Source organism: Mercenaria mercenaria, chromosome 16 (genome assembly GCF_021730395.1).
Source record: "Mercenaria mercenaria strain notata chromosome 16, MADL_Memer_1, whole genome shotgun sequence".
In the NCBI taxonomy this organism is placed as follows: domain Eukaryota; kingdom Metazoa; phylum Mollusca; class Bivalvia; order Venerida; family Veneridae; genus Mercenaria; species Mercenaria mercenaria.
The window spans coordinates 28742877-28873375 of NC_069376.1; the positions used below are offsets into that span (position 1 = coordinate 28742877).

Sequence of the window (130499 nt, forward strand, 5' to 3'; positions counted from 1 at the left end):
AAAAAATATCGGCGTTTCCTATGCTCCTGTAGTATTTCTTCATATTTAGAACCCGCAAACAATGTTTGAATGAGGGTGGTATAAAGCAGTCACCATGCGGTCTGTCTGTTCGATCTGTTTGTATATGTGTCCTCATATATTTAGTCGTGCAATTTCTTCAATGCTATTGCACCTACCTCTCTCAAAGTTTTCATACAAACATCGGCCATATGTAGTTAATGTCCATCTTATTACTTTCCTTTTTCTTTTTAAAGTTACACTTAAAGGTGAAACATGGTCTGTGTTTCGTATCAGTGCCATAACTTCTTTATGCATTAAGGGATTTTGAAATAACTTGACACAAATGTTCACCATCATGAGACCGTAATGCGACAATGTGTCTCATACAAGACTATATTTTCTAGAATTTCAAACCAACTAATATATAATCGGAACTGCAATATTTAATAACATGTGAGAATATGAACAGTAAATGGGGTGAAGCGGCGCGAGATTAAATCTACTAATCCTTTGTGGATCGCTTTCTTGACAGCGTCGCACAGTAATCAGCTTTATTTTAGGTTTGTCTTTGTATTTGCCATAAACACATGAACTTTAACATGAACCTTGTCTTATTTTACTGAAAATACATTCTGCGAATGAAATAAGTCCCCATTTTACAAGCAGAAGTGCCATTAGAGGAAAAAATGAGGGTCTATTACCTCACCTGAGCAAGAAGTGCTCTTGTGATTATCCTGTGTCCGTCGTCTGTCGTTGTCGGGTATTTTTCCCGATATCTGGAGTAATGGTGTTATTTACCTTTGTACAAGAATAAGGGTAGCATTAATAACCCTGACAATTACAGGGGCATAACTATATTAAGGTATTAGAGCACTAATAGTAATGTTTACAAAATGGCCTTTGCTTGGTATATTCTGAAAGGTAACCGTGTTTTGCACTATTTTGCAATTTTTAAACAACTTTTACCGTGCCGTTTTTTCTATAAATTTTGTATAACTTATGGTATCTCCTCAAGCTTAAGTACAGACAAATTTCAAAGTGATAGCCACTGTCCAAAATGTTCGCAGAGAACTCATTTTACCACTAATTTTAATAAAAGAAACATCAAACTATTGGTAAACAATTATAAACACAAAATAAAAATGCCAATATCATTTTTTCTATGGTGCCTCAAGTAAATAGATTTAATGAGACAGAATTCATACTTCAACATTGAAAAAATAAGGTCGAATGCTGTGTTTCTGTTTTGAATTTTGCTTACTCCATTTAAAAATAACCTTAGGGCAGACGTAAAACCTACCTAAATTTCTTCCACAATATATAATCTAAGAGTGAAAGCAAAATAGAGAACTTTCACCGTGTGTAACTCAGTATTTTTAAAGATGTGTAACTCTACCCCTTCTGTTTAAGTAGTAAATTCACTTTGAACACCAAAAAATTGATTATAAGATTCGTCTTTTTCCATTTTTGTACAAGAAAACAATAATAAGTCTTGAAATAAGTTAAAACTTACTAGAAAAAAGGAAAAAAAAATTGGTCCCAGTTGGGCTTGAACCTACGCCCCCTAAGAATTGCTGTCAAAGTAGGTTTATGGTAGGAATTGAATACTCTTCAAAAAGGAGGTTCTGTATTAGTGATCTAATACCTTAAGCTGTTTTGGAAAGTTGTTCACATCTTTATAAAACACTAGGTTAAACACTTTTGAGGTCAATAACATATTGTGTGAAGAACAGGCTGGATTTAGAGAACATTATAGCCCTGTTGATCATATATTTTCTTTAAAATTGTTAATAGATATGTATTACGTTTTTTGAATAAGTACCGTAATAATCCTTGTAATGAAAATAGAGTAAATATGGTAAAAGCCAGGTCTGAGTATAAAATTTTGTTACGCAAATGTAGATATGCTTATGATAACGAAAAAACAGATAAATTGTTACAATGTAGAATTAAAAATGCTCGTATATACTGGAACCTACTGAAGGAGTCTGCAGGTATAAAACGTTCTAATATTACATTATCAACTTTTGAAAATTACTTTAAAGCAGTTAATAATCCATTAGATAGATATTTTTCGCCTGATGAAGATATTTTATATTTTAACGAAAAATACAGAAATAATGAGTTTAAAATCGTGTTTGAAGAACTGAATATATGTATATCTAAAGAGGAAATCTTGTCAGCTATAAATCAGCTCAATAATAACCGCTCGGGTGGTCCAGATTTGATAGTTAATGAATTTTTGATCGCTGGAAAACATGTTTTAGTTGATGTATTTTACAATTTATTTAACAAAGCCTTTGATATCGGGTATTTTCCTGAACGGTGGTCAGAAGGATATGTTATTCCATTACACAAAAAAGGAAGCATTAATAATGTAGATAACTATAGAGGGATAACTTTGTTAAGCTATGTCGGTAAATTATTTACACGTATAATTAATAATAGATTGCGAAATTGGGCTGAATTGTATAATGTATATATTGAAGCGCAAGCTGGATTTAGAGCTAATATGAGTACTGTTGATAATATTTTTGTGTTGCATGGTTTGATATCACATATGTTAAACCAGGGGAAACAACTCTACTGTTTGTTCGTCGATTTTAGTAAAGCTTTCGATTACGTAGTTAGGGATAATTTGTGGTATAAGCTTGTCAAACTAGGTTTACGTGGTAAAATTTTAGACATCATACAATCTATATATAGTTCTGTTAAATCAAGGGTGAAATACTTGAACAAAGTTAGTGAAGAATTTACATGTACACTTGGTGTTCGTCAAGGGGAGTGCTTATCTCCCTTTCTATTTTCTATGTATGTTAATGACCTTGAGGATACGTTCATAAGTAGCGGCTTAGATGGAATAGATGTACAAATGTTTAAGATATTTTTGTTACTTAATGCAGACGATATTGTAATTTTTGCGAATTCTGCTAATGAATTACAAGACAGTTTAAATTTATTAAATAATTATTGTAAATTGTTGACTACTTCTCATACCTAGGTATTCAATTTTCATTCAATGGCAAGTTCGGTAGAACTGAGGCTCATTTAGTTGATCAAGCACGCAAAGCTATGTTTGCAGTTATAAGTAAATTCAGGAAGTTGTTTTTAACTATTTTTTTGTAGTTGCACCTTTTCGATACCATGGTTACTCCTATTGTCTTGTACGGCTGAGAGGTATGGGGGAGGGGTTGAAAATTCAGATATTGTTGATATATTTCAGTTGAAATATATAAAACTTATTTTAAATTTGAAGCAGAGTACCCCTAATAACATGTTGTATGGTGATCTTAGTATTTTACCACTTTCGAGTCGTATTAAATGTAGAGTGTTAACTTTTTGGAGTAAGTTAATAAACTCCAAGGAAAATAAATTTTGTAATATTTTGTACAGAACTTCTCCCACTGTCTCAGAGACGAAACAAGAAATTTAACTGGTTATGTTATATTAAAGAAAGTCTTGATTCTCTTGGTATATCTAATTAGTCGTTAGATCAGAAGATTCGCTCTTGTAACTCCTTCAAAAAATGTTGTTAACACTTGAATTAAAGATCAGTTTATACAAAACTGGAACTATTCAGTTAATAACCCAAGCAAATGTTTAAATTATAGAATGTATAAACACGAATTTGTATTTGTAAAATATTTCAAGCTTTTACCTTTTGACCTTAGCATTTCACTTTGTAAATTCAGATGCACGAATCATGTTGCCAATAGAAAAATGTAGATTTGAAAACAATGCAGGAGAAAAAAGTACTTGTCATTTGTGTAACAGTAACATATTTAGGAGATGAATTTCCTTTTTATTACAAAGATATATTTCAATGTTGATAAAAAATGTAATATATTTTTTCTATCAATATAATATTCATCTATATATTTAATATATAGATGAATATTATTTTAAATATCCAGATACTCTCAAATTTTCTGACCTTATGAACAATTACAATAAGAATACTTTGTTAAAACTGGCTGTTTCCTGTAAGAAAATTATGTCTGCTTTTAGATAAATAGTTCTCGTCCTCCACATCATCAGTTACTTCTGCAACGAGGTTTTACATGTCAATCTGATTTTGTTACTATGACTTGTTATTGTTACAATTGTTGTCAGAGGCCCTTATGAGCATTGACTTGATTAATAAATTGTAAACTGTAAAAAGCAATGAAAACGACCAAATCCGCGAGGACATATTCCTGTCGTGTGTGCGTTATCACTATCAAATGCAAACTATTTCTAACATGAGAAATAGCGGTAAATCTTGACAGTCAGTAAACATGACGGCTGTATTTGTAACGATAACATGTTTATTTTATTTATTATTGAGAAACGGGGTTAAACCATTAGGCCATTCAGCTATTTTATGCTGCTTTTGAATCTTGTTGACTGATTCACCACGAAGTTAACTCGAGTTGAATTACTAATAAGGACTTAATCGACTTTTCCGATAATATATTCGTTATCCTTTTCTATTTATACGTTCATCCGCAGGATACTTGCGGGTGAAATAGTTTTGTTTGTTGTTTTTAAATCAGAGGATCATTTTCTTGCAGACGGACAGACAGACGGGGGGGTCAACCTATAGTCCTCTCCTGTCTTATCTCACTGATATTTTGAAATCGTAAGGTAACATTACTTCGTGTGATTTCCATAGGGAATCGACGATTAATTTTTTGCAAGACATGGTAGGGACCTTGTGTATACATTCAGTTTCTAATTCGTATTTCATGATAGTATATGTGTGTAAAGCCAACTCTAAACACTTGCATGTAAACGATGCTGTAGCATTCAATTAATTATTTAATTAAGTAGGACAGCGAGTCACAGACACTCGAATCCAACCACCCCCAATGGATTAGTATAAGCATCGCATGGGGGTGGGGGGTGTTGGGTTCGACATTTAATGACATTATAAACATGACGACTGATCAAAAGAGACAATTTTGTATGTATACTTTTTATTTCATTTACGCATTTTAAGGTCATAAATCGCCTGTTGTAATCGCAAGATGGAATACAGTATCACTCGCAAATACGAATTCAGATCAAATATCAAAATTGGCAAGCCGGCATACAGTAAATGTTTTTTCACCGACTAGAGAAAAATTAATTTCATTCAAAAACGCAACAGAAACAAAACATTTTATTTACATACATTTATGGAGTATGCATACTTATTACAGAAAACATGATGGATAATTGGATTACAAATCAATTTGGAGTGATATTCATCAATTTCGTGACTTGGTCGAAAGAATTTTCATGCAATGAGTGTGATCAGTCAACATTTTTTAAACATTACCTGTCAGATGCATCTATTATATCATCATATTCACATATTTATGTTAGACTTATCGTTTAACTTAAATACACATACAGTGTAAAGTCAAATAATGAATTTAATGACGATTCTTACCTTTTCCGTGTCATTTTATTGTTTTGATCACTCGCAAGAGGAAGCGGGGGATACAGTCGTTTATAGGGTGTGGTTGCAAGACTCCTTTGGAAACAGCTAACGTTATAAACCTGAATCCCCTCGGTAGTGAATTCGACTACAAACCTGCCAACTCTCACTCTTTCAAACTGGTCATTTCTTCCCCCCACTTTTCGGTCCCTCCTTTTTAGTCTTATTTTTTGTGAACGTTTTCTAGATTATGATTCATATAGTTATGATGTAATATATGTGTTCTGTAAAATATGTTCTAGGTCAGAGACCACTAATTCAAAAAAGTATAGCGAACTTACTGGGAATGAGGTAATTGTATACCTGGGAATAAGGTAACCTATGTGCGTTCTGACTGGTCAGTCATGTAAACAAACCCAAGAAGTGATTGTTTTCAAAACTGAGATTTCGACGCCTTAGAAAAATAAGGTCGTAAGTGCAAAAATGCTATTTTGAGAAAACACGAAAAAACTAACTACAAAGAAGACAGTCCAATTTATGTTAGAACTATTAGACATTTTTAAAAGCATAAATCGGATGCATTTGATAAAACACTGGAACAATTATATGGTCTAGAGAAATAGGTAAATAATGCTCGAAAAGTGAAAACTACTTTTTAATTTTCCAAAAAAATGAAGAGTGTCATGCAATGAAATAAGGTCGTAACTGCCACATACGACCTTTTTTTCTAATATTTTATATTATTCAAACTTTTGACCAAGTCGTAACTGCTACTTCTGGCCACTTCGCAAAGTTTATGGTTGAAACTCAATAGGTAATAGGCTAACTGTAGTACTTCAGTATAAGACTAGTGTAAGAGTAAGCGAATGGTCCGAGTTATAATTTTGGGTCTTCGCCATTATCAAGAGGTTGAGATACGGCTTGGTTGTGCCTTCTTGCCATAATGGCACACCTAGCCTCATAATTGCCCTAGGGCTATAATGAAACTAGGTGTGCCATTATGGTTAGAATAACTAAGGCACAATCAGCCGTTTATTGACCTTTTATTACATACCTTCGCCTCATATTCATTTTGTTATTTTACATACTTTTTTCTACAAACTGATGGGGCCTTAGCACCATTTGTATTGATTTTTTCATCAACAGTGTTCATTATTTGACAATCGATCTGAAAATGATTCAGCACCCTTACACCCGCAGTAATTGCTACATGACGTCAGAACGTCTGACGTTCCCGTTACCCGGGGCTATTATAATTATGGCGCGTGAGGCGCACTGCGCTATTATGGATTCGTCAATAGAAGCCGTAATGACCGTTTTAAACAGTTTTTTGTTACTATTTATAGTAACGCGTATAACAATACATTTTATTATATACCTACATGAATTCTGTAAATTTCGCGCTCGTGAAAATATTTGAAATTTTCTCACGTCTAAGTGAGATATATTCCATATTCACTCAAAACAAACAAATATCCTCTATATATTTCAAACAAATTGAAGCAATAGTAATGAGCAATCAAACGAAAAGTACAGTACAATTTTCATTTTTTTTATTTGAAAATTTTAGCCATTAGTGCCAGTGTTTTTAAATGTTAAAACAATCTGCGGTCCGTCTATTATGAAAGGCTTGAGATTAGCTTTCATAAGAAATTAACTGATTTTCAGGCTTTCGTTGCCCTTTAAGTATTAATTATTACAAATTAGAAACAAATGATTTACCGTGGCTAACACTGGCTACTATATTGAACAACCCTTCTACATTACATTACATTATTACTAAAGTACACGACGTACTCGTTTGAAGGTAACGAAATTAATACAGCTATGCAACAAAACCAGTGAATTTTGTCATAAAAATGGGACTCATTATTAAACAATCATCAATAAGACAGACAAATAAGACAGACGGTAGACATGTTTATTACAGACGTCACAGGAAAATAACAATTAACAGTAACACGAAACAGTTCACACTCATTAGATGTGGACTATGCCTTTGAACGGTCGGATGCTATGAACAACAGCTAACTTTGAAGTTATCACCTGTTTATGATTAGCCAATCGTATTTCTAACCAGCTAAATTACCTCAGCATCAAAAAAGCTGACCAAAACAAATAGCATGATCCTTGAAATGTGACCCATCCGTCCGGACAGTGTCTATTGGTTAGACCAGCATCTGTAACAGATAGTATTATGGTATTATACTATTAGGTATGTACGTACAATACGGCCAAATATATCTGGACGGGTACGCATTCGACACAAAATTTTCAAACATACGGGCAGAACCGATAGGCGGGTCCAGTATGTTTTTTTTTCGGATCGATACTCGTCTAAATATATCCTGTATTGTACTAGAAAATGTTAAATAATCATTTTTTTTATTTTACGCTTATTTTTTTCTGTTAAAAAGGAAAACTATGTACGGAAACGATGTAACCATCGCGTCAAACGTTTACTTGCCGATACTTAAAATTATTTATCAACAACTTTTCTCGTCTGCTGCATCGTCCAATATTGAATATATTGTTTCCATAAGGAAATGTAAAATTTGACGGTCACATGATACAAATGTGAATCGCTGACTGGAAGAGAAAAATGAGTATAGAATAACTGTATTTATATTTTGCATTTGCGGACTCATCTCTTAAAGCAAGACCTATCTCCGAAGGTGATATCTAATATTATATAAGCCCTCATCTATGCTCATAATACACTTTAAATAAAAACCTTATGTTATTCCATAAAAAGACAACGCCAATCAGTTCTGAAAGAAAACTTTAAAGTATAAGAGGTTCAAATGGAATCGTTTGTGGGTTTCAGTAAGCGTATGAGAACATAATTTTCACAGTTTGGCTACATATAGATCCAAAAAATACTTTGAAATTCCTTAAGGCTACGTAATATCAAACAGAGACTTCATATTGGATAAAAAGGTGTAAGTCAACGAGACGTTTGCGGCTTTGCTAATAATTGTAAATCAAATATCTTTCAAATATTAGAATATAATGTATTCTGTGCAATTTGAAACATTTTATGATTGCCTAGATAGATGTATATTTGATTCTGTAATTTACAATTCAGTTAAACATGTACTAGTGGGAACTGTTCAACTACGTTTCAACAGAAATGAGCGAAATATAATCATAGTCATTCAGTAAAATTAAAAAAGAAATACTAGATCATATATACCCATATCAAAATGTATGTTGCAATTAAGTCCATAGATAAGACAATATTGTGTCTGACCTAAAATTTATACATAAGGAATTCGATCAATATGTAAATCTGACTAACTCAATTTAGTACACGTGCAATTATTAGATCTATATATCATATATTAGTTTTTAATAATCTGACAAATTTTACAAACAAACAAAAACGTGTACCTCTTCTTCCAGCCTGTGTTCCATCCTTACTATTTTAGCTAATGTTTGCTCCTCGTAGTGGTATTAGAACAGTGAGCTTCCTCTCCATTGCTGAGATGTACCTGTAACAGAATCAAAATTACTCCTAGAAATTTCATTGTGTGCTTCAAAACTGATATAGGACAAAACAAAACTAACACGATGTTCAAAAATGTTCGGCACTTATATAGCAAGTTACATGCTGAAATAACAAAACTCTCTTTAGCAGCTACTTTGCGGGCTTTACTTTGCGGGCTTTAGCAGCTACTTTGCGGGCTTTAGCAGCTACTTTGCGGGAAGTATCTCTAACGATTTACTCACCATATGAGTCAATTTTTAATGGTATTTCCCACAAGACGAACTTACAAGGGGTGGTCCGAAAGTTGTGCTTCTAGCCTCAGAATATTGTTATAACTGATTGAATCGTGTGAAAGATACACCAGTGATATAGAGGTCTGTTTTTTTTTTATCCTATAAAATGATACCATATACAGGTATATTTATATATTCTGTATAAAACTATAGAGGCACACACGTGGAATAGTCGAATAAACTGGGTATGTCAAAAATAAGTTCCAATTACAAGGCTTTTAAAATGTTTCATAATACATATGCACACTGACAGATTAACGTGTCAGATAAAACTTTTAAATTGCTAAAATATCTGATATTTGTGCTCGCATGCTCGACGTGTTTTATTTATTTAAATTTTATAATCTCCAAGTTTTTAACCACTTAAAGCATAAGCTACATTTTCATTTTGGCCTGCATTTTCAGAATGAATAATTGCTGTCGTAAGTTTGTGACTGATTTAGTTTACTACTGATCAACATGGAACTTACTTATTACAGCAGTAACAGTTTTTAACTGACGTCCTTTTAAGATGACGTCATAATATTTAATACAAATTAATTAACATTCTGATTACTATTTTGGATAAAACATAATCTCAATAGGGAGAGCGTTTATCTACGGATCGAGGGGTCGTGAGTTCGATCCCCGGGCGGGGCGTATGTTCTCCGTGACGATTTGATAAAACACATTGTGTCTGAAATCATTCGTCCTCCACCTCTGATTCATGTGGGGAAGTTGGCAGTTACTTGCGGAGAACAGGTTTGTACTGGTACAGAATCCAGGAACACTGGTTAGGTTAACTGCCCGCCGTTACATGACTGAAATACTGTTGAAAAACGGCGTTAAACCCAAAACAAACAAACAAACAAAACATAATCTAATTACAGTGAATGTAAATTTTCAAAAGAAATAAAATACGAAAAGGGTACCGGTTTCTATGTAGCCACATACGTGATTTTCGCAAAGAGGCTAGTGCTTTCGATAGAATCATGCATATACCACTATAAAGTTATACAACATACATAATGCATATCTGCATTTGGTGTCATTTTATAGGTTAAAACAGACATTTCTATTGGTGTATCTTACACATGATTCCGATCAGTTATAATAAAGTAATACATTTCAGAATATCCCATAAAATGATTTGTGAAATGCATGATTTTAAGCAACACAACATTTAAAACAATGTATATGTGTGAATAAAAAGACGATTAAAAGCTGTTGAATCATCCGGAAATATCAATTGTTTTGTTTTTTATAACCATTAAGCAGGACAATGTTAAAGTGTTTTAATAGTGATCTTTGTGTAAAATAGATAAGTACTCTGTGAAATACATGTAATTTTTTGTAAATTATGAAAACATGCAGTGATTTCATTTAACAAATAATCAAGGCCTTCGAGTGGTTTATCGTCTAATTTACCATGGTTCAGAGCTCAGATGCGTAGGAATTGAACCACGAGGGCGTTAGCCCGAGTGGTTAAATACTGAAGCATCTGAACGATGAACCGTGGTAAATTAGACGATAAATTTTAAGAAGCCCTTGATTGTTTTCATTCTGACATGCTCATTGACATATTTTTAATAAATATTATGCTGGACTTCATTTACCCGAGGAGTAATGTATCGGACGTCATGCAGTAATTTGACATCATAATTGACGTCATAATGCTCTCTTACCGTTCCGTGCGTTAACCATTGTTTATCGCAGAATATACAGAGCTTGATTTCCTTCTTTGTTCAACTGGAAATCAAATCCAGCCATGTTAGAATGTTAAATATTTTTTTATCTATTTTAAGACAAAATTTAAACGGTAGAAATTTAGATAAATCTTTTAGATTTACAATGGTGTCTTTTATGCTATATTATGCACCGGGCCTTTTGAATAAAAAGGTCAATTAATGGTGGTTTTACTTCCTGTCCCAGGCATTTTCATAGTAAGAGTTATTTTGTTAAGAATGTAATTTTGTAAGTGGCGAAATTAAAAAAATATGAAATTTTATCGTAGATGATTTAACAAGGGGTATATACGGGGAAGATAGTGAGAAGTTAAGAGGTAAAGGGGGTTAGTCCCCGGCGTTTTAACAGTAAGAATTGTCAGTGGTGACATCTGAGAAATGTGTAATCATTGTCAGTAGCATAATTGTTGTAAAAATGATGAATGTTCATGCATACTTAAAAAGATCTTACAACTCGTGCACATACTGAAAGAGATTGTAAGTAATTCTTACAATACGTAGGTTCCTGGCAAACTGGACAGAAAATGGGCCATATATGGTTGATCGATACAAAAATTGTAAAAATAAAAACCATATTTAGCAAATATAGCAACCAATCCATATTTTTTTTAGCAAAGACATTACGGGGGTCAACAGTTCAGAGGAAAGAAAATAGTTTCGATGTTTTCACAGAAAAATGTTTGAAATAGTATCAGTTGAGGGTCAATTTGTCATTCACACAAATGATGGTAAGAGCGTATTGATCAGTCATTCCAGGTAGGAGCACATATCATGACTTCTTGTTTTGCACGATTTGTAAATTATAATGAGTTAAGTCCGCCTGATAGACATTGGTATGGAAAGGAACTAGTCATTAATTACCACGATTCGTTTCTGGATTGCACCGGCTTTAAGGTAGTTCTGCACATTTGATAAACCGGAAGTAATGGCGTAACGTCATTTTTCCGGGAAACGTAGAATAAAGCCTGTATTCGGCGTACGGAAATGAATTTTATTTTATGAATTAATGGCAACCCGTGAGTAAATTTATTTCAATAGCACTGTTACTATCTTTCTAAAGTTAATATATGATATTAAAACATCTGAGACGTTCAATAATTTAAAATATTGTCTTAAATTATCTTGAAATGTGTGGTTCACTTTAATTAAGTTTGGTCAAATAGCTCAAAAAGAAGCACACGGATCTATACGTTTTATTTTACCATATTATAGACCATATATTTATTTACAACTGTGAGAAGTTTCATTAAAATCTACATTGCAGAAAAAATTCTATTCACGAAAATGTTATGAAAGTTGTGATTTTTCCATAAACTCCCATTATGAAAATATGCGTGAGGTCCAAATTTTTCAAATCAGTCTAGCAAAAAAATCAAGCACACGACCCTATCATTTTTGAAGGTTTGAAAAATAGGGGTTTAATAAAATTCTACATTGCAGAATTTTTTTCGATCCTAACGTGCAGAATTACCTTAAATGAAATTTTTATTGTATCATCAAGGACTTTTAGCATCATCAAACGTTTCCTGCGGTATCGTGCATTAGCCGGCGTATATAGAAGAATAATGTTCCAAATGCAGGGCTAAAGATTCTAATCGATCACACCATTTCATGTACAAACATGGCGGACACGCACTCACTCCTCACCGTTGGTGGCGACAGAACAACAGGCCAATCTGTCCGAACACAAAATGGTAAGGAGGCAAAACAACATAAATTCTCCTCGTAATTTGTCTTTCTGTTAATATAGAAAGTAACATGGCGTAACGTTTTGTTTATCTTGTAAAATTTCTGTTTCTGACTGAAACACATGGTCGAGAAGGTTCCACCGTTGTTACCTGGTGGGTGGGGAGTGATAAACATAAGCTGGCACTTATATCAAAATTAGTTTTACTTGTATAATTCTGTCGATCATGTGGTTGACATGTAAGATATTGTTTTAAAGAAATATTGTCCAAAGTCTTCTTTAATTACTTGAAACACAAAAAAATTGAGCTGGTAAAGGTAAGTTTTATTTACCGTCACTGTCAGCAGGCTGGTAACATTGCCCGATCGGGCTTACGACACAAAAAGTAAAATTTCTTGACAAATAATGAAGATATTTCTTTCAAACTTGGTCCATTTATTAAGCATTACATATAATGCTTATCAAGGTAGAAATAACTTTGTTGCCTTCAGTTTAGTAAGAATTACTTCCCTTTTTCAGATTTTTATAATGCATAATTTTTGAAGTCCAAAACAATTATGTTTTAATGCAATGTTTAAAACAGAAAAGGGTTCAATGGCTTTCTATTGCTCCAAACTTGTGCGCCAATACCTTTATTCTATATATTTAGGGTAAATACTTTGTTTCTAGTGCAGATGTATGAGCAATTTTTTTAGAACTAACATTTCTCTATAACGTTGTAAGTGAAAGCAGAGTAAAATGTAGACATTTATGTACTAGCGCAATAATTTAGAACATTAGAAAGCCATTTAACCCTTTTTTGTTTTAAACTTAGCATTAGAACATTGTTTTTTTGGACTTCAAAAATTATGCGTCATAAAAATCTGAAAAGGGGAAATAATTCTACCAAAACTGAAGGCAACCAAGTTTTTTTTATTCTAATTTGTATCATTTGCTATGCTTAATAAATGGACCAAGTTTGAAAGAAATATCTTCATTATTTTTCAAGAAATATTAATTTTTGTGTCATAAGCCCGATCGGGCAATGTTACCAGCCTGGTCAGTGCCATAGGCATAGACAAGCTTACTGTCGCTGAGTGGCTGCTTTTTAATTTCTGACATTTGCAGCCACTGCGACAAGCCAAAAGATGTCAAAAACCTGGGGTATGTTCCGAGCAAAATCTGGTTGCAACTCAAAAAGATGAATGAAAATAGTTAAACACCATGAAATATATAGCATGTCCACGCAGAAAACATTTTTCTTGCGATCTGCACCAATTATATTCTTAAATTACACAGTATTACTTTATACCGGCCATAAATCCCCAACTACATCGCAATATTGACCTTAGTTCTATAAATAAACGTCAGACTTCAATATTTTACGATTTTGACATTTCATATAGTCCGACGTTTTATCGAAGTTATGAATTTCCCGGTAAAGCTTTCCGCAAAATATCTTGCGGAAGGTTTTACATGTTCAGTGTGGAAGTGACTAAAAATCGATAGCTAAATACCAACAACAGACAAAGAAATCTATTTTACACATCCATTGAACATATTGTCTTACTGAAAATGCTGAAGATCTGTCGACACTGAAAGTTAAATTTACATCCATTCACTTTCGCAACACAACACAAAACTGTCAAATTTCCTTTATTACAAAGAATGATTTTAGACGAAAAATATTCTCTCGTTCGGATTTTTAAAAAAATGCGACCCGTTACCAACGTATTATCTATGTAGTGTGCATATTTTTATTATCGATGGGTCACAAATTAAACCGAAATCCACCTAAAAACCGGAATACACCAGAATACACTTTCTATAAGCGGAATACACCTGTATTTTTTTAATTAAAGGTATTTTTGAAGTTTTTTGTTTTGTTTTGTTTTATTCATTTTTATTTGTTTACGCTGCGCTGCGTAGTTATGACTGTTTCCAGTCAAACTAATCAATCGTAGGCCCAGCGAGATTTGAATTTTGAGACCCGTTGCCAGATACAGGTCGGTGTCTGGATTGATTCCAAAGAATTAGATTTATACTATATAATAAAAGGGGGTCTTAATTCAAGACCCGGGTGTTAGTTTTGGAACATGTCTGAGTCTTGGCTGGAGTATTTATTGTTAATGTAATGTTTTTTAAATGTTATACCCCCCTAAATTGTGTCTAAGTTGCCAAAATAATAAATAGATTATGAGATACAGATCTATATTTAATTTATTAAATTTTGTCATCCAGGGTAAGAGCCGCGAGTACCTTTCTTACACTCCTGAAACGCCTGAGAAGAACTGCCACTGACCATGGACTACATCTACACTCTACTACTTTATTTTATTATCAGTAAACTTTTTAAAACTTTAAAAACACATCTAAAACATAGCATTTATATACGTCCGATTGTTGACAGTACACAGGTTATTTATAGATTACACGCCACGCCTACTGCATAAATGTGTCATATCGATAAATATGCTTATTCTATATTCTCGTAAACATTCAATGTACTTCACCGATACCGTTTTACTCTATATTTTTAAATTGCTGTCATTTTGTCATTTTTTAATGTTTTTCAGTTCTGTTTTTTGCATTTTATAGCCCAAAGTCTGAATTTAATGATTATATCGGTATTAATTACTTTACCTATTGCATGTAAAAGATATTTACGATCGCGCTGTATGAAATTTTGCGGTTTTTATCAAAATTCGACCGTTTCTATGTGATTTTGCTTATTTTAATTATATTATCTTCCTAAAAATGCTCTAGCAATATAGCTATATGCGTTCTTTAGCGATTCTGCAAATTTGAAGGTAAACTATGTATTAATTAATAAATGTTTTACACGCGAATCCTGTGTACCCGTCGCCTAAATTACGCGTAAGAATTTTTACTTAAAATTTACCTGTTTACCTGTTGTTTGTTTACCATTGTGTGTCGACGTCTGTATGTTTCCGGATCATCATCACTACTGGATTTTCCTATGGTGGCGTCTTTCTCGGACTGGGTCATGCTTATGCATGCCACCATAGGTCCCTACCACATATATACATTGCTGACCATTACTTTAATTTATTTTAATAGCTTTATTTGATATTGGTCGCTTATGTTTTCATGATTTTATTACTGTTATTATAGAATTTGTATAAAAAAGTTGAAATTGAATAAAAGTTGGTTAAAAAGCTAGCTAAAATTTGATAAAATCAGAGTCGGCCTTTGCCAAAAGACGAAAACACAAAGACTCTTATTTCTGATTTTTATTTTGCCTAAAGTTTTTAATAAAATTAAGTTATAAAAATATATTTAAAACTAATTTAGTAAAAACTCGTGACCATCCTTCAATGTCCTTGCCGAAATGTAAAGTAGTTGCAAGGATATGTCTCCTAGTTTTAAAATCATTGTCTAAAAATAGCCTAGTTATGGCTTAAAATTACGTATATGCTTAAAATCAAAATAAATTAAAAGATACTGGTTGGTAAAAAGTATTTGGCCTTTTGATTATAAAATTTAGAAAAATTAGAAATAACATATGTATATACACATTTAACTGATTAAAATTTGAATTAATATAATAGAAATTATAATAATAAAAACTCTTTCGGGCTTATATCAACTGATATGCTCCATAAACAGTCGGCTCCTGTTACTATGTTATTAACCAGGTTTTCAACGAAAACCTGAGTTATTAGATTGAGGTAGATGTCGGTCGGGCGGGCGGCGGCGGTGGCGGCGGCGGCGTCAAACTGGTGTTTCCGGTCAATAACTTTTGTTTCGGTAAAGATATTTGAATAAAACTTGGTATGTATGTAGCTTATATCAAGACAAAGGCTGGGATTGATTTTGGGGTTTCTGGGGACAAGGTCAAGGTCACTGTTACTTAAAATAGAAAAAGGGTTTCCGGTCAATAACTTTTGTTTCGGTAAAGATATTTGAATAAAACTTGGTACGTATGTAGCTTATATCAAGACAAAGGCTGGGATTGATTTTGGGGTTTCTGGGGTCAAGGTCAAGGTCAGTGTTACTTAAAATAGAAAAAGGGTTTCCGGTCAATAACTTTTGTTTCGGTAAAGATATTTGAATAAAACTTGGTATGTATGTAGCTTATATCAAGACAAAGGCTGGGATTGATTTTGGGGTTTCTGGGGTCAAGGTCAAGGTCACTGTTACTTAAAATAGAAAAAGGGTTTCCGGTCAATAACTTTTGTTTCGGTAAAGATATTTGAATAAAACTTGGTATGTATGTAGCTTATATCAAGACAAAGGCTGGGATTGATTTTGGGGTTTCTGGGGTCAAGGTCAAGGTCACTGTTACTTAAAATAGAAAAAGGGTTTCCGGTCAATAACTTAACTTAGGAATGAGCTATCATGATGAAACTTGGTGTATAGAAAACTTATATAAAGTTGTAGCTTGGGATTGATTTTGGGGTTTCTGGGATCAAGGTCAAGGTCATTGTTACTAAAAATAGGGTTAGGGTTAGGGTAAGCATATCTTCTACATGCATGGAGGGATTTTGATGAAAGTTGGCACAATTGTTCACCATCATGAGACGGAGTGTCATGCGCAAGAACCAGGTCCCTAGGTCTAAGGTCAAGGTCACACTTAGAGGTCAAAGGATACAAGAATGAAAAGTTTGTCCGGAGCATATCTTCTTCATGCATAGAGGGATTTTGATGTAACTTGGCACAATTATACACCATCATGAGACGAAGTGTCTTGCGCAGTTCCATTCTTTAGAATTACTTCCCTTTGTTGTTACTATATATAGCTTATATTGTAACTTTTTCATTACTAGACGTAGGGAAAAATCGAGACCACTTTTCTGTAGTACAACATGCATGCTACATCCAATTTTGAGGTGTATTTTGACCAATCTCTACCTGGTAAGGATTTCTGTGTGGACTTACAATTTTTTTTTTTTTTTTTTTTTTTTTTTTAAGATTAACTTCCCTTAGTTGTTACTATAAATAACTTATATTGTAACTTTTTTATAATTGACCGTAGGGAAAAACCAAGACCACTTTTCTGTGGTACAACATAGTTGTTACTTTCTAATTTTAGGTGTATTTTAAGGTATCTCTACCTGGTAAGGAGTTTTTTTGTGGACTTAGAAAAACAAAAGAATTACAATGATTACTAAACAACCACAAAATTAAAATTACATCTGCAAATACAGGTGCTAGAGTAAAGAAATTTGCTGTGACGGGCGTATATTGTGACATTCTGGCACTCTTGTTTATTCTTATGAAAAGTGTTGAAAACCTGGTTTCGTGGCATTGCCGCGTTTCTTGTGTTTTAATTTATTTCTTGCTATTCATAGTTGTGGCCCGACCCTAGCAACTTCAATAGATAGCGCCTTTCACCCTGAGGATATATCGCTTGTATTGTCCGCACCAGTGCTGTTAAGCCTTACATGGTACCCCCAGACGGGGTGCATATATTAGCTCAACCCCCCCTGGTTATTGACGCCATCTCTTTTGAAAGAAGTTTAGGATTTTAATATGTTTTTACACGTTAAGCCTGTTATTGTTGATATGTATAAATCGTTAATATTATGTAACAGATGTGTTTATGTGTGATTGGTTAATATCGTGGCCTTGTACAAACAACGGTATATGTACTAATGTGTTTCTTTACTTGGTAACTATCCTTGTTACATATCACAATGTCTTCTGATATTGTGTTTTTTGGCGATTCAATTATTAGGCGTTTGGGGGTATATTGTAGGGGGAATTTGGGTCGGGGTCGCGTTTATTTTGATGGTGTAGGGGGTCGGAGGATTTTGAGTTGTAGTATGGGGACTTTTGATAGTATTTTAGGCATGAATCCAAGATTGGTTATAATTCATATTGGGGGGAATGACCTCGACCGCGGGGCTTCTCCTCAAGAAGTTTTTAGCATGTTAAGGGATGTGATTTCACTCTTGCGCAACAGGGCATTTGATATAATTCAATCATATATATCATAAATAATCAACATACCAAAGGAAAATACAATACGTTCACGCAAAACGATTTTATAAGAGATTGAAATTCGGCGACCGCGCGGGAAATTACCATAACCGAAATACACCCGTATTTCTTCAACAAATGCTATTTTTGAAGTGGTTTATGACAGAATTCAAAAATATATATCATAAATAATTAATTTTCAAAATGAAATTAAAATACTTTTGCGCATTACGTTTTGTACATGATTGAAAATCGGCGAAGGCACTGGAAATTTGCGTATGCGTAAATGAATTTCCATGCCCTAAAATTCTCTAATGTACACCCATATTTCTTAAATAAATCGTATTTTTAGGGTTTATGACAGATTTCAATCATATCTAAAATAAATAATTAATTTACAAAAGGAAATTAAAATGCGCAAAACGTTTTATACGTTGTGCACCGTCACGGGAAATTTGCGCACTCGTGGATGAACCACAAACGCCATAATTTTGTTAGATTTTAACTTAGGTAGGTAAATTTCTTTCAAGTTTCGATTTTTTGGTTCAAATTATTTCAAAAGAGTCTTTTTATACTATATAATATTCCTTTATTAAATATAGTGTAACCATATCAGCTTCTTTAATTTGTTATTAAAAGCGAATGTGCATAAACTGACAGGTAAATGTGTCAAACGATAATAGCGGATATCCCACCTCTATGACCTATTTGCCCTCAAGGAATTTACATTATTGTTTAAGAATATCTTAAAAGTAAAGTGTCGTGTCAAAAATATACATGTACAAAGATGCATTTAAAACGCAACGACATCGTACTGCTTTATTTAAAACCACATTTCTATTTACGTTCACGAGGTCACGTAACCTATTATGCCGCTCTAACAGAAATCTGTTTGCCAAAAATCGTTTTACTCCATTTATTTAAATTGCTGCCACTTTTTATACGCCCGTTTGAAAAACGGGACGTATTATGGGAACGCCCCTGGCGGGCGGGCGGGCGGGTGGGCGGCGTCCACAGACCTTGTCCGGAGCATATCTTCTACATGCATGAAGGGATTTTGATGAAACTTGGCACAGTTATTCACCATCATGAGATGGAGTGTCATGCGCAAGAACCAGGTCCCTAGGTCTAAGGTCAAGGTCACACTTAGAGGTCAAAGGTCAAATTCAAGAATGACTTTGTCCGGAGCATATCTTCTTCATGCATAGAGGGATTTTGATGAAAGTTGGCACAATTGTTCATCATCATGAGAAGGAGTGTCATGCGCAAGAACCAGGTCCCTAGGTCTAAGGTCAAGGTCACACTTAGAGGTCAAAGGATACAAGAATGAAAACTTTGTCCGGAGCATTTCTTCTTCATGCATAGAGGGATTTTGATATAACTTGGCACAAATGTTCACCACCATGAGGCGGAGTGTCATGCGCAAGAACCAGGTCTCTAGGTCTAAGGTCAAGGTCACACTTAGAGGTCAAAGGATACAAGAATGAAAACCTTGTCCGGAGCATGTCTTCTTCATGCATAGAGGGATTTTGATATAACTTGGCACAAATGTTCACCACCACGAGACGTAGTGTCATGCGCAAGAACCAGGTCCCTAGGTCTAAGGTCAAGGTCACACTTAGAGGCCAAAGGTCAGATACAAGAATGACTTTGTCCGAAGCATTTCTTCTTCATGCATGGAGGGATTTTGATGTAACTTGACACAATTATACACCATCATGAGACGAAGTGTCATGCGCAGTTCGCTTCTTTCGAATTACTTCCCTTTGTTGTTACTATAAATAGCTTATATTGTAACTTTTTCATTACTAGTCATAGGGAAAAATCGAGACCACTTTTCTGTAGTACAATATGCATGCTACATCCAATTTTGAGGTGTATTTTGACCAGTCTCTACCTGGTAAAGATTTTTATGAGGACTTAAAATTTTTTTTTTGATTTTTTTTTTTTTTTTTTTTTTTTTTTTTTTTTTTTATAAAGATTAACTTCCCTTAGTTGTTACTATAAATAACTTATATTGTAACTTTTTTATAATTGACCATAGGGAAAAACCAAGACCACTTTTCTGTGGTACAACATAGATGTTACTTTCCAATTTTAGGTGTATTTTAAGGTATCTCTACCTGGTAAGGAGTTTTTTTGTGGACTTAGAAAAACACTTAGTTATTACTAAACAACCACAAAGTTAAAATTCCATTTGCAAATACAGGTGCTAGAGTAAAGAAATTTGCTGTGACGGGCGTATATTGTGACATTCTTGCACTCTTGTTCATTATTATGTCTCCCACCACACAGTGGTGTGGGAGACATATTGATTTACTCCAGTCTGTGTGTCTGTCACAAAGCTTGTCTGCACTCTAAGTCGAACATTTCTCATCTGATTTTCACCAAACTTGAACAAAATGTGTTTGACCATAAGACCTCGGCCATGTTCGATAACTAGCTAAATCGGCCAAGACACTTCGGAATTATGGCCCTTGACAATAATTTATGAATCACCTAGATGCATAAAAATGCTGAAGTCTTCATTCTCAAGCATGCACCAAAAACCAGTCATCTTGTCCGCACTCTAAGTCAAACATTTCGTATCCGATCTTCACCAAACTCGAACAAAATGTGTTTGCAAATAAGACCTTGGCCAAGTTCGATAACTAGCCAAATCGGTGAAGACACTTCGGAATTATGGCCCTTGACAATAACTAATGAATCACCTAGACTCATAAAAATGCTGAAGTCTTCATTCTCAAACATGCACCAAAAACTATTCATCTTGTCCGCACTCCAAGTTAAACATTTTTTATCCGATCTTCACCAAACTTGAACAAAATGTGTTAGCCAATAAGACCTTGGCCAAGTTCGATAACTAGCCAAATCGGCCCAGGGTCTTCGGAATTATGACCCTTAAAATAATAAATGAATCACCTAGACTCATAAAAATGCTGAAGTCTTCATTCTCAAACATGCGCCAAAAACCATTCATCTTGTCCGCACTCTGAGTCAAACATTTCACATGCGATCTTCACCAAACTTGAACAAAATGTGTCTCGGCCAAGTTCGATAACTAGCCAAATCGACTCAGGCACTTAGGAATTATGGCCCTTGAATTACCAAAAATCAGCCTTTTTACACTTGTCTGCACTCTAACTCGAATATTTCTCATCCGATCTTCACCAAACTTTAACAAAATGTGTATGACCATAATTCCTCTCCCAGGTTCGATAACAAGCAAAATTGGCATAGGCACTTCAGAATTATGGCCCTTGAATTACTGAAAATCAGCCATTTTACTCTTCAGAGGTATATTTGTTGTGACTAAACAGTATAAAAACACTGACTTAGTGTTTAGATGATTAGGCAGTTGTGGGAGACATGCGCTTTTCTCAAAAGTAGCTCTAGTTTATGATTTTTTTATTCTGTTCTTTGTACTTTCTGGTCAAAAGTCTGAATTTTATGGCCATAGTATGTATCATTTATTTACTTTTAGAAAGAAATAAGTAATTAAGATCGCGCTGTTCGAAGTTTTACAAATAATTATGTGAAAATTGGACCGTTTTCATAGAATTTTCCCTACATTACTGTCGATATCTTATTAAAATCATTATAGAATTCAAATTGTATTACTTCTTATGCGGTGTTGAAAGCTTGAAGCGATAATATTAAAAAATGAATGAACTACGCGCGTTTTTTTGTACGTGTTGATTAACAAAAGTAACGTCGAGCGATGTAAATTAGATATTACGATAGGTCGCACGTGCTCGTGGAATGGAAAATTACCGGCATGATGTTTTGTATCTTTACGATTCCCGGGTAAATTCCAGTCAATCCAAATAATAAGTTTGTTGACGTTTTTCGCGATGTAATATCTGAATTTTGGTAAAGTTACGAGGTAAAAACACTTTTCCTAAATTTCTGGAGTGGAATTAATAAAACTGATTTTACCAAAATAAGGAATTCTGTAAATGAAACACTGAAAAAGTATTTAAAGGAAGACTATGTTGGTAAAGGAAAACGACTACGATACCCGAGACATTATGATCAAGACTTAGTGCATCCTGGAGAGAAGGAAGGAGGAATGAAAATGTTTAAATCTACAATACATCGCTGTTTTAGCAAAACATTGAATTAGTATTGATACGTTAAAGTACATGAAAAATAAAAAAATATACTGAATGTACCTGTTTTTCTTCAAGTTTTCAATTTGCAATTATAACGACAAGTATGAAATTAAATAAAAGCTTATCATATTTAACTGCACTTACCTTGTCAGACATTATTTGTCACATGTCGCATGTGTGTGCTTACAAATATACTGATTAATTGATATAATCAATAGGTGTGATAATCCAATCAAACTCTATCAGGACTAATCAGAGGCACGTGTTTGTTACGCTGAATATATTCAAAGGATATAAATAAGCGCAGTAAATGTTTTTATATTTATATATTAAACATAATATAATTCTTTTAAATTATCAAATTAAACATTTAAAGAAATAATTCAATTAGTTCCAATAATAAACATACGGCCGGTTCTTTCCGATCAGCGCGGTTTATGCACTGACATGTGTTTTGTGTATAATTCATTTAAAAATTGAATATTGATATTTTTTCTTAATTAATTTTCTTTTTTATTTGTTAAACGAAATGTGAAATATGAAGAAATAATTAAATAATTTCCAATTATAAACATGTGACATGCCCTTTCCGATCATGTTATGTCCTTTCCGATCAGCGCGGTTTATGCCACTCGTATTTTGTCTATAATTCATTTAAAAATCAAAAATTGCTATTTTATCATTCATAGTTTATTTTCTTTTTTATTTGTTAAATGAAATATGAAGAAACAATTAAATAAGTTTCAATAATAAACATGTGACATGCCCTTTCCGATCATGGTAAGCCCTTTCCGATCCGCGCGGTTTATGTCGGGACCCGTATTTTGTTTATGATCCATTTAAAATTGAATATTGATATTTTTTTATCTTACATTATTTTCTTATTATTTGAAGAAACAACTAAATAAATTTTAATAATCAACATTCCGGTATCTAGTCATAGCGACGTAAGCGTAAAACATTTCCGTTAGATCGTAAAGTTATAATCTCGTATACAGAATTAACTTTTAATAAACTTCTCTCAAATATTCATTCATGTTTAATCTGATTGAACATGGTTCTACAACTTACAAAAAAATGATAAAAAGTGTTTATTTAAGAGAATACTATTTATTTTTAAAAAAAGGACGAGTGCATTTATGTTATGGAAACTTCCCGTGCGCTCGCCGAATTCAAATCTCTCTCGTATAAAATCGTTTTGCGTTAAAGTATTTTATTTTCCTTTTGTAAACTTATTATTTATATTATACACGAATGATTTCTGCAATAAACCATACAAAAATACCATTTATTAATAAAATACGGGTGTATTTCGGTTATGGAAATTTCCCGCGCGGTCGCCGAACTTCAATCTCGTATAAAATCATTCTGCGTAAACGTATTTTATTTTCCTTTCGTATGTTAATTATTTATGATATATATGATTGAATTATATCAAAAACCCTTCAAAAATACCTTTAACTTAAAAAATACAGGTGTATTCCGGTTATGGAAAGTGTATTCCGGTGTATTCCGGTTTTTAGGTGGATTCCGGTTTAATGTGTGACCGTAATCGATGGGTGTAACCAGCATTTTATTGTTGTAATTAAATTTAAAGTTATTTCAGTAAGTATAAGTTCATTTCAAAGCAAATTGAAAGTCTAGTCCACATGCATTCGGCGGTAACCATGCGTTAAATAATGGCCGAAGATTTTTTACTAGTGTCGTAGATTAAACGCACTTGTTTTCGTCTTTAGAAGCATGTACAATTGATTCTATATATTTATTCAGTGTTGTATTGTTCATGATATTTCATAAATTTCGCTAGAACAGTCTGTGGTATAAATGCGTCGAGGAAGTGATTTGTGGTGCAATTTTAGTCACGGTAAACCAATATATCACGTGTTCGAGCGTTTTCCTACATTACACTTCAATACAATACGGTTGAAATTTTAGCTATGCAAATGGCTGTCATTCGATTAAACTTGACACAGGGACATGTTGAACGTCCAAATATTAAAAAGCGCCCTGTGCAAGTTTAATGTTATTGAACTATATTGACCTTGTTTTTCAGCCATGATATTTGATGATGCGTTGTTTTGATCCTTATCAACCAATCAGAATCCGCGCACTTTACATTTCAATTATTGGAGAATCTGTGGAAACCTGTATGCTGAATTCTCGTTTTTATGTCATTATGAACTTAAAAGAAATGAGCATAAAATATGATGTGTACTGTGTTGTTTATTAAACATAAACAGGGCTTTTCATCCTTATAATACAGAGGCCGATATTCGGCCACTTCCCAATTGAAAATAAGGTCATTTTTTCCCAACTGTAGCAGAGCAACTTCCCAAAATGTAATTTTTAAAAAAAATTATATTTCACAAATAGGAAGCAATGAGCTCATTTATTATTTGGAAACTACCACATTGTGTCCTTTATTACATACCTCTTTTGCAGAAGAAAAAAAGGCCCTGTTTCAATAAAATGCTCTTTTCCCAAAATGAGCAATTATAGTGTATGAATTTCCCAATTTGAAAGGCCAGGGCCTCTTCCAAATTTCCTGATGAAAAGCCCTGATAAAGCGTTAGTCAAAATGATTGTACTCAAGAGTTGAATATCGTTCATATATTTTTGACTGGTCGATATCCCCCTCGAGTACAAACCAGAAAAGGTCAAAAATGTGTTGCAAAGTTTTCTTCTTCGGGTATGTAATGCCCAACGGAATCCGTTGGGCAAGAATCACGTTAGAATAAAGCGACGGATCAAAAAAAGAAATACATACATAGAAAGCCTTTAATTTTCCCTTTCCAATGATGTATATATTACCTAGATTCCTTAAAAAACTTTCAAACTATGGCAGTTAAAATAATACAGTGGTTTAACACGTGTGTACTACATAATTATTGGAAAATGGCCGATACAGGTAAACACATTACTACACGAAGCGTTTTCATTGGTCACGCCTCCGACCGCCATTACATGAAGACGATTGAACCGTTTGAGGTTTAAATTTTTTTCATCAGAAATTCTTGATAAATATGTCCTGTTCTTAATTTTTTATTTACTATTTATGATCTAAAACAACAGGTAAGCTGTTAGGGCTAAAAAAATTGGTGACTACTGATAAATCGTAATTTCATTCGATCACAGTTTCCGCCACAGTTTTGATTGTTTCTGGTTGAGACCTCTAGGTAGACAACATGAAAGAATGTAAAATCGGTCTACCCGAGGTCTCATTATTTAGACTATTAAAGCATATGAACAACATACAGAAAAAAATATATATTTACATAAAAAAACAACCTAAAATATATACACAGTCACTTTGTCTACGTATTCAAACCTCACGTGTGTATTTAAAGTTACTGTACGTAATTTTTCCAGAACGGCTCTCCTCAAACAGTTTTCAGATCCCGAGATTGTTTTCATGTCGCTGTCAGTTAAAGATTTCACTAAGCGTCTTGGGTAGGCATATATTAAGCAGAGCTCTCCCTAAAGTTTAAAGTAGTCAGTGATGAAAGAAAAGTAGCCAGCGGGGGGTCCCGGAAAATTTTGAAATTGAAGGTTTAAAATGGTGTATTTTGGGGTGTTTTTTCTTTGCTTTGTCTACCTTTATTTTTTATACAAAAAAAACATAATTCCTCTTAAAAATGTATTTGTGACCTCACATAAACACATGTCTACGTCCCTGACAAAGGGTTTGACATTAAATGGGAAATAAATAAATAAATAAATAAAAATCAGAGTCATACCCTCACTCTAAACGAGTGTTATTATATATCTTCAAAAAATCTGTCAAAAACGGTTCAGCATCACAGTCTTTATTCACAGCCTTGGCACATAGGTGGATTATATATATCTAGGCCACGAGCCATATACACTTAAATTTATTACAGTGATAATGTATTCTGAGAAGAAAAAAATGCCAAAAAAGTAATTCTGATTTTTTCCCCTGTAACAATGAGTCATTAGAAAGGCGATCATGAGCATTTTGACGTGTAGATCTATTGCTTCCAGGTCCGTATTTTTTGTTTCAAAAATATTTCTTTATTATTGACCGTCTTTTGGGCAAGTGAGTAATCTTTCAGAAAAATCTTACTCACATGCAAACCGTTTACGCACAGCATGCGAGCAACGGCGTACGAAACGTTTTTCTCAGTGCATCGTGCCAGTTAAAATAACGCTACAAGCGGTCAGAACAGGCTGAATGGAAACTAACAAGACTAAAAATTAATTAATCAATTCTACTTAGTTACTTACAGCACAGGTTTGCTATTTAATTTTGCAAAGATTGCGTACGGATGCATTGGATCGGATAAATAAAGAAAGCGGGAAAACCCACAGGTGCCCGCTCATATTGCTAAACTATTCGTCAGTGCTCGTCACGTGGTGAGACTGATTAAAAATAGATGCGCTAAGATCCTGCGCAATTCACTGACTTGGGAAACCAACAACCATATGACGTCAGCATACAAAAATAACGTAGTTTAACTGTTGGAATACACATGTATAAAGTAATGGTAGGCCCGTAATGGTAGCGGTTTGTTTATGATTTCATTCAACAATTAATTTGGGGTTATTATTTTACATTTTGAAGTTCATTTTTTGTTCAGTTTGAGAAAAGTAGCCGGCGGTATATCCGCCAGTAGCCGGTGGAATCACCGGCCGCCGGGGCTTGTGGAGAGCTCTGTATTAAGGCCATTGCAGTAGGGACGACATAGGCGTATTTATTGAAACTCGTAAACCGGAAGAGCTTTCACCCGTGTCGTCCCGAGAAGAAATCACAGGGTTTCGGACTTGAAAAGGAATCACGTTTAACCGGATTACACCTGTATTTTTTAACTAAAGGTAGTTTTGAAAGGTTTTTGACAGAATTCAATAAAATATAACATAAATAATCAAATTACGAGAAGAATATAAAAAACGTTCGCGTAAAATGTTTTATATGAGATTGAAATTCGGCGAGCGCATGGGAAATTTCATTACTGTATTTCCTTTGTGTTATCAATGAATATTTCTAATCAACTTGATTGTATATTGTTGATTGCGTTATGTATGATGGTGACACGTGAAACCAATGTACTAACTAACGGACCCTAACAAACAAGCTCCTTTCTGTTGTACATGGGTACAGTAATATATATCTGTTCTGTTATTAGCCCACCATCATCAGATGGTGGGCTATTCAAATCACTCTGCGTCCGTCCGTCCGTCCGTCCGTTAACAATTTCTCGTTATTGCATCTCCTCAGAAACTACCAGGGGGATTTTGACCAAACTTTGTCAGAATGATGTATTGGTACCCTTGTTGTGTCCCCCTGAAAATCAGACTGGTTCAACAATTTTTTAGTGAGTTATGGCCCTTTGTTTATTTCTATAATTTACATCTATAGATTTATATAGGGAAAATCTTTGAAAATCTTCTTGTCCAAAACCACAGAGCCTAGGGCTTTGATATTTGGTATGAAGCATCATCTAGTGGTCCTCTACCAAGATGGTTCAAATTATTTCCCTGGGGTCTAATATGGCCCCGCCCTGGGGGTCACATGGTTTATATAGACTTATATATATAGGGAAAAACTTTGAAAAACCTCTTGTTCAAAACCACAGGGCCTAGGGCTTTGATATTTTGTATGTGACATCATCTAGTGGTCTTCTACTAAGATTGTTCAAATTATCCCCCTAGGGTCAAATATGGCCCCGCCCCGGGGGACACATGGTTTACATAGACTTATATAGGGAAGAACTTTGAAAATCTTCTTGTCCAAACCACAAAGCCTAGGGCTTTAGCATTTGTAATGCAGCATCATCTAGTGGTTCTCTACCAAGTTTGTTCAAATTATCCCCCTAGGGTCAAATATGGCCCCGCCCCGGGGGTCACATGGTTTATATAGACTTATATAGGGAAAAACTTTGAAAATCTTCTTGTCCAAACCACAAAGCTTAGGGCTTTGGCATTTGTAATGCAGCATCATCTAGTGGTTCTCTACCAAGTTTGTTCAAATTATCCCCCTAGGGTCAAATATGGTCAATAACCTACAACATTCAAATTTGGACCACATGGATGATTTTGAGTGGCAAGATGAACCTTGACATGAGTTGACCTTGATTTTGACCTAGTGACCTACTTTCACATTTCTGTAGCTACATGTACAGCCTTCAAATTTGGACCACATGCATAGTTTTGTGCACTGAAAAAAACTTTGACCTTGACATTGACCTACTTTCACATTTTTAAAGGTACAGGCTTCAAATTTGGACCACATGCTTAGTTTCATGTTCCGAAATGAAATTTGACCTTGATTTTGACCTAGTGACCTACTTTCACATTTCTCAAGCTACAGCCTTCAAATTTGGACCACATGCATAGTTTTGTGTACCGAAACAAACTTTGACCTTTACATTGACCTAGTGACCTACTTTCACATTTTTGAAGGTACATGCTTCAAATTTGGACCACGTGCATAGTTCTGTGTTCCGAAATAAAATTTGACCTTGATTTTGACCTAGTGACCTACTTTCACATTTCTCGAGCTACAGCCTTCAAATTTGGACCACTTGCATAGTTTTGTGTACCAAAATAAACTTTGACCTTAAGATTGACCTAGTGACCTACTTTCAAATTTCTCAAACTACAGCCTTCAAACTTGATGCACATGCATAGTTTTATGTACAAAGAACTTTGTCCTTGAAATTGATCTAGTGACCTACTTTCGCATTTCTCAAGCTACAGCTTTCGAATTTGGACCACATGCAGTGTTGTGTACGGAAATGAAATTTGACCTTGAGCTAGTCAATAAGTCTTGAAATTTGGAACACTCAAAAATGGCACATTGGTGGGCGCCAAGATCACTCTGTGATCTCTTGTTATAATTTACATAGATTTATATAGGGAAAAACTTTGAAAATCTTCTTGTCCAAAACCACAGCGCCTAGGGCTTTGATATTTGGTATGTTGCATCATCTAGTGGTCCTCTACCAAGATTGTTCAAATTATTTCCCTGGGGTCAAATATGGCCCGTCCCGGGGGTCACATGGTTTATATAGACTTATATAGGGAAAAACTTTGAAAAACCTCTTGTCCAAAACCACAGGGCCTAGGACTTGGATATTTTGTATGTGACATCATCTAGTGGTCCTCTACTAAGATTGTTCAGATTATTCCCCTATGAAATGAACTTTGACCTTGAGATTGACCTAGTGACCTATTTCACATTTCTGAAGCTACAGGCTTCAAATTTGGACCACATGCATAGTTTTGTGTTCTGAATTGAAATTTGACATTGATTTTTACCTAGTACCTACTTTCACATTTCTCAAGCTACAGCCTTCAAATTTGAAGCACATGCATAGTTTTGTGTACCAAAATGAACTTTGACCTTGAAATTGATCTAGTGACCTACTTTCACATTTCTCAAGCTACAGCTTTCAAATTTGGACCACATGCATGGACCACATGCACAGTGTTGTGTACCGAAATGAAATTTGACCTTGATTTTGACCTTGAGCTAGTCTTGAAATTTGGAACATTCAAAAATGGCTCATTGGTGGGCGCCAAGATCACTCTGTGATCTCTTGTATGATGTTACTTCTGCATGTTTTAGCTTTTTTAGATAATAAAATAAACAAATTTTATTTAAATATCAACACTAACTATGCGTGGTTATATTTCAATAAAAATATACTGACTTACAAATCTTATATTTCGCGTAATATGCGTATCTTTTGTAAGTCGGTATAGTGAATATATTTTTAAAAAAACTTGCGACATTCAATATTTCGCTAATATCTTACTGTAAGTTCACATAAACATTGTCCAGCATACAAAGTATGTGCAGGGGCTGGGCCCATTATACCCAAGGTCAAGGTCACCAAGTTGTTATACTTGGAATTATTTTCATGTTAAATGTAGAATATTCTATGCATCAATTCCTTTCTTCTTGTAAAAGATATTCATTTACTTTTTTTTTAAAAGACTGTCATCTGAAGGAAAAAATACCATGATGTTTTGTGTTAAATACGAGTTACAAGTGAAAGTTTAATAAGAAAACACTGCTGCTATAGTTGTGTTGTAGAAAACCATTAACAACGAAATTATGATTAGCTCTGATTCCACAACTGTATTGGTATATAAATGATCACAAGTCTTTAGTAAATTGTACATCTGTAGCCAAATGCAAAGCTTTAATGTTTAACTAGTATATATTTTTCTTCAGTTATGGCAGCAGCCACAATTGCCAATATAGTGAAGAGCAGTCTTGGACCTGTAGGTCTTGACAAGATGTTGGTGGATGATGTGGGGGTATAGTTTACATTTTACACTACATTACAAACTTTCCTTAAAACTGTTTTCAAAATGCAACTAAAGAGATTTCTTTTGAATTCTTTTAAGTTACAACTTACATGTAACTAGCGGTAAAACAAAGTCGGTTCAACATTACTGAATTGAATTTTGTAAATTTTGCTTAACCTTTAGCCTGCTGGCGGCAAGTGATTCTGCCTTTGCGACCAGTGCAGACCTAGATCAGCCTGCATGCCTGTGCAGACTGATCTTGGTCTGCACTGTTTGCTATTCAGTCAGTAAAGATTCTGTGAACACCCCTTCGAATAATAAATGGTACTGCCCACTTTAAACGATGGACCAGTCCATTTTAGAAATTTAGCAGGCTAAAGGTTAATTAAATTTTTAGAACATATTAGAAGAGGATACTGATAAAACATAGTTTTTACATTGGGATTGCCTCCTTTTACTGGTGGTAGCTTTATAGGGGAAAAAAGCCCTGAAATCACTGTAGCAAATGAATTTCTAAATTGGAGAACCCCTTGTATGTTCTACTTAAGTGATTAATGAAACCCGTGATATTATGGATGAATAGTAGCCATTAATCATTTCTAAAATAGGTTTCGAGCTGATATTTTGGTAAATATTCATATTTCTTAGGTCAACGTTTTCAATATTGCTTTCTCATTAAATTCATTATCTTTTTATATGTAACATATATTCAGGATGTTACAATAACAAATGATGGTGCAACAATATTGAAACTCCTTGAAGTTGAACATCCAGCAGCAAAGGTGTTGGTAGAACTGGCTGATTTACAGGACCAAGAAGTGGGCGATGGAACTACATCCGTGGTAAGATACAAGGGTTTACTCCCTTGTGGTAAGATACAAGGGTTTACTCCCTTGTAAAACGAAAATGCAATGTTTCCCAGAATTTTGTTTTTTTTTAGCTCACCTGTCACATAGTGACAAGGTGAGCTTTTGTGATCACCCTTCGTCCATCGTCGGTCCGTCCGTCAACAATTTTTTGTCTGCACGATAGTGGTTTCATTTATGATTTTATTTTAACCAATCTTGCACACAACTTGTATCACCATAAGATCTTGGTTCCTTTCTTGAACTGGCCAGATCCCATTATGGGTTCCAGAGTTATGGCCCCTGAAAGGGCCAAAATTAGCTATTTTGAGCTTGTCTGCACAATAGCAGCTTTATTTATGATTTGATTTTTACCAAACTTGCACACAACTTGTATCACCACAAGATCTTGGTTCCTTTCTGGAACTGGCCAGATTCCTTTATGGGTTCCAGAGTTATGGCCCCTGAAAGGCCCAAAATTAGCTATTTTGACCTTGTCTGCACAATAGCAGCTTTATTTTTGTTTTGATTTTTACCAAACTTGCACACAACTTGTATCACCATAAGATCTTGGTTCCTTTCTTGAACTGGCCAGATTCCATTATGGGTTCCAGAGTTATGGCCCCTGAAGGGGTCAAAATAAGCTATTTTGACCTTGTCTGCACAATAGCAGCTTCACTTATGATTTGATTTTAACCAAACTTGCACAAAACTTGTATCACCATAAGATCTTGGTCCCTTTCTTGAACCGGCCAGATCACATAATGGGTTCCAGAGTTATGGCCCCTGATAGGGCCGGAATTAGCTATTTTGACCTTGTCTGCACAATAGCAGCTTCATTTATGATTTGAATTTAATCAAACTTGCACAAAACTTGTGTCACCAAAAGATCTTGGTTTCATTCTTGAACTGGCCAGATCCCATAATGGGTTCCAGAGTTATGGCCCCTGAAAGGGTCAAAATTGGCTATTTTGACCTTGTCTGCACAATAGCAGCTTCATTTATGATTTGATTTTAACCAAACTTGCACACAACTTGTATCACCATAAGATCTTGATTCTTTTTTATACGTCCGCAGAGATGTATTATGTTATCGCCTCAGTGTCCGTCTGTCTGTCTGTGTGTTGGTTAGCAATTTCCCTTCCGCTCTGTATCTGTTGAACTCCTTGATGGATTTCAGAGAAACCTGACACAGATGTTCACTCATTGAAAGGATGTGCAGAGCACATGTTTCGGATGGCTTAATTCAATGTCAAGGTCACACTTAGGGGTCAAAGGTCATATGACTTTGTTTTATGTGAATATTGCTCTGCATTTGCGTTGCATTGCATTGCTCTTGTTTTTATTTGGCAGATCCTTCTTTTGTTCGCTTACAATATTTTTTTTTATTACTTCCCTTTTATGTTACTATAAATAGCTTATTTAGTAATTTTTTTAGCTCACCTGTCACATAGTGACAAGGTGAGCTTTTGTGATCACGCAGCGTCCGTCCGTCCGTAAACTTTTGCTTGTGACCACTCTAGAGGTCACATTTTTTGTGGGATCTTTATGAAAGTTGGTCAGAATGTTCATCTTGATGATATCTAGGTCAAGTTCGAAACTGGGTCATGTGCCGTCAAAAACTAGGTAAGTAGGTCTAAAAATAGAAAAACCTTGTGGCCTCTCTAGAGGCCATATATTTCACAAGATCTTCATGAAAATTGGTCAGAATGTTCTCCTTGATGATATGTAGGTCAAGTTCGAAAGTGGGTCACGTGCCGTCAAAAACTAGGTCAGTAGGTCTAAAAATAGAAAAACCTTGTGACCTCTCTAGAGGCCATATATTTCACAAGATCTTCATGAAAATTGGTCAGAATGTTCACCTTGATGATATCTAGGTCAATTTCGAAACTGGGTCACGTGTTTTCAAAAACTAGGTCAGTAGGTCAAATAATGGAAAAACCTTGTGACCTCTCTAAAGGCCATATTTTTCATGGGATCTGTATGAAAGTTGGTCTGAATGTTCATCTTGATGATATCTAGGTCAAGTTTGAAACTGGGTCACGTGCATCAAAAACTAGGTCAGTAGGTCTAAAAATAGAAAAACCTTGTGACCTCTCTAGAGGCCATATATTTCATGAGATCTTCATGAAAATTGGTCAGAATGTTCACCTTGATGATATCTAGGTCAAGTTCGAAAGTGGGTCACGTGCCGTCAAAAACTAGGTCAGTAGGTCAAATAATAGAAAAACCTTGTGACCTCTCTAGAGGCCATATTTTTCATGGGATCTGTATGAAAGTTGGTCTTAAGGTTTAGGAGTATATCACCAAAACACAGAAATATTTTATAAACGAACAACATCGTTACCAATATTTTACCTGACCATTACATGTTCTGCCGTACTGTCCCGTACTGAAAATATTCTGAAAAAGTTGTCCCCCTTTGAAAATGAATGCCATTTGTAAAGAAATAAAAATAAACAATCGCTGAAAACTGTGTTCCACCTAGTTATGTGAAATTTCAACACTCGCACGCTATTACAAATGCATCACAACAAACATGTGTAACAGTTCCTTGAAAATGGTGAGTTTTTAAAAGCGCTTGACTGTCTGGAAGTGGGGTCTGTTTAAACAGTTCTTTTTTTGGAATTCAATGCTTATATCAGTATACTGACACTTGTTTTGTAGAGTAATATAAGTAATATACACGCTATCATTACAAAAACAACACAACAAGTGTCAGTATACTAAAATAAACATTGAATTCCGAAAAAAAGACTTCCTAAATGGGACCCACTTCCGGGCAGTCAAACGCCTTCAAAAACTCACCATTTTCAAAGAACTGTTACACATGTTAGTTTTGATTCATTTGCAATCGCATGCGAGTGTTGAAATTTTACACAATTAAGTGGAACACAGTTTTCAGCAATTGTTTATTTTTATTTCTTTACAAATGGCATTCATTTTCAAAGGGGGACAACTTTTTCAGATTATTTTCAGTACGGGACAGTACGGCAGAACATGTAATGGTTAAGTAAAATATTGGTAACGATGTTATTCGTTTATAAAATATTTCTGTGTTTTGGTGATATACTCCTAAACCTGAATGTTCATCTTGATGATATCTAGGTCAAGTTCAAAAGCGGGTCACGTGTCTTCAAAAACTAGGTCAGTAGGTCAAATAATAGAAAAACCTTGTGACCTCTCTAAAGGCCATATTTTTCATGGGATCTGTATGAAAGTTGGTCTGAATATTTATCTTGATGATATATAGGTCAAGTTTGAAACTTGGTCAACTGCGATCAAAAACTAGGTCAGTAGGTCTTGAAATAGAAAAACCTTGTGACCTCTCTAGAGACCATATTTTTCAATGGATCTTCATGAAAATTGGTCAGAATTTTTATCTTGATAATATCTAGGTCAAGTTCAAAACTGGGTCACATGAGCTCAAAAACTAGGTCACTATGTCAAATAATAGAAAAAACGACGTCATACTCAAAACTGGGTCATGTGGGAAGATGTGAGCGATTCAGGACCATCATGGTCCTCTTGTATTATTGGCCATAGGGAAAAACTGAGACCACTTTTCTGTGGTACAACATGGATGGTACCTCCAATTTTTAGGTGTATTTTGACATATCTGTACCTTGTAAGAATTTTTTCTTTTTGTTTTTGGTTAAAGCAATGGTACTCAGGTGAGCGATATAGGGCCATCATGGCCCTCTTGTTTTATTTGCATTCACTGTAATGATTTATCCAGGGACATTTCTGCTCCATTAAAGTGCAGGTATGAAAGGTTATATACAAAACCTCCGCAATCAAACTCTTTTGTATGTGTTTAAATCTGCTGTAAAAATACTCAGATAAATTTGTATATAATTATTTGTTATTGTAGCATGATATTTGATAGAGTAGCGAAGTAAATTATATATGAGTTATCAATGGGTTCCCGTATAGCTGACTTTTGAGTTTTCAGCTTTGGACTACTTGCATCGTTCACTATGCACATGCAGCTTTCTGATCAAATAACACCAAAGTTGATGCCTAATGGTACTAAAACAATTCCAGAAAGCCAGCGAAAATACATAAATTGTTTTAACTGCAATGAAGAATAAACATGGCGAAAATATGCAGTTTCATTAGAAAGTATACTCACTGTCCAGTAGTTCGTCCTTCCGTCCTTTATAAATTAATGCTGTGTAAGAGGAAAAGGTTTGCGAGGTGGAAATGTTAACAAATTTCGCGGATGTCTTAAATATCAGCCAGCGTAAATTTCGACTTTCACCAAGACACATCGTTATAATCATGTAAAGATAAGTTAAGATTTTGCACTTCAGTTTTTGGCAATTTGCGAATATTTCCGCTTGTGAAATATCTAGAAATGGCAGTTCGTTAACTTCTTGACTGGCGATTATATCCAAATATACAGTAGGTCAATACAGAGTGTTTTCTCTCTGATTTCAGGTGATAATAGCAGCAGAGCTATTGAAGAATGCAGATGAGTTGGTGAAACAGAAGATCCACCCAACATCTATCATCAGTGGCTACAGACTCGCTTGCAAGTAAGAAATTGACAAGATGTTATAAGGCCTAAAAAGGTTTAATGAGAGTACCGTTTTCAAAATTTGTAGGGAGGTTAGGTAGGTCTTGTTTGTTTGTTTTTGTGCCCCCCACAATGAGTGGTGGGGGCATATAGATTTGGTCTTGTCCGTGCGTGCGTCCATCCGAAAAAAGTTTGTGACGCGCCTAGCTCAAACAGTATTAAATTTTGATATAAATTGATGAAACCTTGCATGAGTCTTTATCATGATATGAACTTGCGCATCTCCTATTTTTCGTCTGGGTCCGCCCCCTATTTTCAGAGTGATGGCCCCTGAAATAGTCAAAAATGCACATTTTCACCTTGTGACGCGCCTAGCTAAAAAAGTGTTTGATATAAATTGATGAAACCTTGCATGAGTCTTTATCATGATATGAACTATCGCACCTCCTATTTTTAGCTCGACTATTCGAAGAATAAGTAGAGCTATCCTACTCACCACGGCGTCGGCATCGGCGTCACACCCTGGTTAAGTTTTTCGTACCAGTCCACATTTTGACAAAGTCTTTTGAGATAAAGCTTTGAAACTTTCAACACTTGTTTACCATCACCATGTCCAGTTATAAGGCAAGAGTACATAACTCTGTGAAGCATTTTGACTGAATTATGGCCCTTTTTGACTTAGAAATCTTGGTTAAGTTTTTCGTACCAGTCCACATTTTGACAAAGTCTTTTGAGATAAAGCTTTGGAACTTTCAACACTTGTTTACCATCACCATGTTCAGTTATAGGCAAGAGTACATAACTCTGTCAAGCATTTTGACTGAATTATGGCCCCTTTTGTCTTAGAAATCTTGGTTAAGTTTTTCGTACCAGTTCATATTTTGACAAAGTCTTTTGAGATAAAGCTTTGAAACTTTCAACACTTGTTTACCATCACCATGTCCAGTTGTAGGCAAGAGTACATAGCTCCATCAAGCATTTTGGTTGAATTACGGCCCCTTTTTGACTTAGAAATCTTGGTTAAGTTTTTCGTACCAGTCTACATTTTGACAAAGTCTTTTGAGATAAAGCTTTGAAACTTTCAACACTTGTTTACCATCACAATGTCCAGTTGTAGGCAAGAGTACATAACTCCATCAAGCATTTTGGCTGAATTATGGCCCCTTTTGACTTAGAAATCTTGGTTAAGTTTTTCGTACCAGTTTATATTTTGTGTGAAGTGTTTGACATATGGCTTTGAAACTTTTATAACTTGTTCAGTATAATAGTCTCTATCAATAGGCAAGAGTACATAACTCTGTCATCTTTTTTGGCTGAATTATGGCCCTTTTTGAACTTGGAAATTGGTTCTGTTTTATATATGTCCATGTTTTGTCAAGACTATTTGACATATGGCTTTTAAACTTTAAACACTTGTTTATCATTATGATTTTCATCTGTAGGCAAGAGTACATAACTCTCACAACTATTTTGGCTGAATTATGGCCCTTTTTGGACTTTGAAATTTGTTCAGTTTTTCTTACAAGTCAGCGTTTTGTCAAAACTATTTGAACTGTGGCTTTGAAACTTTTAACACTAGTTTATCAACATGATTTCCATCTGTAGGCAAGAGTACATAACACTGTCAACTATTTTGATTGAATTATGGCCCTTTTTGGTCTTGGAAATTAGTTAAATTTTTCATACAAGTCCATATTTTGCTTAACATATAACTTAACATATTTGCCATCATGGTCACACATTGCCATTTAGTGCAAGACTAATCGCAATCCACAACTACAGGAATATTTTTAGCTCACCTGTCACATAGTGACAAGGTGAGCTTTTGTGATCACCCTTCGTCCGTCGTCCGTGCGTGCGTGCGTGCGTCCGTCAACAATTTCTTGTCTGCACGATAGTGGTTTCATTCATGATTTTATTTTAACCAAACTTGCACACAACTTGTATCACCATAAGATCTCGGTTCCTTTCTTGAACTGGCCAGATCCCATTATGGGTTCCAGAGTTATGGCCCCTGAAAGGGCCAAAATCAGCTATTTTGACCTTGTCTGCACAATAGCAGCTTTATTTATGATTTGATTTTTACCAAACTGGCACACAATTTGTATCACCATAAGATCTTGGTTCCTTTCTTGAACTGGCCAGATTCCATCATGGGTTCCAGAGTTATGGCCCCTGAAAGGGCCAGAATTAGCTATTTTGACCTTGTCTGCACAATAGCAGCTTCATTTATGATTTTATTTTAATCAAACTTGCACACAATTTGTATCACTATAAGACCTTGGTTCCTTTCTTGAACTGGCTAGATTCCATTATGGGTTCCAGAGTTATGGCCCCTGAAAGGGCCAGAATTAGCTATTTTGACCTTGTCTGCACAATAGCAGCTTCATTTATGATTTGAATTTAATCAAACTTGCACAAAACTTGTGTTGCCATAAGATCTCAGTTCCTTTGTTGAACCGGCCAGATCCCTTAATGGGTTCCAGAGTTATGGCCCCTGAAAGGGCCAAAATTAGCTATTTTGACCTTGTCTGCACAATAGCAACTTCATTTATGATTTGATTTTAACCAAACTTGCACACAATTTGTATCACCACAAGATCTTGGTTCCTTTCTTGAACTGGCCAGATTCCATCATGGGTTCCAGAGTTATGGCCCCTTAAAGGTCCAAAATTGGCTATTTTGGCTTTTGCACCCATATAGAGACTTCATTTATGGTTTTATTTGATACAAACTTCCAAAATATCTTCAACAACAATAAATCTTGGATTCCATGACAAATCAGATCCAATTGTAGGTTCCAGAGTTATTTTATATCTGATTACCTCCCCTGATTGTAGTCAAAATGGATTTATATCAGTAAGTACTTATAGGACTTGTTTGAAATTTCATTATTGTCATTAGTTGGACTGAGCCAATCAGGGTTTGAAATTTCATTATTGTCATTAGTTGGACTGAGCCAATCAGGGTAGATAACTATGGACTGATTTTATGTCAAATTACCTCCCTTTATTAGCTCACCTGTCACATAGTGACAAGGTGAGCTTTTGTGATCACCCTTCGTCCGTCGTGTGTGCGTGCGTGCGTCCGTCAACAATTTCTTGTCTGCACGATAGTGGTTTCATTTATGATTTTTTTTTAACCAAACTTGCACACAACTTGTATCACCATAAGATCTTGGTTCCTTTCTTCAACTGGCCAGATTCCATTATAGGTTCCAGAGTTATGGCCCCTGAAAGGGCCAAAATTAGCTATTTTGACCTTGTCTGCACAATAGCAGCTTCATTTATGATTTTATTTTAACCAAACTTGCACACAACTTGTATCACCATAAGATCTTGGTTCCTTTCTTGAATTGGCCAGATTCCAATATGGGTTCCAGAGTGATGGCCCCTGAAAGGGCCAGAATTAGCTATTTTGACCTTGTCTGCTCAATAGCAGCTTCATTTATGATTTGAATTTAATCAAACTTGCACAAAACTTGTGTCACCATAAGATCTTGGTTCTTTTTTGAACTGGCCAGATCCCATAATGGGTTCCAGAGTTATGGCCCCTGAAAGGGCCAAAATTAGCTATTTTGACCTTGTCTGCACAATAGCAGCTTCATTTATGACTTGATTTTAACCAAACTTGCACACAACTTGTATCAACACAAGATCTTGCTTCCTTTCTTGAACTGGCCAGATTCCACCTTGGGTTCCAGAGTGATGGCCCCTTAAAGGTCCAAAATTAGCTATTTTGGCTTTTGCAGCCATATAGAGACTTCATTTATGGTTTTATTTGATACAAACTTCCAAAATATCTTCAACAACAATAAATCTTGGATTCCATGACAAATCAGATCCAATCGTAGGTTCCAGAGTTATTTTATATCTGATTACCTCCCCTGATTGTAATCAAAATGGATTTATATCAGTAAGTACTTATAGGACTTATTTGAAATTTCATTATTGTCATTAGTTGGACTGAGCCAATCAGGGTAGATAACTATGGACTGATTTTATGTCAAATTACCTCCCTTTATTTCAAATTAAAATGGGTATATCTCCGTAACTAAAGATACTGATCTGAAATTTCATTTATGTCAACAGATTTATTTGGCAGATCCTTCTCTTGTTCACTTACAATAAAAAAATTTTTTTAATTTCTTCCCTTTTACATTACTATAAATAGCTTATTTTTAGTAACTTTTTTATTATTGGCCATAGGGAAAAACCGAGACCACTTTTCTGTGGTACAATATGGATGGTTCCTCCAATTTTTAGGTGTATTTTGACATATCTGTACCTTGTAGGATTTTTTTTTTTTTCTTTTTGGTTAAATTTCTTCCCTTTGTTGTTACTGTCCTTTGGAATTAGATATTTTTCTGAGGACCTTCTTGTCCTCAAGTGCAATGATAACAGGTGAGCGATATAGGGCCATCATGGCCCTCTTGTTTCAAATTAAAATGGGTATATCTCCGTAACTAATGAAGATACTGATCTGAAATTTCATTTATGTCAACAGATTTATTTGGCAGATCCTTCTTTTGTACATTTTCTTTTTAATTACTTCCCTTTTACGTTACTAAAAATAGCTTATTTTTAGTAACTTTTTTATTATTGGCCGTAGGGAAAAACCGAGACCACTTTTCTGTGGTACAACATGGATGATACCTCCAATTTTTAGGTGTATTTTGACATATCTGTACCTTGTAAGAATTTTTTTTTCTTTTTGGTTAAATTTCTTTCCTTTGTTGTTCCTGTCCTTTGGACTTAGATATTTTTTCTGAGGACCTTCTTGTCCTCTAGTGCAATGATAACAGGTGAGCGATATAGGGCCATCATGGCCCTCTTGTTTGTTTAATCCATTTTTTTGTTTTGTCTGAAAATCTATGGAAATATTTTGACCCCATTCTTCAATCAATTCTTCGAATAGTTGAGCGCGCTGTCATCCGGCAGCTCTTGTTTGTCTGGCTCCACCCCCTATTTCCAAAGTTATGGCCCCTGAAATAGTAAAAAATGCACATTTTCACCTAATGACGTGCCTAGCTCAAAAAGTATTTGATGTAAATTCATGAAATCTTGCATGAGTCTTTATCATGATGTGACCTTGCACACTTGGCATTCTTCTTGAGATTTTAGCGCTAATTACAGAGATACGGCCCTTGAAATAGCCAAAATAGTGGATTTTTTGTTTGTGATGCTCATAGCTCAAAAAGTATATGGCCTAGAATAATGAATCCTTTATATAAAATGTTTGTTTAGGCTATACCCCTTGATACTGCAAACATTTGAATTATTGCCCCTTATTTGTGACAAATGTACTAGTGGGGGCACACCCTGTGTCCTATAGACACATTCTAGTTTGTTTTTTGGTCAGACACAAGAATTAATAAACAGATTAATTTTCAGTTGGCATTTATTAATTTCAAAAACTCCTTTTTGCTAACTTCTGAAATTTAGCTACAAAACAGGGAAAGAAAAACAGTGTAGGGTTTTTAGCTCATCTGATTTTTTGAAGAAAAAAAGATGAGTTATTGTCATCACTTGAGCGGTTGTCGGCGTCGGCGTCTGCGTCGACGTTGCCTGGTTAAGTTTTATGTTTAGGTCAGCTTTTCTCCTAAACTATCAAAGCTATTGCTTTGAAACTTGGAATACTTGTTCACCATCATAAGCTGACCCTGTATAGCAAGAAACATAACTCCATCTTGCTTTTTTGCAAGATTTATGGCCCCTTTTGTACTTAGAAAATATCAGATTTCTTGGTTAAGTTTTATGTTTAGGTCAACTTTTCTCCTAAACTATCAAAGCTATTGCTTTGAAACTTGGAATACTTGTTCACCATCATAAGCAGACCCTGTACATCAAGAAACATAACTCCATCTTGCTTTTTGCAAGAATTATTGCCCCTTTTGGACTTAGAAAATCAGTTTTCTTGGTTAAGTTTTATGTTTAGGTCAGCTTTTATCCTAAACTATCAAAGCTTTTGCTTTAAAACTTGCAACACTTGTTCACCATCATAAGCTGACCCTGTACAGCAAGAAACATAACTCCATCCTGCTTTTTGCAAGATTCATGGCCCCTTTTGGACTTAGAAAATATCAGATTTCTTGGTTAAGTTTTATGTTTAGGTCAACTTTTTCTCTTAAACTATCAAAGCTATTGCTTTGAAACTTGCAACACTTGTTCACCATCATAAGCTGACCCTGTACAGCAAGCAACATAACTCCATCCTGCTTTTTGCCGTCCGTGCGCTGGGCAAGTTGCAAGGCGCAGTAAAACGTAATTCAATGTAGTACCTCATACCTATCCGTACTTATTTGCGTCCTGTATTGTTTTGTTTGTTTCCTGTTTCTCGTCATTTTTCCCGTACTAAGACGTATGCTCCGTAGTAATACACCCACAGACTAATCCTATCCGCACCATACCTCAACGCATGGACATATCCGTATGTGTGACTGTAGCTTAATATGAATAGTACCAAATTTATGTTAAAAGTAAACAAAAACCATTTGGTACATTTGTTGATAACATGATATTGTCAATAAACGACTTAGGTGTGCGTTCTGCTCTAAATGGCAGTGGTTTTATGGTTAAGGTGTCAACCGCTCAACCTGGCCCTACTGGGGTCATGACCATGCAAACTCATATGGCATCGGTACTAGTTTTTCCAGGAGACGGACACGAGAGTGGTCCAATTAAGCTTTAAGCTTTCATCATAATCAAGCTGGAAAAAAAGTACATACTAATGGCACATCTAGTTTCACAATGGCCTTAGGGTCATTATGGCCAGAACGCCGAAACCACCGAAACCATATATTAACTTCGTGATCTTGACATCTACAGTTGTTACTTCTACACAGCCAAACGAGCAAAATATGTATCATTATATATGTTTAAACAAATGTTCAATCTTTAATATGAAAATTCGTGCAATTTAAAATATTAAAAATATGTATAGGGTTTACGTGGTTTTAGGCTATATTAGCCCTTTGACCTTGAATATGACCTTGAAAATGGCCGTGACCGGTTTCCACTAACTAGATCTAAACTAGTGGCTATATTGAAACGCATTTAATTTCACCACGGTAACTGTATATGGTAACAAAATTTTCTGCCCTAAAATAATGCAAATGAATTGTCATACACACAAGCCTAGTGTGATATATGAAAAATAAAAAGTTAGGATATTCATTTTGGAGTCTCAGAATGAAAAAAGGTTGCAGCTGAAACGGTGATTTTAGACCGTATTTGACCTTGTGTATGACCATGAAATGACCTTGCCTGACCTCAAAAATATAACATTAATTTTTTTTAGTTCGAATACTTGTATGCCATTAGGTCACATGTGTTTTCTTCATTGATATTTATACTTCATATTTTTGACGCGACCTAAAAGGACTAAAATAGCGGCCATCTTAAAACACTGCAATGACATTGACCATGAACCAGAATACTCTGTTTGTTAAAAACTGTCTTTCAGGAAAAAAACCAGGTTTTTTGTTATATGCGTTTTCTTAATAAGTATATCTAAATCTGCCTAATAGAGATTAAATTCCGGCCATAGTAAAGAACATTTAGGTATTACTATAGTTACCAGATCTATCCTCTCAATTTGTAAGTGAAAAAGTAATTTTGCACTATTTTGACCTAGACCTTGACCTTGAAATGACATTGACCAGTTCCAAAATTATAACACTTCTTCTTACTACACACAACACAATAGAAGTAAGTTTGTAATTTTTGTTCTTTTCAAAGACAGTTTAAAAACTTGTATATGAATCCACCAAATAGATCTGAAATAGCGGCTATATTGAAACGTATTTAGTTCAACTGTGGTAACCATGGTAACCAAATGTACTCCTCTAAAAAAGTGCAAATGAAACTGCCATACACACAGATCTACTCTGATATGAGAAATGACAAATTACGTCATTCAGTGATTTTAGACCGTTTTTGACATTTTGGCCTTATGTATGACCTTGAAATGACCTTGAGTGACCTCGAGAATATTACAAATATTTAACACTTTCTTAGTTTAGATACTTGTATGTGGTTAAGTCACTTGTGTTTTCTTAATAAATATGTACTAGCTTTATTTTCAAATCTACGTATAAGAACTAAAAATGGCGGCCATTTTGAACGCCATCTTGGATTTCTCGGTCCGCACCAAAAATTTGCAATTTATGCCGGCAGTCCAATAAACTTCAGACCCTCCCAAACATTTTGGTATATGACATATTTTGTAACTTTTGGTGGCCAGGTTGAATGCTAAAACTGGGGGTTTGCTGCTCTACTATAATACGTTTAAGCTTTGCCACGGAATGCGCATAATATATAAAAGGGTGTTATAATAGCGCGAGAATCCCTCTGTTAACACACGTTTACTCTCCTGTTGAAACAACCCCGAAAAGTGACAAGAACAGCAGTTTTATGTTAGAATGTGTAATAAACAGTGACGTAAAAATTTAAACTACGTCATGCCGTTTGGAGAAAGATGTAATTTGCTTTTCACATCCCTGTTGGTAAATATTTCCCATGATGTATGCTATTGAAAGTTGATTGCAGTTTGTTGAAAAAAAGAATGATCTTTGCTGTAGCATCGATTTATTTCCAATACAATGTTGAAAATATAACAAACTTTATATTTAAAAAGTGGCCGAATATTTACAACCTCTAGAACGTAAAATGCGGATGTTAAACCTGTCCGTTATATTTTAAGCGCAACTTTATTGTTTACCTAAACTAAGGAGAAAAGCCGAAAACTGTCCATTATGTGAAAGAATGGACAAATCGAGGCGCAATGCGCCCACTGGCGCCAGACCAGAAAGAAAATGCCTCTGTACATGTTATACCCTGCCCCTAGGTATTCTATAAGAACCATGGTCTTGAAGGGAAAATATACTAACCCGTTTCAATCGCGCATTTCTTACCTAAAACACACAGTTCCGTACATGTGTACTATGGATATCAAACAAGTGGTAATTTATCTTCCATTGTGTACCGGTCACATTTCTTCAATACATCTTATCTTAGAAAAACAACGCGTAGTTTATAGTTATTTCAACGTTACACAAAAAAAAACTTGCTTGAACTTCCGTTCTAGATTACAAAACCATTCTGACTGGCTAATGTGAAAATTTATGTCAATCGTCATTTCACTACACGTATTCGCTAAAATGTGAAAATGCAGCATAAATGTACAAAATGAATAAAATAAACAGAACAGATGCTGACCAATGTACGAGTTCAAATTAAAGATCATATACGTACAAGATGATGTTGGTGACGACGGAGGAAAGATGGGATACACAAAAACAAAATGAAACCATTGAAACAAAAAAGTATTTTGATGATAAAGATAGGCACCATATTATACACATCCCCAAACCGTTTTTGTCACTATTTTATCTTTTATTTATTGGTGCTGTCTATTGATATCCCACCTAATCCAGTCGCATTATTCCCCCGCCCAACACACCACCAAATTTACCCACTCCTCCACATGCATAAATTTACACACCACACAATATACACATTCTTTTAGATTTTGTATATAGCCTCCTTCTATCCCAATTCCGTCAATAACCCTCGCTCTTCCTACTAGTGGCTCATACTGCCACCACCGCATTACACACACAACCAAAAAAAAGTTGTTTATAACTTCTGGTGTTTCTAGGTTTTATCATTATTGCATTTGAAAATACATAATGTCACGAGTAAAAGCATAACGGCTAGAGAAGGTAGGTCTAAGCATCTTATAAAACTCTTGATTTTATTTTATGCTTGTCGACATTGTCTCAAAGTATCCCGTTACCTCCCTCCTGCCCACCGCCTACATTACTTACCATCCTCAACCGTAGATGCTTAAACCTACCTGCTCTAACCGTTATGCTATTTCATTAAAATGTTTGTATTTGTTAACAAATAACAGTATAAAGCCTTGCTTAGGCAGCTCTACGCTGATTTTGAAACTGTCGTTGCCAATACAATACTTGTTCTTCTTGACAGAGTGTCCTGTTGTTTGTAACATCCCTTTTCTGTATTTGTATTTTTTTTTCGGTAATGTTTCATGTTCATTTATCCCAACATACCACATACATTTACAGTATAACCCATTTATAAATTTCTCCTCTTTGCGGGCCGGGGGGAGCGGGGTGGGGCATCTCCATGGCCGAGTGGTTAAAGTCAGTGACTTCTTATCACTTGCCGCTCATCGTTGTGGGTTCGAGCCTCACTCAGGGCGTTTATTCTTCATATGAGGAAGCCATCCATCAGGCTTACGGAAGGTCGCCATGTGACCTATAATTGTGTGGGTGCGACGTTAAATCTAACAAAATAAAATAAAATCCCTTCTTTCAAAATGCTGTCTTGTTTACTTTTTCATTTGTTTTTATTTATTTACTTATTTGGGGGAGTGGGCATGTTGTTGTTTGCTCTTTTTTTGTATTTTTTTTTTTATTTATCTATTTTTTTTTTTTTTTTTTTTTTTTTTTTTTTTCTTTTCTTTTCTTCTTTGGTCTTTCTTCTTGTGGCGAACTTCAACTCTTGACCTCTTGTTTTGTACACTATAAAGTTATATGTTACTATTTCCTTCCTGCATTTATTGTTGATGTGCATGGGGCTGATGGATTTATGTGTTCGTGTAAATCTTTCAATCACCTGCTATTAATTCAAACTATGGACATTTTGAAGTGAAAATATCCTTGTTCACGATCCGGTTCAAAATTGTAATTATGTTAATTATCTCGTCAGAAATCTGATATTGATTGAGCATTCTAGTCCAAAACTATCTAATAATATCCCAAATCAAAGAAAATGATAGTATTCCTGTCATAACCGAAGCTCGCACCTACCAAATGCAGACGACTGTCTCTGTGCGGTTAACTTCTCTCAGGAAGTATAAAACCTGTAATACGCTGTGCAACCATTTCCTTCATTTTTTTTCTAATTAATAGCCGATCATTTCGTTTCATAGAAAATTTGAGACGATATTTTGTGCCAATGGGGAATAATAAATACTTTTGAAAAAGTATATCTTCCAAATATTTAGATGACTGTCAGTAAATAGAACAATGACGTGAAAGAAAGGTGGATTCATATAATGGCGGATTCAAATAGTACTTAGTTTTGTTTTTGTTTTGTTTTGTTTTGTTTTGCTCTGTGGATCTATTTTCTTTGCCTTTTTTGCTGAAATCACAAGACATACCTATTCTTGAGATTTTAGAAGCATTGATGGCATGGCAGAAATTGTCATTGAATCTATGGTTATTCACTGCCAGTACAATTTGGGATTTCAGTTTGACCATTTCGACCTGGGTGGTTCTCCCACTTTTTTAGCCTTGGGTGTTGTAATCACCCCTTGGATATGGTGTCTGCTTTTTAATTTTGTCTTCTGACAGTTCCTGTGATACGCAGGCTCCATAGTTTAGTTCTGCCCATTGTTTTCTCGTTTGGGGCAAATCCATTATTTTATCTGGGGACCAAACGCCGCTCTTCGTGGAATTACACGCCTCAACACGTGTATCATTGAAGGTTCCATGATTACCGCCGTTTGAATACATCTGCGGATGTCTCTTAATTGCTTTTTGTACTTTTAGCATGTGTAAATGTTGAGTACTGCTCAAACCGGGACTAGAGGGCGTGGACGGTAGCATGTATTTCCACTACCGTCCATGTACAGGCTCAATCAAACCGAGTCTGCAACATTTTCGTTTTTGTCGTGTTGAGCGACCTGTAAAGTTTCCACTTTTCTCTATTCTATTAGATTATTTTGCAGTTTGTATGTTTGACTGAAAATATTTTTCTTTTATCAACCATCAACACTAATCTTTATATTTTTATTCACCACTAACAATATTCTTCGAGAAAATGTAAGTTCCAGATATTTACAATTGGTCCTGATCTGTTCTGCAGCCATTGGATATATATAAATTTTATATAGAATAAAGAACAGCTATTTGTGTTGTAACCTAAAAGGCCTGGCATGATTACGAAAAGAAATGAGAGATACAAACAGTGACTACGTGTGTCTAATTACTGAATATTTTCCTCTTCATATGTAATAACATCATTTATTTCCAGATTTATATAGCGCACTTTTCATGGTGAGCAGGTACAAGTGCACTTTTCATACTAAGGCAGCCACTCAGGGCGCCAAATTCATCCTCTACCAGTACATACACAGAGTGATCTGAGCAGATGGACAGAGCGAAGGAAAGTCACCAGAGTAGGGAGAAATTGTATATCAATTGGAATTAGGTATATCCGGCAAATTTAGTCTTACTAGCTCTTTGCGGATCTAAAGATAACTTATGAGTTGTTCATGTTATAGCATCTGCTGAATCCCAAGGCCTTGGTTGTTGATCGATCGAGGTAGGGGAATGAACAAATATATCAAAGGGATTCTAAAAAAAATATAACTTTAGTCAATATTTTAGCATGTTTGATCGCGCTGATGTTATTTATTTTTGAATTATCTTTTATATGACTGAAATACGTTTACATTTTGCCACTGAACGCGCATATGTTATATCGAAGGTGTATTTACACAATCGCTCCGTTTGGATGTCCACAGATGGTAGGTTCTAGTTGTACAACACCAATTACCTCAAAAGAATAACAATTTTAAAATTGTACAATGTTCACATTCAGACAGTATTCCACTTCCATTAAAGTCACAGAGATTTATTTAGTGAATATAGTGTATCAGGTACTGAAAAGAATGTAGCCTAACCATTAATGATAAAAAATGATATTCATCTGTGTATTAATATTGATATTTAATATAAAAATATAAATAATGTTTCACTTTATATTGCTAAAATCTGTTAGATATTACCCAAAAATAAAGAACGTTTTATTAGTGAACAAAATTTACCAGGGGAGGCTGCTGCTGCTGTTGCTAATGCTGCTGCTGCTGCGGTGGTGTCTGCTGTTGCTATGGTGGCTACTGCTAAATTGAATAGATAGTAGCAATATATAGTGAAACTGGGCGCGGATCCCTGAAATAGAATCCGTCATATTGTTTATAATAAAAGGGCTCTAGTGTTCTCCTTTTACGTGTCGGAACACGTTTAGTTTCCCCCTGTTGTTTGTCGGCCCTCTATTGTTAAGTAATCGTGTGCTACAGGATAGATCATGAACTAGAATAATTACTCCTAGATAACATTATTATCGTACGCCCTTATCAGTTATTTTGACAACTTCCACATACTTAGTTTCAAAGGATCGCAAGTTTCTTATTATCTTGGAGATAACGAGAAGAAATTAACATCCTTAACCTATTGTTGAAAGTTTTATGACATCACCGGTGCAAAGCAATGATTAAAATTTAATTTTCTGTTGGGATATTTGCCTCTTCGGTGCGTATTAATTTGAAATTCGTGTTACAACAATTTAATGTAGAACTGAAATAACTGCATCGAACATGAGACACTTCTCAGCACTTCGACAAAATTGTTTGCAAGATAAATGAACACCAATTTCTCTCAAACGTACTTTTCTCTCGTCTTACACTAGCAATACATTATAACTGATGTCAAAGTAGCCACATTTTAATTAAGCTATAAAACAAATGACTCATCATGTTATACCTGTGGTCAATTTGCTAATAATTTGTACACGTTTTACCTATAATAAACAGTACTTTCCTGTCCTTCTGATTGGAAGAGTTATCAAGGACAATGTTATCAGTTCAACACCGGTACAAGTTAACTTGGATGGATGCCGCTGTGAGTTTTCATACTTTTCATTTTCATAATGACAGGTCACGTTTCATATTATATGCCTTTTGATTACTTGCATTAAATAATTGCTATTGTAATGTTGTATTGCGAAACAATTGACAACAAAATATGATAGGAAAAAGATCGAAACAAACGTGTTAAGTAAAATAATTCCTCTCCTTGTGTATTAATTGTATGCAATCATTATAAACATCCGGTTAAATTGACATATTTGTAATTTTTGTGGAAATTTGTGTATTCATATAAGTAATGAAAACCAAGGAAAAAAGTTCAATAGGAAAAACCACGTTCACACATAGTTGTCAGAAACATTTCAACGGATATATTGATGTTGTTGCATTACATGGACGTCTGAACGATCGACGTTCTACTTCCCTTTGTCGTTAAGATTAAACAATTGAGTGACGTACAGGTGCACAGCCCGACAATGTCAACCGTAATGCCCTTTAAGTATAGTTATTTCCACTATTTAACAGAAATACGTCATATCGTAACGTAGACGTGCGGCTTTAGTATTTTATCTGAAGCGTAACTTAATTTCAACCAACAAGTGCAGCATAAGCAAAAAATACAATATGTATCTGTATTAGCTGCTGATAAAAAATATGAAAATTAAACCTTAAATCTCGAACCAATTACCCTTAAAGGCTGAACACGATCAAATACACATAAAATGGCATACTACACATGTCTTATGTATAGGTAAACATATCATAAAAGCTATACATCGGAAAAGCGATGCCTTTGGAGTTTATGGCGCTTGACGATGTCCCTCTAGCTATACTGCTCGGACCAGTATCCGGACAAATTTCATATTCGGCTCCATTATTTCCTCAAAAATAGTGACCAAAATAAAGTACACACTGCACAACTTCAGCTCCTTCTGCGTCCGATGTTGTAATCACATCGCGTTGTGACGTAAGTATGGGTTCTTTGGGCCTCAATGGAGTCAAAAAGAACTTATTTTCCCCATGAGGTAACCATAGCCGACAAATATTTGACGAGGTTTTGCTGTTATTTTGATATCGAAATAAGTAAATAAACTATTTTTACACATTTCTTAATCATTAATCTCTACAAAAATGCACATGAAAGATAACCCAACATTCAAGAGCAGCTACGAAAGCAAAGAGAAGCTAACTGTAAAAAACTCGAATTTCGTCTAATTACGAATTCTAGATAATTCAAATTGATATAGAATAAAATTATTGCAAAAATCGACAGCCCTGCATTTTATGTAACTATTGTCGTGAAATTAAATGTAGCAAATGTTATCAGCAGAAAATCAGTATGTAGTCAAATTACTTCTTCCCCATTTGATACCTCGACAAGTGTAAACTACTGCGTATGCGCAATGCTATCTTTATGCCGCGATAAGTTTTCTTTTTTTAAAAAACACAGGTGAGATATTATCATAAAACTTAATATTTAACGGCCTTGTAATGTAGTGGTTTGTTGAAGACATGAAGAACTAACATCAATAAATGATCCAGATGAAACTACTACGTAAAAAAACGCCGAAAAAAAGCGATTAGTACATGTGTCCGGAAACTGGTCCTATCCGGATACTGGTTCCCAACCGGTAATGACCTTACCATTATCACTCAAAGGCACCGTTCTCACATTAATTAACATTTACTTAAAAATTGTAATTGAAATGACCACAGTCATGATGATATATTGTTAACATACTATAATTTCTAAATGTATTCACGTTTGTTTCAGGGGGAGTGCGCTAAAACTGGTTCGCACCTTGTTTACATTGATTCAAGCAATGAGGACAGATTTGTAGTAAACAATCTCAAACCTTTGGTTGATGAAAGTAAGAGTGTCAATCTAACCCAGGTCATTTCTAAATATTTACATCCGCCATAATATTCTTTTCCATTGAAAATTATAACGTTCATTTTGTATGGACAGCAAAAGGAAAGGCGCGAAAGTTACGTCATCGCTGCATTAGTGATGACGACGCGTTTGGGCGACTGTTCCGTATAGCCAGGGAGAAGTTCCTTAGGTGCGTCGCGTTTTCCGTCAGGTGCACAGAATGGCCGGGAAGCTGATTTCAAGGTTAAATGCCGTAAAAAGATGTGCAATTAATAACATTATCCTGTTTACAAATAGAAAGGTGTTTGTGTGTACAAATAGAAAGGAAATATAATGTAAATATAAGAAATGAACGACAGAATAAGATCGGCAAATTGAAAATGAATCACAAGCGCGATTCATGGATTTGCCGATCTTATTCTGTCGTTCATTTCGCATGAACACCGAAAAACATCATTTAATTTCTAAAGTAATACTAGGTAAATTTATGTTGGGTGTATAATTCTTAAATTTTTGTTATTATTCAAGCATTGCAGGGCTCAAGACTTTTATGTACTGTACAGGTGTCTATATCGCTGGGACGGTTCTCGAATGCTTTGACTCACTAATTTCGCTTGCATGGCCCTCTATCTGAATAAATTACCCCCTACTACCGCCGAACTACTGTAACAATTGCCGCTAGGAAAATATCGTAAAATACATGTTGAATAGTGTAGTCAGGAAACTAGATTTATTATATCAAATTTTACGACAGTTAGACTGAACCAGTCCGTTTTTCTGTTTTTCTATCATTACAAATTCTTGCACGGCATGCTTATGATGTAAGTAGATAATCTTTCGTATATTAATATTTCCTAATATGGTACAAGTACGAGTTGAATAATATGTTATTTAATTCGACCAACCAAACCAAACAATTGCTATTTGATTTAACTCATTGTACACTTTTCATACAATCTATCCATACGCAAATCTATTCATCATGAACACAATGGATAGCTGTTTTCCTTATTGAACGTTCCAGATTACATTTAGGCTATCTGGTACCTAAGATCAGACAAACATAAAACTGTTCCCTGGCTTCTTATAATTTTTAATGTTAGATATGAAAACTTTTCATACGTATGATTAATTACCAACTGCACGAAAGACGATTTTTGTTTCATCCGAACTTTGTATTCTTTCATATAACAATATGGCAGCATGTTTTGTGCATGGTTTCGAAATAATGTGTTCATGTATATTCAATTTGAATATTACGATAATATTTAATTTCAATACTGTTGAGATTAATACAAGAATCATTTTGACCTTCGTGTGTCCATCGGCTAATTCAAAGACATGTTTCTGTCTCTCTAAATAAGACATAATAATATAGCCGACACTGATGCGAAAGCATTTGCCAGACTGAAGTGTTGGACCTAATTATATAAGATATACTGATGATCTCGTTGACTGTCACTGTCATTTGTTAAATATCTATCCGATTAGCACAGTCGTTTATATACAAGAGCTTGCGAACCAGATCTTCGAAAGAGAGAAAAGTATTCTACGAACGGCTTGACTGTAAACAGTATTATTATTATTATTATTATTATTATTATTATTATAGTTACTACTGTTACAGAATGCAAGATTCATTGATTCTAATAGGTGGTTTCTATAAACAGCTGAAAGTGATGATAAGATCAAAATACCTTCATTTTACCACACCTTTCATTTTCAACATTAAATCTATTACATTTTTATACGGTGACCTTATTTGTCTTTCAATATGTGTATTTGACCTGTAAGTATTACGAAAGTATCTCAAATATTTACCAGGTAACGGAAGGGACTATTTGACCTCAGTCTGGACAGGTGGAGCTGATGACCAAGTGGAAGGGTCCTGGGTATGGTACGGAAATGACCAGCCTATCTTGGAATATACAAACTGGTATCCGGGTATGTATTGCAGTGTTATACATGTTACACATTTCATTACTTATTTAAAATTGTTTACTTGGTTACGGTCGATGTTTGAATAGGATATTTTGATTTACCGTCACAATAGCAGTTTTTAAGAACAGTATGGAGGCCATAAAAAGCCGCTTGTTCTTGGATCCTTTTATTGTTTTATCATCTTATCCGGTCGGATTGTTCAGTCCATTTAATGCTTTATGATATAATCCGCTTACGCCGGCCAGAGTGGGCGCGTTTGTGTTGTTGCACATTTCATATTCGAGTGTGCTTGGATGCGTTCTACGCTTCCAAAATATTTTAAAAGAAGTTTCAGCAGCCGCAAACAATTTCTGTATTTAGGTCAGCCTGACAGCGGAAGTGGCGATCATGATGAAGATTGTATATGTCTTGTTGGAAACCATGGTTACCTTTGGCAAGATCATAAATGTACAGAGAAAATGTATTGGGTTTGTGAAATGACGTAAGTACTTTGGTCTTGTTTAATTATTTAATTCATTCTAAACATGTCTTCTTAAAACATTATTGTTGAAGCTTCTCAAAACCTTGAACTTAATGTTACTTCTATCTTCTTGATACATACATATGCATTAGCTCAAGTTGGAAAGTGTGTATATTTTCTTTATTGCAGGGATAGTGCAACAGCAGTGGTTGGATAAATAAATTGCATCGGCTAAAAGAACACAGTCAAGATTAAACACATGTAATCGTCAATACACTATTATTCTTATTAAAAAATCACAACACAGTTGTTAGTCTCGGCGTCTTCTTTACAGCTCATGATACATTCTCCGTGCAAAGTCGATAAATGCTCCGCTCAATCAAACAATTGCAACCAAAATACATACTAGTATTGTTTTTATAGCATTGATATTTTACTCGCAACACTATTAAGAGTCGAAACTGAGAAAAAAAGTGAGACAGACATTCAAATATATAAAAATGTGCATCAGATTTCACTTCCATTAATAATTAAAGTATTTCAAGCTCTTTATCTTGGTTAAAGAATAACAAAAGAACAAATGTGCCGCGCCATGAGAAAACCAACATAGTCCGTTTGAAACTAGCATGGATCCAGACCAGCCTGCGCATCCGCGCAGTCTAGTCAGGATCCATGCTGTCCGCTTTCAAAGCCTATTGCAATTAGAAAAACTGTTAGCGAACAGCATGGATCCTGACAAGACTGCGCTGATGCGCAGGCTGGTCTGGATCCATGTTAGTCGCAAACGCACTATACTGGTCTTCTCGTGGCGCGGCTTTAAGATGTACCCTGACGGATCTTTGCAGTGGATGAAAAAGAGAATAAGCTGTATTACTGAATTTAACAAACAGAAGATCATGTATGCCAAATGTAATTAAATGTTCTTAAAACATTTCTGGATGTGGATTTGAATGGTATGTGAAACTGGAACACCTTGGCCATGTGCAACCATAAAGCGGTTAACGTCTATTATTGCCAAACTACACATTAAGGTCTTTCTTGCTGTGTTTTATGTTCTCTTATGCGTCAGTGATATAAAAAAAAATGTCTTTTTTTTTTCACAAAGTGTTACTGATTTATTCTTCCAGAGTGTATGAACAGGATGTTGAATATGAGGATACTGTATACTAGTTGAATGGATTGCCCGTCAATGGTCAAAATTATAGCCACACATCAGAAATAAATTTTCATACTTAATAATTATATTCCTTCAGGTTTTTACTTTAAAGTGGCATGCCTCCAGACCGTTCGACAACAAAAAAAATATATTTTTTATATATCTTGAAATAGATGCTATATTTCTTAAGAAGGCTTTAAAACTTAATTACTGACAAACTTTATGTTACGGAAAAACATGAGAATTTGCTGTTTTTACTACTTTTTTACGATGAAAATCGAAAAGCGTTGATCACGCTTTTACTCCAGATAAACTGTCTCGATTATAAATATCTATATTTTGAAGTCATTATTCACTACTTCAGCTATAGCGCTAGTGGTAACGACGACGGGAAAATGTCTTTATTGCCGCGGCGGTCCGAGGTTCGATTCCCGACGCGGTCATCTTTTTTTCTTGACTGGAAATTTTTAAAATATCTTAGAAACAAAAATTCATATTCTAATGTTCATAATATGACCAAAACTTCAATTTGAAAGAAAGATTATTTTTTAGCCAAATCTGGAGGCATGCTGTTTAATACAGTATTATTGACCTAGAGTTTACATAAGGAATCGTATAACACCACCTAAAGAATCTTGTAACAACATCTAATTAAGGCCAATCAAATTCATGTATTATTTTGTAATCCACTTATTATATGAAATACATATTATATGATGGCGCTTTAATATCGCTGGTTTATATAAAGTGAACTCGTCTAGTTATTTAAAGAGTTACATTGTCAGATATTATCTTGTTAATGTATTATACATTTTCTAAGTCACACCATTGTTATTTACATGACTATTTGTTACTGACATGACTGTGTGTGACTCACAAGACTGCGTTTTACTGACATGACTGTTTGTTACTGACATGTGCTTGTCAGATCCCTGATTCTTGACGGAATGACTAGCGCATTTCTGTTTACAATTGCCACTAATTTAGTAGATCTTTTCGTCCTCACAACCGTTATCAACGAAAATGACATGGGCATTTAGAATTCGCTACTCGCTAAATCTACCAGAATTTTGTTAGCACATCTATCACTAAAACACTTGCTTTAAAGTGTATATAATTTGTAAGTGAAAAGGAAGTGTCCAAAGATGCATTCTGAAGATATTTATGTAAAAAAAACATCAGACAAACAATTTTACGCTCTAGATGTCCTATTTGTGTGTTGTAGGAGATTTCGTTTCGTCGTTAACTGTTAAAAGGGGTGCTTTCCAAAAATACACTTATTGAATGGCGAGTGCAGACCATCACTGCACGGATGTGCAGGCTGATCTTGGTCTGCACTGGTCTCAAAGGCAGACTCACTTGCCGCCAGCAGACTAAGGGTTAAAAGACCATTAAAAGACCATTGTATTCAAGGACGTAGGTTCTGTTTATCATTATTTTTGACCTCATAAAATTTCTTATATTTGTCATGTTCCACAGTTTTAATTAAGTTCGAAAGATAAGATTTAATGTCATGTATTGCTTCTGGCCGAATTGTACTTTATAAAATTATAAAGAATATAGCTGTTGTAACATTACAATTATTTTGTTGCAACTTTATTGTAATATGTCAGGTTCATATTATTCTTTCATTCGTTGCAGAATTAGGTAGTTGCTAATTAGTTTTTAACCAGTCGGATCATGGTCTGCACTGTTCGCTATTCAGTCAGTAAATTTTCAGTGAACACCCGTTTGAATAATAAATGGTACCGCCTAAACTGAATGATAGACCAGTCCATTTTAGAAATTTAGCAGGATAAAGATCAAAATATCCAATCTTCACGACCGAGATTTCAATTTCCGTGTCCTTCTTTAGCCTGGCCATGACCAAGTTAAACGATAAGACACTTGGAAAGTAGAACAAAGCAAATAAGATTATATTAGGTTAGTTTCAAATATGTTTTGATCCGTTTTATTGAAGAACAAACACAATGTCTGTTATTGTGATATATGCTATCGTTGCATGCATTTTTCATGTTGCATTTGTACACGCGGATTATGAGTGCTTATGCAACTACAACGTAGAAATTCCCGTATTTTCAAAGGCTAGCTCTACTGGTCAAGTGATAGGATATTTGTACGAATTTGACTGCAAAGCAATTTACGCGAAAACCGCTAAAGACTCAAAGTTCAAACCAGTACAGTTTGAAAACCAAGTAGGTTACATATCTATTTATCAGTTTATTATTTAGTGCCCATATAATACAGAAAAATGATTCTTTTAAAAAATGAAAATGCAGAGAATGGTCAGTGCCATATATAGATAAAACTGATGTTGGAATATGTGTATTCTAATAACATCTTGGAACCAACGAATAGTGGATAAACGACCTTGCCTGTGTTGCAAACTTTAGTAATCTATAGAGAGCTAAATTGAGATAGAAAAGTATTTTAGGGCAAACAGAAAATAGATGCCAAGTTATACCGTATTTAACGTTATAAAAGGAAAATCAATTTGACAGATAGCGGTTTAATGTCATTGGTGTTATTATTTTAACCTAATAAATCAAAGCATATGCATTCTAGTTTTTGTGTTTATAATGCAACGCTATATTGAAATAGAATGAATATTATCATTAGGTTGGGTACATTGAAAATGGGAATGGTCTTCAAGTTCAAATTTGCCAGGGCAATGTTCCAACTGATGATCTAGGTAAGTAGAAGAAGGAAGAAGAAGAATACAATGAAATAAGATGGTCTAGTTTAGTTACAGTAATAAAAGTCTACCTGTGTGCTTTGGACCCGAATGGTACGGGATACTTATGCTCATAAATAATCATAAATTAACTGCATTGTTTTGGAAGACCAAAATGTGTGTACAAAATTCATAGTAATAACACTTATCTGTGTTTTTGATTAAAAGAAAGAAAACTCCTATTATGAAATTAATTTCCTCATTCGTTTTCATTTTATACCGGTACACACCCTTTGCAGTTTAAATTTTAGTATATCTGACATTATTTCAACGCAAGTAAAGTAAAACGCTTGGCTTTATATATAAACATACTTCTGAATATTTGGCTGAGTGAAAAAAAAAAGTATTATGTATTATTTTACAAGTGAAAACTACAACAGTCTCTGTAGAGTCAACAACATCAACAACCACAGAAGCGACTACAATAGCGAATCAACAAACAAATAAGACGACTCCTAAGCCTATGGTAACTGATAACTTAACTTCCACAGTCAAAGGCACAACAATACAAGTTCCCACCATATCTATCCAAAACACAACTGTTAGAGCTTCATCCCAACCAACAGGAGCAGTGGTTGTAGTTGCTAATGGAAATATTACAGTCTTAACCCACCAGTCAAGTGACAATACAACACATGATAACAACTCTACCACACACTCGACATTTTCTTCAAATGTTACTTCCTCATCAACAACTATACTCCCTACAGTACCTGTTTCATCTACATCAAATATATCTATTACAACGTCTCAAGCAGCACGTACGTCTTCTACAACCATTCCGATGCAGCCATTCATTGCAAATTCTACAAGTACTCCGATTTCCGCAACAAGTACTACTACAACTCCCTTGCCTTCTACTACACGTGTTACTACGATGACACCTACAACGCCTACAACAACGCCTACAACAACAACGCCTTCAACAACGCCTACAACAACAACGCCTACAACAACATTTACCACAACAACAAAAAGGGCGACGACAACAGCGCCGAAGCCATGTTTGTATTTCTATAAAATGTTACCTAAAGTATGCAAAATTAGTATTCTTAACGACATTAAAATGCAGTTTTGACTTTATAATGTTGTTTCAAGCTTATTGTTGTCATTCTCGGTCACATTTCAGTAAATCAATACATGCTTGATTTTCTTATCAGTTTTCAAAAATAACACTGCCAGAATTTACAGAAATGTTCTGTTATGGTTGGAGAATGACGAAATGCCATACGAGAATACGTCGTCGTAGAGACGGTTCTGCCACCTTAACATATTGTAGAAGAAAAATCAAAAAAAAATCTGCGTTTTGATGACGTTAAGTATATGTCAAATGAATATGATATAGTTGTATAATTATTTTCTATTTATTTAACGAATATTAAGTTTCAAAAATTAAAAATTGATTTTGCTCTAAAATTATGTAGGTTATTAGCTGCTCGTATAAGAATATAGAATGAAAATCAGTAGCATTAAAGTGTGTGTGTGTGTGTGTGTGTTTGTTGTATATCTTAATGAAAATAAAACAAAACACTTATATTTATAAAAGATGTTTACCTATGGTTACTTAATGTTACATATAGCCTGTCCGAATGGTTGGATTATGTACCAGACGTCATGTTACCTGCTTCATACAAACAACAGAGTACACTGGGGTGACGCGAATGTAAGTCTGCTTTTTTATACCAGTTATTCTACATTTTACATATGAGCTGCGTGATGAGAAACGTCTATATTGTTTTTTACCTATACATGTGCATGTATTATGTGTGTACATTTAAACCTAATGCAATTTGAAAGTACTGTAACAGTTGTAAAGATGTCATTAATTTATGTTAACATAAAGTTTGTCTAGAACTTATTTGTATTTTCTATTTTCAGATATGCAATGTTTGGTGTAGTTTTCCTTTTAATATACACTTTCAAGCATATCCAACTTTATAATGTAGGACGTTTATTTACCTTACGTTTTAATAATATGTTGCAGTTTTTGTATGTGCCCATGAAATTATAAACTGAATATTTTTCAGAGGGATTGTGTGAGCAAGTCATCACATCTAGCAATAATTGAAACAGCGGATGAATTCAACTTCCTAAAACAGCAACTAACCAATCACATTAACATTCGTATGTACATTGTACTAGTTTATTTTATTGATGGCATTTCAAAATTTTATCTCTATTTTTAAAATTAATCTCATATATTTTCAACAACATCTCAATTGTATCTTATAATAACAAAATGATATTGAATAGTATTGTTGGAGTGTCTATTGTTGCATAAGGATATTTGTCGTAAACAAAAAGCAAATGATTATGAAAAGTATAAATGTTTGTTTCGTAAACTAAGCCTTTGTTTTTACTTTATTCTATTTGCACAAATCAACTTTGCATCCGTACTTTACCATAATTGTCTCGCCATGCGAAGACACAAACCAGCCAACGAAGCATTTAATGATACAGGTGCCCTACCGATCCTGCAATACTAGTAATGCAAAAGGGCATTTAACCTAGTAAAAATTCCCAAATCGTCATATTTTTTACACATATAAGGGACTTTTATTTTTAATTTTCTAAATTTGAAGTTTTCAACATTGTTGGTATTATCTTCTTCTATAATTAAAATGGCAGCATTTTGTATGCGTTCCTTGAAAGCTTATTGTTTTTAAAACTAGTACGAGGGCTTTTAAAACATAACGTAGACTTTTGCTGTCAAAGGCCGTCTTTTGTATTTAGTGCAATGTGAGATACATGGTTGTAATTCGCAATCTTTGTGTAATTCGGTCATACGTTTTTCATAACACTTTTGTTGACATGCGAAGCGCGAAGAAATACCATAGCTACAGATAACTGGCGCCTTTCAATCTGTCATCGCTAATGTTTGCACTCTAATTAACCAGAAAAAAAAAATCAAAGTGCAGCACCATGTCAATGCGACATACATCATTATAGTATGACGTCATTCGGGCGTGGGAGATGGAAATAAACGACCTTTGAACTAATAAGTATTGATGTAAAGTCGTCATCAGTTTTCATGGATAGTCGGACATTTGCTTAGTTATATAGAGAATTTGGCAAACATTTGAAATTTTTAAACTAATGAAGCAGGCACTATATCAATTTTCGGTCCTCTGCGTCCTGATCTTCAAGTGGTACAAACGATTTAAGCATTACTAGAAGACCGTAAAGGTCGAGAAAGAAAATAAAACATCCATGATTCGTCGATAACGTCAATATAATAATGACGCCTTTGATAAAGCCCAACTATTCATGGTGGTGGGTACCCTGTCTGAGATACTTGGCTTAAGTGTTCATATTGTTTCCGGAATTCGTACCAAACGACTTCTTATGACTTAGGTATTTTCTATTTGAATTATTAAAAGAAGTACTGTATACATACATGAATTAATGCAGACTTTATGAAAGCATCTTGATGAAGTAAGGACGTGGTTAACGTCGTTGAAATATCATCACCGTGCACCGGGTTAGTACTATCAATGAGGCGTACCTCCTGATTGTAAAACCGTAATCAGGTCGAATTTGCAGTGAACTTAGTAGAAGGATTGCGAATTATGATGATGCATTTTTTGTTTTGCTTTATTAAAATATATTAAAGCTCACAAGAGACAAAGTCTACGTTATTTTGGAACAACCTTCGTATTCTTGTTTAGACATGTCGGCTATAGAATGTATATATACTGTACAGTAGAATGCCGTAAAAATGTGTAGATATGATCCTTAATGTCAATTTTCTCTTTCACTAACTTTATTATGTGTAGTCTTAAGACAGTATACATGAAAATTATAAAGATGCTTTATATATGGATTCAAAAATAGGTATCACTTAATTGTTGTTTTGTTAAGCTTTTGCAGAGGCGAAATAAAATATATAAGCCAGAATGCAGTTCTGCTTTTTCATATAATTTATCATTTGATTGAAATTCTGAATAGACAATGGCGATGACTCCGAAACATCTGCATGGGTAGCAGGAAGGGATGACAGAAACGAAGGTCATTGGGAATGGTACGATGGTTTTACGAACACATACAAACCGTTTACATACACGCACTGGGGACAAGACGAACCCGATGCAGGTTAAAAAGACTCATAAATACACATATTTAAGTATACATTGCATTAATATTTCCATTGTGAAGAAATCAAAGCTTTTCTTACATTAAGACTTATCAGTAGAAAATGGTGAGATCATTTATGACTTGCTTTTGACGTAAAACTTTATGACCGTTTTAAAGGCGTGGCACTGTAACCAAATATATATATATAAGTCACTTCAGAACCTTTAAGTAGTTGCAAACGATGTGCATATGGTTTACCTGTCGTTTTTGGCCAAGGCATTGTCAGTTTATGATTGCTTATATTAGAATCTATTACTTATTTAGAACAGCATTTTTGGAAATAAGTTAATCAAAACGACAAAATATTAAGTGCACATACAGGAAATTTAAGTAGCAGTCATTTTTTTCTAAATGGGAGTATATCAAAAAAGGAAAATGTTTCAAGGTAGTTGGATCTGTAATTACAAACAGCAATTCTCTTGAGATCACGTATTGTTTCGCCATATCAGAAGGTACCTTTCAAAAACAACCGAAGAATTCCGAAATTGCATACGCAAAATACGTAATCCAACGAAAAATGCTGATTTTTATTTCGAGTCAGCTACCTTAAGGATATTAAACAGCATACTGCATGTGCTACATATGTATGGTAACATGTGTTATAAGTAATACATTTATTTTCATTTTCCTACACAATACGTGTACCCCTTAATCTTGCGATTGACTTACACTGAGACAAACTCCCAACAGCGGTTATCTCCCCTGTCGTTACAATAACTTAACTGTAAGGGGAGATCACTGCATAGGAGACCCTGTGAGTGAATAGCAATAGCCGTTACATTTTGTGAGAAAAGTAACAGAATGTAAGAGAATTTCACAGCGCGTTCAGGTAAATTATGGATGTATGATGCTCTAGGCAAAATACGGAAGTAAGTTAACCTTGACCCTGCTAAATTGCTGGGCTGGCCTGTCATTCAATTAGGGCAGTACCATCTATTATTTGAAAGGATGTTCACTGAAAATTTACTGACCGAATAGAGAACAGTGCAGACCATGATCAGACTGCACGGATGTGCAAGCTGATCCTGGTCTGCTCTGGTCGCAAAGGCAGAATCACATGCCACCGGAAGGCTAAATGTTCAAAATGATTTGACTGGCTAAATATTCTGTTGTATATGTTACAGGAGAAGGCGAGCACGAGGAAGACTGTATGACGATGGTCGGGGAAAAGGGGTTCATTTGGGCAGATTACTCTTGCAACGAGAACAGTATTATGTTTGTGAGCAGTCGGCTTTGTACGTTAATTTTATTTTCTTTAATTACTGTTTGATACACCTGTTCCGTCACAATTTTTATTGATTAAGAAAAAACATAAAGTAGAACCATGTATTAAGATATCAAAAAAAATCGATGAGGATATAATGTTGCGGAATATTTTCAGGAGGGCGTAGCATAAAATTATACACGCGGCATAAAACCGATTGGTATTGTTTGAGATATGTTAAATCATGGTTCTGTTATACAACATTTCGATTCTAATATGTCTTTTATGTAAATAAGCAGATAACGTAGAGAAGCACCATTCATGGCGCATTTTGGGGCCAAATATCTAGGTCTGCGTGACGCCAACATTCAACGTGTGTTTTAAAAGTGTTAAAATACGGGAAGTAACAAGTCCCGCGATGATGTAATAAAACAAGAGTTCTTTTCGTGCCTGACAACATATACAGTGTGTGAATTAATGTACACCATTCTATTGTATCATTTCAGTTGTAAATTTAATGTGAGCGGATTGTAATAAAACTTTCAGGATATATAGTTGGCATAAACGCAACAATTTCATGCAATGAATTGTTATTTTTATTTCCAAAATTGTGCATGTGCCCGATATAATGCAATGTGAAAAATACATTTTTGGCAATGGATTTGACATTATTAAGACATTTTAAAAGCTCAAAATGTTTCTACCACCACTCCGGGAACGTTTAAAATGGTGAAAATTGAATGCAGTATATTTTCATGGAATGTGTCGACTCTAGCCTGCTGGCGGAAAGTGATTCCGCCGCTATTCAGTCATAATTTTTCAGTAAACACCCTTCGAATGATAAATAGTATTGCCCAAATTGAATAAAGGACCAGATAACTCTATCGTTAAGTTTTACATACTAGGTGTTAGAAACTACTAGTGTATTATAATTACACACATAGCGAATTACTAATCAGTATAAGTAAATCTATGTTTAAAAGTTGCTTTAAAAGCTCAAACAACAATAATGGTCATATTTCATGTGTTGTAAAATAGTTAACACTTGTTGCAATGATGATTTTTGGTCACCACTAGATAAGAGCAATTTAATCACGTGAATAAATGGATGGCGATATAATCGTGTTATCGTCGAATGTGTCACGATGTTATTTTATCGTTGACAAAATCTGATATTCGTTGACGCTAATTAAACTTTATAGCCATTTGGTTGTCAGAAATGTCATTTTATTTAAAACTGCGTATGTAAAATGATTTAAATTTAAATCGCCCGAAAAGCCACGTTCAAATTCAAAGTAATACAACAGTTATTTCATGCTAATACTTCAGAATTATAGCAATTTGATATAATGGACTCATTTTATTCTAAAATTGTAATGCTTTTGAAAATGTTATTAAATCCCTCTTTTAACAAAAAATTGCAGAATATTTTTTCAGACCACTTATAAACGTACAAACACAACAAACACAGAGTCCTCCACAACAAACACAGAGCCCTCCACAACAAACACAGAGTCCTCCACAACAAACACAGAGTCCTCCACAACAAACACAGAGCCCTCCAAAGCAAACAAGTGCAGCAAGTAAGATTTTGATCAAGCGACAGAAAACAAATCCTTCGGGGTTCCGTCAAGTTTTCTTGTTTAATATTTAACTCATATTTCTAACCCAAATATACTTTGGATAGGTAATTTATTTATTTAGTTGGGTTTAACGTCGCACCGACACAATTACAGGTCATATGGCGACTTTCCAGCTTTGATGGTGGAGGAAGACCCCTGGTGCCCCTCCGTGGATTACTTGATCACGAGCGGGTGCCTGGGTAGAACCACCGACCTTCCGTAAGCCAGCTGGATGGCTTCCTCACATTGAATGGGTAACAAGATGCTTCAGTTTTGTCACTGATCTGCAAAGTGTGAAAATCTAAAATATGAATACGTCCTAATAACTCATACATAATTATGTTATAATGATAGATAGCGTATTTCCTTTCAAACATATTTCATTTATCAAAAAAAAAAAAATGATGATATTCGTGTGTTAATCAAGTGATTAACCACGGTTCCAATGCCTAGGGACATCAGACCGAGTGGTTAAACACACCCGTTAACCGGTTGCGAGCAAAACAGTTCGTGGCGGACAAAATAGTTCTCCGATATATTTGCTGGCATCTATAATGTTGGGGTAAGTATTTTCGATCCAAGAATCGGTTGGTGCAAAACATGTGTAAGATCTTTATTTCTATAAAAAGTAGCATGAACAAAGAACGTACCATGTGTTTCCCGTTTTAAAGTAATGTATATTGAGTAAGTTATGGCGAATTAAAAGTGTAATTTAGTTTTTAAAAAATGCGAAACGAAAGTTGATCGTGATATATTTAATTCACTTTTCAACTTACGGAACTGCTTCGTCTCTCCACACAAATAATTTTGAACTGTGCAATGCAGCCACACATTTTTTCGACCATGTCATGTTTGAATGTCTATAGCTCGTTGAATATTGCGTTTTGTCGGTAAAAAGCTGGACAATGTTCAAAGCAATTATTATTTTTTGGGTTGACATTAATAGTGTAGCCGTAAGTTGAACATGGCATGTTCTTTGTTCATGCTACTTTTTATAGTAATAAAGATCTTATACATAATTTGCACCAACCGATTCTTGGATCGAAAATACTTACCCCAATATAGATGCCGGCAAAAATATCGGAGAACTGTTTTTTCCGCCACGAACTGTTTTGCTCGCAACCGGTTAACGGGTGTGTTAAATATCCAAGCACCTGAACTGTGAACCACAAGACTGGCTTGTTTATTTTCATTCATTCTTACATCCTCATTGAACTATTACGACAAAAGTATGATGAATTTCATTCGTCTGAGTAGTAATGGACGTGGCATCGTGTGGCAACTGACGTCATAATTGACATCATAATGTTATCTCAGCAGTCCGTTGTTTATTACATAATTTTCAACGCTTAACTTCCTACTTTGTTTAACTGACAGACAAATAAAATAATGTTAGAATGATAAATAGGAAGCACTCCAACTGTTAAATCGTTCCATCACAGCATCAATAAGCGAATGGTTCGATATTAATACTGAGTTTTCCTATCAAACGTCCTTTTCGGAAGACAATACATGCAAAACAATTCATGTTTCTGACAAAAGCAATGTATGATACATTTCCTACAGTATTAATACATCTAAAGATCAGTGTAAAGATTTCTATTTATTCTAATATAATCGTATAAACACCTTTCCTGTATTCTCAGGTTGTCCTTCTGGTTGGATAATGAACCACGGCTCCTGCTACTTCTTCCACACGGACGATCGATACAAATGGCGTAATGCAAATGTATGATATTTCGTTATATTGTCACACTGATGATTGGTTGCAATATTCTATTTTAAAACATTGATTTTGTTATTTGTAAGTTACCTTATGAAGCTGAATGATGCTTGTATACAAAACCATTTGAGCCGTGCCATGGGAAAACCAACATAGTGGGTTTGCGACCAGCATGGATCCAGACCAGCCTGCGCATCCGCGCAGTCTGGTCAGGATCCATGCTGTTCGCTAATAGTTTCTCCAATCCCAATAGGCTTTAAAAGCGAACAGCATGGATCCTGACCAGACTGCGCGGATGCGCAGGCTGGTCTGGATCCATGCTGGTCGCAAACCCACTATGTTGGTTTTCCCATGGCACGGCTCATATACAAATAATCAAACTATTTTTAAACATGTTGGCTGCATTTGATTTAAACAATTGAAAATTTGTTGTTTATGACATCAAAATACATTTCTTACTTCTGTTAAAATAATCTTTATGCTAAACTGATGTGAAAGTTGTTTCCCAATTGTGACATATGTTACGTTCAAGTTACCTTGTTTCGTTTGTAATAGGCCAGCATAATAGACTTGTCCAAATATCTATGTTTCACATTATAATAAGCTAATAGCAGAAACTGCAATAATTAGACGTCACGTTACATTTTAGTCATTCTGTTCAGCACACCAAGCACATCTGGCCATTATCGAAACCGCTGAGGAAGACCATTTCCTTAAACAACAATCTTCACAAAGGATTCGTAAGTATTTGGGCTTAGAACGATCACATTAGCAACTTTTCATTTAATATCATTTTATATAAAGTCAAACTTTTATCAAGAAGTCAGTCAAGTTAATGGCACAGTCTTGGCACTTAAGATTGGTAACTGCTTTAGACAAATTAAAATTAAGAATATTATTTATGATCCCTATTTATGTCTCATAAATCAGAAGTGACTTCCTAAAGTTTTTTCAACTGACCCTAACATTACATTGCGGTATACTAAAAGAGACAGTATTACAATATTTTGGTTTAAACAATATTTATTTCCATATATGCATTTGTTAATGTCATATGATTGAGGAGCAAGCCATAAGCTTTTATAAAAAAAACCTTTCCTTTCGTGGCTTTACAATATTTTGATCTGGGATGTGCTCAGCTCTAGTGGATTCAACTCCGCGGGAACTCAATTGTTTGATGTGCGCATCGTGTAATCCTAGCCCCCCCCCCCCCCCCCCCCCTCCCACAAAAAAAAAAATCACTTGAGCTAAGCACAACATTTCAGATCAAATAGCTGCTTTTTGAACTACTAGTATTTTACAATTATAATTATACTAAAGGTCATCTTTATAAAGTTTGTTATTACTTCCTTTGACAAATCATATTACATAATAGACATAAAATCGTAATTGTTGTTATCTTTATAAGACGAACATGGAGATTCAGACTCTGGGGTCTGGGTAGGCGGAAGTGACGATGACAATGAAGGACACTGGGAATGGATTGATGGTTTCAGTCATACAAGCAAACCCATGCAAGGATATACCAACTGGTATCCTGGTGAACCGGATTCAGGTACGTGCAGAAACTGAAAAAAAAATGTTTTCTGCATTTGTAGGCTAGAAAATATCAACTAAGTATTACAATAAATCTATAAAAAGATTCTTAACAAGCTTAAGTAGCAACCAAGCAAAATACCAGAAGACTTGGTTTCGCTTGAGTCTGTCCGCGAGACTAAATGAAACACCCACTGTAATTCTTTTATGCATGGCCTTTAAAGGAAATATAATATTCAGATGGGTTGGACATGAAACCAACACTAAATCCTAGTCATGGGATACGTGTAATGGCAGCCATATATTATTTAAAGACTGCTCTCTTGATAGTTACATAAATCAATTCATAAGAACATATTTTGTCAACACAGAACACAGAAAAGCGATGGTTTGATTCGGTCTGTTTATAAGAGAGTATGAAAGTTGAACACCTCCATGCCCACAAGCAATGACTTTAATGTTACATTCATCGTCATACCTCACCTCACCTCACCTCACCCTTTGTAAAATTTCTACGCTGCAGCTGTTAAAATTCTCATTATTACCCATGTAAAATCATGATGGCACACATATAAAATGCACATAAGTGTAAATGCATATCTATATTTAAAAGTTTTCCCATCAGAAAATGTTACTCATGTGATATCATGATACCACACATAAAATAGCACTTATTTGTGAACATATATGTAAAGTTTTCACAGTGATCTTTTCTCTACTATATGTTTTGCAGTTCCATTACAAGAATTGTTTTATTTTGTTTTGATTTTGTCACGTATATACTCTTGTATGATAAAATACATCACGTTTTAGTGTCAGCAGATATTGTAAACACTTGAAAAATTATGTCCGCATCGGCTATTGCCTTGATTGACCTTTATTCCTGCTTACACCCACTAATTGCATGTATCAGTTTTGTAATGATCTCAAAGAATTAGAAATAATAAGAACACTGATAACATCAGTCTCAAAATCAGCATAACACATGAAATTGTAAATTTCATATAACATCATATCAAATCATATCATATCATACCAAACCATTCTATATCATTTAGCATAATATAATATTATACCATATCATAACGTTTCGTATTATAACGCATCGTGTCGTATCATGTCATAATTATTATATCATACCATACCATCATTTCGTCTAGTATAATAATATAATAATTATTATATCATATCATATCTTATCATTGCATACATCATACCTTACAAGATAATCTCCTATGACAAAATACCATATCACATTTTATAGGTGATGGAGAACATGGGGAGGATTGCATGTGTATGATTGGAGAAAAAGGATTTCAATGGCAAGATTATCACTGTGGCAAACATATGTTCTTTATATGTGAAAAATCTACGTAAGTTCAATCACCATTTCCTTTACAATATTACATATATAATAAAAGCTGGTTATCATCAATCTTTAACCGTAATGTATTGAAGATATGTGGCATTTCTCTTTCTAGTTATAATGTTATTTTATATAAACATGTATACAGTTAGACATAACTTCTCCGACTGATGCCTGAGATTACCCTGGAGTACACAATTGTAGTACAAATGTATAACCCCCTGGACGCATTTTTATTGATAGAAAACTAAACACAATGATTACACTTATAAGGCTTTGCTGAAAACGAGTGCGCAAAACTCCCGCACCTAGACATTATTTTTAACTGTAAAATTTCGTAAGAAAAGAAGATTATTAACATATTTGATATAATTCTTAATCGTTCATGAAATAATTAAGAAGAAACAAACTTTCATTTTAACTGTCTAAATAGATTGAAATAGTGGGATTTAATTACTGACATTTGAAAAACTGAAATAGAATGTAGATATGCACAGGTGTATCAATTACAGCCTCGTTTTTTTATTTCAGCACGTTTGCAGCTCCTTTAGTAGGATAACCAGAATGTCAATTATCAACAAATGAACAGAAATAAAGACACAAGACTTCATGTGTTTTAAATCTTTTTTTTTTTTTTTTTTTTTTTTTTTTGTTCGGAATTAATATTTTGTTTGCCCCTTAGATTGTATTTTAGGATGATAGTGTTATGGATATAACATATCCCCGGATCAACTTCCCGGGAGCTCCAGCCAGATAAAACTTTTATTTCGGGTTCATCTTCAGCTATTATTTTCTCTATATATATGACAGTGCTATGCATACTAGAATTACAAGGAAGAGAATTTTAATCAATAAAGTATTGCAAACACAAATTGGATGGTGGTATACCTGGAAAAACATCTTACGTAATCAAAATATTAATATAAATAAACTTCTTCAGCAGTTCAAATCTTCTTTTATAAATTACATAATAATTTGCTAACTTTTCCTATCGTAACTCCATACGATTTCGCATAAGATAAGAATACCTTATAAGCAACAAATTAGGGCAGATTACAATCATCGGTTTATTTTCATCCTTGTACGTAACTAACATACGCTCATAAGTCTGACCTGTGCTTCTGTTTTTGTTTGAAGCCCATCAAAGGTGTCCCCGTATAGCTTGTCCTAAGCTCTATATGACACTTCTTACATTGAAATGTACATTTTCATTGTTACAAAGCATCACACTTTAAAGCAGCATAGTTCGACAACAACAAAAATATTTTTAGGTATCTTGAAATAAATGCTATATTTCTTCAGAAGGCTTTAAAACTTAATTATTGACAAACTTCATGTTACGGAAACACATGAGAATTTGCTGTTTTTTCTACTTTTTACGATGAAAATCGAAAAGCATTTGTCACGCTTTTACTCCAGTTAAACTGTCTCGATTATAAATATTTATATTTTGAAGTCATTATTCACTACTTCAGCTATAGCACTATTGGTTACGACGACGGTAAACTGTCCTTATTGCCGTGGCAGCCCGGGGTTCGTTTCCTGGCGCGGTCATATTTTTTTCTTGATTGTAACTATTTTAGAAACAAAAAATCATATTCTAATGTTCATAATATGACCAAACTTCAATTTGAAAGAAAGATTGTTTTTTAGCCAAATCTGGAGGCATGCTGCTTTAAGCTAACATCCTGAAATGACGGTCTTCAGTGAAGAATTCGACATAAGGTGTAAGAACAGCCGCTTTTGTGTAAAGAATTGTACAAATATGGATGAAATTTCACTACAGAAAATAAACAACTAAAAGAGGAAGGACCCTGGTAAGAGGCGATCCGTACATATCGCAAATTTAGCAAGTGTTTATTCATCTTGGACCAAAAGTTGCTAGTAAACATTGCCGGTGCCGAAATTGGGTCAAAGTATTTTCTACGTATGTGTACAATCTAATTCTGTATAAGAAATGTCTGTTTGCCATTAAGCTTAACGTAATACTGCCCGCCAGTTCAATGCCACATTCCAACAGCTTTAGTGTTGTTGAAAGGCGCATTTGACAAGAAACAATATGATACTTTCAATTTGTATTGTTACATATCACAAAGTCCTGTAGAGCCGCGTATGCGTATAAAAGTATTCAAACATGGAAGAAAATTGACAACTGAAAGAGGGAGGACCGTTGTCCGGGGCTATTCTGTTATACCTAAAAGAAGGTGTATGGTCATCTAAGAACAACCTAGCGAAAACTGTTATACACAAAATCTGTGTCTCTAAATCTACGTACATATGTATATAATTATATATAAGAAATGTCCGTTTTAGCACTGTGTTTCATGTACTGCTGTCCAACCTGTCAATGTTACATTTCAAAAGGCTTTGTTTCGTTGGAAAGGGTATGTACCAAGCTAAATTATGATATATTTTGGTATTTGTACCATTAACAAGGCCAAAAGAACATTGAACAGCAAACAAAAAATGGCAATTGAAAGCGGAAGGGCAGTGACGTTATTTGTACCATTACCATTGCCAATTAGGACTGACTGTCGTGCGTGCATACAGAAATATACAATATGGATGATATAATATTTCATTAAAAAGCAAATAGACAAATGAAATGGAAAGTACCGCACAGGTGTAGTCGCTATGTTTATTCATAAAGTTAGAAAGTGCTTGTTTGTCTGGACCATCTTGGCATTAATTTTGATACAAATTTCATGTCCCGAAATTTGGTCAAAACCCCTATTTCTTATGTACAAATATTATTAGTTACACTGCTTGTTGGTGACAGGATACGGGATATACGCTGTCGAGGAAATCCATATCAGGCGAGAGCGAGAAAACGATTTTATCTTGCCGACTACCTTTTACATCCTCGCTGTACTGATTGACACAATTTTTATAATAATAAAGCTACTTACAGTTACAGTGCAGACTTGAATCCTGAAATCTTTCCTGGTTTTCATGCTTTGATTATAGTTGATTAATACCAGCAATGAAATACAAAATGAACTGTATTTTGACTGAATGATGAATCACAAAACACAGAAGCTCATTTATTCAGGTTAGGAACTGGTTTTGAAAAACTTTTATGTTCCATCCTTCCGAAAAAATCATCAGATTACACGATGTCAGAAATGTCTTAAAACTTCGGCTTTCGTCCCGTTTCCTGTTAATTCCTTTATCTTGCAGATACATTAAATGATCCTACAACAAACTGCTGTCTTACAAATGCGTTAATTCCTTTGCTTTACGATGATTTAACTAAAACAACATTTCAACCTGTCAATCGCGGCCGTGCCATACAGAGTTATTGTTCTTCTATATAATTTCCACTAACTTCACGAACCTAAATTAGACAAGAAAAAGAGAGCGGCAAGAAAACACTAAAATATTTTTTTTTTTTTTTTTGTCTCGGAAATGATATCTAAAGCTGGGGCTTATAATCTGACTTGTTTTAATTACCTTAGCGATGCGGCAGCCATTTTGTTTTTAATCAAAATTCATATCTGTAATGTACAAGCAGGATATGGAATATATCCTGTCTCCACGTGACGTCTATTGACCAACAGAAATGCAAGAAACTTGTAGGAGGCGAGATAAATATATATCTATGTATAAGTGAAATACCTTGTTGGCACGTATAAGTGAAATACCTTGTTGGCACGATGTTTAGTGTAATGCTGAAATTTCATGTTTCTGAGAAAGACAAATTGTATTTATTTCCTTTGCATATGTACATGTATATATTTTTGTAAACCGTCAACTTTATTTTTCTTAAAACATGATTTGCATTTGATTATTATATCGCAAGTATTTTCAAATGACGATTCATGCCTAAACATTTTTTTAATCCAGTGTTATATTCCTTTCTGTAACAGACTTAGTGGAAAATTGGGAATGATTCAAGCAAGAGTTTAATAATCCCTTATACTTTAGATCACAACATCGTACTGTGCAAAGAACACCCTTTTGCGTAAAAACATAGGAGTATAGGTGAGAAGGGGTGTAAACATTTTAAGGGGTGACCTGGAGGAAGTATGAACAGTTTGAGGAGTGACTTGGATAAGGTATAAACAGTTTGAGGAGTGACCTGGATAAGGTATAAACAGTTTGTGGAGTGACCTGGAGAAAATGTAAACATTTTGAGACAAGACCTGGATAAGGTATAAATAGTTTGAGGAGTGACCTGGATAAGGTATAAACAGTTTGAGGAGTGACCTGGATAAGGTATAAACAGTTTGAGGAGTGACCTGGAGAAAATATAAGCATTTTGAGACAAGACCTGGAAAATGTGTAAGCATTTTGAGGTGTGACCTGGTAATTCTGAAGGTATGAAATAGTTTCAGGCGTGACCGAGAGAAGGTGTACACATTTTCTGGCGTGATCTGGAGAAGTTTATTTATAGTAGCTATCTTATTTATCTTCAAATTCCTACAGACCCAAACACAAATCATTATCAATGTTATATTGTCTGGCAGTTATATAGCCTTTGTAACGTATGAAGTTATCATATTTATATATTACAAACTACACGGCATATGTTTTGTTTGGCATTGTTTGTTTTCCCTGTAATGTGTCATGTTGCCGTTCTATTTGTGTAGCCATATGCCGTATTAGTTTCATTTTACATCTTAAAAATGTTATGCAGAATGTTATGACGTAACTTATATATTGTTGCAGCTTCCCATCAATGTGAGATATATACTGTTGTAATAGTTAATATAGAATTTTTTGTCTGCGATATAGTTTTAGTAGTTCCAGTCTTCATGTAATCGTTCCCAGTCTTCATGTACTCGCTCCAATTTTAATGTCCTACTTTCAAATAAAAGATAAGGCTTTTGTTAAACATAAGAGTAAATGTGAAGCAGGTTCATAAGATTATACAAGGGTTAAATATTATTTATCCGTACAGTTCTGTTAAAACGCTCTTTCACAGCATCATGTTTGGTATTATCACACATGCGATTGTGTTAACTATCTTTCAAATAGCATTTGTGAGCGCGGATTATCAGTGTTTGTGCAATTACAATGTGGAACTACCAGTTTATTCAAATGACGATTCTGCGAGTCAACTGTTAGGATATCTGTACGAGTTTGACTGTAAACCAATCTATGCAAAAGCGGCTAAAGACTCAGGATTTTATCAAATACAGTTTGAAAAGAAGGTACCTATAATGTAACAGTTCTTCATTACAAAAAGCGCACGAAGAAACATCTGAAATGAAAACTTTTTTTTTTCTTAAAGTTGATATACGTAAGTTGGAAAATGTAATAATTTGTCGCTTTTGGTTATATTTGATATGACCACTTTGTAAAAATAAACATATTGTCTTCAATGATATGTCATTACTTCCCACAATAATGATTCCAGCATCATGTTCACAAATGGTTTCAAGATAATAACGCATTAGACTTTTTAAATTTGCGTAGTTGAAACGTAATCATGAAATGTTCAAAGGAACATGAGATCACACCTTGAAATGTTCCTGTCCACGAAACCAATGCAGTTAAATGCAAACGAACTCAAATATCATTCTATTACACATTCAATTTTTGAACTAGACAGGAAAGTTGCATTCGAAATGTTTAATGTGACACTTCATCATTCTTTAGGTCGGATACGTTGAAAATGGAAATGGGATACAAATTCAAGTTTGTCGCGGCAGTATCCCATCTGACGATCTGGGTAAGTGTAACTCCAATAACATTGTTTATTGTTTTGTGTATACCAATCCGTACATGCTTGTGTGTGTTTTGCGATGAAAAGGGGATGGTTTCTCTGTTTCAAGTAACTGGTTCTGCGTATTTAATAAACCGGAAAATATGTATGACGTCAATAATCCGCAATGCGTACAATAAAGCCTGACCAAAATCATGCCTAGAAATTAATGTATTCATTCAAAAACTTGTAACGCAACATTAAGTATGAAAATGTTTACTCTTAAAATAAACCCGAGTATGTCTCACAGTATGGGACCCCTTCGTACAGATCAAACGGACATATGCAAAAACATTTATTATTGACAATATACATTATTTAAAAGCGATCGGTTTCTTTGCAGTTATATTGTAGACTTTTTATAAGCTAAAATGTCTCCGAAATAGTTATACTAGTTAAACTATCAAATCCATTTATTCAACATTTAAACTTGTTTAAAATACGCAAGTGGAAACATTTTCAAATCGATTCAGCAAAAATGGAAGGTTTGTGATTTTAGTAATGTTTCAAATAATCAGTGTTCCTATATATATAGAAATATATTTTATCCGAACGTGCAGTCTTATATATATATAGTGCAATATCCAGCAAAAGATTTGATTGCAGCCATACATATATATATATATGTGTGAGTGTGTGTGTGTGTGCGTGTGCGTGTGCGTGTGTGTGTGCGGGTGTGTTTGTGTGTGTGTGTGGCTGCAATCAAATCTTTTACTAGGTAATGCACGATTTAAACCATGTGCTTTGCCCGTGTCACTGTTAGCTGTCCCATTTAGGAGTCGTTTCACATTAACTCTCAATATGTCATAGCGAAGAGAATCTTTAAATCAAAATAAAATAAAATGTTACATAAATGTTTCGATAAGTTATACATTATTCAATTTGTGTTACTTTATACAAGGACGCACTTTTACTATTCAAGTATGGGTAGCATTATAAAAGGATGTCAATAACAGGATAATAACTACAAGATTCACCTGTAAGAAAATATTTGAATATTCTGTTTCTGTTTCAAAGTAAAAGCTACAGTAGCAGCAACGTTGTCAACAACAGTGAAAACAATCACTCAACCGCTCCAAACAAATGGGACAACTCTTTCCCTAACATCTTCTTCCACAGACGCTACAGTACAAAAAACGACATCATCACAATTACAATCCACAGCTCAAATATCATCTACTAACGCTACTATACCTACAACACGTTCAAGGTCCTCAACAACAAGTAAAACCACATCTCAGTCTTCCGCAACAAGCACGTCAACTACTACACATTCAACAACAAGTAGTAACACAGCAAGACGTTCTACCACCATTTCACCTTCCACAACACATTCCACCACAACTCCGCCCTCAACAGCACGTTCTACAACGATGTCACATTCAACAACACGTTCTACCAACACGCTACCTTCGACAGCACGTTCCACCACAACTCCGCCTTCAACAGCACGTTCCACAACGATGCCACATTCGACAACACGTTCTACCACCACGCTACCTTCGACAACACGGTCCACCACAACTCCGCCTTCAACAACACGTTCTACAACGATGCCACCTTCGACAACACGTTCTACCACAATACCACCTTCCACAAGACGTGATACCACAATTCAACCTTCAACGCCACCAACAGTTAAATCCACGACAACGAAATCAACCACTGTGCACACAACTGCTAAACCATGTCTGTATATCATTTGTATATATTCATCTTTAACATAGAACTTTAAATAATTGTGATAAGCTATTTCGACTTCGTTATCGTAAAGGACACATTGTATTAAACATTTTTGTACAAGTTATAGATTAACTACTGTTGTAGCAGAGCTCAAGCAATGTACACTCTTGATAAATATTTTAGATATCCTAATACTTATATGTTCATGTTATTTGTAGCATGCCCAAGTGGTTGGACTATGTACGGCACATCATGTTATCTGTTCCATACAAGCAGTCAAAGACACTGGGATGATGCGAATGTAAGACTATACTTTGCATTCTGTACCCTCCGTTTCTTTTAAAGTTTGACTTTTGTCGTGTGGCGATCGTAAAACATTTCCTCGTACCTTCAATATCTCGTTCAGCACGACATTTACGTTGTGTTAGTGTACTGTTTAAATCTTCAGAATGAACATTTCGGCTTGACTGGTTCCAGTACTCCCGCTTTGGTATTGTTTAATCACTCATTGGATATGGTACCTGCTTTTTAATTTTGTCTTTTGGAGGTGTCTGTGATATGCATATGTGATAACCTCAGAACCCCTCTCTCTAGAGGGCGTGGACGATAGCTTGCATTTCCACTACCGTCGATGAACAGGCTCGATCAAACCGAGCCTGCAACATTTTCGTTTATGTCATGTTGGGCGACCTGTGGTTTTCCACTTTTTCTATTTTAGTATTGGGAGTTTCGCGGAAAATGTGTTTTATCAAAACCTATGACACTTATTTTCGTAAATCATTTGTCCAAAGACAAAGGTATAAAATATTATCTGGTTCTGTAGAACATAGAATTTGCTCGACCATTTTTGATGAACATATTTGACTTAGCTCTTATTCATGTAATGTTTTTTCATTGTTGTTGTTGTTGTTTTCAGAATGACTGCGTTAGCAAACATTCTCACTTGGCAATAATTGAAACAGCGGAGGAATTTACCTTCATTAAACATCAACTACAGCATCTCATAAATACTGGTATGTGTGCTTTAATTCTTTTGGTAATTACAAGTTCGGAACATAATATTATGTTGTTTAGTATTTCTCACATAACTTATAATGTGATAAAGTACAGAAATGATTGACTTTCAAAGAAATAGTAAATGACTATTACTATATCCGTCCGGATTGTCATTTTGAATTGAATCGTAATTCAGTTTACCTGCAGCATTTAGGAACAAGGACAAAAGTCCGACAGAAAAGGCCACATCCTAAGAACATTACCGCTGATACAAACTCGACTACTAAATGTGTACACATACACGCCAGGAGAACACATGTATACATAAGCACAAGCAATAATAAATACATAGAGGTAAATATCAGACACATAAATATATGAATAAGGAACACAGCAGGCACCGACTTGGAACGACCCAGTTACGAGAGCAATATTACATTGATTTTTGTATGATTTCATAAATTATCGGAGTGTCTAAATACTGTTCAAAGTTACTCGGTCATTGTAGAAAGTATGTAGCCGTATTAGATTAGCAAGTTGATCTAACCTGTACTAACAGTCACCTCCGATCAGCGGTCACCTACGTTCAGCGGTCATTTTATGATGCCCCCGACGGATTTTCCTCTATTTTATCACTTTATTCAGCGGCCACCTGCCATCCGCGGCCAGCGGCCACCGAAATTGCCTCCCGACCACCGTATTTGACCCATTTCAGCGGCCATTTTTCTTCCAAAACCAATTATTTTTAGGCGATAATCGCCGAAGATATCCGATTTTTGAGAAGCACGTTATTGCTAAGTTTCGCGTGACTTCACCACAAGGACGACAAAATGACATGAGCTTCTCAATTAAAACTGATAACCAAAGGTGTAATCTCCTTTTTGTTATAATCAAATGGCCTGTAATTATCGGCAATTAGCGTGTCACCTCGTGTCAATTTTGTTGTTCACAGTTTGATCTCGGTTAAAGAAAATACTCGATAACTAATTGGTAGCATAATATTTGTGATTTTTTTATGCTTTTGTCATCAAAATACTATTAAATTTATACGAAATTAATTATGTTTGAAAAAAAAATATAAACCACTCTATCTTTTACGGATCGTAACGGCAATCTTAGATTTTAGCATAGACAATAAGCGCGGAGAGTAGCTTCCCTTACCAAAATGGCGAAATTTGTAAACAAAATTGTTTTGAAGTTGGAAAAGTGTCTGTAACAATGTTTGTTGTAAAAAAAAACACGCCGGAGTTTTAGACTGCTAAGAAGACCATTCGTATTGCGAAGGCAAATGCACGTCATTGTATCCTGGTAAAATAATAACAGAAAACCGAAAAAAAAAATAGGCCTAAAGGCTGAACTGGTCACAAGTCTGAAAAATACATATACTGACTGCACCTCCGGTCAGCGGTCACCTGGCTTAAGCGGCCAAATTGTCTGCTTCCCTTGGCTGGCTGCTTAAGACAGGTTAGACTGTATCCTCATGAACAGGTTATTTCGATGTGATACAAGCGATACGAATCCCGTATGAATCTTTAGCACTGTTTTGTAAATCAAACTCAATTTGTATAAATGTCTTAACAAACTAATCCTTAACCTGGCCAACGCCCAAACATTGTACAAAGTCGAGCAATGCCAATTTAATAAGCAGATTAACTAAACCGCCATGTGAATTGAGTACTTTTTTTAATTCAGCGTTCGCTCACCGCAATATGTATGTTTTTGATAACATATCAAAAAAACCATCATATAAATTTACTAATTTTACCATGTCATTCCATATGATAAAAAAGTTACAAAAATAGTAAAATGTCTAGAATTTACAACCTAGCAAAAACAAAAACGTTATATGGGAAGAAAATGACAACAGAATAAAAAAAAATCTAATTTAAGTTTAATTTCTGGGTGTTTTAAATCATTTTCTAGTGAAAAAAAAACAAAACTACACTGCCGTATTCTTAAAAAGATATTCACTTGCTTTCCGAAACAACTTCTGTGTGCATTTTCGTGACTTTTCTAAAAATGAGATGTTGTAGTAAAATGAATAAAATTAAATTTTGCGCGATTGGATATTTTTGAAATTTTGATACGTTGATCTAACGGTATGCTTACTTTAGTAATATGTTTAAGATGTTGACTTAAGTGGGGCGGATAACTATTTTGTGCGGTATAAAGATGCAAATTTATCACATCTATCTACTTATGCAGCACAGTCATAATTCCGAAAAACATTCAGCAAGAAAAAAAGAGAATAGGTTTAACTCAAATTTAGACACTGTAGGTAGCATCAAACGCGTTTTAAACAGAAAATTAAACTTGGAATGCTAATTTTTCTTGGGTTTAACGTCATAGTGACACAATAATTGCTCATATAGTGACTTTAATTACAGCTTTTGATGGTGGAGGAAGACCTCATGTGCCCCTCTGTGCATCATTTCATCACGGGCGGGCACATGGGTAGAACCATCGACCTTCCTTAAGTCATTAGAAGATGGCTTCCTCACATGAAGAATTCTACGCCCCAAGCGCGGCTTGAACCCATATCGGTGAGAGGCAATCAAAGTCATCGACCTTAACCATGCCATGCCACCTTGGAGGCCCCTGAAATCGGAATGTAATTTTTCCTATGGTACAGTTGTTGTTTTTATATTTGTTTTAGATAATCATCATACTTCCGATACATCTGCCTGGGTAGCTGGAAGAGACCATAACAATGAGGGTACTTGGGAATGGTATGACGGCCTGACAAACACTTATAAACAGTTTACGTACACTAAATGGGGGAATGATGAGCCCGATGCAGGTTTGACTGATTGTTTCATTTTAATTAACGAAGCATCTGATATCAAGCCAAATAGCCACATTCCTATAATGCAATCATCTTGAAAAGAAAAATAGAAAAAAAACCCTGAAAATTCCACAGGTTGCCCAACACGGCAAAATTGCAATTGATGCAGGCTCGGTTGATTGAGCATGTTCACGGACGGTAGTGGAAATGCATGCTACTACCCGCGCCCTCAAGCCCCGGGTTGAGCAGAACTCTCAATCATGGACCAGTTTATGTAACGGATGTGTACAGATATTCAGACCTGTGATAACAATTACGTCAGTCGATATCGCGCGACAAATTTGGAAATAAATCAAACAAACAAAAAACATTTAAGGTAATTGTCCGATAATGACAATCGGCAAATTATATCTTCTCCGTATGAGATTTCGGCATTCTTCGGTTTTTACGGAAAGTCAAATGCGCGTTTAGCTACATTTACGTCCGAAGAATGCCGAATCGTCTAAAAATAATATGTACCGTGGCTCAAAGGCTATTATGGGTGAACTACCTTAAGCACTTAAACAAATTACTATCACATTGTATATTTAAAAGACAAGCCTTATGGATGAACAGACTTCTGTCAGTTTCTCCTCACAACACGTGTATCTTTAATATAAGCTTTTTAATTTAATGTTATATCTTCATATTGAGGCATAGCTTACATTTTCGCGATGTCTTCCATCTCACCATAATACTGAAATTAGCTGATACTGAAATTACTATTTCAGAGTTATAGGGACCTAGGCAAAATAAACTACATCATGGATTAAAATCATAAATGTTCTAGACTATATCATACAGGGGATGGTGAACACGATGAAGACTGCATGACAATGGTAGGGCATAATGGTTTCAAGTGGGCAGACTACTCTTGTGATGAAAATATGCTTTACGTTTGTGAACAATCGGCTTTGTACGTATTAATTTGATTACAACAAGTTGCAGTGAAGTAGTAACAAGTATTCTCATGAGAAAACCAACATAGTGGCTTTGCGACCAGCATGGATCCAGACCAGCCTGCACATCCGCGCAGTCTGGTCAGGATCTATGCTGTTCGCTTTCATAGTCTATTGCAATTAGAGCATGCTGGACGCAAAGCCACTATGTTGGTTTTCTCATGGCGCGGCTCAGATTTAATATACAGAAAGATATGTATATTACTTATAAAATAATCAAACAATGTTCATAATTAAAGAAATAATATATCCCTGTGATTTGTCAGTAATAAATCATTGTTTGGAATTCAATTGCAAAGGAATTGTATCATGAGGGCACAGTACGAATGATGTAAATATATGAAATACGCATCTGAACAAAAATGTTTTATTCAACGATAAATCACTGTTCGGGATATGTTATTTCGATTTTAACACGTTATCAAGTATTATTATCTACATCTTCAAATATAGTCTCTAAATATTTTTCCCATATAAAATGGTTGATGATCAAACTTGGCCCTTGTTTAAAATTTTATTTTATCATCTGAAACGTCAAGTCAAGTATTTTTCTTTAAATAGCTAATTTTCGGTCCAGAATAATATAAGCAACACAGTACAACTGTAAAGCCATTTATTTTGAATGTAAAATAAGGAAATAAAAACTTGAATAGTCAAATCTATTAGCTTATAAAGGCTGCAAATTATGTCAGTAGGTTGTAGTGACTTACTATAAACGTCTATATTATAGGTAAACATGTAAGAAACAGGTAAAAGCATGGAAGTTGCGATGCCTTGTAGAGAAAGTATTCTTCGGGCTTCAGTCCTCAGGATTTTTAGTTATCACTCAAAGGCACCACTCTACGATTGGTTAATCTATACATACTGTGTTTCTTTTTTTAAAAAACAGGGTGAAAACACAGAACCCTACAAAGCAAACACATGGACAAGGTAAGATAACTCGATAATTTTACAGTATGTAAAATGCAACAAAACCACATTCACATTGCAATAAAGTTTGTCTTAAAATACATGACTATTTATAATAACGATGTTATAATATGATTTTCCATTTACTAAGTACCTATGAAAACATTGTTTTTCCCAGTCTTGACATTACCATGTTTTCTATCATCATTTTGGCGTTACAACCAACATCAGTGGAATTCAGATATTGTCTCGATTGTGAAAGATGGACTGTTGCCATAATTTAATAACAGTATAAAGATACTTCTTGTGTGCAATATTTACAAATGTGGGATGGTATTCTTATAATTGTGCAACAGTATATTATAACAATTGTTTGAAATTGCTACAGTAAAACAGAAAAACAAAATTACAATCATTTGGAAATTTTATGTTCAGAATTGGGAAATTAAACATGTTTTTGCTTTGGGTCTGCCTCCTTTTATCGGAGGTATCTTTATAATTTGAAAAAAGCCCGGATTACACCTTAAGGTATTTCAGTTATAAAACACATCATTCGTAACAAAATAATTATTGCGTTCTTCTTAGATTGTCCTTCTGGTTGGGTAATGGACCATGGATCTTGCTATTTCTTCCAGACAAGTGGACGGCTATCATGGTCTGAAGCAAATGTATGGAATAGCTAGAGGCTAATGATAGATTTTTTTATTATTCCGACCCAATCGTAAAACATCGGGTATTTCCGTGACCTCCGTATATAATATATAATATTAGTAATTTTCATAGCATAAAGCCGAGGCGATCAGATTGATTTCAGCTGTTGTTTGAAACACTATTCAGGGACCTTTGAACATGCTTTTATGCTTGAAATGTGTTCTGCTGAATGTGGTATAGTCATAATAATAATTATCATAGTGATATATTTAAAAATGCAAGCTGCGTCTGCTTGTGCAACAAGTTCTACAAAAAGCAAATTGAGACAATGCATACATGTTAGTTGAACAGTTTTACATCAGTACATTCTGGAATGACGTCAACATTGTTAAGAATTAGCTTACACCATAAATAAGCAGTGGCCAGATAGAGTACTAGTATATTATATAAAAGTAAAGATATTACAGCCGGCGAATAAAATTACCTTTCTAACGAAACAACGCAAGTTGTACACTAACATACATTTACGTAAAGGGTAATTTTCAATACGTCATTAAATTAAATAAAATCAATTCCATTACGTTTCTGTTTCAGTAGGGAAACAAAATAAGCATGTTAATGTTTTATGTTCTTACAGTGCAATACGTGGCAGTATTTAGTGGTAAAAATACTTATCCAAATGACTCCGTTGGTTTTTTGTTGGATTTCACATCACGGCGTCACAATTTAGGCCATATGGAGACTTTCCAACTTTTCGTGGAGGAAGAAGATCCCAGGTTGTCATAAGGTCAGATACAGGCATACACCTTGGCACTCCGAAAGACAGCTTGATGAAGTACTCGCAGGAAAGAATACTACACGCAATGTGGCGAGACTTCGAACTCTCAGCTATGAGAGGCAAGTGATTTGAAACCACTCTACCACGGTGGCCCCCAGCTCCTTTTACAGCGAGTGTTATTGTTATCGCAGACATATGTACACTTATGCTTGTTTAAATGCTTACCTTTTAGAACGATTGTGTCACCAAAATGTCACACCTGGTTGTAATTGATACAGCAACTGAATTCAGTTTCCTTAAAGGACAATTAGATCAACGAATAGACAGCCGTATGTAAAATATTATTCGTGTTTCTTATTTACATTTTTACTAAGATGTTTGATGTACATGCTTATGTGTTTGGAATAAAAAATTGATTCAGTATTCTTTTATAATTGAAGAAGAATAATATGTTGAAATATCTTTGAAATAAGCTAAGTATTATACCCACAACAAAAAATTAATAAGTCAAGATAAATAATACTTGATTTTTATCCAATAAACATTAAATTACAAAATTAGTAGTTTTCCAACGATGCAACTAATTTAATGCCCAGATAGTTAAATAATGCATTTGCTTAATATACTTCACTGCATAAATCATGGTTGTCCAACAATGCATAAATCATGGTTGTCCAACAATGCAACTAATCTAATGCCCAGATAGTTAGATAAGGCATTTTATTTGCTTTATATTTATATATCTATATTATACTTCACTGCATACGATATGGTTGTCCAACGATGCAACTAATTCAAAGCCCACTGATAGTTGAAAAGGCATCTCCTTAAGATATTTCACTGCAGGCAATGTGGATATCCAACGATGCAACTAACTTAATGCCCAGATAGTTAAATAAGGCATCTGCTTAATGTATTTCAATGCAGACGATATGGATGTTCAATGATGTAACTTACTTAATGCCAAGCTAGTCGTTTAAGGCATCTGCCCAATAATTTTCACTGCAGACGATATTGATGTCCAACAATCCAACTAATTTAATGCCCAGATAGTTAGATAAGGCATCTGCTTAATAAATTTCAGTGTATATGCCATAGTTGTCTAACGATGCAACTAACTTGATGTTCAGATAGTTACATGAGGCATCGATGATAAACCGGACATATCTTCTTGAGTATAATCACGGTTTCCATTACTTTTTTTCAGAATATTTAGATGATGTCAAACCCGAAAGACTAAATTTGACATCGGTAGCAATAATTACCAACTGCATGCCTAACTTAATCCTTACCCAGCTTTTCTATAACGAACTTGTCCATCTTTCAATTTGAATAGTACCATTTACTGTTAAAAGGATTTCTTATCAAAAGATTCTGACTGAATGGCGAACAGAGCAGATATTGATCAGACTGCACGGATGTGAAGGCTGACCATGATCTACACTGGTCGCAAAGGCAGAATCAATCATGTCTTGCATGATTAGGCCTAATCGGTCTGCCAGATAATTTATAGTTATATTACAGACATCTCTGATGATTCTGATACATCTACATGGACAGCAGGAAGGGATAACCGTCATGAAGGACATTGGGAATGGTACAATGGTTTCACAAACACTTACAAACCGGTTGTATATAAGAACTGGGGACATGATGAACCAAATTCAGGTATGTTTGATACATTTTGATACAAATAATATTCTTAAGCATTATGTCTTATCATTTTTAGAAGGATATTTATCTTATAAACACATATTGACAAAACTATTTTGGACAAATATGTAAACTGACTACAATGATATAGTCACTCTTTTGACTGCTAGGGTGAGGTAAGCAGAACAAATTATATTCAAAATAACATTCCATTATGAACTTTACAGAAGGTGGAAATGAGGACTGTATGTCAACAGATTGAGGTAAGCAGAACAAAATACATTTATTAGAATAACATTCCGTTCTAAACCTTACAAAAAGGGAAAATGAGACTTGCAAGGCGATAGGTAGAGGAAAGAGGAATAATATATTTCGATCACAATTGAAGTAACATTCTATTTCTGAGCTGTGCAGAAGCTGGAAATGGGGATTGTATGTGAATAGGCTGAGGTAAGCAGCACAGATACCTTATGATAAAATCACAATTAAAATAACATTTAGTTCTTACAAAGGATAGAAATAGGGATTGTCTGGCAATTGGTAATAGGTTGCGGTATGCAGTATAGATATGGCAAAATCACAACTAAAATAACGTTTAGCTCTTAGAAAGGTTGGAAATGGGGATTGTCTGGCAATTGGCAACAGGTTTAGGTAAGCAGTAAAAATACATTTAGATGAAATCAGAGTTGAAGTAACATTCCGTCCAAAGAAGAGGGGAATGAGGATTTTATGTTAGTACGTTGAGGTAAGCAAGTAAGTGTAAATACATTTCGATAAAATCAAAGTAGCATTTCGTTCTGAATTTTACAGAAAGTGGAAATGAGGATTGTATTGCGATGGTTGCACACAAAAGTTACAAGTGGGCCGACTATGACTGTGATCAGAAGATGTTTCATGTGTGTGAGCAGTCACCATCGTATGTACCATACATATGTTACTACCAACTGCTATGAGCCTTTTCGACATCATTTATGCTACTCTATATATTATGTACAATTGCAGTCACAAACAATTTGATAGGGATAAAATCTTAACGGACTTGAGAACGTAAAATCATGTTTTAAACGAATACACATCGCCTTTCAGAGCACATTCTTAAGTTTGTTCGTTTAGCACGTGATTAACAATGAAGACCATATGAATTAAATTCATAAGAGACGACTGTCTGAAAATAATACAGTACGTCTAGTACCCAAACTCAATTCAAGAATGTCATCTGATAGTCTTATTAAAGGGACCTTCGTGGCCACGTGGTTAATGTCGCTGACTTCGAACCAATTATTTGCTCCTCATCGATATGGGTTCCAGCCCCACTAGCGGTGAAGAATTCTTTACGTGAGGAAGCCATCCAGCCGGCTTACGAAAGGTCGGTGGCTCAACCTACGTGCCCGCCCGTAATGATAAAATGTCAAAAGGGGCCACTTGGATCTTCCTCCACAACCAAAAGGTGGAAGAATCGCCGTATGATCTATAACTGTGTCGGTTTGACGTTAAACACAAAACAAAAGAAAACACTCGAAGAAGTTAACAATACAAAATAACTTGTGGCATCTATGAACACATAATATAAAGGTAAACAGACCGCTATCATATGACGGAAATATACGTTTGAAAAAAATCTGATAACAAAAGCAAACTGACAAACAAATGTTTATATATTTCAGAACACTGATGACAACGCACACACAGAGCCCTCCAAAGCAAACACATGGAGCGCGTAAGGCTTCTGATTAAGATGAAAAATATTTCCCTCCAAGTTACATAATCAAATGAAAAATTAACTAATAAAATAATAATAGTATAACTTAGTCGCTCTCCCCAAATACATGGCTACCTTTCTCACCCAAGGAAGAGCATCGCGGCATGCATGTCCACTGGCCTGCAGGAAGGAAAATTCAAGCCTAAACGGATTATTACAAATCATTCTTCTTCGTAGGACTGTATTCCAGCCAGATCAACATATCTTTAAAATTTTAATGACAAATGCCTTTTTACAGATTTTACTTGAATCGTAGTAGTAGTATCTAAATGAATTTAACTACGCGTTAGACAGTAATAAGTGCTTTTATCATATCTGTCTCAAGTACAGCATGTACTATTAACGAATACAACGTCCAGTCATCGGTCAATCGGAAATCACGTAATAATGGCGTCTCGACATTCTATGCGTCAAAAAGTTCACCGTTTCAAACGAGTGTTCAGTCTAATTTATATAAAATTATAGACAGTTATGACTGATATAACACTATTTATTTATTTATTTGGGTTTTACGGTGCACCAATACAGTATAAGTTATATGGCGCTAAACAGGACTACAAATTTTGGTTTCATATCTCATTTACATCGAAATAAAAACATGAGGTATGGATTACAGCAAAACCAAATGTTAAGACCCTATTAGTCGCCTCTTACTATCATGCAAGGGTAAGGCAGTGGTTCAAATTCTTTTCATACACAGATCGTCTCAGAACCACATGGAGCTGATATAACACTAGAAAGAGAAATATCTATATACATGTATAATAAAGGGATCATTAAAATTGTACCTTAATCTACAACGATGAATTCAGCTCTCGTTGACTGATTTTGCAAGGCGCTTCGTTGGGTCCAGGCCTGGCAAAATCCACTCAAGCCAAATACAACATTGTAGATTATAAGTGTACTGTTAATTATTGATGAATACGAATTGGAATTGCGATCAAAGCATCTAGTACTCCTGCAGAATCAGATTGGTGATAAAAACATTCAAAATGTATTTTCTACTGGTTTGAACACTTAAGATCTAAACATGTTACTTTTACAGATTGTCCATCTGACTGGATACAGAACTATGGATCTTGCTACTTCTTTCACATGAACAGTCATTATACGTGGGACGATGCAAATGTATGGAATTTAATACAGTTCATTAATTTTGAATATATAATTTATTTATTTTTTTACAATTTTACAATCTTCCTTATAAATCATTTTCACATAAAATAACTTACTGTTGTTCTTAATTCGAATGACATTATAGCGAGCATTCCTTTCAAACTGTTTACAGTTTTAAACGATATGTCGCCTTCTGAACAGCAACCCTCTGCTTTGAACCAATAAATAATTTTCCTGGACGCGTTATTAATTCCAGGCATACTGTTCAAGACGCCAAGCACATCTCGCAATTATTGAAACATCTCGAGAGGATACTTTTCTTAAACAGGAATCCTCTAAAAGGATTCGTAAGTATATTTTTATTCTACTTCCATGTTATTACAGTCACTTCCGGTAAGATATTATTAGATACAATGTATATACGCAGAAGGAGAACAGTGAGGTTTAGTATAAGAGTTACTTTTAAACAGCATCGTACTCAAGATGTCATCATCTCTACAGTTTCTGTACCAAATGTGCACATGTGTAGCACTGGCTTCGCAAAAGATAAAGCGAAGAATAGATTGTATTTCGTCAAACATCCGTTGTTTTGTTTCCTATAACGACTCGATATTTTATCCTTAGTACAAATTTCAAATATGAAAAAAAAGAACATCAAAAAGATGGAATAATTAAGTAACCATTTTGTTATCATAAATTAAATTATAATGACGTTGACTACAAACGTTTTAGCAGATGGAAAACATGGCTCCAGCTCAGGAGTGTGGGTAGCCGGAAGTGACAATGACAGTGAAGGCCGCTGGGAATGGTTAGATGGTTTCAGCCAGACAAGTAAACCTATGGACGGATATAGCAACTGGCATCGTGGTGAACCGGATTCAGGTTAATACCGTTATCATTGACTATTGCAGTAGCACGTTATTATATATCTCAAGAGCGGAAAAAGAGCTAAAGAGGAGTTAGCTTTGCTTTTCAATTTAACTGCATAAACATAGGATTGTTAAGGTTTTTATAAAACTGTTACGATCACTCATGTTTGCTGAGCATAAATTCTTGATCCGCCAAATGGAAAATTGGAAGAGAATGGCGACCCGTATGAAGATCAATAATACTAGTTTCTAAAGATAACCGTTATGTTAACACATAAAACAACTGGCGATATATTTCATGAAATCAGCATAAAATGTGGTTTTGCTCATAAAATCATAAAATGGTAACTTTCTTAAAACTTTAAGGTAGCCAGCGACACCATTTTCACTTTCAGTATTTGTTAGAAAAGGTGATAATTTACAGGTTTCAGTATCTTCATTAAAATCTACGTTTTAGATTTAGTTTCTATACAACTGAACGTATGTTCCATTGTGGCCTTTGTTTTTTGCCGATTTTTGGCAACGTTTGTGATATGCTACTTCGAGTACAACGTTAACCACAAAATGGACTCCAGACCACTTTTGGCCGAAGCTGGACGGTCTAGCGCTTACAAAGTCTTAAATTTGTATTTTCATTAAAAATTTCATTTTTTCCAGCCTCCTTTAACATGCAGTTAATGCTTATTCGCAGTCACGGCAAAACTTTGTTCGAAACAAAGCGGACAGCAAGGCAAAACTTACTAAGTTCTGTTAGACTTACAAATGAATTAAATTTCATTTTGAAGGATGTGGACAAAATTTTTATCGACAATTCCGGCCCGTCAAGATGTGTCGGCATTACGATAGGATTTGTGTTCAGAAACACCGTAAAAGACCGAAGAATTCGAATATCATGGAGGATTTTTTTTACCTTGCTTTCTGTGCGAACTATTGCAAATGCATTGCAAGTTGAGAACCAGCCATCGCAACATATAAACACAAAGAGTCTCTTTCTAAATAAAAGTAGTTTCCTATTTTGCATAGCTGATCGATGGCATTCCATTTTATGTACTTGACAGTTCTTTCTGTCTCAGTAATGTTGAACATAAGTATCATAAATGGGTCGCTGACTAGCTTTTCCAAATATCTAACCTTGTACATTTAAATAGCGTCAGGGACAGAATGAACCAGACAGATAGGTGGTACTTCACAACATCTGTAGTGTAAAGGCCAGGTGCCATGTAAAGAGATGACATTCAAAATGTCATCATATAAAATGTGTAAAATTACCGTACGTCCCGGAACTACATAAATAAAAAATGTTGTTACAATAACAACATTAAGCGACCGATTTCGCTCGACTAAAGTCAGCGACATTTATGTTTTATGCATTACGGCCTCATGCAGTAATCAATAACAACAGATGTTGTTACATAAAAAAACGTGTGTTAACCATTCATATGCCTTCCTTCTGTTAACTATGTGTGAACGACCAGTTTTGTTTCAAAATCGTATAGCTTGAAAGACGAAAAGGGTTGTCTAACTTTTTATTCCCTGAACTTTGGCACATGTACAAGAAATCAAGATTTTGGTTTCAGACGTCATTTTACGAGCAAATTTGAACTGCATATCAATATCCTGTCTGATTTGCTGTCTGCTAAGAAGAGCAGCCCATCCTTTCCAAATCCTGAAGACGTGTTCAGATCGAATACTTCGGAAGACGGAAGTAGTAGTCCGCTTTTGGAATTAGATTATTATTCATATACCAGTAAATATTTTTGTAAGAAATATATGTAGACTTGCAAAGCCATGGAACAAGTATGCACAAACAGTATAAACAAAAGGTCGAAAGCAAAAGGATGATCACCCCTCCACGCTATTGCCGGCATGCTGTTTACCTTGTAGCGTCTGTCGAGTATCGAGAGAGTTCCGAAAGTGGAAACGGGTCAAATCGAATCAAACTTTTAAATGCCTTCTTAAATTTAGCATGCCTTCCAGCATGCAAATCGAAAAGGCTTACATATTATATATAATTGTAGGCGATGGCGATCATGACGAAGATTGTATGGGCTTGATTGGTGACCAAGGATTTGAATGGCAAGATTATAATTGTGACAAGCATATGTACTTCATATGTGAAAAATCTATGTAAGTTCTTAACTATATAAAATTTCTAAACTAGATTGTATTTACAAATAGATATAATCCAAATGTCTATTACTTGCAAATTTAAAAAAGTAAGACTTTTGAAAGTGATAATATACTTAGAAACGCTTTGGTAACACTCGGGTGTTGATCATGAGGGTCAATGCATCTGAATATTCGTTTTCAAATATAAACATAAATGTTATTGATTCTATCAATGTGTTCCAAAAAGTGTCCTTCATAATATTGATTTGATTAATTAAATCAATTACTTATTTATTTAATCGATGATTTATTTATTTAACCAAATATCTCTTTACCAATAAGAATTTCTATTACAAGTTTCACGTCAGTTAAATAAAAGAATTTCTTTAACAATTATTTTGCATTTTTCAGCACATATGCTGTTCCTTTGGTCGGATAATGCAATCCCATTACTCAGTTGTAAAAGACCAAATAAAAATATTATGAATGTATCGTGGTTTTCGCCTTTGTTATAGATACCCGAACTTAAACTAAAACTGTTTTATACCACTAGAGCAATTGCCTTGTATCTGTTACCACTTTAAGAATGTAGTGTGAACATTTTTGTACTAGATAAACTCTTAAAAATATCAATATACTAGAAAAGAAGTGCCTTGTGGCGAGCTCTAAATACAGCCACGCCTGAAGCAAACGTGTTAATTAAATTCTGTTAGAAGTTCTTCTAAGCATAGGAAGCAACCAAGCAGGCTGGGCCCAATTTCACGAAAATAACTTAAGTAATTAATTAGTTGAGTCTGTTATTTCAAAATGGTGCTATAGCTTAAGATATTGTTCTTTAATGTTGATTTTTCTACAACAATGTTTTTATAGCTAAATTATACTATGGTTAGTAGCATTTATGTGCAGTTCTTATTTCAGTCACGCAAATATGATATTTCTATTTATGCACGATATAACGAAGTGAAGTATTTGCTTTAACATATTTCTTATTTCGATACTTCGTTTTCTGTCAAATTCAAAATGTTGTGTTTTGATCTATGAAATAGTCACATACTGTTCTGATATAGATCAAAAGGTGACATGAAGACGCATGAAGGGCAAAAACAAGCATTTGAAATAACAGACTTAGCTAAGCAATTACTTAAGTTTTTTCGTAAATTTGGGGCTATGAAATATGTAATGTAACATCTCCCACACACATACCTCCTATCACCGACTTAAGCAGAGTTCGGTTAGACTGAGTTTGTGCACGTGAGGTTATGAATATGTAAAATCTCACACACACATACCTCCTATCACCGACTTAAGCAGAGTTCGGTTATACTGAGTTTGTTCACAAGAGGTAATGATATATATAACATCTCACACACACATACCTCCTATCACCGACTTAAGCAGATTTCGGTTAGACTGAGTTTGTTCACGTGAGATTATGAATATGTAAAATCTCACACACACATACCTCCTATCACCGACTTAAGCAGAGTTCGGTTATACTGAGTTTGTTCACAAGAGGTAATGATATATATAACATCTCACACACACATACCTCCTATTACCGACTTAAGCAGAGTTCGGTTAGACTGAGTTTGTGCACGTGAGGTTATGAATATATAAAATCTCACACACACATACCTCCTATCACCGACTTAAGCAGAGTTCGGTTATACTGAGTTTGTTCACAAGAGGTAATGATATATATAACATCTCACACACACATACCTCCTATCACCGACTTAAGCAGATTTCGGTTAGACTGAGTTTGTTCACGTGAGATTATGAATATGTAAAATCTCTTAAGTCACCGACTTAAGCAGAATTCTGTTAATATAAAGATACATGGAATAGACTCACTGATTTAAAAGGACCAGAAAATATAATAGCACAAGTTCAAAACGAGGCATATGTAGTGTTACATTATTACTATATGTTGAAGTAATAAATCTCTATCTTGGAAAGACATCGTATGCCAGCACTTTGGAAACTCTGCAATGACATATGTTCCAGTCTCATGTCATCTGCATGCTATGGGATTCAGGGATGTGCACTGGTTTCAAGTATTGAAAACATATAAAAACTTATAAAAAGGGTTTCACTATGTCTTCAATTTTTCAGCTACATGTACTAGTAAAATGTTCCGAAAGTATTCACGTTCGAATGATATGTTTAAAGTGTATAATTTTTGTGTCTGAAATACCAGTTCAGTTCATGAAATGTTATCTGCAATACCTGGTTTTTGAAGATCACACAGAAAAAAATGAAAAAGAAAGAACTAACGACGTAATCAGCTGATCTAACGGTAATGCCGTTTGGAGAGCAATAATAATACAAAATAACTTTAGTAATTAGCATAGAAAATAAGACGATAAATAGAAAATGAATGCTTGTCGGTGGTACATGTACCCACTGGCACCAGAACAGAAAGAAAATGCCTCTGTGCATGTTATACCCTACCCCTAGGTATTCTATAAGAACCATGGTCATGAAGGGGAAAATATACTAACCCGTTTCAATCGCGCATTTCATACCTAAAACACGCAGTTCGGTAAATGTGTAATATGGATATCAGACAAGTGGTAATTTATCTTCCATTGTGTACCGAACGCATTTCTTCAATACATCTTATCTTAGAAAAACAATGCATAGTTTATACTTATTTCAACGTTACAGAAAAAAACTTGCTTGAACTTCCCTGGTGAAGCTCCGCTCTAATTTACAAAACCATTCTGATTGGCTAATGTGAAAATGTATGTCAATCGTCATTTTACTACACGTGTTCGCTAAAATGTGAAAATGCAGACCAATGTACGATTTCAAATTAAAGATCATATACAAGATGAATTTCATTCATCATTCTAAGTTTTATTGTAAAAAAGTGATTTGTTTTAAATTCTGGTTTTGTTTGTTTGCATTTCGCCAAACATGAGCACACGCCGTGACCTCTAGACCGGATGTTCATTAGGGAAGGTCAAGCAAGTTTTTTGTGTAACGTTGACGAAAGCATAAAATAAGTTGATACTCTCAGCAATATAGAATACTGAGACAATGTGACTGGTGCACGATGGAAGATAAATTATCGGTTGTTCAATATATTAGGTACCCATTCACCGAACTGCGCGTTTAAGTTGAGAAAAGAAATTTACGATTGAAACGGGTTAGTATATTTTCCCCTTCATGACCATAGTTCTTATAGAATACCTAGGGGTAGGGTATAACATGTGCAGAGGCATTTTCTTTCTGGTCTGGCGCCAGTGCATGTACCGACTGTAAATCTCTAAGTAGGGATTACTACAGGTTTATATTTTCTGGTGTTCATGCATATGTAAATTTTTAATCTTTAGCTTGCTGGCGGCAAGTGCTTTTGCCTTTGCGGCCAGTGCAGCCTGCACTTCCTGATCGTGGTCTGCACTAAATTTTCAGTGAACATCCCTTTGACTAACAAGTGGTATTGCCCAAATTGAATGCTGAACCAGTCCATTTTAGAAATTTAATAGGGTAAAGGTTAAGAATAACACACAAAATCTTTAAGAATAACACATGCTTAAATAAAAATAAATAAAACACATGAATAAAGCCCTGTTCAGAAATAAGCAAGTTATCGCCGTTTCTGTCAGATTCAACATTGATGCAATACCAAAATACCCGTATGAGTACAAAAATGGATAACAAAGGGGTTCATCAGCATGAGAACCTATCCGCTAAACAAGTGAAATTGTATGAATTAATACATGAATGTATTAGAAATATTCAGTTCAAATGCACTTATTGAAAAACTGCTAGTGACTGTTATCTCCTAACAATGTTTTGTGACGCCATTAGCACAGGAAGACTGTTAAAATTCATTGAAAGTTTGATGAATTCTTGCTACTATGATATTTTTCTTCTGATCACCTGTTCCGTTGAAAACTATATGGTTTCTCTTTTATTGCTCCGATTTCTGCAAAGGCACTGAGTATGAATTTGCTTTAATGTGTTGGGTTTAACGCCACACCGACATAATTATGGATCATATGGCGACTTTCAAGCTTTCCATTTGGTGGAAATCCATACTTCTAGAATAAGATTCTTACAGTACTGATCAGTATCCGAAAACACTTCCATATACAATCAACTGACGCACTAGAAGAAGTTGAACATGAAGGCCAAAGTACAGTGCTGGACTACCTGGTGAGGCCAACCGTTGAATATGCAACAGTGATATATGTGACTAAGTGAGACCCCTTCACGTCCAGGTCCCACGTAAATGCAGCGGATATCACCACGAATGCTGATCTCGGACTTCCAGAGAACCTATTGTTGGCAGTTTAATTGGTCGTCACAAAAAAGTGCAAAGCACAGGACAAAACCACCATAATGTACTGGATAGTCAACAAGCTGGTAGAAATTTGACACTGTTATCTCCAGTCAATATCAACAGTTAGACAATAAAATTTGTAAGAAGATTCTTTGGAAACACAGAACGCAACCAAGCAAAATAATAGCATAATAGCCTTCACTAAAAAAGTGGGAAACCACAGGTCGCCCAACACGACATAAACAAAAATGTTGTAGGCTCGGTTTGACTGAGCATGTTCACGGACGGTAGTGGAAGTGCAAGCTACCATCCACGCCCTGTAGCCCCGGGCTGAGCAGAACTCAACATTTACACATGTTATACGTAAGTACCAGAATGTAATTTAGGGACATCCGCAAATGTATTCATACGGCGGTGCACATGGAATCTTCAATGATGCACAGAGTGCAATTCCATGAAAAGCGGCGTGTATTGATTATCTGAGGGTGCGACCAACAATTTCCTACTTGGCAGGTGATCGTGTATTGAGATATCAGACCGAAATTTATACTTTTCTCCATTTTTACGGGACCGATTTTTTTCGTTTTTTCACTTCACGAATCGGTCTGAAAAGTCAAAAATCGGTCCAAAACCGACAAACCGGCAAATTTCCGAAGCCCTGGTCCCCAGATAAAATAATGGCTGTGCCCTAAACGAGGAAACAATGGACAGAACTAAAGAAACTGGAATTTAGAGAGGGTATCTGTGGTTATGGAGCACGTATATCACAGAAACTGCCAAAAGACAAAAAGCAGGCACCATATCCAAGGGGTGATTAAACAATACCCAAATGTTTTAAAGCGGGAGTATTGGAACAACCCAGGCCGAAATGATGAAACTGAAAAATTAAACAGTACAGTAGCACAACATAAATGCCGTGCCGAACGATCTGAAGAGATCAAAATATAACAGCTCTGATTGAAGGTACGGGGAGACTTACAATCAATGTATTTCAATTTCTAGAGCATAAAGATAAAATAAAATTATATAAGTTTTAAAAGCTATCTTTGAGGATATATTATATACATTTTTTGTAAATATTAGACAAAGAATAAGCATGTGAGCAAGTTTTATATTCATTTTAAATTTGGTCACATATATATTTCTTCAATGCATATCAATTCTTTACACAGAAACATTTGATATAAATTTAGTTGCTTGAAAATGTAACTCCATACGCCACCAACTTCTTACTTCATTCGCTCCCTTGATGTATCCGCTCTCAGTAAGTTGAGGCGAAGGTGTCGAATAAAGATGTATTGAGTTCAATAACCGTCCGCGCCGTGTGTTCTCTTTGACGACCTGAAATGAAACAATCGTGTTTAGACACTCCATCTGTCTGTCATGTAGAGAAGTTGTCAGTTACATGCGGAGGGCAAGGCAGAAATGGTGCAGATTCCATTAACATTTGTTAAGGTAACTGTCCGCCGTTGCATAAAAAAACACAATCGTTTAAAAAATCATCTTTATCAATTTCTTAAAAAGTTGCAAATAAATGATAATTCTTTAGGCGTTCTATTTCGCATTATAACCTACTACAGTTGTGTAATCGTTGAAAATTTAGTGGGTGTTACTGATAAGGTTAGATTAAATTTAAGAATAAGGAGATCAATGTCTTAAATAGGGTCATTTGTGTGTCCAGACAGGTATGTAGAGTTTTTTTTTTTTTGTTCTAAATTTATATTTTGAAGTATTTTTAGAGTGACATAATTTATTATAATTATATAGCTTCGTCTAAATCAATTAATTTAACCATTTAATTGCACGTAATTTACATAATAAGAAGAATATTTACATCTCAGTTCAATAGGCGTTATCCGGAACTGCGTCACACTGGGTTTTTTCCAATATCATGTCACGTGATGTAGGTACAAACAAACATGTAGTTACTGACGCGGCAGTTTTCAAATCTAACCGTCCCAGTTAAAATGCCGACCAAACGATGTGCTTGGGGTCAATGCAATAGTGACAGCAGGTATAAAGATGCCCCACATATGCAAGGAATTTCATTCTTTCCATTTCCAAAGCCGAAAACCAACTTAACCAAGTGCATGTTATGGGTGAAACATCGTGGAAGACCGTTCGAGCAGTTGAATCCTTCGTTGATAAAACGACACACACACTATGTTTGCTCAAAGGTAATCACAATTATTTTATTTTGTGTATTCAAATTAAATAAGTAAAGTTGTATCTTTACTAAAATGAGCCTACATAAATGAAATTCAGCAGTAATATTTACCCCCCCCCCTCAATACAAAGCAGCTTTACGTTAGTCGTTATTAAAGTTTAGTCGTTGGTAAGATTATTTCAAACTGCTGTTCGAGTCCATGTGATAAGCTCATGTTAACGTTATGCAATAGGAACCGGGGGCTTTGAAGCGAACAGCATTTATCCTGACCAGACTGCGGATAGGCATGTTTGTCCGGATCTATGCTATTCGCAAATGCAATATGTTGGTTTTCTCATGGCACGGCTCAAATCTTAAATAATAATTAATGTTCTAATAGCAAAATGATCATTGCCACTTACCCTCCTCTACATGAACAATAGGCTGATAGTACACAGGAAGTGGATCCTTCATCAATTTTGACTATTATCCAAGAGCTATAGAATGACAACTTTGATACAGGATCTTTGTCACATGTCCGGGGTTTAACGTGGCTCTTTAAAGCAATATAGCCATTACTGTAATCAACACATGTGACATCCAGCACGTATCCGTCTTGTTGCATAGTATATCCCTCAAGCTTGTGATAATGTTTTAACTTTGCATGGTCAAACTCATCAAATGAGACCAGATATTTGTATATATCAAAGATAGATATTGATGAAGCCAATGAAATGTCATAGGAACCCTGAATCAACTGTGGAGAGACCAAAATTTCGGCAGCATCGGTTGTTAATTTTTCTGTCAAAATTTCACTCCGGTCTTCAATCATACAGTCGGGGTCAACTTCTATGTGCAAACTTGCCGCTATTTCACACAATTCAACAAGATCAGCTTTCCTGGTGTTATTGAAAGTAACGCCTCTTGATTTAAGATAGTTCTGTAGCTCACGGAGCGATTTACTGTTAAAGTTTTCCATAATTCCAAACGAAATCCAGTTACTTTTTTAACTTCAGCGCCATCATTGTTTGTACCTACATCACGTGACACGGTATTGGAAAAACCCAGTGTGACGTACTTCCGGAGTAAATCTATTCAAAGATCGTGCCTTGGTCCAGAATATCTAAGCAATTACATTTTAAGTTCGAGTATACGAAGAAAAGGTAGAGGCTTTTAGACTCATCCGTGCGTCGGCGTCAATGTCGACGTCAGCGTCGGCGTCGGCGTCTGCATCCTGAATTTTGTATGTAAGCTGTTATCTCAGTAACCACTTATGGGAATGAATTGAAAATTCCCACAATTATTCACTGTGATAAACTGACTTGCAATGCACAGGTCCAATAACTTTAGGTTGTTGTTTTACAAAATTATACGCCTTTTTCGACTTAGCAATTTTTGCTTGAGTTTTTATGTAAGCTGGCATCTCAGTACCCACCGATGGGAATGGATTGAAAGTATACACTTGTTCACTGTGATGATCTGAAAGGCATTGCACAGCTTCCAAATATCTACTTTGCGTTTTTACAAAATTATGTCTTTTTTACTGTTATACACACTTAATTGACAGGGCTGTTAAAAAGTCGAGTGCTGCTGTCCTCATACAGCTCTTGTTTATCATCGAATCAAATTTATTTGTGCATGGAATTCAAAAATCTCAGCTAATTTGAAAAAGCAACATATATTACTGGATTTAAGGCAGTGAACCTGTTATGAATCTCGGCAATTTCCGGCAATGTCCGTGTGATTACGTATTCTCTTTACTAAGTATGTATTTCGGCATTCTTCGGACGTACGTGTAGTTTAACGAGCATATGGCTTTCTGTAAAAAAACGGAATTCGCCGAACGTACATACGGAGATAAATAACGTAATTTGCCGACCACTACCTTAAACTCTAAACGCATAATCCCTTATTGTAGATACATGCGAGAGCCAAACATGACTGCAAAAGATTTCATGGTAGCTGCCATTGTGTTGCTAACTCTATCACGTGGTAAGTGAAAGACTAATGAAGCATATTTTATTGAAGGGTCATTAATAAAAATAAGAAAGTTAGCACCTTGGGGAAATGTTATAAAGGCAGGTCCATAAATACATGTATTCCTGGTATTTAAGATACGATTTTAGTTGTCATAAAAACCGTTCCTCTGCTGAACTTACATTAAAGCAAGCGGAAGAAGAAATAAACATTTAATACATAATACCGGATACTATAAACTCTTGAACATTTTTTGTTGGATTTAATACTGACACAAAAGGTCATATGGCGACTTTCAAGCTTTGATGGTGGTGGAAGACCCGAATCACCGAACTTCCGTAAGCCAGCCAGCTCGATGGTTTTCTAAAATGAAGCCTTCAACGCCCCGTGTGGGGCTTAAACCAACATCGGTGAGGGGCGAGTGATTTGCAGTCAGCGATCTTAACCACTTGGCCATGGAGGCCCCAGACTCTTGAACTTACTGTAATTGTAAAATGCAAAACATTCGATTAAATAAGTATATAAAGATGTTTCATAAAACATAAACAACAATAACAACAACGTGAATGTTACACAGTTAACTGAAGATCGTTTCAGTATAAACAGGAAAGCATGCTATTAGTACAATAGCATTGCAAAATAGCTAATATACGGAAATAATAATTTGGAAAATATTCTTAGATGAGGAAAGTGTGAGGAAATGTTGCAAAGATACCTTTGAACGAACTATACATGACTGCAGTCCAAGTACCGTTATAATCCACCAGTAATGATGTATTCATGTTGCTTTCTTCTTTTTACAGGCAATGCAACGAAAAGGTCTTTTACACTTAAACCGACCACAACACAGCCAGGTAAATATGTTGTAAACAACTTAACGTTACATTAAAAGACTGGCAATTATATTTAGACAAGAAATATTTTGCATATGGTGTAGGAAGGCCCTAGGTGTCCCTCCGTGTATTATTTCATCACGGGCAGGCACCTGGATAATGAAATAATGCACGGGGGCACTTATATGGTATTTCATAAAAAAGAAATTTACTTATTTGATAAATAGATATGTTCTGTAACTGGAATAATATCGATATTAATCTAAACAGAAAAAAATATAGCGTACGATCACCGTCATGCAATATTACAATAACATTTAATTCATTTTTAATCCAGGTTTTATCGATTTTAATCTATGAGACAGAATTCGTATTTGCTTATTAAACATTAAATTGAAATAAATTTGATATTTTCTCACAGAAAAAAAATCTTTGTTTCACATGGAGCACTTTCATACAAGACTACGCCACTCGTAAATACATAGTATCTAGTGATCATTCTGTGAAAGGTTTGTCTTACACCGAAACAAACAAATATCCTCTATTCATTTACAGTGTTTTCAATAATTACAATATGCGGTTTATTTTGTTACGGCATAACGAGAACGACAAATACAGAGACTGTTTTGTCATGTTATTGTGTCGATGGGGCTAACCCACAACAATATGATAGATCGACAAATAATGGTGGCAGAACAATATTATTATACCCAACGACATGAGATCTCGAAAAAAATTAATCTGTGTGAAATTATCCGCCAACATTGCAGCACCACAGCACGACAAATAAAGTGTCGTTCTGTCGAGTTGGCGGGACAATAACACGGTAATACGACAGCTCGACAAAATACGAACACCAAACTGGAACTTTTATACCCACCACCATGAATTTTAACAATATTTGCCATGGAAAATTTTTGCCGTGGACTTGCCATGGCAGATATTTGCCATGGACTTGACACGGCAGAATTTTTAAACATGAGATAAAATTATAAAAAGTTATAATTCTATCTGTACATATATCCATGATTAGAGAAAACATGGCAATTTTGCCATACAAAATGATAAAATTTATTGCCATGGCAAATGCAATCTTTCTAATGATTTGCAAAACACGAGTACTGAAATGAAATAAATTCATACTAACTTTGAAGCAGGTTAGTAAATACAAAAATTTAAAACAGTTAAAACAGACAATAACACGGTAATACGACAGCTCGACAAAATACGAACACCAAACTGGAACTTTTATACCCACCACCATGAATTTTAACAATATTTGCCATGGCAAATTTTTGCCGTGGACTTGCCATGGCAGATATTTTCCATGGACTTGACACGGCAGAATTTTTAAACATGAGATAAAATTATAAAAAGTTATAATTCTATCTGTACCTATATCCATGATTAGAGAAAACATGGCAATTTTGCCATACAAAATGATAAAATTTATTGCCATGGCAAATGCAATCTTTCTAATGATTTGCAAAACACGAGTACTGAAATGAAATAAATTCATACTAACTTTGAAGCAGGTTAGTAAATACAATAATTTAAAACAGTTTTCATTTTTGTAAAGCGCGTATAAATATAGACTGAATTTACCAAATATCGGCGTGGCAAAAAGAAACCGGGAGCTATCTATAATAAACCTGTTGAATTTCCCTTTAATTATTGAATACGCACGGGAATAGCGATCGAAGCATCTAGTACTCCTGCAGAATCAGACTGATGATAAAACATTCAAAATGTATCTTCTAATTATTTGAACATTTATGATCTAAACATGTTACTTTTTTTCAGATTGTCCATCTGACTGGATACAGAACTATGGATCTTGCTACCTCTTTCACATGACTCAGTCTAACCAAAATCCGCTTAAGTCTGTGATAAGAGGTATTCATATTTCATTACCTCACGTTAACAGACTCTAACCGAACTTTGCTCAAGTCGGTGATACGAGGTACGTGTTGGAGGTATTACATATTTCATTACTTTTTTGTGAACTGACACGGTCTAACCGAACACTGCTTAAGAGTGTGATAAGAGGTATGTGTTTAGGAGATGTAACATATTTCAATACCTTTTGTGAATAGACTCAGTTTAACCGATCTTTGCTTGCTCAAGTCGGTGATAGCAGGTATTTATGTGGAAGATGTTACATATTTCATTACTTTTTGTGAATAGACTAAGCCTAACCGACTTTACTAAAGATTTTGCTTGGTTGCTTGGTTGTTTTCTATGCTTCGAAATTAACTTCATATATGATTTAATTAACAAGTTTGCTTCAGGCATGACTGTATATGGAATGAACGACGAGGTAATTGCCACAAGCACTTCAAACATGCCCAAAGTCGTTTGTGTTCAAGTTCCAAGTGGTAACAGATACAAGAGAATTGCTTTGGTGGTATAAAACAGTTTCAGTTTATATTCGGGGTAAATATTACAAAGGCGAAAAACAACGATACATCCATTATATTTTATTTGTTTTTTTTTTATTACAACTGAGTAGTGGGATTGCATTATCCGACCAAAGGAACAGCATATGTGCTGAAAAAAATGTATCAAAATTGTTAAAGAAATGCTTTTATTCATCTGAAGTAAAACGTGTATTCTAACACGATCCGATTCATTTTCCTTTTAAACATAGAAGGCAGAAAACGGTGAATTATTATACAACAAATCACTGTTCTGACGTCACAATTATTACGTCATGGCGTCAAACGGCATAGCGGCGCGCTGGAAAAGAAACCGATTGAAAACAGGAAAATATTTAATGAATGTCATCAAGGATGCACTTAAAAATCCTTGGTAACGTGTTAGAATCGAAATAATATATCTCATTTAGTGATTTGCTCTTGAATAAAACATTGTTTGTCATTCAGATGCGTATTATTTTATCACTCGGGCTGCGCCCTCGTGATATAATTCCTTCGCATCTGAACTCCAAACAATAATTTATTCAACGATAAATCACTGGATGAGATATATTATTTCTTAAATAGAAATTCTTACTGGTAAACAGATAATTGATTAAATAAAGAAATCATCGATTTAATAAATAAATAACTGATTTAATTAATCAAATCAATATCACGGATGACACTCATTGGAACACATTGATAGAACAAATCATATTTATGTTTATATCTGAAAACAAATAACTGATTTAATTAATCAAATCAATATCACGGATGACACTCATTGGAACACATTGATAGAACAAATCATATTTATGTTTATATCTGAAAACAAATATTTAGATGCATTGGCTCTCTCATGATAACATCCGTGTGTTACCATAGCGTTTATAAGCATATTATTACTTTCAAAAGTCTTACTTTTTAAGATTTGCAAGTAATAGACATTTGGATTATATCTATGTCTAATTACAGTCTGGTTTAGAAATTTTATACAACCAAGAACTTACATAGATTTTTCACATACGAAGTACATATGCTTATCACATCTATAGTCATTCCATTCAAATCCTTCGCTGCCGATCAAGCACATACAATCTTCTTCATGATCGCCGTCGCCTATGATGATATACAATGTACAAGTATTCCACTCTATGCATGGTAAACGACATGGCGGCAATGGCGTGGTAAGGTGATCATAATATTATGTTTTCTTTCGACCTCTTTGTTAATACAGTAACTGTTATCCATTTGAAGTTACTTGTTTCAAGAATTTGTTTGCCTGTATAATTATGTTAATTGCAAAGCAGATTTACTGGCATTTGAACAATCACATAATTCTAAATTTTAAAGCGGAATGCTAGTTCCGTCTTACCCTAGTACTCGATTTGAACACATCGTCAGGTTTTGGAAGGGGCGGGCTGCTCTACTTAGCAGAGTGCAAATCAGACAAGATATTCAGAAGATACCTTATGATATGACATAATGTTCATATGCAGCTCAAACTCGCTCTTAAAAAGTTCATGTTAAGGATTTTAAACACGTTTGGAACCAAAATAATTTGATTTCTTCTTAAGTCGGGCGAAGTCGGTTATGTTTCATTTATTCATTTCCGAAGGCGGCAAGGCGGTGGGGGGGGGGGGGGGGGGGCGAGTAGGATGTGTACTCGCCGTTTCATAACTGAAATACTGTTTAAAGAGCAATTAATTGAAAATACATGTATTATCGTATAATAAAAGTCGATACATACACACTTTCTTCATAGTATCAAACATGAAAACTATTTTTGTTGGTTTACAGATTTGATAAGTCCCGGACCTTTGGACCAAAACTGGTCCATTTAAAGAGCGTATCAGAAATGTTCATTAATAGCGCGCGCCCACGAGCATCTCATTGCTTGTTTACGTTTTTCTCGTTTTTTTGGCATTGCATCCCAAAAATCGGGGGAAAAAGTTTTATACAAGAGTATTACATGAAATACACGTCATTTATAGAAAAAATAACACTTTTTTTCTAATAAAGACTGAAAATAAAAGAGTGTTACTGGCTACATTTCCAGAACATTACCGCATTATGAACAGATCACCACATTTTATCCTGAATTCATGACATATTTTTAATTATTTTATGTGTTGATATGTGTTTACGTGTTTATGTGACGGTTATCTTTAGAAATCAGTATCATTGATTTTCACACGGATTTCTGTTTTTCGTCGATAAATTGATAAAGGAAAACAATCATTAGATAGAGTATCTTCGATTACAGGAAAGAGAAGAAATATGTTAAGAACGTATAGAATTTTTAAGTCCGTCTTTGGGACTTTAAATTATGTAAAACAGCATTTACCATTTCATCGTCGTACAGCTACGGCTTCATTTAGGTGAAGTTTATTACCAATTAAAGCAGATGTGCAATGTATGAAAACTTATCTCTAAAAGAAAGAACCTGTTTTAACTGTATAACTCATACTGAAGTCTTGTTACATTGTCCACTCTTTATGCAATTTAGGGAAGAATTGTATGTATCTATCAGAACAGCCAAAGTCTGCTTTAACATCTTAAGACGTAGAAAAATTTTAATTTCTATTTTTAAAGCAGAATTATCATAATTTACACGTACTTAAAGGGTATTGTGAATTTGACAGTTTATATCAAATTTGATTTGATTTGATAAGTCTGTTTTATACCATGTAAAATGTATTATTTTGATCATATTTAATTCGTCTGATTTTTGAAAAGTGTACGGGGTATTTTAGTCGTGTGTTAATGTCCACTTTTACTAAAAAACTATAAGAATTATAGCTTTGAAAAGTTGCGCGCTTACGCTTGTTTATCATCATTATATGAATAAGAATCATTGCCCTTTTTGTACTTAAAAGAACTGACATTCTTTGTTATTTTTTTTTTCTATTTAGATCCATTTTTCTTTAATATCGTAAAAGAAATACCTCTAAAACTTTGCAGACTTGTTTATCATCGTTAGCTGAATAGGTTGGCCAAGAACCATAACTCTCGCTTGCATTCTGTCAGAACTGTGGCTCATTTGTACTTAGAAAATTGATATTTTTGGTTACATTGTTAAGGTCCAGTTTACTTGAATTCTATAAGAGAAGCAGTTAAACTTGTTTAACATCATTAGATAAATATTCGTATGGCCTTATGTCAAGCGCTTGCAGATGAGCGTGGGCGCCCGTTGTTAAACAAACTTGTAAAAGCAATGCCAAAACACACCTTTTGAATCTCAGTGTATTAATACCTTTTTCTAGTTGTCTAGATAAGGATCGATATGCAACATATTTTTATTTTTTAAATAACAATGACCTGTATAAACGTAAATAAAAGTTATATTAAATTTTGTTCATTAGGGCATCTTTTGTTTACATTTGTATGATTCAATGTAGTGAGCTGAGCTATCCAATATCATAATTTTAACTTTGCCTTAGGAAAACCTTTTGAATACACTTGCTTTTGTCACTATAAAATGGAATTAGACAAAAAAGAGGAAAAAATGTAGAAAAATCTTTATTATCACACTAGTTGCTAATCTACGGTAAGCTGGTCTTACTCGTTTCTTACAACTGTGTAAAGTATGTAAATGTACTTTTATAAGATTTTATTATGTTGAATTGTGTTGTACATATGATGAGATTTGAATAAAATAGGATTGAATTGAATTGAACTGCATGCCTGATCATAATAGTGTCACAACAAACATTATGTACATGCGTTTGTCTATGCTAAGTGATACAACAAGAAAAGCAACTCTTTAGTTATTTACCTTCAGCTCTTGAGATATACACACACAGGGGTTGGAGCGATTTCAAAGGTACATGGGCTGTGGGGGAGAGGGCAAGGGGGAGACCAGTCAAACCTACTAATAATTTCCCGAAGAAATGTTTTGGACAACGGGAAAAAGTTCTTCCCATTATTGCAAACAAACATCGCCATTAAAGCGTTTTCTCTTTATTTACTGTTATTTCTGTGAAAAATACGTTTTTGAGCCACTCTCGAAGTGAGGATGATGTGTGTGCGTGTGTGGGGGGTGGGGGTGGAGGTTGCTGCTCTTAAGGCTATGATTCAACAACCTGTATCACAGTAATAGTCATTAACTGTATTAACCTGAATCCGGTTCACCACGATGCCAGTTGCTATATCCTTCCATAGGTTTACTTGTCTGACTGAAACCATCCAACCATTCCCAACGGCCTTCACTGTCATTATCACTTCCGGCTACCCACACTCCTGAGCTGGAGCCTTGTTTTCCATCTGGCAAGAAGTTTTGTAGTCAATGTCATTATAGCTTAATTCAAGATACATCTATGGCATTCAATAATGCATAAATGCCAATATAGATACTTACCATTCCATCTTTGGATGCTTTCTCGTATTCGAAATTTGTATTAATAAGGATACACTATCGAGCCATTATAGAAAACAAAACAACGGATGCATGACGAAATGCAATCTTTTTTCTCTTTACCCTTTACGATGCCATTGCTACACATGTGCTACACATTTGTACATTTGGTACAGAAACTCTGGTGACGATGTCATCTCGAGTACGATGTCTGTCCCAAAGCTCACTGTTTTTTTCTCTACGTATTATACATTGTATCTAATAATATCTTACCGGAAGCGACTGTAAAAAAATGGAAGTAGAATAAAAAATATACTTACGAATCCTTTTAGAGGATTCCTGTTTCAGAAAATTATCCTCCTGAGATGTTTCAATTATATCGAGATGTGCTTGGCGACTTGAACAGTATGCCTGGAATTAAAAATGGGTCTAGGTAAATAATTTATTGGTTCAAAGCAAAGGGTTGCTGTCCAGAAGGCGATATATCGTTTAAAATTGTAAATAGGTTGAAAGGAATGCTCGCTAAAATGCCTTTCAGATTAAAAACAACAGTAAGTTGTTGTATGTGAAAATGTGTATAAGGAAAATTGAAAAGTTGTTTATAACATGTGCATTTGCGTTGTTGTGTTGGTTTTAACGCCACACCGACATAATTATGGATCATATGGCGATTTTCAAGCTTTACATGGTAGTGAAAGACCCTAGTTGCCAAATCCATGCTTCTAGAATACGTTTGTTTGTTTGCTTTGGGTTTAACGCCGTTTTTCAACAGTATTTCAGTCATGTAACGGCGGGCAGTTAACCTGACCAGTGTTCCTGGAGTCTGTACCAGTACAAATCTGTTGTCTTCAAGTAACTGCTAGCTTCCCCACATGAATTATCAGAGGTGGAGGACGAATGATTTCAGACACAATGTCTTTTATCAAATCGTCACGGAGAACATACGCGCCGACCGGGAATCGAACTCGCGACCCCGCAATCCGTAGACCAACGCTCTCCCTACTGAGCTAAGCGGGCGATCCTAACAGTACTGATCCGTATCCGTAAACACTTCCATGTATAATCAACTGACGCACTGAACATGAAGACCAAAGTGCTGCGTTGGTCTACCCTGGTGAGTCCTGCCGTTAGATATGGATCGTGGATATGTGTCTAAGTGTGACCCCTTCAGGACCAGGTCCAACGTAGGTTGGCTGGAAATGCAGCGGATATCACCACGAATGTTATCGGACCTCCAGAGAACCTGCTGTGTGGCATCTATGATTGTTTAACTTTTTCGTCACTAAAAAGTTCAATGCACAGAGCAAAGTCACAATAATGTACTGGATAGTCAACTTGCTGGTAAATATTTGACACTGTTACCTCTAATCAATATCCCCAGTTAGAGAATAAACTTTATAAGAAGGTTCTTTGAAAGCATAGAAAGAAACCAAGCAATATAATAACACTGAGACCATACAAAGAGGTTCCCTGAATCCCAGCCAAAACGCTAAATGTCACATTTTCCCAGGTAACAAGAGACTGGGGAAGTTTTACCCCAGACTGTTGTAAGTTACCCAGCCATTTACAATTCAAGAGGGATATACATTGCAGGAAGAAGAAAAAGGAAGAAGAAATGAACCAAATCAATTGCGTGAAATTATTGTGCGCACTAAGAGAATCACTAGCTTCGATGCAGGACTATACAGTGGTGCCTATGAGCTAACACCTCTTTCCAGTTGTGGATATGTAAATGCCATTTTTCCCAGCAATGTACTTCATCAGATATAAATTCACATCACCTTTTCTGCAACTAGATTGATCACTAGCAAATCAAATGTAAACCTATACAGGTAGTCCAAATTTTTAATTTTTGTGTCCTAGTTTTTCTTCTTTCTTTTGTGCCCGTTTTTCTTCGTCTTCTTCTTCTTCTTCTTACGTCCTACACTGACAGACCAGCAGCCTCGGTGAAACGTGTTGTTCGTCGAAGATCGTCAACGCCTCCATTTTTGAAGTACATGCTCCGTGGTCTGATCTTCCTACCACATGGACGGGTTAGTGATGGTGCCAGTCTATATTTCTTCTACATGTGAATATTGAGCTTGTTGTGCTCTGAGAGAAGCCTAACAAGCCTCACTTGTTCCGACCGATCAAGGAGATGAAAAGCATCTTCCTATATCCTTGGTCTCGTAAGTGCCTTGATGATGGTGACTTTCTCCCTGTAGCTTACAGGTGTTGTTGGTTATTCTGACTGAGCTCCTAGCTTTGCCAGTTGGTCTGCCTCTTCATTGCCTGCAAGTCCACAATGGGATGGAATCCACTGAAGTGCTACTTGGCAGGTGATAACAGACTCTGCATTCTCCTGGCCAGCAGTGGAGCTTTAATGTGGATCATAGCTTCCATGACAGACAATGCATCTGTCATTTGTGAGAAAGACGACTGAGGAGCTTTCTTCTGCCGAGTCTTCTATCAATGAGACGGCCTTAAGTGCTTCAGTCTCTGCCTTGTAATTGCTGCAGTGTTTTCCTGTGGCTGCATCTAGTGTTTCTCACTTGCCAGATAGGGAAAAGAATGAAAACTCCTGCTCTACCATCTTTTGATGGCACATATGGTTGATCCATCTGTATATACATGAGTCCATGTTTCCGGAGGATAGTCTTCATTGATCATGGCTGGTGTAAGACCCTTCCAAATACTGTCATCCTCTTGTTTCCCGCGGTCAAGATGAGGAACAACAAGTATCATAGTCACTGAAGACAGATCGTTCCCTAGATGGTTTATAATGTCTTCATTACGAAATCTCGATCGAGTTTCTTTGCCCCGTGAACGAAGCTGCTACGCTTGAGCAGATATTTGGTGTAGCCATCCAACCTGGCTTTCATGGGATAGTCTCTGAACTTTTCTGCTTCATGCAGGACCTTTGCTGTCTCCTATCTCGTAACGGCTGTATACCTGTTAGCTTCCCCATGAAGGAGCATCTGTTATGATCCGCAATGCTACATGCAGCCACAGGAAAACACTGCAGCAACTACAAAGCGGAGACTGAGGCACTCATGAAGGCTGTCTCAATGATTGAAGACTCGGCAGAAGAAAGCTCCTCAGTTGTCTTTCTTACAGATGCACTGTCTGTCATGGCAGCTTTGATCAACAATAAAGCTCCGCAGCTAGCCTGGAGAATGCAGAGCCTGAGTATAACTTGCAAAGTAGCACTTAAGTGGATTCCATCCCATTGTGGACTTGCAGGCAATGAAGAGGCAGACCAACTGGCTAAGCTAGGAGCTCAGTCAGAACAAACAACAACACCTGTGAGCTACAAGGAGAAAGTCACCATCATCAAGGCACTAACGAGACCAAGGATAGAGTAAGATGAACAAGTGATGCTGGTCAGGCTTCGCTCAGGGTACAACAAGCTCAATGCTCACATATACAACAAATACAGACTGGCACCATCACCAACTTGTCCATGTGGTGAGAAAGGCCAGACTACGGAGCATATACTTCATAAATGTAAAAGGCATGACCAGGAGCGAGCTGCGACTTAGCTGATAGAAACTTCAATCCACCAGAAACTGTATGGAGGCATTGAGGATCTGCGTCAAACCACAAGTTCCATCGAGGCTGCTGGTCTGACAGTGTAGATGCGAACGAAGAAGAAGAAGAAGACGACGAAGAACATCAATCCTCAGCCTAAGCAGAAAGCTTTTTGTTCTTGTATGTAGCTGTTATAGCATGTTCTTCCTCGCAACATAACCCCAGGTCATCAGCGTAGAGAGCAGCCTTTACTCATTTGCTGGCATGTTCTATGCTGACTCTTGCTCTCCTGTTGCAGAGGTATGACTTAATCCACCTCAGGATATGACCTCCTACTCCACTCCTAATCAGTTTGACGAGGAGTCCATCAGCCCAGACTTTGTCGAACGCTGTTTGCAACAGTCCACGCTGTAAGCACGACTTTCTGCTCTAGGAAGGCGTCTCCTATCTCTTGCGATAGGTAACTGGTCTGGTCCTCAGCGGAGCAGGATTGTCTGAAGCAAGCTTGTTATGTTGCGAGTAGGTTGTTAGTCACCATGTACCACTTCAGACGTGCATTCACAATCCTCTCCATGGTCTTTCCAACACAACTGATTAGACTGGTTGGACGATAGCTTGCAGCCTTCTTCGGATCCTTCACTTTCTTATGAATGGGAACCATGAATGCCTCTTTCCATATCTGTGGAAGTAGTCCTTGTGTCAAGCTGTACTTGTAAATTTCAAAGAGTTTGCAAATTGCTGTAGTGCCTTAGTGTGTCAGCATTTCATTTGTGACTCCATCTGGTCCAGGAGACTTCGTTGTCTTCAACTGCATGAGAGCTATCTGTAGCTCTGTTTCATGCATTCTGATGTCACTTGGCTTGTCTGCATTTCCATTTGTTCTCTTCGGGCTTCTTTTTTCCGTTCCCTATTGATGAGGATGTTGCAAGCGTCTTTGTACTTGGAGTCAAAAGTGCTTGCCGCTTGTTCACCCTGTCAACAGTTCACCATTCTCTTCCAATGTTGTTTAGCCTCTCTCTATGCCTTCCACTTTTCCACTTTTTTCTGTTTCATCGTTCAGCTGTCTCGTCAATCTCCATAGCTTTTGACTACCTCGCTCTAGGTTGAGCTAGCCTGTTTTGTTTTTGCTCTTACTCTGTGCTCCGAGTTTGTGCCTGAGAAATTTGGCATTGGCTCGCTGTAGAGAAAGGTTACCTTTCTTGCGAGAGATTGTTTTCTGCTTCCTCTCTGGATTCTGATAGCATTTTTTGAAGGTCCTCCAGCTCATCACTCCAGTAGGGCTTATAGTCCCTTCTTGCTCCCCATTGGAAGTGCTACGTAAGCTGCCTTTAGTATACTGGCGTTGAAGTCTTTTTGACAACCCGGTTGAGGTCTCTATCTTCCACTCTGATGTCTTTACAGAGCTTATCTCTCAGATTTTGCTAAAAGGTCCATTTGGCCTTCTTGTAGTTCCATCTGGGGATGTTGGGTGAAGTAGAGGCTATACGGTCTATAGTAAGATTGGCTGGGCGATAATAACTACTTCGTAGTTGCTCATCAAATTCCCGTTTGGCATGTCCGTGTATGTTATCTGTACATAGGCAAGGTCAGGGGTTGACGTTGTTCGCCAGCTCCTAGAGTAAAAGGTTGGAGGGTCGTCCGGCCTGTTGATAAGGTGCAGCTTGTTATCATCTTGCCAGGTCTCCGCTACTTCTCAACGTTTAGTCGTTTATCCAGATGGTCATACATGTATTTGTGAGTGACTGTTAAAATCTCCTACAATGATGAATCTGGTTTCATCAGTTGCAACTTTGTCCAGGGACAGAACTTTGTCACTTTGAGAGTATATATTCACAAAATTCAAGTTGAACTTTTTCTTTCTAATGCTCAGAACTTTAGACTCGGAGTCATACACATGCATGTTGGTCTGGACAGCACTGATATTGTTCCTGACTAATGCCATGATGCCACCTTTTCGTCTTCCAATTCTGTCACAGCGAAGACACTGGTATCCTCTGACTTTGAAGGATTTCTTTGGTTGCAGGTGAGTTTCTTGAATGCAACAAACATTGATGTCTTTTTCATGGAGGATATGCTCAAGTCAGCCTTCTGTCTTGTTTAAGAAATCCTCTGCATTCCAATGCATCAACCTGAAAAGCTGATATGATTGGTTCTCCTCCGTGGTATGTTCCTCTTAATTATTCTATTTGCATGTTGTGGTATGACGAAGGGAACCCCAGTAGCTGTGTGTGGACTATGTCGAGAGCCCGGCACTGAATCTCCATGAAGGGTCCACAAAGATTCAGCACAACATTACTGTATACCAGATGTCTGTGTAGTCATAGCGGTATAGTATAGTAGTATAGTCGGTTGTAAAAGCTCATAAGAGCTTATGTTTATATGTTGCTGTCTTGCTGAATCAAAATAAATCTTATCTTATCTTATCGTATAGTGATAATGCATGATGCTATGGTTCATTAAGATAGTGCCAATGACTCAGAAGCTCTGTCTTCAACTCTCTAGGTTTCTGTCGGGGCTACCTCACCCTTAGTCCATACCCTAAGAGGCTATTTGGTCCATAGCTGGGAGTCTGTTCATAGGCATCAGGGCGTGTTCACACACCGATGAGCATATGGAATGTCTGGTGACAGACCTCTTTCGAGTTCCCTGCAGTTCTGTTTGAGACCACAAGATGTTCATTTACCATGTGGCGCCATCTGGGGCTTGCCTGAAGAGAGGCTATGTACTAGCAGGGAAGACTTACGCACTCGGCTTCTTCACTATATAAGGCTAGCCAGCGGCGGAGGCTAATTCATGCAAAGGTGACAAGTATGCAACACCCAGCACTCCACTCTTGATGCATCAACAGACCAATGCCACAGTGCGCCCGTTCTGAAAAGCATCGTTTACTCTATTGCATTTCAGTATGTGTTTATGTGTAACATTCCATGTAAACCTCGTGTTCCTGTTGCACGTTAAATTTCATACTGAAAAAGCGGAAAGAAGTAAACTCAGATTAAACGTTACATTTTTACCATTTATCTTTTCCATGTGGTTCTTTATTAAAGTTTAAGTCTGAGAAAATCTGATATTCTAGAAAATGTCGAGATTATCGAGCCAGTAGATTTTATATGAGTATTAAAGGTCTCTTCTTTAGTGGTACGGCTCGTGATGGAATTTAACGTACGCCAAACCAGTTGATTACTTCCCCTAACGGAAATGGTCAATTGACAAGAAAGTAGGGAGTAAATTGATTTAAAGAAAAAAAAGCATAGCGTCGTATTGAACGAATTAGCAGACTTTCATGAAAATTGGTCAGAATGTTCACCTTGATGATATCTAGGTCAAGTTCGAAACTGGGTCACGTGCGTTCAAAAACTAGGTCAGTAGGTCTAAAAATAGAAAAACCTTATGACCTCTCTAGAGGCCATATATTTCACAAGATATTCATGAAAATTGGTCAGAACGTTCACCTTGATGATATCTAGGTCAAGTTCGAAACTGGGTCACGTGCGATCAAAAACTAGGTCAGTAGGTCAAATAATAGAAAAACCTTGTGACCTCTCTAAAGGCCATATTTTTCGTGGGATCTGTATGAAATTTGGTCTGAATGTTCGTCTTGATGATATCTAGGTCAAGTTCGAAACTGGGTCACGTGCGGTCAAAAACTAGGTCAGTAGGTCTAAAAATAGAAAAACCTTGTGACCTCTCTAGAGGCCATACCTGTGAACGGATCTTCATAAAAATTGGTCAGAATGTTCATCTTGATGATATCTAGATCAAGTTCAAAAGTGGGTCACGTGTCGTCAAAAAGTAGGTCAGTAGGTCAAATAATGAAAAAACCTTGTGACCTCTCTAGAGGTCATATTTTTCATGGGATCTGTATGAAAGTTGGTCTGAATGTTTATCTTGATGATATATAGGTCAAGTGCGAAACTGGGTCAACTGCGATCAAAAACTAGGTCAGTAGGTCTTAAAATAGAAAAACCTTGTGACCTCTCTAGAGGCCATACCCTTGAACAGATCTTCATGAAAATTGGTCAGAATGTTCACCTTGATGATATCTAGGTCAAGTTTGAAATTGGGTCACGTGCCAACAAAAACTAGGTCAGTAGGTCAAATAATAAAAAAACCTTGTGACCTCTCTAGAGGCCATACTTTTCATGGGATCTGTATGAAAGTTGGTCTGAATGTTCATCTTGATGATATCTAGTTCAAGTTTGAAACTGGGTAAACTGCAGTCAAAAACTAGGTCAGTAGGTCTAAAATTAGAAAAATCTTTTGACCTCTCTAGAGGCCATATTTTTCAATGGATCTTCAAGAAAATTGGTCAGAATTTTTATCTTGATGATATCTAGGTCTAGTTCAAAACTGGGTCACATGAGCTCAAAAACTAGGTCACTATGTCAAATAATAGAAAAAACGACATCATACTCAAAACTGGGTCATGTGGGAACAGGTGAGCGATTCAGGACCATCATGGTCCTCTTGTTTTTAGTAAAGTATCTGTCAGCAATAGTAAATCTTATAGGAGGCCCTGATTATCTGTCCTCAGTATGGTTGATAGGCTTATAGTTACTGTAGTGTAGATAAATTAATCTTTGCAATGGTTTGATGTTTGCTGTTATTCTCAAAAAGAGTGGCTTCCAAATTCAGAACTGCTAAAAACAGGAACTAGATGCAGAGTGCAAATTCTTATTAGCACAATTATTGCTGATGTCGATTCAAATTGCCATGTAAAAGTGACCCAAAAATATCAGATCCAGGTGATACAAGCTTGTTTCTAAATGGGGAGACTTTGTTGCTGTAAAAAATTGAATACCTACAGATATAGATGGTATTAAAACCCTGTGTTCAACTCATGTAGGATGCTGAAAAATATAGATTTCCTTCGTCATGACATCACATAATATTATGATATCAGAAAATGATGTAGTCTTTGATGTTCTTTGCATCAAAAAGTGCATTGTGCATTGTGCATTTTATCTGACTTGCCTAAAGTGTTAATCAGTTTTGGCTAAGATAACACTACAAATAGGTAGATGAAGATTAAAAAAAGATCATTAAACTGTACATGCATTCTGGTCTCAATTTTGCCGAGCTGAAACGAGGCTCAGCATAACCTACTTGAGTTGTACATCACAGTGATGATTAAGGTACTGTTGTAATAACCCTATTCTATTTATTTGAATAATTTTACAAAATTCAAGCATTCCTGGAATTCACTGTATTTTCTCCATGGTGATTCAAGTAAGACAATTATCCTAAGGCCATCATTCTTTTCTCTGCTAGCGGGGAAGTTTTCATTTAGGCTGTTATTAGGAATGCAGGAACATTTAAGTTTTATTAATAAGCAGAAACATTTTATTAAATAACAAACTTCTGACATTTATAGTTTATATAACTGAAATGCTGTTGAAAATCACGTGTATCCCAGGAAAACTAACAAAACAAGGATAGCTTTTAAGTATTGAATCAGGTGCTGTTGTGATATAAATGGTTCTCATTGAAAGAACCGTACCAAAGTGCATTGTGTCTGAAAAGTATGAAGTCTAATAGAAAATGAGTTAAATGAAATCTTATATTTCTACATTTCAGATTATAAGTCAGAGTGAGGCAATCAAGAGACGTTCTATTGTGTTTGAGGAGCCTATGCCTCTGCCGGAACTAATAGGGGAGTCAACAATATTTGGAGAGTATCATATCAGTGAGGTACATCTTTTTTAAAAAAATTTTTTGGATATTTTATAATTGTTCTTTCCTTCAGTTTGATCTTAATGCTTATAGGATTTCTCTTAATGTTTTCTTTAAATTAATTTTTTTCTAGTATAAGTTCATTTAGCTATAAAGTAATCAGAATTTTGTCAAGAATTCAGCAACAGAATCATTTAGACTAAATATTGTGATTAGAGAAAGTGATGGGCACTCTGCTGTGAGGTAGAAACTTATAATCACAGTATCCACAAGATTAGGTTTTTTCTTAGAAGAAATTTAAAATGATTCAAACAGCTTCAGCTGAAGACTTAAGTCACTTGCCCCTTCACAACTTTGGGTTTGAAACCAGGCTTGAAGTGTATGATTTTGATAATCCTCGGAGGGGCATAAGGGGCCTTTCTCCACCATTAAAAGCTGGAAAATTGCTCTTTGACCTATAAAGAAATCAGATCTAATATGCTTCAAGTTAGTAACTGACAGCTTGAAAGGTGCAAGAATATTTTTGGTCCTTCAGGTAAGGAACAGCAGATCTGACCAAATACCAATAACTTTTTAAATAAATTGTACGACCTCTGTTATATTGTATGATGTTTTGTTTTATGAACAGCTGTGCCAGGTGATGCCAGGGAGAACAGTGGGTTATCCATGGACTTTGATATACAGTACAGACAAGCATGGCTTCTCACTGAAGACATTGTACAGAGATATGGTGGGCCTGGAGAGTCCTATACTGATTGCTGTGAAAGATACCAGTGACAATGTAAGTTTCACTCTACGTATGTGTCATACCTTTTCAGATTTACTTTTAGAATGAAGACCAATGCATCATTTTGATTGCTTACATAAACCACTGGTCACTGGTTTTTACGGGTATTTGGGTCGATTTTCTCTTATTTTTAGCTCACCAGTCACAAAGTGACAAGGTGAGCTTTTCTAATCGTGCAGCGTCCGTTGTCCGTCCGTGCGTAAACTTTTGCTTGTGACCACTCTAGACGTCACATTTTTCATGGGATCTTTATGAAAGTTGGTCAGAAGTTCATCTTGATGATATCTAGGTCAAGTTCGAAACTGGGTCACGTATGATCCAAAACTAGGTCAGTAGGTCTAAAAATAGAAAATCCTTGTGACCTCCCTAGAAGCCATATTTTTCAATGGATCTTCATGAAAGTTGGTCAGAATTTTCACCTTGATTATATCTAGGTCAGGTTCGAAACTTGGTCACGTGCGGTCAAAAACTAGGTCAGTAGGTCTAAAAATCGAAAAACCTTGTGACCTCCCCAGAGGCCAAAGTTTTCAACGGAACTTCATGAATATTGGTCAGAATGTTCACCTAGATGATATCTAGGTCAAGTGCGAAACTGGGTCAACTGCGCTCAAAAACTAGGTCAGTAGGTCTAAAAATAGAAAACCTTGTGACCTCCCTAGAGGCCATATTTTTCAATGGATCTTCATGAAAATTGGTCAGAATGTTCACCTTGATGATATCTAGGTCAAGTTGGAAACTGGGTCACGTGCGTTCAAAAACTAGGTCAGTAGGTCTAAAAATAGAAAAACATTGTGACCTCCCTAAAGGCCATATTTTTCAATGGATCTTCATGAAAATTGGTCAGAATGTTCACATTGATGATATCTAGGTCTGTTTCGAAACTGGGTCACATGCCGTCAAAAACTAGGTCAGTAGGTCTAAAAATAGAAAAACCTTGTGACCTCTCTAGAGTCCATACTTTTCAATGGATCTTCATGAAAATTGGTCAGAATGTTCACTTTGATGATATCTAGTTCAAGTTCGAAACTGGGTCACATGCCTTCAAAAACTAGGTCAGTAGGTCAAATAATAGAAAAACGTTGTGACCTCTGTAGCGGTGATATTTTTCATGGGATCTGTATGAAAGTTGGTCTGAATATTCCTCTTGATGATATCTAGATCAAGTTCGAAACTGGGTCAACTGCGGTCAAAAACTAGGTCAGTAGGTCTACGTCGTCCATGTGTCCATGCGTAAATTTTTGCTTGTGACCACTCTAGTTTAAGATCCAGCCTTGAAATTTGAATGACATGTGCAGTTTTGCACACCAATCTTTAAACTGTCTTTCAGTGACCATAAATGTAACCTACTGATCTACTTTCTAATATTTTAGCTTCAGTTTGCCATTTGAAACATGTGGTTCAGCGGTGAGCGATTCAGGGTCATCATGACCCTCTTGTTTACTAACAATCTTTGTGGCTTGACGAAAGTGTCTACGTCTCTTTAAAGGGTGAGATAGTAATGGAAGATAGATAGATAGACCTATTTGATGTTCAGTGATATCATTTACAGGGGTGATTGTGTACTTGCAGGTATTCGGAGCTATGACATCATGCCAGTTGAAGTACAGTGACAGTTTCTATGGTACAGGGGAGACATTCTTATTCACGTTTTACCCAGAATTCAAAGTGTTCAACTGGACAGGAGAAAACAACTTTTTTATCAAAGGAAACCAAGAAAGCTTAAGCATTGGAGCTGGCCAGTAAGTTGTTATATTACTGCAGATTTTGTATTACAATAAAATCTGTATTTTCAGTCCTTTCCATTGGTTGAATCACTAACTATGCTGGCAGAGACAGTACATTTGAAAATTACACAAGTTTGTGTTGATACCAGTGCAAAAAAAAATCATGAATGTACAATTCTGAGAAATGTCAGGGAATTGTGGAGCGAGTACCCGAGCCACAATACGAAACTTATCCCTGTCGCTTCGGCAGTCACATGGTTAGCGATGAGAAGTCATACTGACTACAGGATGGAGTCTAGGGGAAAAGCCTTGCGTGCAAACTTGCCTGGGGTGTGATTCAGCAATGGCATCACAACACTGACATCATAATCATATGAAGGCAAATGACAAGGAATAAAATCTTGGGTGTGTTTGGATTTGATACTGTGAAATCATTAATATTCGTGGGGGACTAACTTTCGTGGATTTCGTGGTTGCGTCAATCCACAAAATTTAATGCCAACGAACATGTAAAATTCCCATTCATTTTATGTTCAAAAATTGAAATCCACGAATTCATATCCCCACGAAATTGCCGTTTTGACTAAAACCACGAAATTTCATGCCCACGAAATTAAATGATTTTACAGTAACTTTTTTCACAAAATGACATGCCAGTTGTTGGATTTAATAATCACACAATTGTTGCCTTTTAGGTTTTGTAGATACAGGGATTTATTGACCTTGGAATTAGGGCTACTGTCGACAGCCTCATACATATCGTTAAAAATTTTGGATTTTGTGACCATTCAGATATCACTAGACATTTTTTAAGGTAAATATATATTTGTGACTACATTTTGAATCTTCATAAGTTAATGATTGTGTTTGGTATATTATTTCAGAGGTGTATTTGGACTATGGTTTGACGAAGATCTGTATCATGGGAGAACAAACAAGTGCGAAACATTCGATAACGATATACTCACATGTTCTGAAGACTTTGTTGTTAAAGGCGTTGAGGCCTGGGCATTCATTTGGGACTGAAATGTGATATATAAAACCCTGTATGGACCTCCTTCCTTCAGCCGGCAATGAAGATATTGTGCAAACACGCATACAGCAACACTTTTGGAAAGCTTGAAATTTTGCCAATTTTAGCTCCCGCGAGGTTGATCTGTAAAGAAAGGGTCAAGGTTTACAGAAGTTTCGGTCTTTGTAGAAAGGTGTGAATGTTAACTGAAATGTGGTGTAGCTAAACCTTTCAAAAGAAGACATAATTTTATGACAGACATTAGCTCTATCTGACAATGGTCAACTTACCACCTAGTTATTTTGATACATTATTATTATATAACATAGGTCTTTTGCATGACCTTATTGTTTGGAAGTTATATTGAAATGTGACTGCCTTGTAATGAAACCATTATGGAATATTAAGTTCAGAGACAGACGTGTTACATTCCAAGTTAATTTTTACCTGGAAGAGGTCATATCTAATAGATAGTAACAGGAATATGTTACTTTTTATTATAGGGATTCTTAACTTAGATAATAATTTCAGACATGGAGCAAAATTTTATGTTGATTTTAGAATATTTTGCCTTCAGCTGGCTGAGCCATGTGATGTGGCACAATGTTGGTAACTTTGGTCAAAACTGTTTAAAAGACATGAATTGAAAAGAGAAATTGTTTAATGTACATGTAAGATCTGACTGTCTTTCACTCCTGGAACTCCAAGGTGTTCAGTGAAAGGTATTTCAATGTCCTGGTAGACATAAAATTTAAACATTTTGTCAAGAAAAAGTACTTAATATAGCTAATTACAGTTTGCATGTATCGGCTAGGGGCTGCAATGCTCTTGACATCGCATTTGTGATATTTAAATTGTCAGAGCGTCTAAAACTATGCACTATGGGACAAGATGCATATTTTGGCTACAGTAGCGTTCAATCTCCTTCCATGTATCTTTGACTGAAAATGAGGCAGTATTGTAAAGATAAGAGGTTATTATATAATTATGTTTCAAAAATGAGGAAGATCTACTTTGCAAATGACATTAGACTGATAAAAGCTTGTGACTGTTGAAGCACCTCAATGGTGTAAGCAGAATGCTATAAAATTTTGACCAGATGTCAGATTTGAATTATATTTTCACTTCTCATTTATGAAAGATAATATTATAGTTATACTGAATATTAAATGTATGTGTTAAGTGATAGTGAAAAATTAAGATCTCCAAATTGGAAACCCTGATGGTAAATTTTGTTGATGCTGGAACACTGAATGTCTGTAAGGGGAGATAACTAGAAAAATGTACAAGTAATCTGATTTATTAGAAGTTACCTACCTTAGTATTAAATGTAAACTTAGGTCTAGAAAACCTGTTGTTGTAGCCAAGTTTTGAGCTAGTATAGTGATAAAATTATTAGAAAGTGTCCGACCTCAATGACTGTTTAGGGTATTAGTTCATTGATTGATAAAGGCTTTGATTCATTCATTGATCAAGACTTGAACTCATTTGATAATGGCCCTGATTTGATCTTCGGTTAAGGCCTGAATTCATTAATTGATTAAGGCCTGAATTCATTAATTAAATAAGGTCTGACTTCTACAGTTTAAGTCCTAAATTTTACACATACATAATTGAGATGCCAGATATTTCTTTCGATGAATTTCAGTTTATGAGGTAGCTGGTGTTTTGATTGCACTGGCAGACCATTTTTCTAATAGCTACAGAACACTATACAATGTTTTTAGTATAATTTTGAATGCGTTATTAGCAAACTTTGATATATACTATTCTAAAGTCTTTAATAGTCAGGCTGTGTATGTTGACGAATACCAACCTAGTTTTATAGAATTATATAGGATGTAATGTATAACTTGTACGTATTTTCTAGATAGAAGGATAAATTTAGATCATAGACAGTTGTCTCAAATTACAAGGGATCAAGCGTTTTACTGAAATTCAACTTAAAAATGAGCCGTGCCATGAGAAAACCAACAAAGTGGCTTTGCGACCAGCATGGATCCAGACCAGCCTGCTCATCCGCACAGTCTGGTCAGGATCCATGCTGTTCGCTTTCAAAGCTTATTGCAATTAGAGAAACCGTTAGCGAACAGCATGGATCCTGACCTGACGGATGTGCAGCCTGGTCTGGATCCATGCTGATCGCAAAGCCACTATGTTTGTTTTCTCATGGCACGGCTCAAATGATGTTCTGTTCACATTTTCAGGACAGGACTTGAAAATGTATTCAAGATAGCCAGAAATTTGACATAACTGAGCTGGAGATATCGAGTTTCAGTTGTAGTTGTTAAAAATTTCTATGTTAATGACGATAGTTTGGGACGCAAAGACATTAATTATGGGCAACAACTACAGAAAGAGATTTATGGTGCTTGGGTTTGTTGTCTAGTCAGGTCATACTTACCGTGCATTTATGTTGTGTTGGGAGAATTGATATGCGTGAAAATAAGTGTAAAAAATCAATTATTTCGTAGGCATGAAATTTTGTGGTTTATGCGAAAGTGGCTGTTTCAGTTTTGAACCTTAAAGCAGAAAATTAATTGCAATGTCGTGACTTTTTTCTTGGGATTTGACTTTGTGAATTGAGTAAAGCACAAAATCCATGAAAATTAGTCCCCCACAAATATTAATGATTTAACAGTAGCCACCTGAGTGGCTCGGTAGGAAGAGCACAACTGGTCTCAAGGTCGTGAGTTTGATCCTTGGATGACCGGAGTATTTTCTCTGATGATTTAAAGTCATTGGTCTTTCACCTTGTGTTCAGAGGCAGGTCAGTTGACCTTTGTTACTCGACTAAAATATTGTTGAAAGGTGTTGCTTAACTGGTATGAAACACGTACATATAGATGCGAGAAGGTAACTGCAATGATGGAAGGTCATTTTGTACACTTTAAGATTTTCTGATAAAATTTTTGATGTCCTCTTTTTATACGCCCGTTTGAAAAACGGGACGTATTATGGGAACGCCCCTGGCGGGCGGGCGGGCGGCGTCCACAGACCTTGTCCGGAGCATATCTTCTACATGCATGAAGGGATTTTGATGAAACTTGGCACAGTTGTTCACCATCATGAGACGGAGTGTCATGCGCAAGAACCAGGTCCCTAGGTCTAAGGTCAAGGTCACACTTGGAGGTCAAAGGTCAAATTCAAGAATGACTTTGTCCGGAGCATATCTTCTTCATGCATAGAGGGATTTTGATGAAAGTTGGCACAATTGTTCATCATCATGAGAAGGAGTGTCATGCGCAAGAACCAGGTCCCTAGGTCTAAGGTCAAGGTCACACTTAGAGGTCAAAGGATACAAGAATGAAAACTTTGTCCGGAGCATTTCTTCTTCATGCATAGAGGGATTTTGATATAACTTGGCACAAATGTTCACCACCATGAGGCGGAGTGTCATGCGCAAGAACCAGGTCTCTAGGTCTAAGGTCAAGGTCACACTTAGAGGTCAAAGGATACAAGAATGAAAACCTTGTCCGGAGCATTTCTTCTTCATGCATAGAGGGATTTTGATATAACTTGGCACAAATGTTCACCACCACAAGACGTAGTGTCATGCGCAAGAACCAGGTCCCTAGGTCTAAGGTCAAGGTCACACTTAGAGGCCAAAGGTCAGATACAAGAATGACTTTGTCCGAAGCATTTCTTCTTCATGCATGGAGGGATTTTGATGTAACTTGACACAATTATACACCATCATGAGACGAAGTGTCATGCGCAGTTCCCTTCTTTAGAATTACTTCCCTTTGTTGTTACTATAAATAGCTTATATTGTAACTTTTTCATTACTAGTCGTAGGGAAAAATCGAGACCACTTTTCTGTAGTACAACATGCATGCTACACCCAATTTTGAGGTGTATTTTGACCAGTCTCTACCTGGTAAAGATTTTTGTGTGGACTTACAATTTTTTTTTTTTTTTTTTTTTTTTTTTTTTTTTTTTTTTTTTTTTTTTTTTTAAGATTAACTTCCCTTAGTTGTTACTATAAATAACTTATATTGTAACTTTTTTATAATTGACCGTAGGGAAAAACCAAGACCACTTTTCTGTGGTACAACATAGATGTTACTTTCCAATTTTAGGTGTATTTTAAGGTATCTCTACCTGGTAAGGAGTTTTTTTGTGGACTTAGAAAAACAAAACACTTAGTTATTACTAAACAACCACAAAATTAAAATTCCATTTGCAAATACAGGTGCTAGAGTAAAGAAATTTGCTGTGACGGGCGTATATTGTGACATTCTTGCACTCTTGTTGAGACTTATTTATGCTTACAGTGGCATTTTGCTTATTGCTAATTTGTAAGTTTGCAAGAAATACATTGATTGTTGATTGATAGATAAACATGAAAGTTTTCCTTTTTTAAGCCCCCGGCATCTACTGATGCGGGAGGCATATAGTGATTGTCCTGGCCGTCCGTCCGTACGAGGTTAACCAAATTGGACACGTTTCATCTATCATCAATACCCCTAACAAGAATGACTTGATACTAATGCAGATGTATCCTGTGACCATTCCTCATCTTGAGACATCACCTGACCTCAGTTTGACCTTGACCTTGACCTCGTTTTGGACTTTGGCTGCTTTGTATCGACAAGGATGCCACCGGGGGCATCAAGCGTTTATTGAACGCAGCTCCTTGTTTTCATCTGGCCAGGTAGTGTTTTATTACTTTGCTTCCAAATTCCATTTTGGTTTGACATATTATAGTTTACTATTCAAATACATTAGTTTTCCTGATCTCTCATTTACAGTAATCATTTTATTGACCTCAGAGACGCATGTTTTACCCTATGTAGCCCATGAAATGTGTGACTGTTAGTAAGACATAAGACTACCCCTGTTTAAACAGTTACTTAGTTCTTGAGAAGATTTCTTAAGTATGCAGCATTAATTAAATATGAAAGAAAAAAACATTAAATATGTGAAAAGATTAAAACATAATTTGTTTTAGCTTTATGGTAGTGAAAGCTTCCAGCTTATATGAAAGCATATTTGAAAAACACAAGTCCTGTTCTTGGAATCACTTTAATTTTTGTTGGAGGAGAGTGCAAGATAAAGATGTCACTCTGATATCGGAAGCTTCCCTGGTTCTCGAGTGTTCCACAGGTAAAGCACCCGTACATGGAACTCTTATCCCAAAGTCACTTTAAGCCCGCCCGCTTAGCTCAGTAGGGAGAGCGTTGGTCTACGGATCACGGGGTCGCGAGTTCGATCCTCGGGCGGGGCGTATGTTCTCCGTGACGATTTGATAAAAGACATTGTGTCTGAAATCATTCGTCCTCCACCTCTGATAATTCATGTGGGGAAGTTGGCAGTTACTTGCGGAGAACAGGTTTGTACTGGTACAGAATCCAGGAACACTGGTTAGGTTAACTGCCCGCCGTTACATGACTGAAATACTGTTGAAAAACGGCGTTAAACCCAAAACAAACAAACAAAACAAAGTCACTTTAGTAAAGAGGAATGAGGTCTCATACTTAAGACCCCTGGTTTGGTAGTGAGTGGTACCACTGGACCAAAGTCAGCTGTAAGAATCACCAGTACTGGCTCCAAGGTTATCTAAGCAAGTTGGGAGACCAGTCTCAGAATGCAGCCTTCTCATTGGTCTATTTCAAATTTTTGCTCAGAATTGACTAATCAGATGCTTTTTTAGCTCACCTGTCACATAGTGACAAGGTGAGCTTTTGTGATCACCCTTCGTCCGTCGTCAGTCCGTCCGTCCGTCAACAATTTCTTGTCTGCACGATAGTGGTTTCATTTATGATTTTATTTTAACCAAACTTGCACACAACTTGTATCACCATAAGATCACGGTTCCTTTCTTGAACTGGCCAGATCCCATTATGGGTTCCAGAGTTATGGCCCCTGAAAGGGCCAAAATTAGCTGTTTTGACCTTGTCTGCACAATAGCAGCTTTATTTATGATTTGATTTTTACCAGACTGGCACACAACTTGTATCACCATAAGATCTTAGTTCCTTTCTTGAACTGGCGAGATTCCATCATGGGTTCCAGAGTTATGGCCCCTGAAAGGGCCAGAATTAGCTATTTTGACCTTGTCTGCACAATAGCAGCTTCATTTATGATTTTATTTTAACCAAACTTGCACATAACCTGTGTCACCATAAGATCTTGGTTCCTTTCTTGAACTGGCAAGATTCCTTCATGGGTTCCAGAGTTATGGCCCCTGAAAGGGCCAGAATTAGCTATTTTGACATTGTCTGCACAATAGCAGCTTCATTTATGATTTAAATTTAATCAAACTTGCACAAAACTTGTGTCACAATAAGATCTCGGTTCCTTTCTTGAACCGGCCAGATCCCTTAATGGGTTCCAGAGTTATGGCCCCTGAAAGGGCCAGAATTAGCTATTTTGACCTTGTCTGCACAATAGCAGCATCATTTATGATTTTATTTTAACCAAACTTGCACACAACTTGTATCCCCACAAGATCTTGCTTCCTTTTTTAGAACTGGCCAGATTCCATCATGGGTTCCAGAGTTATGGCCCCTTAAAGGTCCAAAATTGGCTGTTTTGGCTTTTGCAGCCATATAGAGACTTCATTTATGGTTTTATTTGATACAAACGTCCAAAATGTCTTCAACAACAATAAATCTTGGATTTCATGACAAATCAGATCCAATCGTAGGTTCCAGAGTTATTTTATATCTGATTACCTCCCCTGATTATAATCAAAATGGATTTATATCAGTAAGTACTTATAGGACGTATTTGAAATTTCATTATTGTTATTAGTTGGAGTGAGACAATCAGGGTAGATAACTATGGACTGATTTTATGTCAAATTACCTCCCTTTATTTCAAATTAAAATGGGTATATCTCCGTAACTAATGAAGATACTGATCTGAAATTTCATTTATGTCAACAGATTTATTTGGCAGATCTTTCTTTTGTTCACTTACTATATATTTTTTTTTTTAATTACTTCCCTTTTTCGTTACTATAAATAGCTTATTTTTAGTAACTTTTTTATTATTGGCCGTACGGAAAAACCGAGACCACTTTTCTGTGGTACAACATGGATGGTACCTCCAATTTTTAGGTGTATTTTGACACATCTGTACCTTGTAAGAATTTTTTTTTTCTTTTTGTTTAAATTCTTCCCTTTGTTGTTCCTGTCCTTTGGATTTAGATATTTTTTCTGAGGACCTTCTTGTCCTCAAGTGCAATGATAACAGGTGAGCGATATAGGGCCATCATGGCCCTCTTGTTTGTTTTTGTTTTGAACTGGTCTTCAAATTCAAGTCTTTTACCTTGGTCTTGAGTGTCATATGCAATGAGATTGTGACCAGACTTCTGGGTTAAGCTGCAAACGCCGAATTTAACCATTAGACCACCGCATTCCTTAAGTTCATTATTCTTCGCTTTATATCTATATTGCTATATACTCTTAAAAGAGGGTTGTTTGTTATTGTACAGAGTTCTTGCATATTATTGTTTAAATGTGATTATTTAATTGTGATAATTTTCCAATATTTGTTAAGTTTAAATGTAAATATGTTTTGTTTTGTTCAGATTTAAATGTCCCTACTATTAAATTATTTAATCAAGTTAAATAGATTCATTCATCAACTTAGTGCAAGTTGGTAATTTTTACCAAATTGAATATCAGTTTTCCATATTTTTTACCTAAATCTATTTCTAAACTTAAAGAAAAAAATGGTTCCTTTTGAATGTATTTGAAAAACAATATTTTGGACAACTGTTAGCTCACTATTTATCTGAAGTAGTATTGGTGTTAAGGTAGTGGGTCCATATCGACTACTGGCAAATTAAGCATTCTTCGTTTGCAGTGTCGGCATTCTTAGATTTTTTTATGCCCCCAAAGGGAGGCATATTAGTTTTCAACTGTCCATCCGTTCGTTCGTTTGTTCGTCACAATGTTAACTTTTTGCATGAAGGCACTTTACTCGCGAACCACTGCACCCAGGACCTTCAAACTTCACATGCTGATAGTACTTATTGAGTACAGACCCCTATTGACTTTGGGGTCACCAGGTCAAAGGTCAAGGTCACAGGGGCCAATGTTAACTTTTTGCATGAAGGCACTTTACTCGCGAACCACTGCACCCAGGACCTTCAAACTTTACATGCTGATAGTACTTATTGAGTACACGACCCCTACTGACTTTGGGGTCACCAGGTCAAAGATCAAGGTTACAGGGGCCAATGTTAACATTTTGCATGAAGGCACTTTACTTGCGAACCACTGCACCCAGGACCTTCAAACTTCACTTGCTGATAGTACTTATTGAGTAAATGACCCTACTGACTTTGGGGTCACCAGGTCAAAGGTCACAGGGGCCAATGTTAACTTTTTGAATGAAGGCACTTAATGCATGAACCACTGCACACAGGACCTTCAAACTTCACATGCTAACAGTACTTATTGAATACGCGGCCCCTGTTGACTTTGGGGTCACCAGGTCAAAGGTCAAGGTCACCAGGTCAAAGGTCAAGGCGCTGCGGGGGCATTTGTCACCATTAGTGACAGCTCGTTTTCAGAAAATTACGTCGGTGTTTACTGTTCAGCTACATTTATATCTGAAGAATGCCAAAAATGCATAACAAAGAATACAAAATAGTTACACGCATATTGCCCAGTATCACTGTGGGTCTGCTACCGTACCTGAAGTTCTCTGTCAAACTGGATCCAATGTAGAATGAATGTTAGCTATGTGTTAAGTGTACATACAATGTTGTACAAACTGTATTGTAATAGGGTTTTTTGTACACTATAAAATTGTCCTTTGTATAGAGATGTAAATTTATGGATAAACACAATTAAAATTGAAAGCACACTAATGATTTTCTTCTTAAATGCAGGATTTTATACATCTTGCCAAAGTTGGGCAATAGAATGTCGCACCATTTATACACAGTAGGTAAGACAGCTAAAGGCCACCAGTGTAGATGTTGTGAGTTTGATCCAGTGGCAGCACCTTGGCATAGCTCTTAACCTTATTTCCTTTTTGGCCCAAATGTACTTTGCCAAGAAAATTATGGCTAAAGTATATAGTGTAAATACAGCTATTTTTACACTGGCTTTGATAAGTAATTTCATGCTTAAGGCCTTGTATGCAAGTCGAAGTCAGCGACCTCAAGCATAGGGAACTTTAACGAAGCATCTGATCAGGATATAAAAGGAACATGAGTTTTATAATTTGATTTTATTGCATAGTGTTAAATTTATCACAGATACATCTTTTGACATATAGGTACGAGGGCTGTTTAAAAATAACGTAGACTTTGTCTCTAGCTTTTATATACTAGAGTCTAATGAAGTGAAACAAGAAATACACCATCATGACTTGCAATCTTTTTCCTATTTTCACTGCTAATTTGATTATGTTCATACAATCAGATAATAGGTAAGGGTATATTTCTCGGAAGCACAGAGCACCATAAACACAGGACTTCATTAATTTATAAATTTCAGTGGGTGTTTGCCAAAATCTCTACATAACTATGCAAATATCAGATTATCTATTTGAGCAGATGATGACTTTACGTTCATTATAATTAACAGTAATACTCACTTAATTCAAGCATTGTTCCCATATCCAAATGAGTATGTCACACTGATGTGGTGCTGTACATCAGCATATTTTCTGGTAAAATCTGTGCAGCTATTAGCAGTCAAATTCAAATCATTATGGATGAAAAAGCGACTGCACCGGTTATGCATAGCTATGGTAAATGTAACATTCTACACACGTTGCATATCAACAAAAATGTTACAAAAAATGTTTGACCAAACTAGAGCTGCTTTTGAGAAAAGCGCATGTCTCCCATAACTGCCTAATCATCTGAGCAGTAGTATATGAGTCAACCATACAACAAGACATCAACTGCCTTATCAGATTTTCAGTGCTTTGATTATAAAAAAAAGTAAGTTTCAAGGGCTATAATTCTGAAGTGCCTGGGCTGATCTGGCTAGTTGTCGAACATGGCCGAGGACTTCTTGGCAAACACATTTTGTTCAAGTTTGGTGAAGATCGGATGGGAAATGTT

General features: G+C 35.6%; 5 protein-coding genes across 6 annotated transcripts; all 5 read left to right on the forward strand.

Moving 5' to 3' along the window:
- Positions 1-12477: 12477 nt before the first annotated feature.
- LOC128549560 (T-complex protein 1 subunit alpha-like) lies at positions 12478-36361 on the forward strand. Its single transcript, XM_053526508.1, has 4 exons — positions 12478-12605; positions 30839-30924; positions 31629-31757; positions 36204-36361. Exons 1-4 carry the CDS (start codon positions 12533-12535, stop codon positions 36303-36305), a joined length of 390 nt encoding a protein of 129 aa, XP_053382483.1. The 5' UTR covers positions 12478-12532; the 3' UTR covers positions 36306-36361.
- Positions 36362-49934: 13573 nt separating this feature from the next.
- LOC123539767 (perlucin-like) lies at positions 49935-54565 on the forward strand. The gene is made up of 5 exons (XM_053526507.1): positions 49935-49996; positions 51737-51833; positions 53660-53779; positions 54137-54257; positions 54426-54565. The coding sequence occupies exons 1-5, from the start codon at positions 49949-49951 to the stop codon at positions 54451-54453; spliced, it is 414 nt and encodes a 137-aa protein (XP_053382482.1). The 5' UTR covers positions 49935-49948; the 3' UTR covers positions 54454-54565.
- Positions 54566-57313: 2748 nt separating this feature from the next.
- LOC128549558 (C-type lectin domain family 4 member F-like) lies at positions 57314-70319 on the forward strand. Of its 2 annotated transcripts, XM_053526505.1 has the most exons (9): positions 60154-60250; positions 62075-62218; positions 63385-63495; positions 64902-65047; positions 66733-66815; positions 67459-67549; positions 68218-68364; positions 69610-69718; positions 70243-70319. In XM_053526505.1, exons 2-9 carry the CDS (start codon positions 62145-62147, stop codon positions 70268-70270), a joined length of 789 nt encoding a protein of 262 aa, XP_053382480.1. In that variant the 5' UTR covers positions 60154-60250; positions 62075-62144; the 3' UTR covers positions 70271-70319. The 2 variants fall into 2 exon arrangements, with proteins under 2 accessions (XP_053382478.1, XP_053382480.1); XM_053526503.1 differs by lacking the exons at positions 66733-66815; positions 67459-67549; positions 68218-68364; positions 69610-69718; positions 70243-70319 and adding exons at positions 57314-57587; positions 58012-58084; positions 58492-59130; positions 59707-59789 and having other exon boundaries at positions 64902-64998.
- Positions 70320-74569: 4250 nt separating this feature from the next.
- Positions 74570-103390, forward strand: LOC128549274 (macrophage mannose receptor 1-like). The gene is made up of 21 exons (XM_053525835.1): positions 74570-74867; positions 75316-75388; positions 76439-77110; positions 77323-77405; positions 78021-78117; positions 80757-80900; positions 81729-81840; positions 82773-82813; positions 83378-83460; positions 84454-84550; positions 85746-85889; positions 86685-86790; positions 87539-87591; positions 88679-88761; positions 89006-89096; positions 89485-89631; positions 91637-91745; positions 100086-100159; positions 100948-100998; positions 102781-102873; positions 103269-103390. The coding sequence occupies exons 1-21, from the start codon at positions 74643-74645 to the stop codon at positions 103388-103390; spliced, it is 2700 nt and encodes an 899-aa protein (XP_053381810.1). The 5' UTR covers positions 74570-74642.
- Positions 103391-116799: 13409 nt separating this feature from the next.
- Positions 116800-124719, forward strand: LOC128549559 (oxidation resistance protein 1-like). The gene is made up of 4 exons (XM_053526506.1): positions 116800-116955; positions 117566-117718; positions 119294-119463; positions 120333-124719. The coding sequence occupies exons 1-4, from the start codon at positions 116815-116817 to the stop codon at positions 120472-120474; spliced, it is 606 nt and encodes a 201-aa protein (XP_053382481.1). The 5' UTR covers positions 116800-116814; the 3' UTR covers positions 120475-124719.
- The last annotated feature ends 5780 nt before the right edge of the window (positions 124720-130499 follow it).

Bases quoted from the DNA above. Each gene is read 5' to 3' on its own strand.
- LOC128549560 (XM_053526508.1), top strand. From the start codon at position 12,533: ATGGCGGACACGCACTCACTCCTCACCGTTGGTGGCGACAGAACAACA. The intron at 12,606-30,838 runs GTAAGGAGGCAA...ATTTTTCTTCAG, and splicing joins ATCTGTCCGAACACAAAATG to TTATGGCAGCAGCCACAATT. The intron at 30,925-31,628 runs GTATAGTTTACA...ACATATATTCAG, and splicing joins TGTTGGTGGATGATGTGGGG to GATGTTACAATAACAAATGA.
- LOC123539767 (XM_053526507.1), top strand. From the start codon at position 49,949: ATGTTATCAGTTCAACACCGGTACAAGTTAACTTGGATGGATGCCGCT. The intron at 49,997-51,736 runs GTGAGTTTTCAT...CGTTTGTTTCAG, and splicing joins TAACTTGGATGGATGCCGCT to GGGGAGTGCGCTAAAACTGG. The intron at 51,834-53,659 runs GTAAGAGTGTCA...AATATTTACCAG, and splicing joins CAAACCTTTGGTTGATGAAA to GTAACGGAAGGGACTATTTG.
- LOC128549558 (XM_053526503.1), top strand. From the start codon at position 57,363: ATGTCTGTTATTGTGATATATGCTATCGTTGCATGCATTTTTCATGTT. The intron at 59,131-59,706 runs GTTTGTATTTCT...TGTTACATATAG, and splicing joins GACAACAGCGCCGAAGCCAT to CCTGTCCGAATGGTTGGATT. The intron at 59,790-60,153 runs GTAAGTCTGCTT...AATATTTTTCAG, and splicing joins TACACTGGGGTGACGCGAAT to AGGGATTGTGTGAGCAAGTC.
- LOC128549274 (XM_053525835.1), top strand. From the start codon at position 74,643: ATGTTTGGTATTATCACACATGCGATTGTGTTAACTATCTTTCAAATA. The intron at 78,118-80,756 runs GTATGTGTGCTT...TATTTGTTTTAG, and splicing joins ACAGCATCTCATAAATACTG to ATAATCATCATACTTCCGAT. The intron at 89,632-91,636 runs GTTAATACCGTT...ATATAATTGTAG, and splicing joins TCGTGGTGAACCGGATTCAG to GCGATGGCGATCATGACGAA.
- LOC128549559 (XM_053526506.1), top strand. From the start codon at position 116,815: ATGAAATCTTATATTTCTACATTTCAGATTATAAGTCAGAGTGAGGCA. The intron at 117,719-119,293 runs GTAAGTTTCACT...GTGTACTTGCAG, and splicing joins TGAAAGATACCAGTGACAAT to GTATTCGGAGCTATGACATC. The intron at 119,464-120,332 runs GTAAGTTGTTAT...ATATTATTTCAG, and splicing joins TTAAGCATTGGAGCTGGCCA to AGGTGTATTTGGACTATGGT.